General features: G+C 44.5%; 61 non-coding genes and 5 pseudogenes across 61 annotated transcripts; 39 read left to right on the top strand and 27 right to left on the bottom strand.

Moving 5' to 3' along the window:
- Positions 1-38,984: 38,984 nt before the first annotated feature.
- Positions 38,985-39,163, bottom strand: LOC135017552 (U1 spliceosomal RNA; annotated as a pseudogene).
- Positions 39,164-47,298: 8,135 nt separating this feature from the next.
- On the top strand, positions 47,299-47,372 carry TRNAN-AUU (transfer RNA asparagine (anticodon AUU)). Its single transcript has one exon. It is a non-coding gene; the product is annotated as a tRNA-Asn (tRNA).
- Positions 47,373-52,735: 5,363 nt separating this feature from the next.
- LOC135017589 (U5 spliceosomal RNA) lies at positions 52,736-52,851 on the bottom strand. Its single transcript, XR_010215386.1, has one exon. It is a non-coding gene; the product is annotated as a U5 spliceosomal RNA (small nuclear RNA).
- Positions 52,852-53,126: 275 nt separating this feature from the next.
- LOC135017558 (U5 spliceosomal RNA) lies at positions 53,127-53,242 on the bottom strand. The gene has a single exon (XR_010215356.1). It is a non-coding gene; the product is annotated as a U5 spliceosomal RNA (small nuclear RNA).
- Positions 53,243-53,516: 274 nt separating this feature from the next.
- On the bottom strand, positions 53,517-53,632 carry LOC135017584 (U5 spliceosomal RNA). The gene has a single exon (XR_010215381.1). It is a non-coding gene; the product is annotated as a U5 spliceosomal RNA (small nuclear RNA).
- Positions 53,633-53,918: 286 nt separating this feature from the next.
- LOC135017563 (U5 spliceosomal RNA) lies at positions 53,919-54,034 on the bottom strand. Its single transcript, XR_010215361.1, has one exon. It is a non-coding gene; the product is annotated as a U5 spliceosomal RNA (small nuclear RNA).
- Positions 54,035-54,304: 270 nt separating this feature from the next.
- LOC135017560 (U5 spliceosomal RNA) lies at positions 54,305-54,420 on the bottom strand. Its single transcript, XR_010215358.1, has one exon. It is a non-coding gene; the product is annotated as a U5 spliceosomal RNA (small nuclear RNA).
- Positions 54,421-54,564: 144 nt separating this feature from the next.
- On the top strand, positions 54,565-54,727 carry LOC135017474 (U1 spliceosomal RNA). The gene has a single exon (XR_010215294.1). It is a non-coding gene; the product is annotated as a U1 spliceosomal RNA (small nuclear RNA).
- Positions 54,728-55,398: 671 nt separating this feature from the next.
- On the top strand, positions 55,399-55,562 carry LOC135017320 (U1 spliceosomal RNA). The gene has a single exon (XR_010215149.1). It is a non-coding gene; the product is annotated as a U1 spliceosomal RNA (small nuclear RNA).
- A 152-nt stretch (positions 55,563-55,714) lies between these two features.
- Positions 55,715-55,877, top strand: LOC135017487 (U1 spliceosomal RNA). Its single transcript, XR_010215307.1, has one exon. It is a non-coding gene; the product is annotated as a U1 spliceosomal RNA (small nuclear RNA).
- Positions 55,878-56,548: 671 nt separating this feature from the next.
- LOC135017541 (U1 spliceosomal RNA) lies at positions 56,549-56,712 on the top strand. The gene has a single exon (XR_010215347.1). It is a non-coding gene; the product is annotated as a U1 spliceosomal RNA (small nuclear RNA).
- A 152-nt stretch (positions 56,713-56,864) lies between these two features.
- Positions 56,865-57,027, top strand: LOC135017508 (U1 spliceosomal RNA). Its single transcript, XR_010215321.1, has one exon. It is a non-coding gene; the product is annotated as a U1 spliceosomal RNA (small nuclear RNA).
- Positions 57,028-57,698: 671 nt separating this feature from the next.
- LOC135017377 (U1 spliceosomal RNA) lies at positions 57,699-57,862 on the top strand. Its single transcript, XR_010215206.1, has one exon. It is a non-coding gene; the product is annotated as a U1 spliceosomal RNA (small nuclear RNA).
- A 152-nt stretch (positions 57,863-58,014) lies between these two features.
- LOC135017476 (U1 spliceosomal RNA) lies at positions 58,015-58,177 on the top strand. The gene has a single exon (XR_010215296.1). It is a non-coding gene; the product is annotated as a U1 spliceosomal RNA (small nuclear RNA).
- A 670-nt stretch (positions 58,178-58,847) lies between these two features.
- LOC135017356 (U1 spliceosomal RNA) lies at positions 58,848-59,011 on the top strand. The gene has a single exon (XR_010215184.1). It is a non-coding gene; the product is annotated as a U1 spliceosomal RNA (small nuclear RNA).
- Positions 59,012-59,163: 152 nt separating this feature from the next.
- LOC135017479 (U1 spliceosomal RNA) lies at positions 59,164-59,326 on the top strand. Its single transcript, XR_010215299.1, has one exon. It is a non-coding gene; the product is annotated as a U1 spliceosomal RNA (small nuclear RNA).
- Positions 59,327-59,940: 614 nt separating this feature from the next.
- On the top strand, positions 59,941-60,104 carry LOC135017506 (U1 spliceosomal RNA). Its single transcript, XR_010215320.1, has one exon. It is a non-coding gene; the product is annotated as a U1 spliceosomal RNA (small nuclear RNA).
- A 152-nt stretch (positions 60,105-60,256) lies between these two features.
- On the top strand, positions 60,257-60,398 carry LOC135017497 (U1 spliceosomal RNA; annotated as a pseudogene).
- Positions 60,399-61,089: 691 nt separating this feature from the next.
- On the top strand, positions 61,090-61,253 carry LOC135017273 (U1 spliceosomal RNA). Its single transcript, XR_010215103.1, has one exon. It is a non-coding gene; the product is annotated as a U1 spliceosomal RNA (small nuclear RNA).
- Positions 61,254-63,972: 2,719 nt separating this feature from the next.
- LOC135017604 (U1 spliceosomal RNA) lies at positions 63,973-64,136 on the top strand. Its single transcript, XR_010215401.1, has one exon. It is a non-coding gene; the product is annotated as a U1 spliceosomal RNA (small nuclear RNA).
- Positions 64,137-64,288: 152 nt separating this feature from the next.
- LOC135017384 (U1 spliceosomal RNA) lies at positions 64,289-64,451 on the top strand. The gene has a single exon (XR_010215210.1). It is a non-coding gene; the product is annotated as a U1 spliceosomal RNA (small nuclear RNA).
- Positions 64,452-65,125: 674 nt separating this feature from the next.
- Positions 65,126-65,289, top strand: LOC135017605 (U1 spliceosomal RNA). The gene has a single exon (XR_010215402.1). It is a non-coding gene; the product is annotated as a U1 spliceosomal RNA (small nuclear RNA).
- A 152-nt stretch (positions 65,290-65,441) lies between these two features.
- LOC135017434 (U1 spliceosomal RNA) lies at positions 65,442-65,604 on the top strand. Its single transcript, XR_010215259.1, has one exon. It is a non-coding gene; the product is annotated as a U1 spliceosomal RNA (small nuclear RNA).
- A 674-nt stretch (positions 65,605-66,278) lies between these two features.
- LOC135017370 (U1 spliceosomal RNA) lies at positions 66,279-66,442 on the top strand. The gene has a single exon (XR_010215198.1). It is a non-coding gene; the product is annotated as a U1 spliceosomal RNA (small nuclear RNA).
- Positions 66,443-66,594: 152 nt separating this feature from the next.
- Positions 66,595-66,757, top strand: LOC135017395 (U1 spliceosomal RNA). The gene has a single exon (XR_010215220.1). It is a non-coding gene; the product is annotated as a U1 spliceosomal RNA (small nuclear RNA).
- A 674-nt stretch (positions 66,758-67,431) lies between these two features.
- Positions 67,432-67,595, top strand: LOC135017365 (U1 spliceosomal RNA). The gene has a single exon (XR_010215193.1). It is a non-coding gene; the product is annotated as a U1 spliceosomal RNA (small nuclear RNA).
- Positions 67,596-67,747: 152 nt separating this feature from the next.
- Positions 67,748-67,899, top strand: LOC135017539 (U1 spliceosomal RNA; annotated as a pseudogene).
- Positions 67,900-68,584: 685 nt separating this feature from the next.
- Positions 68,585-68,748, top strand: LOC135017284 (U1 spliceosomal RNA). The gene has a single exon (XR_010215114.1). It is a non-coding gene; the product is annotated as a U1 spliceosomal RNA (small nuclear RNA).
- Positions 68,749-68,900: 152 nt separating this feature from the next.
- Positions 68,901-69,063, top strand: LOC135017413 (U1 spliceosomal RNA). The gene has a single exon (XR_010215238.1). It is a non-coding gene; the product is annotated as a U1 spliceosomal RNA (small nuclear RNA).
- A 674-nt stretch (positions 69,064-69,737) lies between these two features.
- LOC135017343 (U1 spliceosomal RNA) lies at positions 69,738-69,901 on the top strand. Its single transcript, XR_010215171.1, has one exon. It is a non-coding gene; the product is annotated as a U1 spliceosomal RNA (small nuclear RNA).
- A 152-nt stretch (positions 69,902-70,053) lies between these two features.
- LOC135017453 (U1 spliceosomal RNA) lies at positions 70,054-70,216 on the top strand. Its single transcript, XR_010215274.1, has one exon. It is a non-coding gene; the product is annotated as a U1 spliceosomal RNA (small nuclear RNA).
- A 674-nt stretch (positions 70,217-70,890) lies between these two features.
- LOC135017606 (U1 spliceosomal RNA) lies at positions 70,891-71,054 on the top strand. Its single transcript, XR_010215403.1, has one exon. It is a non-coding gene; the product is annotated as a U1 spliceosomal RNA (small nuclear RNA).
- Positions 71,055-71,206: 152 nt separating this feature from the next.
- Positions 71,207-71,369, top strand: LOC135017435 (U1 spliceosomal RNA). Its single transcript, XR_010215260.1, has one exon. It is a non-coding gene; the product is annotated as a U1 spliceosomal RNA (small nuclear RNA).
- Positions 71,370-72,043: 674 nt separating this feature from the next.
- On the top strand, positions 72,044-72,207 carry LOC135017382 (U1 spliceosomal RNA). The gene has a single exon (XR_010215209.1). It is a non-coding gene; the product is annotated as a U1 spliceosomal RNA (small nuclear RNA).
- Positions 72,208-72,359: 152 nt separating this feature from the next.
- LOC135017396 (U1 spliceosomal RNA) lies at positions 72,360-72,522 on the top strand. The gene has a single exon (XR_010215221.1). It is a non-coding gene; the product is annotated as a U1 spliceosomal RNA (small nuclear RNA).
- Positions 72,523-73,196: 674 nt separating this feature from the next.
- Positions 73,197-73,360, top strand: LOC135017366 (U1 spliceosomal RNA). The gene has a single exon (XR_010215194.1). It is a non-coding gene; the product is annotated as a U1 spliceosomal RNA (small nuclear RNA).
- A 152-nt stretch (positions 73,361-73,512) lies between these two features.
- LOC135017540 (U1 spliceosomal RNA) lies at positions 73,513-73,664 on the top strand (annotated as a pseudogene).
- A 685-nt stretch (positions 73,665-74,349) lies between these two features.
- LOC135017285 (U1 spliceosomal RNA) lies at positions 74,350-74,513 on the top strand. Its single transcript, XR_010215115.1, has one exon. It is a non-coding gene; the product is annotated as a U1 spliceosomal RNA (small nuclear RNA).
- A 152-nt stretch (positions 74,514-74,665) lies between these two features.
- Positions 74,666-74,828, top strand: LOC135017414 (U1 spliceosomal RNA). The gene has a single exon (XR_010215239.1). It is a non-coding gene; the product is annotated as a U1 spliceosomal RNA (small nuclear RNA).
- Positions 74,829-75,502: 674 nt separating this feature from the next.
- On the top strand, positions 75,503-75,666 carry LOC135017344 (U1 spliceosomal RNA). The gene has a single exon (XR_010215172.1). It is a non-coding gene; the product is annotated as a U1 spliceosomal RNA (small nuclear RNA).
- A 152-nt stretch (positions 75,667-75,818) lies between these two features.
- Positions 75,819-75,981, top strand: LOC135017441 (U1 spliceosomal RNA). Its single transcript, XR_010215264.1, has one exon. It is a non-coding gene; the product is annotated as a U1 spliceosomal RNA (small nuclear RNA).
- An 828-nt stretch (positions 75,982-76,809) lies between these two features.
- On the bottom strand, positions 76,810-76,972 carry LOC135017454 (U1 spliceosomal RNA). The gene has a single exon (XR_010215275.1). It is a non-coding gene; the product is annotated as a U1 spliceosomal RNA (small nuclear RNA).
- Positions 76,973-77,124: 152 nt separating this feature from the next.
- On the bottom strand, positions 77,125-77,288 carry LOC135017338 (U1 spliceosomal RNA). The gene has a single exon (XR_010215166.1). It is a non-coding gene; the product is annotated as a U1 spliceosomal RNA (small nuclear RNA).
- Positions 77,289-77,962: 674 nt separating this feature from the next.
- On the bottom strand, positions 77,963-78,125 carry LOC135017442 (U1 spliceosomal RNA). The gene has a single exon (XR_010215265.1). It is a non-coding gene; the product is annotated as a U1 spliceosomal RNA (small nuclear RNA).
- Positions 78,126-78,277: 152 nt separating this feature from the next.
- LOC135017347 (U1 spliceosomal RNA) lies at positions 78,278-78,441 on the bottom strand. The gene has a single exon (XR_010215175.1). It is a non-coding gene; the product is annotated as a U1 spliceosomal RNA (small nuclear RNA).
- Positions 78,442-79,115: 674 nt separating this feature from the next.
- On the bottom strand, positions 79,116-79,278 carry LOC135017455 (U1 spliceosomal RNA). The gene has a single exon (XR_010215276.1). It is a non-coding gene; the product is annotated as a U1 spliceosomal RNA (small nuclear RNA).
- A 152-nt stretch (positions 79,279-79,430) lies between these two features.
- LOC135017326 (U1 spliceosomal RNA) lies at positions 79,431-79,594 on the bottom strand. The gene has a single exon (XR_010215155.1). It is a non-coding gene; the product is annotated as a U1 spliceosomal RNA (small nuclear RNA).
- Positions 79,595-80,268: 674 nt separating this feature from the next.
- On the bottom strand, positions 80,269-80,431 carry LOC135017456 (U1 spliceosomal RNA). The gene has a single exon (XR_010215277.1). It is a non-coding gene; the product is annotated as a U1 spliceosomal RNA (small nuclear RNA).
- A 152-nt stretch (positions 80,432-80,583) lies between these two features.
- LOC135017327 (U1 spliceosomal RNA) lies at positions 80,584-80,747 on the bottom strand. The gene has a single exon (XR_010215156.1). It is a non-coding gene; the product is annotated as a U1 spliceosomal RNA (small nuclear RNA).
- Positions 80,748-81,421: 674 nt separating this feature from the next.
- Positions 81,422-81,584, bottom strand: LOC135017457 (U1 spliceosomal RNA). Its single transcript, XR_010215278.1, has one exon. It is a non-coding gene; the product is annotated as a U1 spliceosomal RNA (small nuclear RNA).
- A 152-nt stretch (positions 81,585-81,736) lies between these two features.
- Positions 81,737-81,900, bottom strand: LOC135017328 (U1 spliceosomal RNA). Its single transcript, XR_010215157.1, has one exon. It is a non-coding gene; the product is annotated as a U1 spliceosomal RNA (small nuclear RNA).
- A 674-nt stretch (positions 81,901-82,574) lies between these two features.
- On the bottom strand, positions 82,575-82,737 carry LOC135017458 (U1 spliceosomal RNA). The gene has a single exon (XR_010215279.1). It is a non-coding gene; the product is annotated as a U1 spliceosomal RNA (small nuclear RNA).
- A 152-nt stretch (positions 82,738-82,889) lies between these two features.
- LOC135017329 (U1 spliceosomal RNA) lies at positions 82,890-83,053 on the bottom strand. Its single transcript, XR_010215158.1, has one exon. It is a non-coding gene; the product is annotated as a U1 spliceosomal RNA (small nuclear RNA).
- A 674-nt stretch (positions 83,054-83,727) lies between these two features.
- LOC135017397 (U1 spliceosomal RNA) lies at positions 83,728-83,890 on the bottom strand. The gene has a single exon (XR_010215222.1). It is a non-coding gene; the product is annotated as a U1 spliceosomal RNA (small nuclear RNA).
- Positions 83,891-84,043: 153 nt separating this feature from the next.
- Positions 84,044-84,205, bottom strand: LOC135017611 (U1 spliceosomal RNA). Its single transcript, XR_010215408.1, has one exon. It is a non-coding gene; the product is annotated as a U1 spliceosomal RNA (small nuclear RNA).
- A 674-nt stretch (positions 84,206-84,879) lies between these two features.
- LOC135017408 (U1 spliceosomal RNA) lies at positions 84,880-85,042 on the bottom strand. Its single transcript, XR_010215233.1, has one exon. It is a non-coding gene; the product is annotated as a U1 spliceosomal RNA (small nuclear RNA).
- Positions 85,043-85,194: 152 nt separating this feature from the next.
- On the bottom strand, positions 85,195-85,359 carry LOC135017426 (U1 spliceosomal RNA). The gene has a single exon (XR_010215251.1). It is a non-coding gene; the product is annotated as a U1 spliceosomal RNA (small nuclear RNA).
- Positions 85,360-86,327: 968 nt separating this feature from the next.
- On the bottom strand, positions 86,328-86,491 carry LOC135017601 (U1 spliceosomal RNA). Its single transcript, XR_010215398.1, has one exon. It is a non-coding gene; the product is annotated as a U1 spliceosomal RNA (small nuclear RNA).
- A 674-nt stretch (positions 86,492-87,165) lies between these two features.
- LOC135017537 (U1 spliceosomal RNA) lies at positions 87,166-87,328 on the bottom strand. The gene has a single exon (XR_010215345.1). It is a non-coding gene; the product is annotated as a U1 spliceosomal RNA (small nuclear RNA).
- Positions 87,329-87,480: 152 nt separating this feature from the next.
- LOC135017316 (U1 spliceosomal RNA) lies at positions 87,481-87,644 on the bottom strand. Its single transcript, XR_010215145.1, has one exon. It is a non-coding gene; the product is annotated as a U1 spliceosomal RNA (small nuclear RNA).
- Positions 87,645-88,336: 692 nt separating this feature from the next.
- LOC135017381 (U1 spliceosomal RNA) lies at positions 88,337-88,478 on the bottom strand (annotated as a pseudogene).
- Positions 88,479-88,630: 152 nt separating this feature from the next.
- LOC135017599 (U1 spliceosomal RNA) lies at positions 88,631-88,794 on the bottom strand. The gene has a single exon (XR_010215396.1). It is a non-coding gene; the product is annotated as a U1 spliceosomal RNA (small nuclear RNA).
- A 34,413-nt stretch (positions 88,795-123,207) lies between these two features.
- Positions 123,208-123,371, top strand: LOC135017291 (U1 spliceosomal RNA). Its single transcript, XR_010215121.1, has one exon. It is a non-coding gene; the product is annotated as a U1 spliceosomal RNA (small nuclear RNA).
- A 152-nt stretch (positions 123,372-123,523) lies between these two features.
- Positions 123,524-123,686, top strand: LOC135017430 (U1 spliceosomal RNA). Its single transcript, XR_010215255.1, has one exon. It is a non-coding gene; the product is annotated as a U1 spliceosomal RNA (small nuclear RNA).
- A 674-nt stretch (positions 123,687-124,360) lies between these two features.
- LOC135017294 (U1 spliceosomal RNA) lies at positions 124,361-124,524 on the top strand. Its single transcript, XR_010215124.1, has one exon. It is a non-coding gene; the product is annotated as a U1 spliceosomal RNA (small nuclear RNA).
- Positions 124,525-124,675: 151 nt separating this feature from the next.
- Positions 124,676-124,839, top strand: LOC135017432 (U1 spliceosomal RNA). Its single transcript, XR_010215257.1, has one exon. It is a non-coding gene; the product is annotated as a U1 spliceosomal RNA (small nuclear RNA).
- The last annotated feature ends 11,880 nt before the right edge of the window (positions 124,840-136,719 follow it).

Here is a 136,719-nt window from a genome sequence, read left to right on the forward strand (position 1 = left end):
TTGCCAATATCTCTCTTTTGCAAAGAGCTACGCATTGGAAAATTCAGGGCTATGTCGTGTAGATGATGGCCTAACAGGAGGCTTTAAAATTTTCTTTCTAGTGACCTTCGTTTGGGAGAAAAATGCAAAGGTACAAGACAGCTTTTCCTTGCCAATATCTCTCTTTTGCAAAGAGCTGCGCATTGTAAAATTCAGGGCTATGTCGTGTAGATGATGGCCTAACAGGAGGCTTTAAAATGTTCTTTCTAGTGTCCTTCGTTTGGGAGAAAAATGCAATGGTACAAGACAGCTTTTCCTTGCCAATATCTCTCTTTTGCAAAGAGCTGCGCATTGGAAAATTCAGGGCTATGTCGTGTAGATGATGGCCTAACAGGAGGCTTTAAAATTTTCTTTCTAGTGACCTTCGTTTGGGAGAAAAATGCAAAGGTACAAGACAGCTTTTCCTTGCCAATATCTCTCTTTTGCAAAGAGCTGCGCATTGGAAAATTCAGGGCTATGTCGTGTAGATGATGGCCTAACAGGAGGCTTTAAAATTTTCTTTCTAGTGCCCTTCGTTTGGGAGAAAAATGCAATGGTACAAGACAGCTTTTCCTTGCCAATATCTCTCTTTTGCAAAGAGCTGCGCATTGGAAAATTCAGGGCTATGTCGTGTAGATGATGGCCTAACAGGAGGCTTTAAAATTTTCTTTCTAGTGTCCTTCGTTTGGGAGAAAAATGCAAAGGTACAAGACAGCTTTTCCTTGCCAATATCTCTCTTTTGCAAAGAGCTACGCATTGGAAAATTCAGGGCTATGTCGTGTAGATGATGGCCTAACAGGAGGCTTTAAAATTTTCTTTCTAGTGACCTTCGTTTGGGAGAAAAATGCAAAGGTACAAGACAGCTTTTCCTTGCCAATATCTCTCTTTTGCAAAGAGCTGCGCATTGGAAAATTCAGGGCTATGTCGTGTAGATGATGGCCTAACAGGAGGCTTTAAAATTTTCTTTCTAGTGACCTTCGTTTGGGAGAAAAATGCAAAGGTACAAGACAGCTTTTCCTTGCCAATATTTCTCTTTTGCAAAGAGATGCGCATTGGAAAATTCAGGGCTATGTCGTGTAGATGATGGCCTAACAGGAGGCTTTAAAATTTTCTTTCTAGTGACCTTCGTTTGGGAGAAAAATGCAAAGGTACAAGACAGCTTTTCCTTGCCAATATCTCTCTTTTGCAAAGAGCTGCGCATTGGAAAATTCAGGGCTATGTCGTGTAGATGATGGCCTAACAGGAGGCTTTAAAATTTTCTTTCTAGTGCCCTTCGTTTGGGAGAAAAATGCAATGGTACAAGACAGCTTTTCCTTGCCAATATCTCTCTTTTGCAAAGAGCTGCGCATTGGAAAATTCAGGGCTATGTCGTGTAGATGATGGCCTAAAAGGAGGCTTTAAAATTTTCTTTCTAGTGTCCTTCGTTTGGGAGAAAAATGCAAAGGTACAAGACAGCTTTTCCTTGCCAATATCTCTCTTTTGCAAAGAGCTACGCATTGGAAAATTCAGGGCTATGTCGTGTAGATGATGGCCTAACAGGAGGCTTTAAAATTTTCTTTCTAGTGTCCTTCGTTTGGGAGAAAAATGCAAAGGTACAAGACAGCTTTTCCTTGCCAATATCTCTCTTTTGCAAAGAGCTACGCATTGGAAAATTCAGGGCTATGTCGTGTAGATGATGGCCTAACAGGAGGCATTAAAATTTTCTTTCTAGTGACCTTCGTTTGGGAGAAAAATGCAATGGTACAAGACAGCTTTTCCTTGCCAATATCTCTCTTTTGCAAAGAGCTGCGCATTGGAAAATTCAGGGCTATGTCGTGTAGATGATGGCCTAACAGGAGGCTTTAAAATTTTCTTTCTAGTGTCCTTCGTTTGGGAGAAAAATGCAAAGGTACAAGACAGCTTTTCCTTGCCAATATCTCTCTTTTGCAAAGAGCTACGCATTGGAAAATTCAGGGCTATGTCGTGTAGATGATGGCCTAACAGGAGGCTTTAAAATTTTCTTTCTAGTGACCTTCGTTTGGGAGAAAAATGCAAAGGTACAAGACAGCTTTTCCTTGCCAATATCTCTCTTTTGCAAAGAGCTGCGCATTGTAAAATTCAGGGCTATGTCGTGTAGATGATGGCCTAACAGGAGGCTTTAAAATGTTCTTTCTAGTGTCCTTCGTTTGGGAGAAAAATGCAATGGTACAAGACAGCTTTTCCTTGCCAATATCTCTCTTTTGCAAAGAGCTGCGCATTGGAAAATTCAGGGCTATGTCGTGTAGATGATGGCCTAACAGGAGGCTTTAAAATTTTCTTTCTAGTGACCTTCGTTTGGGAGAAAAATGCAAAGGTACAAGACAGCTTTTCCTTGCCAATATCTCTCTTTTGCAAAGAGCTGCGCATTGGAAAATTCAGGGCTATGTCGTGTAGATGATGGCCTAACAGGAGGCTTTAAAATTTTCTTTCTAGTGTCCTTCGTTTGGGAGAAAAATGCAAAGGTACAAGACAGCTTTTCCTTGCCAATATCTCTCTTTTGCAAAGAGCTGCGCATTGGAAAATTCAGGGCTATGTCGTGTAGATGATGGCCTAACAGGAGGCTTTAAAATTTTCTTTCTAGTGCCCTTCGTTTGGGAGAAAAATGCAATGGTACAAGACAGCTTTTCCTTGCCAATATCTCTCTTTTGCAAAGAGCTGCGCATTGGAAAATTCAGGGCTATGTCGTGTAGATGATGGCCTAACAGGAGGCTTTAAAATTTTCTTTCTAGTGTCCTTCGTTTGGGAGAAAAATGCAAAGGTACAAGACAGCTTTTCCTTGCCAATATCTCTCTTTTGCAAAGAGCTACGCATTGGAAAATTCAGGGCTATGTCGTGTAGATGATGGCCTAACAGGAGGCTTTAAAATTTTCTTTCTAGTGACCTTCGTTTGGGAGAAAAATGTAAAGGTACAAGACAGCTTTTCCTTGCCAATATCTCTCTTTTGCAAAGAGCTGCGCATTGGAAAATTCAGGGCTATGTCGTGTAGATGATGGCCTAACAGGAGGCTTTAAAATTTTCTTTCTAGTGACCTTCGTTTGGGAGAAAAATGCAAAGGTACAAGACAGCTTTTCCTTGCCAATATCTCTCTTTTGCAAAGAGATGCGCATTGGAAAATTCAGGGCTATGTCGTGTAGATGATGGCCTAACAGGAGGCTTTAAAATTTTCTTTCTAGTGACCTTCGTTTGGGAGAAAAATGCAAAGGTACAAGACAGCTTTTCCTTGCCAATATCTCTCTTTTGCAAAGAGCTGCGCATTGGAAAATTCAGGGCTATGTCGTGTAGATGATGGCCTAACAGGAGGCTTTAAAATTTTCTTTCTAGTGCCCTTCGTTTGGGAGAAAAATGCAATGGTACAAGACAGCTTTTCCTTGCCAATATCTCTCTTTTGCAAAGAGCTGCGCATTGGAAAATTCAGGGCTATGTCGTGTAGATGATGGCCTAAAAGGAGGCTTTAAAATTTTCTTTCTAGTGTCCTTCGTTTGGGAGAAAAATGCAAAGGTACAAGACAGCTTTTCCATGCCAATATCTCTCTTTTGCAAAGAGCTACGCATTGGAAAATTCAGGGCTATGTCGTGTAGATGATGGCCTAACAGGAGGCTTTAAAATTTTCTTTCTAGTGTCCTTCGTTTGGGAGAAAAATGCAAAGGTACAAGACAGCTTTTCCTTGCCAATATCTCTCTTTTGCAAAGAGCTACGCATTGGAAAATTCAGGGCTATGTCGTGTAGATGATGGCCTAACAGGAGGCTTTAAAATTTTCTTTCTAGTGACCTTCGTTTGGGAGAAAAATGCAAAGGTACAAGACAGCTTTTCCTTGCCAATATCTCTCTTTTGCAAAGAGCTGCGCATTGGAAAATTCAGGGCTATGTCGTGTAGATGATGGCCTAACAGGAGGCTTTAAAATGTTCTTTCTAGTGTCCTTCGTTTGGGAGAAAAATGCAATGGTACAAGACAGCTTTTCCTTGCCAATATCTCTCTTTTGCAAAGAGCTGCGCATTGGAAAATTCAGGGCTATGTCGTGTAGATGATGGCCTAACAGGAGGCTTTAAAATTTTCTTTCTAGTGTCCTTCGTTTGGGAGAAAAATGCAAAGGTACAAGACAGCTTTTCCTTGCCAATATCTCTCTTTTGCAAAGAGCTACTCATTGGAAAATTCAGGGCTATGTCGTGTAGATGATGGCCTAACAGGAGGCTTTAAAATTTTCTTTCTAGTGCCCTTCGTTTGGGAGAAAAATGCAAAGGTACAAGACAGCTTTTCCTTGCCAATATCTCTCTTTTGCAAAGAGCTGCGCATTAAAAAATTCAGGGCTATGTCGTGTAGATGATGGCCTAACAGGAGGCTTTAAAATTTTCTTTCTAGTGCCCTTCGTTTGGGAGAAAAATGCAATGGTACAAGACAGCTTTTCCTTGCCAATATCTCTCTTTTGCAAAGAGCTGCGCATTGGAAAATTCAGGGCTATGTCGTGTAGATGATGGCCTAACAGGAGGCTTTAAAATTTTCTTTCTAGTGTCCTTCGTTTGGGAGAAAAATGCAATGGTACAAGACAGCTTTTCCTTGCCAATATCTCTCTTTTGCAAAGAGCTGCGCATTGGAAAATTCAGGGCTATGTCGTGTAGATGATGGCCTAACAGGAGGCTTTAAAATTTTCTTTCTAGTGTCCTTCGTTTGGGAGAAAAATGCAAAGGTACAAGACAGCTTTTCCTTGCCAATATCTCTCTTTTGCAAAGAGCTGCGCATTGGAAAATTCAGGGCTATGTCGTGTAGATGATGGCCTAACAGGAGGCTTTAAAATGTTCTTTCTAGTGTCCTTCGTTTGGGAGAAAAATGCAATGGTACAAGACAGCTTTTCCTTGCCAATATCTTTTTTTTGCAAAGAGCTGCGCATTGGAAAATTTAGGGCTATGTCGTGTAGATGATGGCCTAACAGGAGGCTTTAAAATTTTCTTTCTAGTGTCCTTCGTTTGGGAGAAAAATGCAAAGGTACAAGACAGCTTTTCCTTGCCAATATCTCTCTTTTGCAAAGAGCTACGCATTGGAAAATTCAGGGCTATGTCGTGTAGATGATGGCCTAACAGGAGTCTTTAAAATTTTCTTTCTAGTGACCTTCGTTTGGGAGAAAAATGCAATGGTACAAGACAGCTTTTCCTTGCCAATATCTCTCTTTTGCAAAGAGCTGCGCATTGGAAAATTCAGGGCTATGTCGTGTAGATGATGGCCTAACAGGAGGCTTTAAAATGTTCTTTCTAGTGTCCTTCGTTTGGGAGAAAAATGCAATGGTACAAGACAGCTTTTCCTTGCCAATATCTCTCTTTTGCAAAGAGCTGCGCATTGGAAAATTCAGGGCTATGTCGTGTAGATGATGGCCTAACAGGAGGCTTTAAAATGTTCTTTCTAGTGTCCTTCGTTTGGGAGAAAAATGCAATGGTACAAGACAGCTTTTCCTTGCCAATATCTCTCTTTTGCAAAGAGCTGCGCATTGGAAAATTCAGGGCTATGTCGTGTAGATGATGGCCTAACAGGAGGCTTTAAAATTTTCTTTCTAGTGTCCTTCATTTGGGAGAAAAATGCAAAGGTACAAGACAGCTTTTCCTTGCCAATATCTCTCTTTTGCAAAGAGCTACGCATTGGAAAATTCAGGGCTATGTCGTGTAGATGATGGCCTAACAGGAGGCTTTAAAATTTTCTTTCTAGTGACCTTCGTTTGGGAGAAAAATGCAATGGTACAAGACAGCTTTTCCTTGCCAATATCTCTCTTTTGCAAAGAGCTGCGCATTGGAAAATCCAGGGCTATGTCGTGTAGATGATGGCCTAACAGGAGGCTTTAAAATTTTCTTTCTAGTGTCCTTCGTTTGGGAGAAAAATGCAAAGGTACAAGACAGCTTTTCCTTGCCAATATCTCTCTTTTGCAAAGAGCTACGCATTGGAAAATTCAGGGCTATGTCGTGTAGATGATGGCCTAACAGGAGGCTTTAAAATTTTCTTTCTAGTGACCTTCGTTTGGGAGAAAAATGCAAAGGTACAAGACAGCTTTTCCTTGCCAATATCTCTCTTTTGCAAAGAGCTGCGCATTGGAAAATTCAGGGCTATGTCGTGTAGATGATGGCCTAACAGGAGGCTTTAAAATTTTCTTTCTAGTGACCTTCGTTTGGGAGAAAAATGCAAAGGTACAAGACAGCTTTTCCTTGCCAATATCTCTCTTTTGCAAAGAGCTGCGCATTGGAAAATTCAGGGCTATGTCGTGTAGATGATGGCCTAACAGGAGGCTTTAAAATTTTCTTTCTAGTGTCCTTCGTTTGGGAGAAAAATGCAAAGGTACAAGACAGCTTTTCCTTGCCAATATCTCTCTTTTGCAAAGAGCTGCGCATTGGAAAATTCAGGGCTATGTCGTGTAGATGATGGCCTAACAGGAGGCTTTAAAATGTTCTTTCTAGTGTCCTTCGTTTGGGAGAAAAATGCAATGGTACAAGACAGCTTTTCCTTGCCAATATCTCTCTTTTGCAAAGAGCTGCGCATTGGAAAATTCAGGGCTATGTCGTGTAGATGATGGCCTAACAGGAGGCTTTAAAATGTTCTTTCTAGTGTCCTTCGTTTGGGAGAAAAATGCAATGGTACAAGACAGCTTTTCCTTGCCAATATCTCTCTTTTGCAAAGAGCTGCGCATTGGAAAATTCAGGGCTATGTCGTGTAGATGATGGCCTAACAGGAGGCTTTAAAATTTTCTTTCTAGTGTCCTTCATTTGGGAGAAAAATGCAAAGGTACAAGACAGCTTTTCCTTGCCAATATCTCTCTTTTGCAAAGAGCTACGCATTGGAAAATTCAGGGCTATGTCGTGTAGATGATGGCCTAACAGGAGGCTTTAAAATTTTCTTTCTAGTGACCTTCGTTTGGGAGAAAAATGCAATGGTACAAGACAGCTTTTCCTTGCCAATATCTCTCTTTTGCAAAGAGCTGCGCATTGGAAAATCCAGGGCTATGTCGTGTAGATGATGGCCTAACAGGAGGCTTTAAAATTTTCTTTCTAGTGTCCTTCGTTTGGGAGAAAAATGCAAAGGTACAAGACAGCTTTTCCTTGCCAATATCTCTCTTTTGCAAAGAGCTACGCATTGGAAAATTCAGGGCTATGTCGTGTAGATGATGGCCTAACAGGAGGCTTTAAAATTTTCTTTCTAGTGACCTTCGTTTGGGAGAAAAATGCAAAGGTACAAGACAGCTTTTCCTTGCCAATATTTCTCTTTTGCAAAGAGATGCGCATTGGAAAATTCAGGGCTATGTCGTGTAGATGATGGCCTAACAGGAGGCTTTAAAATTTTCTTTCAGGTGACCTTCGTTTGGGAGAAAAATGCAAAGGTACAAGACAGCTTTTCCTTGCCAATATCTCTCTTTTGCAAAGAGCTGCGCATTGGAAAATTCAGGGCTATGTCGTGTAGATGATGGCCTAACAGGAGGCTTTAAAATTTTCTTTCTAGTGTCCTTCGTTTGGGAGAAAAATGCAAAGGTACAAGACAGCTTTTCCTTGCCAATATCTCTCTTTTGCAAAGAGCTGCGCATTGGAAAATTCAGGGCTATGTCGTGTAGATGATGGCCTAACAGGAGGCTTTAAAATTTTCTTTCTAGTGTCCTTCGTTTGGGAGAAAAATGCAATGGTACAAGACAGTTTTTCCTTGCCAATATCTCTCTTTTGCAAAGAGCTGCGCATTGGAAAATTCAGGGCTATGTCGTGTAGATGATGGCCTAACAGGAGGCTTTAAAATTTTCTTTCTAGTGACCTTCGTTTGGGAGAAAAATGCAAAGGTACAAGACAGCTTTTCCTTGCCAATATCTCTCTTTTACAAAGAGCTGCGCATTGGAAAATTCAGGGCTATGTCGTGTAGATGATGGCCTAACAGGAGGCTTTAAAATTTTCTTTCTAGTGACCTTCGTTTGGGAGAAAAATGCAAAGGTACAAGACAGCTTTTCCTTGCCAATATCTCTCTTTTGCAAAGAGCTGCGCATTGGAAAATTCAGGGCTATGTCGTGTAGATGATGGCCTAACAGGAGGCTTTAAAATTTTCTTTCTAGTGTCCTTCGTTTGGGAGAAAAATGCAAAGGTACAAGACAGCTTTTCCTTTCCAATATCTCTCTTTTGCAAAGAGCTACGCATTGGAAAATTCAGGGCTATGTCGTGTAGATGATGGCCTAACAGGAGGCTTTAAAATTTTCTTTCTAGTGACCTTCGTTTGGTAGAAAAATGCAAAGGTACAAGACAGCTTTTCCTTGCCAATATCTCTCTTTTGCAAAGAGCTGCGCATTGGAAAATTCAGGGCTATGTCGTGTAGATGATGGCCTAACAGGAGGCTTTAAAATTTTCTTTCTAGTTTCCTTCGTTTGGGAGAAAAATGCAATGGAACAAGACAGCTTTTCCTTGCCAATATCTCTCTTTTGCAAAGAGCTGCGCATTGGAAAATTCAGGGTTATGTCGTGTAGATGATGGCCTAACAGGAGGCTTTAAAATTTTCTTTCTAGTGTCCTTCGTTTGGGAGAAAAATGCAATGGTACAAGACAGCTTTTCCTTGCCAATATCTCTCTTTTGCAAAGAGCTGCGCATTGGAAAATTCAGGGCTATGTCGTGTAGATGATGGCCTAACAGGAGGCTTTAAAATTTTCTTTCTAGTGTCCTTCGTTTGGGAGAAAAATGCAAAGGTACAAGACAGCTTTTCCTTGCCAATATCTCTCTTTTGCAAAGAGCTGCGCATTGGAAAATTCAGGGCTATGTCGTGTAGATGATGGCCTAACAGGAGGCTTTAAAATTTTCTTTCTAGTGTCCTTCGTTTGGGAGAAAAATGCAATGGTACAAGACAGCTTTTCCTTGCCAATATCTCTCTTTTGCAAAGAGCTGCGCATTGGAAAATTCAGGGCTATGTCGTGTAGATGATGGCCTAACAGGAGGCTTTAAAATTTTCTTTCTTGTGACCTTCGTTTGGGAGAAAAATGCAAAGGTACAAGACAGCTTTTCCTTGCCAATATCTCTCTTTTGCAAAGAGCTGCGCATTGGAAAATTCAGGGCTATGTCGTGTAGATGATGGCCTAACAGGAGGCTTTAAAATTTTCTTTCTAGTGACCTTCGTTTGGGAGAAAAATGCAAAGGTACAAGACAGCTTTTCCTTGCCAATATCTCTCTTTTGCAAAGAGCTGCGCATTGGAAAATTCAGGGCTATGTCGTGTAGATGATGGCCTAACAGGAGGCTTTAAAATTTTCTTTCTTGTGACCTTCGTTTGGGAGAAAAATGCAAAGGTACAAGACAGCTTTTCCTTGCCAATATCTCTCTTTTGCAAAGAGCTGCGCATTGGAAAATTCAGGGCTATGTCGTGTAGATGATGGCCTAACAGGAGGCTTTAAAATTTTCTTTCTAGTGACCTTCGTTTGGGAGAAAAATGCAAAGGTACAAGACAGCTTTTCCTTGCCAATATCTCTCTTTTGCAAAGAGCTGCGCATTGGAAAATTCAGGGCTATGTCGTGTAGATGATGGCCTAACAGGAGGCTTTAAAATTTTCTTTCTAGTGTCCTTCGTTTGGGAGAAAAATGCAAAGGTACAAGACAGCTTTTCCTTGCCAATATCTCTCTTTTGCAAAGAGCTGCGCATTGGAAAATTCAGGGCTATGTCGTGTAGATGATGGCCTAACAGGAGGCTTTAAAATTTTCTTTCTAGTGCCCTTCGTTTGGGAGAAAAATGCAATGGTACAAGACAGCTTTTCCTTGCCAATATCTCTCTTTTGCAAAGAGCTGCGCATTGGAAAATTCAGGGCTATGTCGTGTAGATGATGGCCTAACAGGAGGCTTTAAAATTTTCTTTCTAGTGTCCTTCGTTTGGGAGAAAAATGCAAAGGTACAAGACAGCTTTTCCTTGCCAATATCTCTCTTTTGCAAAGAGCTACGCATTGGAAAATTCAGGGCTATGTCGTGTAGATGATGGCCTAACAGGAGGCTTTAAAATTTTCTTTCTAGTGACCTTCGTTTGGGAGAAAAATGTAAAGGTACAAGACAGCTTTTCCTTGCCAATATCTCTCTTTTGCAAAGAGCTGCGCATTGGAAAATTCAGGGCTATGTCGTGTAGATGATGGCCTAACAGGAGGCTTTAAAATTTTCTTTCTAGTGACCTTCGTTTGGGAGAAAAATGCAAAGGTACAAGACAGCTTTTCCTTGCCAATATCTCTCTTTTGCAAAGAGATGCGCATTGGAAAATTCAGGGCTATGTCGTGTAGATGATGGCCTAACAGGAGGCTTTAAAATTTTCTTTCTAGTGACCTTCGTTTGGGAGAAAAATGCAAAGGTACAAGACAGCTTTTCCTTGCCAATATCTCTCTTTTGCAAAGAGCTGCGCATTGGAAAATTCAGGGCTATGTCGTGTAGATGATGGCCTAACAGGAGGCTTTAAAATTTTCTTTCTAGTGCCCTTCGTTTGGGAGAAAAATGCAATGGTACAAGACAGCTTTTCCTTGCCAATATCTCTCTTTTGCAAAGAGCTGCGCATTGGAAAATTCAGGGCTATGTCGTGTAGATGATGGCCTAAAAGGAGGCTTTAAAATTTTCTTTCTAGTGTCCTTCGTTTGGGAGAAAAATGCAAAGGTACAAGACAGCTTTTCCATGCCAATATCTCTCTTTTGCAAAGAGCTACGCATTGGAAAATTCAGGGCTATGTCGTGTAGATGATGGCCTAACAGGAGGCTTTAAAATTTTCTTTCTAGTGTCCTTCGTTTGGGAGAAAAATGCAAAGGTACAAGACAGCTTTTCCTTGCCAATATCTCTCTTTTGCAAAGAGCTACGCATTGGAAAATTCAGGGCTATGTCGTGTAGATGATGGCCTAACAGGAGGCTTTAAAATTTTCTTTCTAGTGACCTTCGTTTGGGAGAAAAATGCAAAGGTACAAGACAGCTTTTCCTTGCCAATATCTCTCTTTTGCAAAGAGCTGCGCATTGGAAAATTCAGGGCTATGTCGTGTAGATGATGGCCTAACAGGAGGCTTTAAAATGTTCTTTCTAGTGTCCTTCGTTTGGGAGAAAAATGCAATGGTACAAGACAGCTTTTCCTTGCCAATATCTCTCTTTTGCAAAGAGCTGCGCATTGGAAAATTCAGGGCTATGTCGTGTAGATGATGGCCTAACAGGAGGCTTTAAAATTTTCTTTCTAGTGTCCTTCGTTTGGGAGAAAAATGCAAAGGTACAAGACAGCTTTTCCTTGCCAATATCTCTCTTTTGCAAAGAGCTACTCATTGGAAAATTCAGGGCTATGTCGTGTAGATGATGGCCTAACAGGAGGCTTTAAAATTTTCTTTCTAGTGCCCTTCGTTTGGGAGAAAAATGCAAAGGTACAAGACAGCTTTTCCTTGCCAATATCTCTCTTTTGCAAAGAGCTGCGCATTAAAAAATTCAGGGCTATGTCGTGTAGATGATGGCCTAACAGGAGACTTTAAAATTTTCTTTCTAGTGCCCTTCGTTTGGGAGAAAAATGCAATGGTACAAGACAGCTTTTCCTTGCCAATATCTCTCTTTTGCAAAGAGCTGCGCATTGGAAAATTCAGGGCTATGTCGTGTAGATGATGGCCTAACAGGAGGCTTTAAAATTTTCTTTCTAGTGTCCTTCGTTTGGGAGAAAAATGCAATGGTACAAGACAGCTTTTCCTTGCCAATATCTCTCTTTTGCAAAGAGCTGCGCATTGGAAAATTCAGGGCTATGTCGTGTAGATGATGGCCTAACAGGAGGCTTTAAAATTTTCTTTCTAGTGTCCTTCGTTTGGGAGAAAAATGCAAAGGTACAAGACAGCTTTTCCTTGCCAATATCTCTCTTTTGCAAAGAGCTGCGCATTGGAAAATTCAGGGCTATGTCGTGTAGATGATGGCCTAACAGGAGGCTTTAAAATGTTCTTTCTAGTGTCCTTCGTTTGGGAGAAAAATGCAATGGTACAAGACAGCTTTTCCTTGCCAATATCTTTTTTTTGCAAAGAGCTGCGCATTGGAAAATTTAGGGCTATGTCGTGTAGATGATGGCCTAACAGGAGGCTTTAAAATTTTCTTTCTAGTGTCCTTCGTTTGGGAGAAAAATGCAAAGGTACAAGACAGCTTTTCCTTGCCAATATCTCTCTTTTGCAAAGAGCTACGCATTGGAAAATTCAGGGCTATGTCGTGTAGATGATGGCCTAACAGGAGTCTTTAAAATTTTCTTTCTAGTGACCTTCGTTTGGGAGAAAAATGCAATGGTACAAGACAGCTTTTCCTTGCCAATATCTCTCTTTTGCAAAGAGCTGCGCATTGGAAAATTCAGGGCTATGTCGTGTAGATGATGGCCTAACAGGAGGCTTTAAAATGTTCTTTCTAGTGTCCTTCGTTTGGGAGAAAAATGCAATGGTACAAGACAGCTTTTCCTTGCCAATATCTCTCTTTTGCAAAGAGCTGCGCATTGGAAAATTCAGGGCTATGTCGTGTAGATGATGGCCTAACAGGAGGCTTTAAAATGTTCTTTCTAGTGTCCTTCGTTTGGGAGAAAAATGCAATGGTACAAGACAGCTTTTCCTTGCCAATATCTCTCTTTTGCAAAGAGCTGCGCATTGGAAAATTCAGGGCTATGTCGTGTAGATGATGGCCTAACAGGAGGCTTTAAAATGTTCTTTCTAGTGTCCTTCATTTGGGAGAAAAATGCAAAGGTACAAGACAGCTTTTCCTTGCCAATATCTCTCTTTTGCAAAGAGCTACGCATTGGAAAATTCAGGGCTATGTCGTGTAGATGATGGCCTAACAGGAGGCTTTAAAATTTTCTTTCTAGTGACCTTCGTTTGGGAGAAAAATGCAATGGTACAAGACAGCTTTTCCTTGCCAATATCTCTCTTTTGCAAAGAGCTGCGCATTGGAAAATCCAGGGCTATGTCGTGTAGATGATGGCCTAACAGGAGGCTTTAAAATTTTCTTTCTAGTGTCCTTCGTTTGGGAGAAAAATGCAAAGGTACAAGACAGCTTTTCCTTGCCAATATCTCTCTTTTGCAAAGAGCTACGCATTGGAAAATTCAGGGCTATGTCGTGTAGATGATGGCCTAACAGGAGGCTTTAAAATTTTCTTTCTAGTGTCCTTCGTTTGGGAGAAAAATGCAATGGTACAAGACAGCTTTTCCTTGCCAATATCTCTCTTTTGCAAAGAGCTGCGCATTGGAAAATTCAGGGCTATGTCGTGTAGATGATGGCCTAACAGGAGGCTTTAAAATTTTCTTTCTAGTGACCTTCGTTTGGGAGAAAAATGCAAAGGTACAAGACAGCTTTTCCTTGCCAATATCTCTCTTTTGCAAAGAGCTGCGCATTGGAAAATTCAGGGCTATGTCGTGTAGATGATGGCCTAACAGGAGGCTTTAAAATTTTCTTTCTAGTGTCCTTCGTTTGGGAGAAAAATGCAAAGGTACAAGACAGCTTTTCCTTGCCAATATCTCTCTTTTGCAAAGAGCTGCGCATTGGAAAATTCAGGGCTATGTCGTGTAGATGATGGCCTAACAGGAGGCTTTAAAATTTTCTTTCTAGTGTCCTTCGTTTGGGAGAAAAATGCAATGGTACAAGACAGTTTTTCCTTGCCAATATCTCTCTTTTGCAAAGAGCTGCGCATTGGAAAATTCAGGGCTATGTCGTGTAGATGATGGCCTAACAGGAGGCTTTAAAATTTTCTTTCTAGTGACCTTCGTTTGGGAGAAAAATGCAAAGGTACAAGACAGCTTTTCCTTGCCAATATCTCTCTTTTGCAAAGAGCTGCGCATTGGAAAATTCAGGGCTATGTCGTGTAGATGATGGCCTAACAGGAGGCTTTAAAATTTTCTTTCTAGTGACCTTCGTTTGGGAGAAAAATGCAAAGGTACAAGACAGCTTTTCCTTGCCAATATCTCTCTTTTGCAAAGAGCTGCGCATTGGAAAATTCAGGGCTATGTCGTGTAGATGATGGCCTAACAGGAGGCTTTAAAATTTTCTTTCTAGTGTCCTTCGTTTGGGAGAAAAATGCAATGGTACAAGACAGCTTTTCCTTGCCAATATCTCTCTTTTGCAAAGAGCTGCGCATTGGAAAATTCAGGGCTATGTCGTGTAGATGATGGCCTAACAGGAGGCTTTAAAATTTTCTTTCTTGTGACCTTCGTTTGGGAGAAAAATGCAAAGGTACAAGACAGCTTTTCCTTGCCAATATCTCTCTTTTGCAAAGAGCTGCGCATTGGAAAATTCAGGGCTATGTCGTGTAGATGATGGCCTAACAGGAGGCTTTAAAATTTTCTTTCTAGTGACCTTCGTTTGGGAGAAAAATGCAAAGGTACAAGACAGCTTTTCCTTGCCAATATCTCTCTTTTGCAAAGAGCTGCGCATTGGAAAATTCAGGGCTATGTCGTGTAGATGATGGCCTAACAGGAGGCTTTAAAATTTTCTTTCTAGTGACCTTCGTTTGGGAGAAAAATGCAAAGGTACAAGACAGCTTTTCCTTGCCAATATCTCTCTTTTGCAAAGAGCTGCGCATTGGAAAATTCAGGGCTATGTCGTGTAGATGATGGCCTAACAGGAGGCTTTAAAATTTTCTTTCTAGTGTCCTTCGTTTGGGAGAAAAATGCAAAGGTACAAGACAGCTTTTCCTTGCCAATATCTCTCTTTTGCAAAGAGCTGCGCATTGGAAAATTCAGGGCTATGTCGTGTAGATGATGGCCTAACAGGAGGCTTTAAAATGTTCTTTCTAGTGTCCTTCGTTTGGGAGAAAAATGCAATGGTACAAGACAGCTTTTCCTTGCCAATATCTCTCTTTTGCAAAGAGCTGCGCATTGGAAAATTCAGGGCTATGTCGTGTAGATGATGGCCTAACAGGAGGCTTTAAAATGTTCTTTCTAGTGTCCTTCGTTTGGGAGAAAAATGCAATGGTACAAGACAGCTTTTCCTTGCCAATATCTCTCTTTTGCAAAGAGCTGCGCATTGGAAAATTCAGGGCTATGTCGTGTAGATGATGGCCTAACAGGAGGCTTTAAAATTTTCTTTCTAGTGTCCTTCATTTGGGAGAAAAATGCAAAGGTACAAGACAGCTTTTCCTTGCCAATATCTCTCTTTTGCAAAGAGCTACGCATTGGAAAATTCAGGGCTATGTCGTGTAGATGATGGCCTAACAGGAGGCTTTAAAATTTTCTTTCTAGTGACCTTCGTTTGGGAGAAAAATGCAATGGTACAAGACAGCTTTTCCTTGCCAATATCTCTCTTTTGCAAAGAGCTGCGCATTGGAAAATCCAGGGCTATGTCGTGTAGATGATGGCCTAACAGGAGGCTTTAAAATTTTCTTTCTAGTGTCCTTCGTTTGGGAGAAAAATGCAAAGGTACAAGACAGCTTTTCCTTGCCAATATCTCTCTTTTGCAAAGAGCTACGCATTGGAAAATTCAGGGCTATGTCGTGTAGATGATGGCCTAACAGGAGGCTTTAAAATTTTCTTTCTAGTGACCTTCGTTTGGGAGAAAAATGCAAAGGTACAAGACAGCTTTTCCTTGCCAATATCTCTCTTTTGCAAAGAGCTGCGCATTGGAAAATTCAGGGCTATGTCGTGTAGATGATGGCCTAACAGGAGGCTTTAAAATGTTCTTTCTAGTGTCCTTCGTTTGGGAGAAAAATGCAATGGTACAAGACAGCTTTTCCTTGCCAATATCTCTCTTTTGCAAAGAGCTGCGCATTGGAAAATTCAGGGCTATGTCGTGTAGATGATGGCCTAACAGGAGGCTTTAAAATTTTCTTTCTAGTGACCTTCGTTTGGGAGAAAAATGCAAAGGTACAAGACAGCTTTTCCTTGCCAATATCTCTCTTTTGCAAAGAGCTGCGCATTGGAAAATTCAGGGCTATGTCGTGTAGATGATGGCCTAACAGGAGGCTTTAAAATTTTCTTTCTAGTGTCCTTCGTTTGGGAGAAAAATGCAAAGGTACAAGACAGCTTTTCCTTGCCAATATCTCTCTTTTGCAAAGAGCTGCGCATTGGAAAATTCAGGGCTATGTCGTGTAGATGATGGCCTAACAGGAGGCTTTAAAATTTTCTTTCTAGTGTCCTTCGTTTGGGAGAAAAATGCAATGGTACAAGACAGTTTTTCCTTGCCAATATCTCTCTTTTGCAAAGAGCTGCGCATTGGAAAATTCAGGGCTATGTCGTGTAGATGATGGCCTAACAGGAGGCTTTAAAATTTTCTTTCTAGTGACCTTCGTTTGGGAGAAAAATGCAAAGGTACAAGACAGCTTTTCCTTGCCAATATCTCTCTTTTGCAAAGAGCTGCGCATTGGAAAATTCAGGGCTATGTCGTGTAGATGATGGCCTAACAGGAGGCTTTAAAATTTTCTTTCTAGTGACCTTCGTTTGGGAGAAAAATGCAAAGGTACAAGACAGCTTTTCCTTGCCAATATCTCTCTTTTGCAAAGAGCTGCGCATTGGAAAATTCAGGGCTATGTCGTGTAGATGATGGCCTAACAGGAGGCTTTAAAATTTTCTTTCTAGTGCCCTTCGTTTGGGAGAAAAATGCAATGGTACAAGACAGCTTTTCCTTGCCAATATCTCTCTTTTGCAAAGAGCTGCGCATTGGAAAATTCAGGGCTATGTCGTGTAGATGATGGCCTAACAGGAGGCTTTAAAATTTTCTTTCTAGTGTCCTTCGTTTGGGAGAAAAATGCAAAGGTACAAGACAGCTTTTCCTTTCCAATATCTCTCTTTTGCAAAGAGCTACGCATTGGAAAATTCAGGGCTATGTCGTGTAGATGATGGCCTAACAGGAGGCTTTAAAATTTTCTTTCTAGTTACCTTCGTTTGGTAGAAAAATGCAAAGGTACAAGACAGCTTTTCCTTGCCAATATCTCTCTTTTGCAAAGAGCTGCGCATTGGAAAATTCAGGGCTATGTCGTGTAGATGATGGCCTAACAGGAGGCTTTAAAATTTTCTTTCTAGTTTCCTTCGTTTGGGAGAAAAATGCAATGGAACAAGACAGCTTTTCCTTGCCAATATCTCTCTTTTGCAAAGAGCTGCGCATTGGAAAATTCAGGGTTATGTCGTGTAGATGATGGCCTAACAGGAGGCTTTAAAATTTTCTTTCTAGTGTCCTTCGTTTGGGAGAAAAATGCAATGGTACAAGACAGCTTTTCCTTGCCAATATCTCTCTTTTGCAAAGAGCTGCGCATTGGAAAATTCAGGGCTATGTCGTGTAGATGATGGCCTAACAGGAGGCTTTAAAATTTTCTTTCTAGTGTCCTTCGTTTGGGAGAAAAATGCAAAGGTACAAGACAGCTTTTCCTTGCCAATATCTCTCTTTTGCAAAGAGCTGCGCATTGGAAAATTCAGGGCTATGTCGTGTAGATGATGGCCTAACAGGAGGCTTTAAAATTTTCTTTCTAGTGTCCTTCGTTTGGGAGAAAAATGCAATGGTACAAGACAGCTTTTCCTTGCCAATATCTCTCTTTTGCAAAGAGCTGCGCATTGGAAAATTCAGGGCTATGTCGTGTAGATGATGGCCTAACAGGAGGCTTTAAAATTTTCTTTCTAGTGACCTTCGTTTGGGAGAAAAATGCAAAGGTACAAGACAGCTTTTCCTTGCCAATATCTCTCTTTTGCAAAGAGCTGCGCATTGGAAAATTCAGGGCTATGTCGTGTAGATGATGGCCTAACAGGAGGCTTTAAAATTTTCTTTCTAGTGACCTTCAATTTGGGAGAAAAATGCAAAGGTACAAGACAGCTTTTCCTTGCCAATATCTCTCTTTTGCAAAGAGCTGCGCATTGGAAAATTCAGGGCTATGTCGTGTAGATGATGGCCTAACAGGAGGCTTTAAAATTTTCTTTCTAGTGCCCTTCGTTTGGGAGAAAAATGCAATGGTACAAGACAGCTTTTCCTTGCCAATATCTCTCTTTTGCAAAGAGCTGCGCATTGGAAAATTCAGGGCTATGTCGTGTAGATGATGGCCTAACAGGAGGCTTTAAAATTTTCTTTCTAGTGTCCTTCGTTTGGGAGAAAAATGCAAACATCTACACGTTATAGCCCTGAATTTTCCAATGCCTATCTCTTTGCAAAAGAGAGATATCGGCAAGGAAAAGCTGTATTGTACCTTTGCATTTTTCTACCAAACGAAGGACACTAGAATGAAAATTTTAAAGCCTCCTATTAGTGCTTCATCTACACGTTATAGCCCTGAATTTTCCAATGCCTATCTCTTTGCAAAAGAGAGATATCGGCAAGGAAAAGCTGTATTGTACCTTTGCATTTTTCTCCCAAACGAAAGACACTAGAATGAAAATGTTAAAGCCTCCTGTTAGTGCTTCATCTACATGTTATAGCCCTGCATTTTCCAATGCCTATCTCTTTGCAAAAGAGAGATATCGGCAAGGAAAAGCTGCATTGTACTTTTGCATTTTTCTCCCAAACGAAAGACACTAGAATTAAAATTTTAAAGCCTCCTGTTAGTGCTTCATCTACACGTTATAGCCCTGAATTTTCCAATTCCTAGCTCTTTGCAAAAGAGAGATATTGGCAAGGAAAAGCTGTATTGTACCTTTGCATTTTTCTCCCAAACGAAAGACACTAGAATGAAAATTTTAAAGCCTCCTGTTAGTGCTTCATCTACACGTTATAGCCCTGAATTTTCCAATGCCTATCTCTATGCAAAAGAGAGATATCGGCAAGGAAAAGCTGTATTGTACCTTTGCATTTTTCTCCCAAACGAAGGACACTAGAATGAAAATTTAAAAGCCTCCTGTTAGTGCTTCATCTACACGGTATAGCCCTGAATTTTCCAATGCCTAGCTCTTTGCAAAAGAGAGATATTGGCAAGGAAAAGCTGTATTGTACCTTTGCTTTTTTCTCCCAAACGAAGGACACTAGAATGAAAATTTTAAAGCCTCCTGTTAGTGCTTCATCTACACGTTATAGCCCTGAATTTTCCAATGCCTATCTCTTTGCAAAAGAGAGATATCGGCAAGGAAAAACTGTATTGTACCTTTGCATTTTTCTCCCAAACGAAAGACACTAGAATGAAAATTTTAAAGCCTACTGTTAGTGCTTCATCTACACGTTATAGCCCTGAATTTTCCAATGCCTAGCTCTTTGCAAAAGAGAGATATCGGCAAGGAAAAGCTGTATTGTACCTTTGCATTTTTCTCCCAAACGAAAGACACTAGAATGAAAATTTTAAAGCCTCCTGTTAGTGCTTCATCTACACGTTATAGCCCTGAATTTTCCAATGCCTATCTCTTTGCAAAAGAGAGATATCGGCAAGGAAAAGCTGTATTGTACCTTTGCATTTTTCTCCCAAACGAAGGACACTAGAATGAAAATTTAAAAGCCTCCTGTTAGTGCTTCATCTACACGGTATAGCCCTGAATTTTCCAATGCCTAGCTCTTTGCAAAAGAGAGATATTGGCAAGGAAAAGCTGTATTGTACCTTTGCATTTTTCTCCCAAACGAAGGACACTAGAATGAAAATTTTAAAGCCTCCTGTTAGTGCTTCATCTACACGTTATAGCCCTGAATTTTCCAATGCCTAGCTCTTTGCAAAAGAGAGATATCGGCAAGGAAAAGCTGTATTGTACCTTTGCATTTTTCTCCCAAACGAAAGACACTAGAATGAAAATTTTAAAGCCTCCTGTTAGTGCTTCATCTACACGTTATAGCCCTGCATTTTCCAATGCCTATCTCTTTGCAAAAGAGAGATATTGGCAAGGAAAAGCTGTATTGTACCTTTGCATTTTTCTCCCAAACGAAAGACACTAGAATGAAAATTTTAAAGCCTACTGTTAGTGCTTCATCTACACGTTATAGCTCTGAATTTTCCAATGCCTATCTCTTTGCAAAAGAGAGATATCGGCAAGGAAAAGCTGTATTGTACCTTTGCATTTTTCTACCAAACGAAGGACACTAGAATGAAAATTTTAAAGCCTCCTATTAGTGCTTCATCTACACGTTATAGCCCTGAATTTTCCAATGCCTATCTCTTTGCAAAAGAGAGATATCGGCAAGGAAAAGCTGTATTGTACCTTTGCATTTTTCTCCCAAACGAAAGACACTAGAATGAAAATTTTAAAGCCTCCTGTTAGTGCTTCATCTACACGTTATAGCCCTGAATTTTCCAATTCCTAGCTCTTTGCAAAAGAGAGATATTGGCAAGGAAAAGCTGTATTGTACCTTTGCATTTTTCTCCCAAACGAAAGACACTAGAATGAAAATTTTAAAGCCTCCTGTTAGTGCTTCATCTACACGTAATAGTCCTGAATTTTCCAATGCCTATCTCTTTGCAAAAGAGAGATATCGGCAAGGAAATGCTGTATTGTACCTTTGCATTTTTCTCCCAAACGAAAGACACTAGAATGAACATTTTAAAGCCTCCTGTTAGTGCTTCATCTACACGTTATAGCCCTGCATTTTCCAATGCCTATCTCTTTGCAAAAGAGAGATATCGGCAAGGAAAAGCTGCATTGTACTTTTGCATTTTTCTCCCAAACGAAAGACACTAGAATGAAAATTTTAAAGCCTCCTGTTAGTGCTTCATCTACACGTTATAGCCCTGAATTTTCCAATGCCTATCTCTTTGCAAAAGAGAGATATCGGCAAGGAAAAGCTGTATTGTACCTTTGCCTTTTTCTCCCAAACGAAGGACACTAGAATGAAAATTTTAAAGCCTCCTATTAGTGCTTCATCTACACGTTATAGCCCTGCATTTTCCAATGCCTATCTCTTTGCAAAAGAGAGATATCGGCAAGGAAAAGCTGTATTGTACCTTTGCATTTTTCTCCCAAACGAAGGACACTAGAATGAAAATTTAAAAGCCTCCTGTTAGTGCTTCATCTACACGGTATAGCCCTGAATTTTCCAATGCCTAGCTCTTTGCAAAAGAGAGATATTGGCAAGGAAAAGCTGTATTGTACCTTTGCATTTTTCTCCCAAACGAAGGACACTAGAATGAAAATTTTAAAGCCTCCTGTTAGTGCTTCATCTACACGTTATAGCCCTGAATTTTCCAATGCCTAGCTCTTTGCAAAAGAGAGATATCGGCAAGGAAAAGCTGTATTGTACCTTTGCATTTTTCTACCAAACGAGACACTAGAATGAAAATTTTAAAGCCTCCTGTTAGTGCTTCATCTACACGTTATAGCCCTGCATTTTCCAATGCCTATCTCTTTGCAAAAGAGAGATATTGGCAAGGAAAAGCTGTATTGTACCTTTGCATTTTTCTCCCAAACGAAAGACACTAGAATGAAAATGTTAAAGCCTACTGTTAGTGCTTCATCTACACGTTATAGCTCTGAATTTTCCAATGCCTATCTCTTTGCAAAAGAGAGATATCGGCAAGGAAAAGCTGTATTGTACCTTTGCATTTTTCTACCAAACGAAGGACACTAGAATGAAAATTTTAAAGCCTCCTATTAGTGCTTCATCTACACGTTATAGCCCTGAATTTTCCAATGCCTATCTCTTTGCAAAAGAGAGATATCGGCAAGGAAAAGCTGTATTGTACCTTTGCATTTTTCTCCCAAACGAAAGACACTAGAATGAAAATTTTAAAGCCTCCTGTTAGTGCTTCATCTACACGTTATAGCGCTGCATTTTCCAATGCCTATCTCTTTGCAAAAGAGAGATATCGGCAAGGAAAAGCTGCATTGTACTTTTGCATTTTTCTCCCAAACGAAAGACACTAGAATGAAAATTTTAAAGCCTCCTGTTAGTGCTTCATCTACACGTAATAGCCCTGAATTTTCCAATGCCTATCTCTTTGCAAAAGAGAGATATCGGCAAGGAAATGCTGTATTGTACCTTTGCATTTTTCTCCCAAACGAAAGACACTAGAATGAACATTTTAAAGCCTCCTGTTAGTGCTTCATCTACACGTTATAGCCCTGCATTTTCCAATGCCTATCTCTTTGCAAAAGAGAGATATCGGCAAGGAAAAGCTGCATTGTACTTTTGCATTTTTCTCCCAAACGAAAGACACTAGAATGAAAATTTTAAAGCCTCCTGTTAGTGCTTCATCTACACGTTATAGCCCTGAATTTTCCAATGCCTATCTCTTTGCAAAAGAGAGATATCGGCAAGGAAAAGCTGTATTGTACCTTTGCCTTTTTCTCCCAAACGAAGGACACTAGAATGAAAATTTTAAAGCCTCCTATTAGTGCTTCATCTACACGTTATAGCCCTGCATTTTCCAATGCCTATCTCTTTGCAAAAGAGAGATATCGGCAAGGAAAAGCTGTATTGTACCTTTGCATTTTTCTCCCAAACGAAGGACACTAGAATGAAAATTTTAAAGCCTCCTGTTAGTGCTTCATCTACACGTTATAGCCCTGCATTTTCCAATGCCTATCTCTTTGCAAAAGAGAGATATCGGCAAGGAAAAGCTGCATTGTACTTTTGCATTTTTCTCCCAAACGAAAGACACTAGAATGAAAATTTTAAAGCCTCCTGTTAGTGCTTCATCTACACGTTATAGCCCTGCATTTTCCAATGCCTATCTCTTTGCAAAAGAGAGATATCGGCAAGGAAAAGCTGCATTGTACTTTTGCATTTTTCTCCCAAACGAAAGACACTAGAATGAAAATTTTAAAGCCTCCTGTTAGTGCTTCATCTACACGTTATAGCCCTGAATTTTCCAATGCCTATCTCTTTGCAAAAGAGAGATATCGGCAAGGAAAAGCTGTATTGTACCTTTGCACTTTTCTCCCAAACGAAGGACACTAGAATAAAAATTTAAAAGCCTCCTGTTAGTGCTTCATCTACACGTTATAGCCCTGAATTTTCCAATGCCTATCTCTTTGCAAAAGAGAGATATCGGCAAGGAAAAGCTGTATTGTACCTTTGCATTTTTCTCCCAAACGAAGGACAATAGAATGAAAATTTTAAAGCCTCCTGTTAATGCTTCATCTACACGTTATAGCCCTGAATTTTCCAATGCCTATCTCTTTGCAAAAGAGAGATATCGGCAAGGAAAAGCTGTATTGTACCTTTGCCTTTTTCTCCCAAACGAAGGACACTAGAATGAAAATTTTAAAGCCTCCTGTTAGTGCTTCATCTACACGTTATAGCCCTGCATTTTCCAATGCCTATCTCTGCAAAAGAGAGATATCGGCAAGGAAATGCTGTATTGTACCTTTGCATTTTTCTCCCAAACGAAAGACACTAGAATGAAAATTTTAAAGCCTCCTGTTAGTGCTTCATCTACACGTTATAGCCCTGCATTTTCCAATGCCTATCTCTTTGCAAAAGAGAGATATCGGCAAGGAAAAGCTGCATTGTACTTTTGTATTTTTCTCCCAAACGAAAGACACTAGAATGAAAATTTTAAAGCCTTCTGTTAGGGCTTCATCTACACGTTATAGCCCTGCATTTTCCAATGCCTATCTCTTTGCAAAAGAGAGATATCGGCAAGGAAAAGCTGCATTGTACTTTTGCATTTTTCTCCCAAACGAAAGACACTAGAATGAAAATTTTAAAGCCTCCTGTTAGTGCTTCATCTACACGTTATAGCCCTGAATTTTCCAATGCCTATCTCTTTGCAAAAGAGAGATATCGGCAAGGAAAAGCTGTATTGTACCTTTGCATTTTTCTCCCAAACGAAGGACACTAGAATAAAAATTTAAAAGCCTCCTGTTAGTGCTTCATCTACACGTTATAGCCCTGAATTTTCCAATGCCTATCTCTTTGCAAAAGAGAGATATCGGCAAGGAAAAGCTGTATTGTACCTTTGCATTTTTCTCCCAAACGAAGGACAATAGAATGAAAATTTTAAAGCCTCCTGTTAATGCTTCATCTACACGTTATAGCCCTGAATTTTCCAATGCCTATCTCTTTGCAAAAGAGAGATATCGGCAAGGAAAAGCTGTATTGTACCTTTGCATTTTTCTCCCAAACGAAAGACACTAGAATGAAAATTTTAAAGCCTCCTGTTAGTGCTTCATCTACACGTTATAGCCCTGCATTTTCCAATGCCTATCTCTTTGCAAAAGAGAGATATCGGCAAGGAAAAGCTGTATTGTACCTTTGCATTTTTCTCCCAAACGAAAGACACTAGAATGAAAATTGTAAAGCCTCCTGTTAGTGCTTCATCTACACGTTATAGCCCTGAATTTTCCAATGCCTATCTCTTTGTTATCATGCTGTTAACTGGGTTCAGATCACAAGTTGTACGGTGTGATTGGTGTGGCTGGTATGAGTCTTACCCGGGATTCAAAATCCTTCCTTATTGTGTACGCTCGTCCGGGCACAGTATCCTAACTGAGGCTTGGAGGAGGGTCATAGGGGGAGGAGCCAGTGCACACCAGCTAGTCCTAAAGCTTTTACTTTGTGCCCAGTCTCCTGCGGAGCCGCTATTCCCCATGGTCCTTTCGGAGTCCCCAGCATCCACTACGGACTATGAGAAATAGAATTATCGGTAAGTAAATTCTTATTTTCTGGACTGTGTCCAGGATCATCCTTAGGAATAGAAGACGTGTCTTCGGGATCAGCTGCGATTTTGGAATATTAAGAATCCAACCGTGCTGCCGCAACACTACCTGAGATAGTGCTACCCCGACTACCAACTGTTCCCTGGATCTTGCCCTTATCCGGAGATCGTCCAAGTAAGGGATAATTAAAACTCCCTTCCTTCGAAGGAGTATCATCATTTCGGCCATTACTTTGGTAAAGACCCGGGGTGCCGTGGACAAACCAAACGGCAGCGTCTGAAACTGATAGTGACAGTTCTGTACCACAAACCTGAGGTACCCTTGGTGAGAAGGGTAATTTGGGACATGGAGATAAGCATCCTTGATGTCCAGAGACACCATATAATCCCCTTCTTCCCGGTTTGCCATCACCGCTCTGAGTGACTCCATCTTGAATTTGAACCTTTGTATGTAAGTGTTCAAGGATTTCAGATTTAAATTAGGTCTCACCGAGCCGTCCGGCTTCGGTACCACAAACAGCGTGGAATAATACCCCTTTCCCTGTTGTAGGAGGGGTACCTTGATTATCACCTGCTGGGAATACAGCTTGTGAATGGCTTCCCATACCGCCTCCCTGTCGGAGGGAGACGTCGGTAAAGCAGACTTTAGGAAAACGGCGAAGGGGAGACGTCTCGAATTCCAATTTGTACCCCTGAGATACCACCTGAAGGATCCAGGGGTCCACCTGTGAGTGAGCCCACTGCACGCTGAAATTTATGAGACGGGCCCACACCGTTTCTGTTCCTGGGAACTGGCTGTTTGCTGCAGCCTTTTTCCTCTCCCTCTGCCTCGGGGCAGAAATGAGGAGCCTTTTGCCCGCTTGCCCTTATGGGGCCCAAAGGACTGCGCCTGATAATACGGCGTCTTCTTATGTTGAGAGGCTACCTGGGGTAAAAATGTGGATTTCCCAGCTGTTGCCGTGGCCACCAGGTCTGTTAGACCTACCCCAAATAACTCCTCCCTTTTATAAGGCGATACTTCCATATGCCTTTTGGAATCAGCATCACCTGACCACTGTCTTGTCCATAACCCTCTTCTGGCAGAAATGGACAGCGCACTTACTCTTGATGCCAGTCGGCAAATATCCCTCTGTGCATCACGCATATATAGAAAGCATCTTTTAAATGCTCTATAGTCAGTAATATACTGTCCCTATCTAGGGTATCAATATTGTCAGTCAGGGAATCCGACCAAGCCACCCCAGCACTGCACATCCAGGCTGAGGCGATTGCTGGTCGCAGTATCACACCCGTGTGAGTGTATATACATTTTAGGATATTTTACTGCTTTCTGTCAGCAGGTTCCTTAAGGGCGGCCGTATCCGGGGACGGTAGTGCCACCTGTTTAGACAAGCGTGTGAGCGCTTTATTCACCCTAGGGGGTGTTTCCCAATGTGCCCTATCCTCTGGCGGGAAGGGGTATGATGCTAATAACTTTTTAGGAATTAACAGTTTTTATCGGGGGAAACCCACGCATCATCACACACTTCATTTAATTCCTCAGATGCAGGAAAAACTACAGGCAGTTTTTTCTCACCCAACATAATACCCTTTTTAGTGGTACTGGTATTATCAGAAATGTGTAAAAACATTTTCCATAGCCTCAATCATGTAACGTGTGGCCCTACTGGAAGTCACATTCGTCTCTTAATCGTCGACACTGGAATCAGTATCCGTGTCGGCGTCTGTATCTGCCATCTGCGGTAACGGGCGTTTTAGAGCCCCTGATGGCTTTTGAGACACCTGGACAGGCACAGGCTGAGTAGCCGGCTGTCTCATGTCATCAATCTTTTGTAAAGAGCTGACACTGTCACGTAATTCCTTCCATAAGCTCAGCCACTCAGGTGTCGACTCCCTAGGGGGTGACAACTCCATTACAGGCAATTGCTCCGCCTCCACACCATTTTCCTCCTCATACATGTCGACACAATCGTACCGACACACAGCACACACACAGTGAATGCTCTGATAGAGGACAGGACCCCACTAGCCCTTTGGGGAGACAGAGGGAGAGTATGCCAGCACACACCAGAGCGCTAATAATATATATACAGGGATAACCTTATATAAGTGTTTTTCCCCTTATAGCTGCTGTATTGTTATACTACGCCTAATTAGTGCCCCCCTCTCTTTTTTAACCCCTTTCTGTAGTGTAGTAACTGCAGGGGAGAGCCAGGGAGCTTCCCTCCAACGGAGCTGTGAGAGAAAATGGCGCCAGTGTGCTGAGGAGATAGGCTCCGCCCCCTTCTCGGCGGCCTTTTCTCCCGTTTTTCTGTGGAATCTGGCAGGGGTTAAAATTCATCCATATAGCCCTGGGGGCTATATGTGATGTATTTTCGCCAGCCAAGGTGTTTCTATTGCTGCTCAGGGCGCCCCCCCCTAGCGCCCTGCACCCTCAGTGACCGAAGTGTGAAGTGTGTTGAGGAGCAATGGCGCACAGCTGCAGTGCTGTGCGCTACCTTGGTGAAGACAGGATGTCTTCTGCCGCCGATTTTCCGGACCTCTTCTTGCTTCTGGCTCTGTAAGGGGGCCGGCGGCGCGGCTCTGGGACCGAGCTCCGAGGCTGGGCCTGTGTTCGGTCCCTCTGGAGCTAATGGTGTCCAGTAGCCTAAGAAGCCCAATCCACTCTGCACGCAGGTGAGTTCGCTTCTTCTCCCCTTAGTCCCTCGATGCAGTGAGCCTGTTGCCAGCAGGTCTCACTGAAAATAAAAAACCTAAAACTAAACTTTCACTAAGAAGCTCAGGAGAGCCCCTAGTGTGCACCCTTCTCGGCCGGGCACAAAAATCTAACTGAGGCTTGGAGGATTGTCATAGGGGGAGGAGCCAGTGCACACCAGGTAGTCCTAAAGCTTTACTTTTGTGCCCAGTCTCCAGCGGAGCCGCTAATCCCCATGGTCCTTACGGAGTTCCCAGCATCCACTAGGACGTCAGAGAAACACTGATAGAGTACATTATATTTATGAATTAATTGCTTCCAGATTCTGCAGCAGCATCATCAGCACCACCAGTGTTACTCACAGTCACTTCACACTGACTGCTGCACAACACATCACTTAATTTCCGGGCCGCCCGCCACCTGGTGAAGAGACATGGGAGATGAAGGACCAGCAGTGCCACGTTGAGCGGAAGTATTGTGAATTAGTTACCCACACACTCCTTGTGACACCTGCTCCCCGTCTGCCCTCCCACCCGCCGCCTGCCGTCCGGAACCCGCACTGACAAGTAAGTCTCAGCAGAATGTGTGTGCCAGCAGCTCCCAGTCCCTCCTAGAGGAACACTGCCAGTGGTGTGGCGGCCGCGGCACACTAGGACTGAGAGACCGCAGCAGGAGGAAAGCACAGGTGGGCGGGAGGAGAGCATGGGCGGACATCACCATGTCACATTGCAAGGTGACGCCAGTCCCCCCAGTGAGGCCGCCGACGAATGCACTCAGCATAGTATTAGCAGCAGGCAGAGGGGGGTCGGGTGCAGCGGTGGTGGGAGGTACGGAAATGAGCTGCAGGCTAGGCTCCACCGATCACACACTCAGCGATCACTGTGCTACAGCAAGCGTGGCGTGCAGCGGTGCTGGACATGAGGGAGTGCCTGTGCGCACCAGGCACCCCCTGTACGCACGCCTATGCGCTACCACCACCCATATGCCACACTACATCACTATGCTACAGCCCTCCCATATGCTGCACTTCATAATTACACTATACCCCCCATACAACATACTACATCACCACACTACACTACTCACAATAAAATTAAAACATCCCAGTTCCTCATTCTTAATGAGCTCACGTGAGTTCTCTCCCCAACGGAGCTCCAGACCAAGTAACAATGAAGACACCAGCAGCGTGTAGGGGGCAGGCCTGGTCCACTTGTCAGGAGAGAGCAGTCACAGGAGGGTAAGAAGGGGGCGGGGCCTAGTCCTACAGACGGGAGAGAGCACAGACAGGAGAGAGCAAGGTACAGGGGTAGAAGGGGACGGAGCCTATTCTTACAGGCTTTCAAAATTCGACTTTAAAATTCGACATTTGACAAATTCGACTTTTCTGCAATGGTACAAATGCGGCAATTCGACAAAAGTATATTCAATTGAAGTTTGTAAATTCGACAACAGTGCTTTTAAACAGTAAATTCGTCATTTTCAATCCGCCACACTTTGCTGGCGGAATCTAATAAAAAAAATTTAAAAACATGTTTTTTTTTTGCAGTTTTTTTTTTTTGGTAATAGCATATCTATTTATATTAGAAGGGATTAGGTACTTGGTTTGTCTTTTTTGGAGGCACAAGTATTATTTATATATTTTTTAAAATATTATTTATTTTTTAAATGGAATGTGAAAAACCCGAAAAAAAAATTGCGTGGGTCCCCCCTCCAAAGCATAACCAGCCTCGGGCTCTTCGAGCCGGTCCTGGTTCTAAAAATCTGGGGGGAAAACGGACAGGGGATCCCCCGTATTTTTAAAACCAGCACCGGGCTCTGTGCCTGGTGCTGGTGCAAAAAATACGGGGAACAAAAAGAGTAGGGGTCCCCCGTATTTTTTACACCAGCATCGGGCTCCACTAGCTGGACAGATAATGCCACAGCCGGGGGTCACTTTTATACAGTGCCCTGCGGCCGTGGCATTAAATATCCAACTAGTCACCCCTGGCCGGGGTACCCTTGGGGAGTGGGGACCCCCAGCCACCCAAGGGCCAGGGGTGAAGCCCGAGGCTGTCCCCCCCATCCAAGGGCTGCGGATGGGAGGCTGATAGCCTTGAGAAAATTTAAATAATATTGTTTTTTCTAGTAGTACTACAAGTCCCAGCAAGCCTCCCCCGCAAGCTGGTACTTGGAGAACCACAAGTACCAGCATGCAGGAGAAAAACGGGCCCGCTGGTACCTGTAGTTCTACTGGGGAAAAAATACCCAAATAAAAACAGGACACAGACACCGTAAAAATATAACTTTATTTCCCACCTGCCGACACACCCATACTTACCTATGTTGACATGAAGCAGTCGGTCCTCTTCTCCAAGTAGAATCCACGGGTACCTGAAAATAAAAGATAATTATACTCACCTGATCCAGGTTCCAGATTAAATCCACGTACTTGGCAAAACAACAAACCGAACACCCGGACCAGACGGACTGAAAGGGGTCCCATGTTTACACATGGGATCCCTTTCCACGAATGCAGACATCCGAATCTCGCGAGAATCCGACAGCGGGATGATGACGTTCGTGCGCGCTCGGGCTAGCCGAGCAAGGCGGGAAGGTTCGAACCTGCCTCGGACCCGTGTAAAATGGGTGAAGTTCGGGGGGTTCGGATTCCGACGAACCGAACCCACTCATCACTAGTATGTACGTGAGTGTCAGGTGCCGTGCCCGTACATATGTGTCAGTGCCGTGCGTGTACGTACGTGTGTGTCAAGTGTCGTGCGTGTACGTGTGTGTGTGTGTCAGGTGGCGCGTACCTACATGTGTGTATGTCAGGTGCTGTGCATGTGTGTACGTACAGGCGTGTGTCAGGTGCCGCGCGTGTACGTACGTGTGTGTGTGTGCCAGGAGCCGCGCGTGTACATGCGTGTGGGTGTCAGGAGCCGTGCGTATACGTACATACGTGTAAGTGTCAGGTGCCGTGCGTATACGTACATACGTGTGTGTGTCAGGAGCCGCGCGTGTTCGTACATGTGTGTGTGTGTGTCAGGAGCCACGCGTGTGTGTGTGTGTGTGTGTCAGGAGCCGCGCGTGTTCGTACATGTGTGTCAGGTGCCGCACGTGTATGTGTGTGTGTGTGTGTTAAATTCCGCGTGTGTACGTACGTATGTGTGTGCCTGGAGCCGCGCGTGTACATACATGTGTGTGTGTGTCAGGTGCTGTACGTGTATGTGTGTGTCTCAGGTGCTGCACGTGTATATGCGTGTATCTCAGGTGCTGCATTTGTATGCGTCAGCTGCCACGTGGGTGTCAGGTGTTGAGCGTGTATGTGTTTGTGTCGCATCTGTATGTGTGTGACTGTCAGGTGCTGCACGTGTATGTGTGTGTCAGGTGCTGCATGTATATATGTGTGTGTTAGGTGCTGTTCATGTATGTGGGAGTGGCAGGTGCTACATGTGTATATATGTGTGAGTGGCAGGTGCTGCGTGTGTATACGAGTGTGTGTGAGGTGCTGCGAGTGTATGTGTGTGTTAGGTGCTCTGAGTGTATATGATTGTGTGTCAGGTGCTGTGCGTGTGTGCGTTAAATGCCACATGTATGTATGTATGTGTGTCAGGTGCTGCGTGTGTGTGTGGGTGTGTCAGGTGCTGCATGTCTGTGTGTGTGGGTGTGTCAGGTGCTGCATGTGTGTGTGTGTGTCTGTCAGGTGCTGCATGTGTGTGTCAGGTGCTGCATGTCTGCGTGTGTGTCAGGCGCTGCATGTCTGTGTCAGGTGCTGCGTGTGTGTGTGTGTGTGTCAGGTGCTGTGTGTGTGTGTGTCAGGTGCTGCGTATGTGTGTGTGTGTCAGGTGCTGCGTGTCTGTGTCAGGTGCTGCGTGTCTGCGTGTGTGTGTCAGGTGCTGCGTGTCTGCGTGTGTGTGTCAGGTGCTGCGTGTCTGCGTGTGTGTGTCAGGTGCTGCGTGTCTGCGTGTGTGTGTCAGGTGCTGCGTGTGTGTGTGTGTGTGTCAGGTGCTGCGTGTCTGCGTGTGTGTGTCAGGCGCTGCATGTCTGTGTGTCAGGTGCTGCGTGTGTGTGTGTCAGGTGCTGTGTGTGTGTGTCAGGTGCTGCGTGCCGTGTGCGTGTGTCAGGTGCGTGAGTGTGCGTGTGTCAGGTGCGTGAGTGTGTGTGTGTCAGGTGCGTGAGTGTGTGTGTGTGTGTCAGGTGCGTGAGTGTGTGTGTCAGGTGCGTGAGTGTGTGTGTGTCAGGCGTTGCGTGTCTGTGTGTGTCAGGCGCTGCGTGTCTGTGTGTGTAAGGCGCTGCGTGTGAGTGTGTGCGTGTGTGTCAGGTCCGTGTGAGTGTCAGGTGCTGCGTCTGTGTGTGTGTGTCAGGTGCTGCGTGTGTGCGTGTGTGTCAGGCGCTGCGTGTGCGTGTGTCAGGCGCTGCAGGGAGGGCGGGGGGGACGGACAGCAGGGAGGGCGGGGGGGGGACGGACACACAGTAGGGAGGGCGGGGGGAGAACGGACACACAGCAGAGAGGAGGAGGGGGGGTGGCCGGACACAGCGGGAGGAGGGGGGGTGGCCGGACACAGCGGGAGGAGGGGGTGGCCGGACACAGCGGGAGGAGGGGGGGTGGCCGGACACAGCGGGAGGAGGGGGGGTGGCCGGACACAGCGGGAGGGGGGGGGTGGCCGGACACAGCGGGAGGGGGGGGTGGACGGACACAGCGAGAGGGGGGGGTGGCCGGACACAGCGGGAGGGGGGGGGGCCGGACACAGCGGGAGGAGGGGAGGGTGGCCGGACACAGCGGGAGGAGGGGAGGGTGGCCGGACACAGCGGGAGGAGGGGAGGGTGGCCGGACACACAGCAGGGAGGGCGCGGGGGGGAACACACTGCAGGGAGGAGGGGGGGGGACACACAGCAGGGAGGGCAAGGGGGGGGGCGACGGACACACAGCAGGGGGGGGGGGGGAGGGAGACGGACACACAGCAGGGAGGGCAAGAGGGGGAGGGGGGGGGTGACTGGTGACCATAGAGACCTTGATAAATACCGCATACTGCAGGGAGGGAGGGCCGGACACAGCGGGAGGAGGAGGAGGGAGGAGTGGCCGGACACAGCTGCCCGAGGCGCCTCCTACTGCCAGCCGCACCACTGACGCGGGGAGGAGACGCAGGCAGCCACCAGGGAAGGTCCGGCGGGCGGCCGGGCACACAGCGGGCGAGCGGGGCGGGCGAGCGAGCGGGCGGGCGGGCGGGAGGGGAGGGTGGCCGGGCGGGCGGGAGGGGAGGGTGGCCGGACACGCGGGGGAGAAGTGGAAGCTGGGTACACAGCGGTGGGCTGCCTGACAGAACTCACCCAGTGCTACGATCTCCTCCCGCTTCATGGACCTCAATGAACTCACACGCCGGGAACCGCTGGCTGTCCTCCTGCAGCTCCACGTGACTCCTTCCCGCTCTGTCTCCTCGTGCCCAACTGCCAGAGCTACTCTCTGTACACCCCCTGCTGGCGGTCACTGCGCAGGCGCAACAAATTGAAATGCCCTATCTCTATAATGGGGCATATTTCTCTTAATTAAAAAAACCCTATAACTTTCTGAAAAACCACAACCCCAAAAGGCACTACACTGGGGCATACTCTATCTAGTAAAACAAACCCCAAGTCTTAATTCGTCCTCTATCCTGAGTTATGCCTTCCCAAAAAAATCTTCATTCACTCTATGGGAAAACGTTGTCAAAAAGCCACAGAGGGAGTGGCAGAAAAAAACTGACAGTTGGAACTTTAGCTTACTCCCAATTCCTCATTTTTTATTATTTTGCCCTGAAATTTGTCCTGCAGCAGCGGGTGACGATTCTACGCGTCCATGCCAAATTTCAGCTCAGTACGTCCAATCAGTTTTGAGGTGTAGCCCCTCAAACACCATGCCCCCATCTCAGAAGTTCCCTATGGGAGAATTCCGTTTGTTCGATTCAGCCTTAATATAAGGGCACGACCGTGCCCTTATAATTGACAGTATTGTTTTCTTTCAAAAATCCACTTAATTTTCTTTACCCGATTATTAAAATGGTAATTGACAAAAACAAACTACATTGTCACCAGAAGAGCAATACAAAATGTACAAGTGATATATTAAAATCATCTTTCCAGCTTGAATTTCAATGATGCATTGGGGCAACGATTTTGTGAGAAACATCTTCACCCTTAAATAAAGATTTTCTTAATTCCTTACCTGTGTGCTAATTAGATATCACCTTGTTTTCACATTAAACAGACTTCCACATGAGAAAACAGCAAAGATGCAGTGGCGTTAATGTTTCCTGGTGTCAACCTGTATTATTTCCGTAGATATTGAAATGAGGATGCATCTTGCTGCCTTTCCAATGAAGCAAGTTTAATTTAGTAATAGGTGAAAAACCATCCCTACAAAGATGTTAATCAGATACTTGGCTTTGTGGACACTTTTCAGAGAACAAATTAGTTAGCATAAAAATAAAGCCAGAAAATGAAGAGCTGTTTAATCACTCAATTGGATTTTTCTGCCAGCATATTTCTTTTTCTCTGCAACCCACTGCTAAATTGTGCTTCCTAGCTGTTTTTATAAAATCACTGAATCAAATCTAACTCTGATTACATCAGAGAAGGCCAGGTACCCTACACCATAACAGGGGGTTTGAAATTTTGACTTGTCTACTTAAAGATCACCAAAATCTGATAACAAGGTCAATTAAGTCCCTGGGTGGAATTGAACCACCAACCTTTTGGTTAATAGCCTTACACACTAACTGATTGCGCCACAGCGACACTTTGCAAAAGTAGTTACTGACAAAGGCTAATAAGCATTCATCTAGAACGATTCCTAGAAACATTTTAAAAAGTCAATAATGTGGAGAGTTTTTGTAAGATGTTTCTTCCATCAACCAATGAAGAAACACATTGGTACTTTCCCATGATGAGTGAGTGCTTCAGGATCTCTTGCACTTACATGTGCAGCAGAGTACTGTAATGGAAGCATGCTGGGTCCATAACCCAGAGGTAGGCAGATTGAAACTATCCTCTGCTATATGCATTTTTTTTTGTTAATTAAAGTAATCCAAAACTGGGATTGATATTTTTGCTCTTTTATTTTTACTTAAAGTACAATAACTTTTACCATTTTAATTTGTTTTAATAGTATATTGACAGTATTGTTTTCTTTCAAAAATCCAATTAATTTTCTTTACCCGATTATTAAAATGGTAATTGACAAAAGCAAACTACATTGTCACCAGAAGAGCAATACAAAATGTACAAGTGATATATTAAAATCATCTTTCCAGCTTGAATTTCAATGATGCATTGGGGCAACGATTTTGTGAGAAACATCTTCACCCTTAAATAAAGATTTTCTTAATTCCTTACCTGTGTGCTAATTAGATATCTCCTTGATTTCACATTAAACAGACTTCCACATGAGAAAGCAGCAAGGATGCAGTGGCGTTGATGTTTCCTGGTGTCAACCTGTATTATTTCAGTAGATATTGAAATGAGGATGCATCTTGCTGCCTTTCCAATTAAGCAAGTTTAATTTAGTAATAGGTGAAAAACCATCCCTACAAAGATGTTAATCAGATACTTGGCTTTGTGGACACTTTTCAGAGAACAAATTTGTTAGCATAAAAATAAAGCCAGAAAATGAAGAGCTGTTTAATCACTCAATTGGATTTTTTTGCCAGCATATTTCTTTTTCTCTGCAACCCACTGCTAAATTGTGCTTCCTAGCTGTTTTTATAAAATCACTGAATCAAATCTAACTCTGATTACATCAGAGAAGGCCAGGTACCCTACACCATAACAGGGGTTTTTGAAATTTTGACTTGTCTACTTAAAGATCAACAAAATCTGATAACAAGGTCAATTACGTCCCTGGGTGGGATTGAACCACCAACCTTTTGGTTAATTGCCGTACACACTAACTGATTGCGCCACAGCGATACTTTTCAAAAGTACATACTGACAAAGGCTAATAAGCATTCATCTAGAACGTTTCCTATAAAAACTTTAAATAGTCAATAATCTGGAGAGTTTTTGTAAGATGTTTCTTCCATCAACCAATGAAGAAACACATTGGTACTTTCCCATGATGAGTGAGTGCTTCAGGATCTCTTGCACTTACATGTGCAGCAGAGTACTGTAATGGAAGCATGCTGGGTCCATAACCCAGAGGTAGGCAGATTGAAACTATCCTCTGCTATATGCATTTTTTTTGTTAATTAAAGTAATCCAAAACTGGGATTGACATTTTTGCTCTTTTATTTTTACTTAAAGTACAATAACTTTTACCATTTTAATTTGTTTTAATAGTATATTGACAGTATTGTTTTCTTTCAAAAATCCAATTAATTTTCTTTACCCGATTATTAAAATGGTAATTGACAAAAACAAACTACATTGTCACCAGAAGAGCAATACAAAATGTACAAGTGATATATTAAAATCATCTTTCCAGCTTGAATTTCAATGATGCATTGGGGCAACGATTTTGTGAGAAACATCTTCACCCTTAAATAAAGATTTTCTTAATTCCTTACCTGTGTGCTAATTAGATATCACCTTGTTTTCACATTAAACAGACTTCCACATGAGAAAACAGCAAAGATGCAGTGGCGTTAATGTTTCCTGGTGTCAACCTGTATTATTTCCGTAGATATTGAAATGAGGATGCATCTTGCTGCCTTTCCAATGAAGCAAGTTTAATTTAGTAATAGGTGAAAAACCATCCCTACAAAGATGTTAATCAGATACTTGGCTTTGTGGACACTTTTCAGAGAACAAATTTGTTATCATAAAAATAAAGCCAGAAAATGAAGAGCTGTTTAATCACTCAATTGGATTTTTCTGCCAGCATTTTTCTTTTTCTCTGCAACCCACTGCTAAATTGTGCTTCCTAGCTGTTTTTTTATAAAATCACTTAATCAAATCTAACTCTGATTACATCAGAGAAGGCCAGGTACCCTACACCATAAGAGGGGGTTTGCAATTTTGACTTGTCTACTTAAATATCACCAAAATCTGATCACAAGGTCAATTACGTCCCTGGGTGGGATTAAACCACCAACCTTTTGATTAATAGCTGAACACACTAACCGATTGCGCCACAGAGACACTTTGCAAAAAGTACATACTGACAAAGACTAATAAGCATTCATCTAGAACGTTTCCTAGAAAAACTTTAAAAAGTCAATAATCTGGAGAGTTTTTGTAAGATGTTTCTTCCAGCAACCAATGAAGAAACACATTGGTACTTTCGCATGATGAGTGAGTGCTTCAGGATCTCTTGCACTTACATGTGTAGCAGAGTACTGCACTGGAAGCATGCTGGGCCCATAACCCAGAGGTAGGCAGATTGAAACTATCCTTTGCTATATGCATTTTTTTTTGTTCATTAAAGTAATCCAAAACTGGGATTGATATTTTAGCTTTTAGTTTTACTTAAAGTACAATAACTTTTACCATTTTAATTTGTTTTAATAGTATATTGACAGTATTGTTTTCTTTCAAAAATCCAATTAATTTTCTTTACCCGATTATTAAAATGGTAATTGACAAAAACAAACTACATTGTCACCAGAAGAGCAATACAAAATGTACAAGTGATATATTAAAATCATCTTTCCAGCTTGAATTTCAATGACGCATTGGGGCAACGATTTTGTGAGAAACATCTTCACCCTTAAATAAAGATTTTCTTAATTCCTTACCTGTGTGCTAATTAGATATCACCTTGTTTTCACATTAAACAGACTTCCATATGAGAAAACAGCAAAGATGCAGTGGCTTGGATTTTTGAAAGAAAACAATACTGTCAATATACTATTAAAACAAATTAAAATGGTAAAAGTTATTGTACTTTAAGTAAAAATAAAAGCTAAAATATCAATCCCAGTTTTGGATTACTTTAATGAACAAAAAAATAATGCATATAGCAAAGGATAGTTTCAATCTGCCTACCTCTGGGTTATGGGCCCAGCATGCTTCCATTGCAGTACTCTGCTGCACATGTAAGTGCAAGAGATCCTGAAGCACTCACTCATCATGCGAAAGTACCAATGTGTTTCTTCATTGGTTGCTGGAAGAAACATCTTACAAAAACTCTCCAGATTATTGACTTTTTAAAGTTTTTCTAGGAAACGTTCTAGATGAATGCTTATTAGTCTTTGTCAGTATGTACTTTTCGCAAAGTGTCTCTGTGGCGCAATCGGTTAGTGTGTTCAGCTATTTATCAAAAGGTTGGTGGTTCAATCCCACCCAGGGACGTAATTGACCTTGTGATCAGATTTTGGTGATATTTAAGTAGACAAGTCAAAATTGCAAACCCCCTCTTATGGTGTAGGGTACCTGGCCTTCTCTGATGTAATCAGAGTTAGATTTGATTAAGTGATTTTATAAAAAAAAACAGCTAGGAAGCACAATTTAGCAGTGGGTTGCAGAGAAAAAGAAAAATGCTGGCAGAAAAATCCAATTGAGTGATTAAACAGCTCTTCATTTTCTGGCTTTATTTTTATGATAACAAATTTGTTATCTGAAAAGTGTCCACAAAGCCAAGTATCTGATTAACATCTTTGTAGGGATGGTTTTTCACCTATTACTAAATTAAACTTGCTTCATTGGAAAGGCAGCAAGATGCATCCTCATTTCAATATCTACGGAAATAATACAGGTTGACACCAGGAAACATTAACGCCACTGCATCTTTGCTGTTTTCTCATGTGGAAGTCTGTTTAATGTGAAAACAAGGTGATATCTAATTAGCACACAGGTAAGGAATTAAGAAAATCTTTATTTAAGGGTGAAGATGTTTCTCACAAAATCGTTGCCCCAATGCATCATTGAAATTCAAGCTGGAAAGATGATTTTAATATATCACTTGTACATTTTGTATTGCTCTTCTGGTGACAATGTAGTTTGTTTTTGTCAATTACCATTTTAATAATCGGGTAAAGAAAATTAATTGGATTTTTGAAAGAAAACAATACTGTCAATATACTATTAAAACAAATTAAAATGGTAAAAGTTATTGTACTTTAAGTAAAAATAAAAGAGCAAAAATATCAATCCCAGTTTTGGATTACTTTAATTAACAAAAAAAAATGCATATAGCAGAGGATAGTTTCAATCTGCCTACCTCTGGGTTATGGACCCAGCATGCTTCCATTACAGTACTCTGCTGCACATGTAAGTGCAAGAGATCCTGAAGCACTCACTCATCATGGGAAAGTACCAATGTGTTTCTTCATTGGTTGATGGAAGAAACATCTTACAAAAACTCTCCACATTATTGACTTTTTAAAATGTTTCTAGGAATCGTTCTAGATGAATGCTTATTAGCCTTTGTCAGTATGGACTTTTGCAAAGTGTTGCTGTGGCGCAATCAGTTAGTGTGTAAGGCTATTAACCAAAAGGTTGGTGGTTCTATCCCACCCAGGGACTTAATTGACCTTGTTATCAGATTTTGGTGATCTTTAAGTAGACAAGTCAAAATTTCAAACCCCCTGTTATGGTGTAGGGTACCTGGCCTTCTCTGATGTAATCAGAGTTAGATTTGATTCAGTGAATTTATAAAAACAGCTAGGAAGCACAATTTAGCAGTGGGTTGCAGAGAAAAAGAAATATGCTGGCAGAAAAATCCAATTGAGTGATTAAACAGCTCTTCATTTTCTGGCTTTATTTTATGCTAACAAATTTGTGCTCTGAAAAGTGTCCACAAAGCCAAGTATCTGATTAACACCTTTGTAGGGATGGTTTTTCACCTATTATTAAATTAAACTTGCTTCATTGGAAAGGCAGCAAGTGATGTCATCCAAGCAGTGGGTCAAAGTTGGCTTCAAACCTCGTCTGCTTATGAAAAGAGAAAAGGGGTATGCAGGGCATGGCGGCCTTTTGCGGTGCTTGGATGACCCCTAGTTCGCATTAAATAATGCAGTCGAGTTTCCCACATTTGGGGAAATCACAGGGGTCAGCATACCAAGAATGCAATGAATGAAACGCTCCCTGGGAGAACAGTCTTCATGACCATGGTATCTCCTATGCAAAATAAGTATGATTTGGGATAGGGCTGGGGAGGGCCTCTGCTCAGGCACATCTCTGTCAAGTAAAGGAGATTCAACTGAGGCAGCACAAGGGAACTCTCATCTGGGGACAACAACTGCAGGGAGAACACATATTCTCAGATGAACATGGGAGGGCAGAAGGCTGCCTAATACTGAAGCACCCCCAAACAACAAACCAAATGCAACAACTAGTGCAAGCATTCCTGGGGGAAGGCCTGCAGCAGATGGATTTGCATATGGCGATGTCATCCAAGCAGTGGGTCAAAGTTGGCTTCAACCCTCGTCTGCATATGAAAAGAGAAAAGGGGCGTGCAGGGCATGGCGGCCTTTTGCGGCACTTGGATGACCCCTAGTTCACATTTCTTGCAGCAGCTGGGCACTGTAACAGCTCCAGAGCTGCTCTGTAAGGCAAGTAAAAGGGTGTGGGCCCTGCAGCACTACCTGTAGTTCGCATTGTGCAAGACCCCTAGTTCGCATTAAACACCCCCACCCTCCTTCGGTGTGGGGCTCATGTTGGCCATGCCCCAGCCCCTGAAGCATTCACGCTGATTTCTTGCAGCAGCTGGGCACTGTAACAGCTCAAGAGCTGCTCTGTAAGGCAAGTAAAAGGGTGTGGGCCCTGCAGCACTACCTGTAGTTTGCATTGTGCTTTGGAAGGCACAAAGTAAGCAGAGGGGAGGAGAAGTCAGGATAGTGCACAAGGGTATAGACGGGAGGGGCTCAAGAAAAAAGAAGTGGAAACAGACAGCAAACTAGGCTTCCAATGCACAATGCAAACTACAGGTAGTGCTGCAGGGCCCACACCCTTTTACTTGCCTTACAGAGCAGCTCTGGAGCTGTTTAATCACTCAATTGGATTTTTCTGCCAGCATAATTTTTCTCTTACGTCCTAGAGGATGCTGGGGACTCCGTAAGGACCATGGGGGATAGACGGGCTCCGCAGGAGACATGGGCACTTTAAGAAAGACTTTAGATCTGGGTGTGCACTGGCTCCTCCCTCTATGCCCCTCCTCCAGACCTCAGTTTACTACTGTGCCCAGTGGAGACTGGGTGCTTTTCAGGGAGTTCTCCTGAGTTTCCTGACAGAAAGTATATTTGTTAGATTTTTTTATTTTCAGGGAGCCTGCTGGCAACAGACTCTCTGCATCGAGGGGCGGAGGGGAGAGATGCACACCTACTTCTGTGAGTTGATAGGCTCTGCTTCTTAGGCTACTGTACAGCATTAGCTCCAGAGGGATCGGTACGCAGGTCTCACCCTCGCCGTCCGTCCCAGCGCCGCGCCGCCGTCCCCCTCGCAGAGCCGGAAGATAGAAGCCGGGTGAGTATGAGAAGAAAAGAAGACTTCAGAGGCGGCGGAAGACTTCATGATCTTCACTGAGGTAACGCACAGCAGTAAAGCTGTGCTCCATTGCTCCCATACACCTCTCACACGGCAGTCAGTGTAAGGGTGAAGGGCGCAGGGGGACGCCCTGGGCAGCAATATAGACCTCTCTTTGGCAAATTAAATATATATGCAGCTAGGCACTGTATATATATATATAAGAGCCCCCGCCATTTTTTTACTATATTTGAGCGGGACAGAAGCCCGTCGCTGAGGGGGTGGGGCTTCTCCCTCAGCACTCACCAGCGCCATTTTCTCCACGGCACCGCTGAGGGGAAGCTCCACGGACTCTCCCCTGCTTATACCACGGTAGAAAGAGGGTCTTAAAGAAGAGGGGGGCACATAATTAGGCGCATATATATATGGAAATACAGCGCTACTGGGTAAACATAAAATTATTGTGTTTTTTTCCTGGGTCATATAGCGCTGGGGTGTGTGCTGGCATACTCTCTCTCTCTGTCTCTCCAAAGGGCCTTGTTGGGGAACTGTCCTCAGATAAGAGGATTCCCTGAGTGTATGGTGTGTCGGTACACGTGTGTCGACATGTCTGAGGTAGAAGGCTCTCCTAGAGAGGAGCAGGAGCAAATTAATGTGGTGTCTCCATCGACAACGCCGACACCTGACTGGATGGATATGTGGAATGTTTTAAGTGCTAATGTAAACTTATTACACAAGAGATTAGACAAAGCTGAAGCTAGGGAACAGTCAGGGAGTCAACCCATGCCTGTCCCTATGTCGCAGGGACCTTCGGGTCTCAAAAGCGCCCACTATCCCAAATAGTTGACACAGATACCGACACGGATTCTGACTCCAGTGTCGACTACTATGATGCAAAGTTACAGCCAAAATTGGCTAAATGTATTCGATATATGATTATTGCACTAAAAGATGTTTTGCACATCACAGAGTCCCCTGTCCCTGACACGAGGGTACACATGTATAAGGGAAAGAAACCTGAGATAACCTTTCCCCCCTCACATGAGTTGAACGAATTATGTGAAAAAGCTTGGGAATCTCCAGACAAAAAGCTGCAGATTCCCAAAAGGATTCTTATGGCGTATCCTTTCCCGCCAATGGACAGGATACGGTGGGAATCCTCCCCTAGGGTGGATAAAGCATTGACACGCTTATCCAAAAAGGTAGCGCTGCCATCCCAGGATACGGCTACCATCAGGGACCCTGCTGACCGCAAGCAGGAGGTTACCCTAAAGTCCATTTACACACATTCTGGTACCTTACTCAGACCGGCAATTGCGTCGGCCGGGGTTGTAGCGCGGTGGCAGCATGGACAGATACCTTATCAGCAGAGATTGAGACCCTAGATAAGGATGCTATGTTATTGACCATAGGGCATATAAAAGATGCTGTCCTATATATGAGAGATGCTCAAAGTGACATTAGTCTACTGGGTTCTAGAATAAACGCTATGTCGATTTCTGCTAGATGAGTCCTATGGACCCGGCAATGGACAGGTGATGCCGACTCAAAAAGGCATATGGAGGTTTTACCTTACAGGGATGAGGAATTGTTTGGGGAAGGTCTCTCGGACCTAGTCTCCACAGCTACAGCTGGTAAATCAAATTTTTTGCCTTATATTCCCTCACAGCCTAAGAAAGCACCACATTATCAAATGCAGTCCTTTCGATCACAGAGAAACAAGAAAGTACGAGGTGCGTCGTTTCTTGCCAGAGGTAAGGGCAGAGGGAAGAAGCTGCACAACACAGCTAGTTCCCAGGAACAGAAGTCCTCCCCGGCCTCTACAAAATCCACTGCATGACGCTGGGGCTCCGCTAAAGGAGTCCGCCCAGTTGGGGGCACGTCTTCGAGTTTTCAGCCACATCTGGGTTCATTCGCAGGTGGATCCCTAGGCAATAGAAATTGTTTCTCAGGGTTACAAGCTGAAATTCGAAGAGGTGCCTCCTCGCCGGTTTTTCAAATCGGCCCTACCATCTTCTCCCCAGGAAAGGGAGATAGTGTTAAATGCAATTCACAAATTGTATCTTCAACAGGTGGTGGTCAAGGTTCCCCTGCTTCAACAAGGAAAGGGAAATTATTCGACCCTGTTTGTAGTCCCAAAACCGGACGGTTTGGTCAGACCCATATTAAATTTAAAATCCCTGAACCTATACTTGAAAAGGTTCAAGTTCAAGATGGAATCGCTAAGAGCGGTCATCGCCAGCCTAGAAGGGGGGGATTTTATGATATCTCTGGACATAAAGGATGCATACCTTCATGTACTCATTTATCCACCTCATCAGGCGTACCTAAGATTTGCGGTACAGTATTGTCATTACCAATTTCAGACGTTGCCGTTTGGTCTCTCCAGAATTTTCTCCAAGAATTTTCACCAAGGTAATGACGGAAATTATGGTGCTCCTGCGAAAGCAAGGTGTCACAATTATCCCGTACTTGAACGATCTCCTCATAAAAGCGAGATCAAGAGAGCAGTTGCTGAACAGCGTATAACTTTCACTGAAGGTGTTACAGCAACACGGCTGGATTCTCAATATCCCGAAGTCGCAGTTGGTTCCTACGACTCGTCTGACTTTGCTTGGGCATTATTCTGGATACGGACCAGAAAAGGGTTTATCTTCCGATAGAAAAGGCCCAGGAACTCATGACTCTGGTCAGGAACCTATTGAAACCAAAACAGGTGTCAGTGCATCACTGCACTCGAGTCCTGGGAATGATGGTGGCATCATACGAGGCCATTCCCTTCGGCAGGTTCTATGTGAGGATCTTGCAATGGGACCTACTGGACAAGTGGTCCGGGTCACATCTACAGATTCATCAGTTGATCACCCTGTCCCCCAGGGCCAGGGTATCTCTCCTGTGGTGGCTGCAGAGTGCTCACCTTCTAGAGGGCCGCAGGTTCGGCATTCAGGACTGGATCCTGGTGACCACGAACGCGAGCCTCCGAGGTTGGGGAGCAGCCACACAGGGAAGAAATTTCCAAGGTCTTTGGTCAAGTCAGGAGACTTGTCTTCACATCAACATCCTGGAGCTAAGGGCCATATACAACGCCCTATGTCAAGCGGAGACCTTACTTCGCGACCAACCAGTTCTGATCCAGTCAGACAACGTCACCGCAGTAGTTCATGTAAACCGCCAAGGCGGCACAAGGAGCAGAGTGGCGATGGCGGAAGCCACCAGAATTCTTCGCTGGGCGGAGAATCATGTAAGCGCACTGTCAGCAGTGTTCATTCCGGGAGTGGACAACTGGGAAGCAGACTTCCTCAGCAGACACAACCTACATCCAGGAGAGTGGGGACTCCATCAGGAAGTCTTCGCACAGATTGCAAGTCGGTGGGGACTGTTCCAGATAGACATGATGGCGTCCCGCCTCAACAAAAAGCTACAGAGGTATTGCACCAGGTCAAGAGACCCTCAGGCAGTAGCTGTAGACGCCCTAGTGACACCGTGGGTGTTCCGGTCGGTCTATGTATTTCCTCCTCTACCTCTCATACCCAAGGTGTTGATAATAGTAAGAAAAAGAGGAGTAAGAACAATTCTCATTGTTTCAGATTGGCCGCGAAGGACCTGGTATCCAGATCTGCAGGAAATGCTCACAGAAGATCCGTGGCCACTTCCTCTAAGACAGGACCTGTTGCAACAGGGGCCCTGTCTGTTCCAAGACTTACCGCGGCTGCGTTTGACGGCATGGCGGTTGAACGCCGGATCCTAGCGGAAAAGGGTATTCCAGATGAGGTCATTCCTACGCTAATAAAGGCTAGGAAGGACGTGACATCTAAACATTATCACTGTATATGGCGAAAATATGTTTCTTGGTGTGAGGCCAGGAATGCTCATACGGAAGAATTCCACCTGGGCCACTTCCTTCACTTCCTACAAACTGGAGTGAATTTGGGCCTAAAATTAGGCTCTATTAAGGTTCAGATTTTGGCCTTATCCATTTTCTTTCAAAAGGAATTGGCCTCTCTTCCTGAAGTAAGTACAAACTTTTGTGAAGGGAGTACTGCATATTCAGCCTCCTTTTGTACCTCCGGTGGTCCCTTGGGACCTTAACGTGGTGTTAAGGTTATGGTTTGAACCACTTAAAATGGTGGAGTTTAAATATCTCACTTGGAAGGTGGTCATGTTATTAGCCTTGGCTTCCGCTAGGCGAGTGTCGGAATTAGCAGCTTTATCACATAAAATCCCCTATCTGGTTTTCCATATGGATAGAGCGGAATTGCAGACCCGTCCTCAATTCCTGCTAAAAGTGGACTCATCCTTTCATATGAACCAACCTATCGTGATGCCTGTGGCTACGCGTGACTTGGAGGATTCCGAGTCCCTTGATGTGGTCAGGGCTTTGAAAATTTACGTGGCCAGAACGGCTAGAGTCAGAAAAACAGAAGCACTGTTTGTCCTGTATGCAGCCAACAAGATTGGCACCCCTGCTTCAAAGCAGACTATTGCTCTCTGGATCTGTAACACGATTCAGCAGGCGCATTCTATGGCGGGATTGCCGTTGCCTAATTCAGTCAAGGCCCATTCCACTAGGAAGGTGGGCTCTTCTTGGGCAGCTGCCCGAGGGGTCTCGGCACTACAGCTGTGCCGAGCTGCTACTTGGTCGGGTTCAAACACCTTTGCAAAGTTCTATAAGTTTGATACCCTGGCTGAGGAGGACCTCCTGTTTGCTCAATCGGTGCTGCAGAGTCATCCGCAGGAGCCCGTTTGGGAGCTTTGGTATAATCCCCATGGTCCTTACGGAGTCCCCAGCATCCTCTAGGACGTAAGAGAAAATAAGATTTTAAACCTACCGGTAAATCTTTTTCTCGTAGTCCGTAGAGGATGCTGGGTGCCCGTCCCAAGTGCGGACTACTTCTGCAAGACTTGTATATAGTTATTGCTTACATAAGGGTTATATGTTAGTTTTCATCGGTCTTGGACTGATGCTATGTTGTTTTCATACTGTTAACTGGGTAGTATATCACAAGTTATACGGTGTGATTGGTGTGGCTGGTATGAATCTTGACCTTGGATTAACAAAAATCCTTTCCTCGTACTGTCCGTCTCCTCTGGGCACAGTTTCTCTAACTGAGGTATGGAGGAGGGGCATAGAGGGAGGAGCCAGTGCACACCCAGATCTAAAGTCTTTCTTAAAGTGCCCATGTCTGCTGCGGAGCCCGTCTATCCCCCATGGTCCTTACGGAGTCCCCATCATCCTCTACGGACTACGAGAAAAAATTTTTACCGGTAGGTTTAAAATGTTATTTTTTTCTCTGCAACCCACTGCTAAATTGTGCTTCCTAGCTGTTTTTTATAAAATCACTTAATTAAATCTAACTCTGATTATGTCAGAGAAGGCCAGGTACCCTACACCATAAGAGGGGGTTTGAAATTTTGACTTGTCTACTTAAAGATCACCAAAATCTGATCACAAGGTCAATTACATCCCTGGGTGGGATTGAACCACCAACCTTTTGGTTAATAGCCCATGTAAGTGAAAGAGATCCTGAAGCACTCACTCATCATGGGAAAGTACCAATGTGTTTCTTACAAAAATTCTCCAGATTATTGACTTTTTAAAGTTTTTCTAGGAAACGTTCTAGATGAATGCTTATTAGCCTTTGTCAGTATCTACTTTTGCAAGGTGTCTATGTGGCGCAATCGGTTAGCATGTTTGGCTTTTAACCAAAAGGTTGGTGGTTCAATCCCACCCAGGGATGTATTTGACCTTGTAATCAGATTTTGGTGATCTTTAAGTAGACAAGTCAAAATTTCAAACCCCCTCTTATGGTGTAGGGTACCTGGCCTTCTCTGATGTAATCAGAGTTAGATTTGATTAAGTGATTTTATAAAAAACAGCTAGGAAGCACAATTTAGCAGTGGGTTGCAGAGAAAAAAAATTATGCTGGCAGAAAAGTCCAATTGAGTGATTAAACAGCTCTTCATTTTCTGATTTTATGTTTATGCTAACAAATTTGCTCTCTGAAAAGTGTCCACAAAGCCAAGTCTCTGATTAACACCTTTGTAGGAATGGTTTTTCACCTATTACTGAATTAAACTTGCTTCATTGGAAAGGCAGCAAGATGCATCCTCATTTCAATGTCTACTGAAATAATACAGGTTGACACCAGGAAACATAAACGTCACTGCATCCTTGCTGCTTCCTCATGGGGAAGTCTGTTTAATGTGAAAACAAGGTGATATCTAATCAGCACACAGGTAAGGAATTAAGAAAATCTTTCTTTATGGGTGAAGATGTTTCTCAAAAAATTGTTGCACCAAAGCATCATTGAAATTCAAGTGGAAAGATGATTTTAATATATCACTTGTACATTTTGTACTGCTCTTCTGGTGACAATGTAGTTTGTTTTTGTCAATTACCATTTTAATAATAGGGTAAAGAAAATTAAGTGGATTTTTGAAAGAAAACAATACTGTCAATATACTATTAAAACAAATTAAAATGGTAAAAGTTATTGTACTTTAAGTAAAAATAAAAGAGCCAAAATATCAATCCCAGTTTTGGATTACTTTAATTAACAAAAAACAATGCATATAGCAGAAGATAGTTTCAATCTGCCTACCTCTGGGTTATGGGCCCAGCATGCTTCCGTTGCAGTACTCTGCTGCTTATGTAAGTGCAAGAGATCCTGAAGCACTCACTCATCATGGGAAAGTAGCAATGTGTTTCTTACAAAAACTCTCCAGATTATTGACTTTTTAAAGTTTTTCTAGGAAACGTTCTAGATTGATGCTTATTAGCCTTTGTCAGAATAAACTTTTACGAGGTGTCTCTGTGGTGCAATCGGTTAGCATGTTTGGCTATTAACCAAAAGGTTGGTGGTTCAATCCCACCCAGGGATGTAATTGACCTTGTGATCAGATTTTGGTGATCTTTAAGTAGACAAGTCAAAATTTCAAACCCCCTCTTATGATGTAGGGTACCTGGCCTTCTCTGATGTAATCAGAGTTAGATTTGATTAAGTGATTTTATAAAAAACAGCTAGGAAGCACAATTTAGCAGTGGGTTGCAGAGAAAAAAAAATTATGCTGGCAGAAAAGTCCAATTGAGTGATTAAACAGCTCTTCATTTTCTGACTTTATTTTTATGCTAACAAATTTGCTCTCTGAAAAGTGTCCACAAAGCCAAGTCTCTGATTAACACCTTTGTAGGAATGTTTTTTCACCTATTACTGAATTAAACTTGCTACATTGGAAAGGCAGCAAGATGCATCCTCATTTCAATGTCTACTGAAATAATACAGGTTGACACCAGGAAACATAAACGTTACTGCATCCTTGCTGCTTTCTCATGTGGAAGTCTGTTTAATGTGAAAACAAGGTAATATCTAATCAGCACACAGGTAAGGAATTAAGAAAATCTTTCTTTATGGGTGAAGATGTTTCTCACAAAATTGTTGTCCCAATGCATCATTGAAATTCAAGATGGAAGATGATTTTAATATATCACTTGTACATTTTGCATTGCTCTTCTGGTGACAATGTAGTTTGTTTTTGTCAATTACCATTTCAGTAATAGGGTAAAGAAAATTAAGTGCATTTTTTAAAGAAAACAATGCTGTCAATATACTATTAAAACAAATTAAAATGATAAAAGTTATTGTACTTTAAGTAAAAATAAAAGAGCCAAAATATCAATCCCAGTTTTTGATTACTTTAATTATAAAAAAAAAATGCACATAGCAGAGGATAGTTTCGATCAATCGACCTCTGGGTTATGGGCCTAGCATCCTTCCATTGCACTACTCTGCTGCTCATGGAAGTCCGAGAGATCCTGAAGACTAAATTGATTAAAGGCCTAAAAGTACTGGACTATAAGGAAAGACTTACTAGGCTGAATATGTATACACTAGAAAAGAGGTGCCTAAGAGGAGATATTATTAATATCTTCAAATATGTAAAGATACATAACAAAGAGTTATCAGAGGAATTATTTATTAAAAGAACACGTGGTCACTCGCTGCGACTGGAGGAAAGTTCAGAACGCAATGGAGGAAAGGGTTCTTAACTGTTAGGGCAATCAGGATGTGGAATTCCCTGCCAGGGAAGGTGGTAATGGCGGACTCTGTAATTGGATTTAAAAAAGGAATGGATACATTTCTGAATGAAAAAGCTATCCAAGGTTATAATACTTAAAATATCAACAAGGTTAATCCGGGGGTAACATGAGTTATAGTAGCTAACTAGTCATAAAACATTATTCAGCAAGTATGTAGAATCATCACAACTTAAAACAGGTTGAACACGATGGGCAATTTGCCTCTATTCAACCTCAAAAACTATGTTACTATATGTTACTATATTACTGTAGTATACAGAACACCACAATGCAATGAGCAGTGATAGTGAGCACTGATGAGGATACTAGAACTGACACTGAGCAGCAAGATGCAGCACTGGACTATTAGTAATGTACTGTAGTATGCTGAGCACCACAATGCAGCACAAGACAATGAGCAGTGATACTGAGCACTGATGAGGATACTACTGAGAACTGACACTGAGCAGGAGAGACACACTACTAGTATTACTGAGCAGCAATAAGTAACCACTGATACTGAGCACTGATATTGAGATTTCCACTGAGAGAACATAGCCACGTCCTCTCCGCTCTCTCTTCAATGCACGAGTAAAAATGGCGGCAACGCGCAGCTCTATATATAATATCCGAATCTCGCGAGAATCCGACAGCGGGATGATGACATTTTCCCTTGTTCAGGTTTTCCGAGTCAGGCGGGAACAACCGAGCCTGCCTCAGACCAGTGTAAACAACGTGGAGTTCGTGGGGAATTCGGTTCTCGGAGAACCGAACCCGCTCCTCTCTACCTTATACCCATCAATTTTTTTTATTTTCAATCTAAGCCCCTGCAGTTTTCTGTAAGCATCTGCTTCGCTATCATGATCAACAAGTCACAAGGGCAAACACTCAGGGCTTGAGGCATAGATCTTTGGACCAGCTGCTACAAGCATGGCAGAGGTGTCACTATCACTGGTGACACCCAGAGAGGTGGCGAGGGAGATTGTAATGCAGTGCGTGCAAATAAGCAGCGCAATGGTAAAAAGGAGGCATGATTTCATAGGTAGGGGCGTGGCCTGGTGGCCTGAATCTACATTTTGTTGCTCCGGGTGTCCCGGGGGTTGGGGGCTGCACCCGGGGACTAGTGTGTAAGCGGTGCTGGCTCCTGCACAGTGACAGGGCATGGCCACCCAGTATGACACCTCCCTTCTTGACCATGCTGTAATTGCAGTCGCACTGCAGTTCAGCGTGATCATAAACAATGGTGTAGCCTCCTGCTGGTGCAGACTGTATGTGCGCGCAGGAAGCCGCCACCATTTTTGTGATCACAGCGGCTGAATGTGATGTCATACAGCCGCTGTGACCACGCCCCCTGTGTCTCCTCCATTGCAGACCCCATTTTGAAGCCTTGCCCCCGCACTGCTCCATCCCTGACTTGGAAATGGAGTGTTGCTGACCCCACTCTCCCCCCCTGCCCCGATTGACAGGCAGAGGCGATCGCATGCAGGCACATGCATATGCTCTTAGCAATTTTTGCAGTTGGATCGCTTATTGTGATTGCAATCCAACCTGAATCAGGCCCTATTACCTATCACAATGCGCTGCGGGCAGTACAAAATTGGGTTAATATAGGAGAAAAACCCCCAGACCTGTGCTCCTTAACTGTACCTGGTGGCTAGTGGAGCGGCTGCCCAGTAATCAGTGTCCACCCCAGTGCGCACACGGCCCACCCCCTACGGCCACGCTCCCCTTTATCAGCGGCCTCGTGATCCGGAAGGGCGGTGTGTGTGTGTGACTGACCTTAGGAAGAAACCGGAGCCTCCGCTGCAGTGACCCAGCAACCAGGGCACGGGAGTATACAGCGCCGCTGGGAGTGATGAAGCTGCAGTAAAGATGTCTATTAGACCTAGCCTGCTGCAGCCCTTGTAGATTATCATAAAACAAGTTCTTCTTTTCTTGTCAAAATTAATAGCTAAGAATAGGCTGCCTGAGGCAGGCCCCTGTTAAGTGGCCTGCTACTGAAGGCACCAACTACAAACTGAGCTCCCTGTTCATGGAAGCGGGGTTATAGAGGAGGATGCGCTGAGCATCTTGGGAACAGTCAAAAGCTTTGAGCCGGTTGGTGCCTCACATCAAGATCCTACTCTACACCCCAATGTGAATCCTTGTGGAGTCCAGTGTACCCCACAGAAGAAATTAATGTGTCACACCCATTGGCAGCAACCTAAGAATAGCTGCTGACGGGCACAATTGAGAAAGGAAGGGGGGGGGGCATTTGAATCCAGCACATAGATGCAATTCAAATATGTAATTTGTACCTTCCTATTTTAAAATATAATGGATGAACCTCACCCTGTGAGAACAATCTTCATGATCAAGAGATCTAATATGTAAAATAAGTATGAGTTGGGATAGGGCTGGGGAGGGTGGCAGCTCGGGCAGCCCCTCCCCCGTCAAGTTAAGGAGATTCAACTGAGGAAGCACAAGGGAACTCTCGTCTGGGGACAACAACTGCAGGGAGACCACATCTTTTCAGATGAACATGGGAGGGCGGAAGGCTGCCTAATACTTAAGCACCATCAAATATCAAACCATATCCAACAACTAGTACAAGCATTCCTGGGGGAAGGTCTGCAGCAGACGGATTTGCATACGGTGATGTCATCCAAGCAGTGGGCCAAAGTTGGCTGGAACCCTCATCTGCATATAAAAAGAGAAAAGGGGCATGCAGGGCATGGCGGCCTTTTGCAGTGCTTGGATGACCCCTAGTTCGCATTAAACACCCCCACCCTCCTTTGGTGTGGGGCTCATGTTGGCCATGCCCCATCCCCTGAAGCATTCATGCTGATTTCTTGCAACAGCTGGGCACTGTAACAGCTCCAGAGCTGCTCTGTAAGGCAAGTAAAAGGGTGTGGGCCCTGCAGCACCACCTGTAGTTCGCATTGTGCGTTGGAAGGCACAAAGTAAGCAGACGGGAGGAGAAGTCAGGATAGTACACAAGGGCATCCTTTTTTCTTAGTCCATAGAGGATGCTGGGGTCACATTAAGAACCATGGGGTATAGACGGGATCCGCAAGAGACATGGGCACTTTAAGACTTTCAAAGGGTGTGAACTGGCTCCTCCCTCTTTGCCCCTCCTCCAGAATCCAGTTATAGGAACTGTGCCCAGGGAGACGGACATTTCGAGGAAAGGATTTATTGTTAAACTAAGGTGAGCATCTTACCAGCTCACACCTTAAGCATGCCGCAGAACGTGGCATTCAACAGAACACAAGCCAACGGCATGAACAATTGCAGCAAAAAGCTGACCAGAACCATAACACAACATGTGTATAACCACAAGTAATAACTGCAGACACAGTATGGACTGGGACGGGTGCCCAGCATCCTCTACGTACTAAGAGAAAAGGATTTACCGGTAGGTATTAAAATCCTATTTTCTCATACGACCTAGAGGATGCTGGGGTCACATTAAGAACCATGGGGTTATACCAAAGCTCTTGAACGGGTGGGAGAGTGCGTACGACTCTGCAGCACCGAATGACCCAACTTGAGGTTATCATCAGCCAAGGTATCAAACTTGTAAAACTTAGCAAAAGTGTTTACTAAATAGCTGCTCTACAAAGTTGCAATGCCGAGACTCCCCGACCAGCTGCCCAGGATGAACCCACCTTTCTAGTAGAATGGGTCTTCACCTAATTCAGTAACGGCAATCCTGCCGTGGAATGAGCATGCTGAATCTTACCACAGATCCAGCGCATAATGGTCTGCATGGAAGCAGGACACCCAATCCTGTTGGGAGCATACAGGACAAACAGAGCCTCTGTTTTCCTAATCTGAACCGTTCTGGTGACATAAATTTTCAAAGTTCTGACCACAGCCAGAGACTTTGACTCAACGAAGGTGTCAGTGGCCAAAGACACCATGTGGAAAGATGAACCACCTTTGGCAGAAATTGTTGACGTGTCCTCAATTCTGCTCTATCTTCATGAAAGATCAAATAAAGGCTCTTGTGATACTGCATGGTTTGTACTGTTTTCCATGTGCTCCCAGATCTTTCAAGCAAGTAGCATGGTCAAGAAAGTTCTGTTTGAAAAGAAACAAACATTTACTGTCATTGTTATGCAAATAAACTTACATTAAAGCTAACAAGAAAGCACACTCGTTCTGTCTTTAAACTGATAAAAGAAACCCCAATAATATGGGGCATGCAAAAATTGAGATAAAACTCAGTTTTGCTCCTCTCCACGGAAATCTTTAATAAAAGGCGAAATATTTGTTAGTTCTGAAGAGAAACCAGAGCATGACCAAGATTCCACCTGTCGCCTGAGTGCCATGCCAGCAGTTCTCATTCAGCTCAAAGTGAGCACCCAATTTGAAAGAAAGAAAGCAGATTTCTCACCAGGCTTCCCCTTGCTATAAACATGGTTTGTACTCTTTTCCATGTGCTCCCAGATCTTTCAAACAATTAGTGTGGTCAAGAAAGTTCTGTTTGAAAAGAAACAAACATTTACTGTCATTTCTATGCAAATGAGCTTACATTAAAGCACACTCGTTCTATCTTTAAACCGATAAAATAAAACCCCAATAAGATGGGGCATGCAAAAATTGAGATAAAACTCAGTTTTGCTCCTCTCCACGGAAATCTTTAGTAAAAGGCGAAAGATTTGTTCGTTCTGAAGAGAAACCAGAGCATGACCAAGATTCTACCTGTCGCCTGAGTGCCATGCCAGCAGTCCTCATTCAGCTCAAAGTGAGCACCCAATTTGAAAGAAAGAAAGCAGATTTCTCACCAGGCTTCCCCTTGCTATAAACATGGTTTGTACTCTTTTCCATGTGCTCCCAGATCTTTCAAGCAATTAGTATAGTCAAGAAAGTTCTGTTTGAAAAGAAACAAACATTTACTGTCATTTCTATGCAAATGAGCTTACATTAAAGCACACTCGTTCTATCTTTAAACTGATAAAAGAAACCCCAATAAGATGGGGCATGCAAAAATTGAGATAAAACTCAGTTTTGCTCCTCTCCACGGAAATCTTTAATAAAAGGCGATAGATTTGTTCGTTCTGAAGAGAAACCAGAGCATGACTAAGATTCCACCTGTCGCCTGAGTGCCATGCCAGCAGTCCTCATTCAGCTCAAAATGAGCACCCAATTTGAAAGAAAGAAAGCAGATTTCTCACCAGACTTCCCCTTGCTATAAGCATGGTTTGTACTCTTTTCCATGTGCTCCCAGATCTTTCAAGCAATTAGTATGGTCAAGAAAGTTCTGCTTGAAAAGAAACAGACATTTATTGTCATTGTTATGCAAATAAACTTACATTAAAGCTAACAAGAAAGCACACTCGTTCTGTCTTTAATCTGATAAAAGAAACCCCAATAATATGGGGCATGCAAAAATTGAGATAAAGCTCAGTTTTGCTCCTCTCCACAGAAATCTTTAGTAAAAGGCGAAAGATTTGTTCGTTCTGAAGAGAAACCAGAGCATGACCAAGATTCCACCTGTCGCCTGAGTGCCGTGCCAGCAGTCCTCATTCAGATCAAAGTGAGCGCCCAATTTGAAAGAAAGCAGATTTCTCACCTGTCTTCTCCTTGCTATAAGCATGGTTTGTACTGTATTCCATGTGCTCCCAGATCTTTCAATCAAGTAGCATGGTCAAGAAAGTTCTGTTTGAAAAGAAACAAACATTTACTGTCATTTCTATGCAAATGAGCTTACATTAAAGCACACTCATTCTATCTTTAAACCGATAAAAGAAACCCCAAAAAGATGGGGCATGCAAAAATTGAGATAAAACTCGGTTTTGCTCCTCTCCACGGAAATCTTTAGTAAAAGGCGAAAGATTTGTTCGTTCTGAAGAGAAACCAGAGCATGACCAAGATTTTTATCTGAAAATATGTGTTCTCCCTGCAGTTGTTGTCCCCAGATGAGAGTTCCTTTGTGCTGACTCAGTTGAATCTCCTTTACTTGACAGGGGGATGCTCGAGCAGCGACCCTCCCCAGCTCTAGCCCAACTCCTACTTACCTGCCAGGTGAGATACTATGATCATGAAGGTGCTTCTCCCAGGGCAAGGCTCACCCATTGCACTCTGGGTGTGCTGCTTCTGCGATTTCCCCAAATGTGGGAAACTTGACTGCATAATTTGTGTTTCCCCTGGTCGGCTCTCGTATAATTCAGATCTCTTTGTCTCAGGTCTCTCTCCAGCCTAGTTTGCTGTCTGTTTCCACTTCTCTTTTCTTGAGCCGCTCCCTTCTATGCCCTTGCGCACTATCCTGACTTCTCCCGTCTGCTTACTTCGTGCCTTCCAACGCACAATGCAAACTACAGGTAGTGCTGCAGGGCCCACACCCTTTTACTTGCCTTACAGAGCGTCTCTGGAGCAGTTACAGTGCCCAGCTGCTGCAAGAAATCAGCTTGAAATCTTCAGGGGCTGGGGCATAGCCAACATGAGCCCCACACCGAAGGAGGGTGGAGGTGTGTAATGCGAACTAGGGGTCATCCAAGCGCCGCAAAAGGCCGCCATGCCCTGCACGCCCCTTTTCTCTTTTCATATGCAGATGAGGGTTGAAGCCAACTTTGACCCACTGTTTGGATGACATCACCATATGCAAATCCATCTGCTGCAGGCCTTCCCCCAGGAATGCTTGCACTAGTTGTTGCATTTGGTTTGTTGTTTGGGGGTGCTTCAGTATTAGGCAGCCTTCTGCCCTCCCATGTTCATCTGAAAATATGTGTTCTCCCTGCAGTTGTTGTCCCCAGATGAGAGTTCCCTTGTGCTGCCTCAGTTGAATCTCCTTTACTTGACAGAGATGTGCCTGAGCAGCGGCCCTCCCCAGCCCTATCCCAAATCATACTTATTTTGCATAGGCGATACCATGGTCATGAAGATTGTTCTCCCAGTGTGAGGTTCATTCATTGCATTCTGGGTATGCTGACCCCTGTGATTTCCCCAAATGTGGGAAACTCGACTGCATTATTTGTGGTAGTGGGGGACTGTGTTTGTGCTTTCCTCTGGTCAGCTCTGGTAAAAATCAGATTTCTTTATCTCAGATCTTCCTCTAGCCTTGTTCTTCTTTCGAGAGTTCCCTTGTGCTGCCTCAGTTGGATCTCTTTCTCTTGACAGGGGGGTACCCGAGCAGCGACCCTCCCCAGCTCTAGCCCAACTCCTACTTACCTGCCAGGTGAGATACTATGATCATGAAGGTGCTTCTCCCAGGGCAAGGCTCACCCATTGCACTCTGGTTGTGCTGCCCCTGCGATTTCCCCAAATGTGGGAAACTTGACTGCATAATTTGTGTTTCCCTTGGTCGGCTCTCGTATAATTCAGATCTCTTTGTCTCAGGTCTCTCTCCAGCCTAGTTTGCTGTCTGTTTCCACTTCTCTTTTCTTGAGCCGCTCCCTTCTATGCCCTTGCGCACTATCCTGACTTCTCCCGTCTGCTTACTTCGTGCCTTCCAACGCACAATGCAAACTACAGGTAGTGCTGCAGGGCCCACACCCTTTTACTTGCCGTACAGAGCAGCTCTGGAGCAGTTACAGTGCCCAGCTGCTGCAAGAAATCAGCTTGAATGCTTCAGGGGCTGGGGCATAGCCAACATGAGCCCCACACCGAAGGAGGGTGGAGGTGTGTAATGCGAACTAGGGGTCAGCCAAGCGCCGCAAAAGGCCGCCATGCCCTGCACGCCCCTTTTATCTTTTCATATGCAGACGAGGGTTGAAGCCAACTTTGACCCACTGCTTGGATGGCATCACCATATGCAAATCCATCTGCTGCAGGCCTTCCCCCAGGAATGCTTGCACTAGTTGTTGCATTTGGTTTGTTGTTTGGGGGTGCTTCAGTATTAGGCAGCCTTCTGCCCTCCCATGTTCATCTGAAAATATGTGTTCTCCCTGCAGTTGTTGTACCCAGATGAGAGTTCCCTTGTGCTGCCTCAGTTGAATCTCCTTTACTTGACAGAGATGCGCCTGAGCAGCGGCCCTCCCCAGCCCTATCCCAAATCATACTTATTTTGCATAGGAGAGACCATGGTCTTGAAGATTGTTCTCCCAGGGTGAGGTTCATTCATTGCATTCTGGGTATGCTGACCCCTGTGATTTCCCCAAATGTGGGAAACTCAACTGCATTATTTGTGGTAGTGGGGGACTGTGTTTGTGCTTTCCTCTGGTCAGCTCTGGTAAAAGTCAGATTTATTTGTTTCAGATCTTCCTCTAGCCTTGTTCTTCTTTCGAGAGTTCCCTTGTGCTGCCTCAGTTGGATCTCCTTCACTTGACAGGGGTGTGCCCGAGCAGCGACCCTCCCCAGCTCTAGCCCAACTTCTACTTACCTGCCAGGTGAGATACTATAATCATGAAGGTGCTTCTCCCAGGGCAAGGCTCACCCATTGCACTCTGGATGTGCTGCCCCTGCGATTTCCCCAAATGTGGGAAACTTGACTGCATAATTTGTGTTTCCCCTGGTCGGCTCTCGTATAATTCAGATCTCTTTGTCTCAGGTCTCTCTCCAGCCTAGTTTGCTGTCTGTTTCCACTTCTCTTTTCTTAAGCCGCTCCATTCTATGGCCTTGCGCACTATCCTTACTTCTCCCGTCTGCTTACTTTGTGCCTTCCAATACACAATGCAAACTACAGGTAGTGCTGCAGGGCCCACACCCTTTTACTTGCCGTACAGAGCAGCTCTGGAGCTGTTACAGTGCCCAGCTACTGCAAGAAATCAGCTTGAATGCTTCAGGGGCTGGGGCATAGCCAACATGAGCCCCACACCGAAGGAGAATGGAGGTGTTTAATGCGAACTAGGGGTCATCCAAGCGCCGCAAAAGGCCGCCATGCCCTGCACGCCCCTTTTCTCTTTTCATATGCAGACGAGGGTTGAAGCCAACTTTGACCCACTGCTTGGATGACATCACCATATGCAAATCCATCTGCTGCAGGCCTTCCCCCAGGAATGCTTGCACTAGTTGTTGCATTTGGTTTGTTGTTTGGGGGTGCTTCAGTATTAGGCAGCCTTCTGCCCTCCCATGTTCATCTGAAAATATGTGTTCTCCCTGCAGTTGTTGTCCCCAGATGAGAGTTCCCTTATGCTGCCTCAGTTGAATCTCCTTTACTTGACAGAGATGTGCCTGAGCAGCGGCCCTCCCCAGCCCTATCCCAAATCATACTTATTTTGCATAGGAAATACCATGGTCATGAAGATTATTCTCCCAGTGTGAGGTTCATTCATTGCATTCTGGGTATGCTGACCCCTGTGATTTCCCCAAATGTGGGAAACTCGACAGCATTATTTGTGGTAGTGGGGGACTGTGTTTGTGTTTTCCTCTGGTCAGCTCTGGTAAAAGTCAGATTTCTTTGTCTCAGATCTTCCTCTAGCCTTGTTCTTCTTTCGAGAATTCCCTTGTGCTGCCTCAGTTGGATCTCCTTCACTTGACAGGGGGGTACCCGAGCAGCGACCCTCCCCAGCTCTAGCCCAACTCCTACTTACCTGCCAGGTGAGATACTATGATCACGTAGGTGCTTCTCCCAGGGCAAGGCTCACCCATTGCACTCTGGGTGTGCTGCTCCTGCGATTTCCCCAAATGTGGGAAACTTGACTGCATAATTTGTGTTTCCCCTGGTCGGCTCTCGTATAATTCAGATCTCTTTGTCTCAGGTCTCTCTCCAGCCTAGTTTGCTGTCTGTTTCCACTTCTCTTTTCTTAAGCCGCTCCATTCTATGGCCTTGCGCACTATCCTTACTTCTCCCGTCTGCTTACTTTGTGCCTTCCAATGCACAATGCAAACTACAGGTAGTGCTGCAGGGCCCACACCCTTTTACTTGCCGTACAGAGCAGCTCTGGAGCTGTTACAGTGCCCAGCTACTGCAAGAAATCAGCTTGAATGCTTCAGGGGCTGGGGCATAGCCAACATGAGCCCCACACCGAAGGAGGGTGGAGGTGTTTAATGCGAACTAGGGGTCATCCAAGCGCCGCAAAAGGCCGCCATGCCCTGCACGCCCCTTTTCTCTTTTCATATGCAGACAAGGGTTGAAGCCAACTTTGACCCACTGCTTGGATGACATCACCATATGCAAATCCATCTGCTGCAGGCCTTCCCCCAGGAATGCTTGCACTAGTTGTTGCATTTGGTTTGTTGTTTGGGGGTGCTTCAGTATTAGGCAGCCTTCTGCCCTCCCATGTTCATCTGAAAATATGTGTTCTCCCTGCAGTTGTTGTCCCCAGTGAGAGTTCCCTTATGCTGCCTCAGTTGAATCTCCTTTAATTGACAGAGATGTGCCTGAGCAGCGGCCCTCCCCAGCCCTATCCCAAATCATACTTATTTTGCATAGGAGATACCATGGTCATGAAGATTATTCTCCCAGTGTGAGGTTCATTCATTGCATTCTGGGTATGCTGACCCCTGTGATTTCCCCAAATGTGGGAAACTCGACAGCATTATTTGTGGTAGTGGGGGACTGTGTTTGTGTTTTCCTCTGGTCAGCTCTGGTAAAAGTCAGATTTCTTTGTCTCAGATCTTCCTCTAGCCTTGTTCTTCTTTCGAGAATTCCCTTGTGCTGCCTCAGTTGGATCTCCTTCACTTGACAGGGGGGTACCCGAGCAGCGACCCTCCCCAGTTCTAGCCCAACTCCTACTTACCTGCCAGGTGAGATACTATGATCACGTAGGTGCTTCTCCCAGGGCAAGGCTCACCCATTGCACTCTGGGTGTGCTGCTCCTGCGATTTCCCCAAATGTGGGAAACTTGACTGCATAATTTGTGTTTCCCCTGGTCGGCTCTCGTATACTTCAGATCTCTTTGTCTCAGGTCTCTCTCCAGCCTAGTTTGCTGTCTGTTTCCACTTCTCTTTTCTTAAGTGCCTTCCAATGCACAATGCAAACTACAGGTAGTGCTGCAGGGCCCACACCCTTTTACTTGCCGTACAGAGCAGCTCTGGAGCTGTTACAGTGCCAAGCTGCTGCAAGAAATCAGCTTGAATGCTTCAGGGGCTGGGGCATAGCCAACATGAGCCCCACACCGAAGGAGGGTGGGGGTGTTTAATGCGAACTAAGGGTCATCCAACGCCGCAAAAGGCCGCCATGCCCTGCATACCCCTTTTCTCTTTTCATATGCAGATGAGGGTTCCAGCCAACTTTGGCCCACTGCTTGGATGACATCACCGTATGCAAATCCGTCTTCTGCAGAACTTCCCCCAGGAATGCTTGTACTAGTTGTTGCATTTGGTTTGTTGTTTGGGGGTGCTTCAGTATTAGGCAGCCTTCTGCCCTCCCATGTTCATCTGAAAATATGTGTTCTCCCTGCAGTTGTTGTCCCCAGATGGGAGTTCCCTTGTGCTGCCTCAGTTGAATCTCCTTTACTTGACAGAGATGTGCCTGAGCAGCGGCCCTCCCCAGCCCTATCCCAAATCATACTTATTTTGCATAGGAGATACCATGGTCATGAAGATTGTTCTCCGAGGGTGAGGTTCATTCATTGCATTTTGGGTATGCTGACCCCTGTGATTTCCCCAAATGTGGGAAACTCGACTGCATTATTTGTGGTAGTGGGGGACTGTGTTTGTGCTTTCCTCTGGTCAGCTCTGGTAAAAGTCAGATTTCTTTGTCTCAGATCTTCCTCTAGCCTTGTTCTTCTTTCGAGAGTTCCCTTGTGCTGCCTCAGTTGGATCTCCTTCACTTGACAGGGGGGTACCCGAGCAGCAACCCTCCCCAGCTCTAGCCCAACTCCTACTTACCTGCCAGGTGAGATACTATGATCATGAAGGTGCTTCTCCCAGGGCAAGGCTCACCCATTGCACTCTGGGTGTGCTGCTCCTGCGATTTCCCCAAATGTGGGACACTTGACTGCATAATTTGTGTTTCCCCTGGTCGGCTCTCATATAATTTAGATCTCTTTGTCTCAGGTCCCTCTCCAGCCTAGTTTGCTGCCTGTTTCCACTTCTCTTTTCTTGAGCCGCTCCCTTCTATGCCCTTGTGCACTATCCTGACTTCCCCGTCTGCTTACTTTGTGCCTTCCAACGCACAATGCAAAATACAGGTAGTGCTGCAGGGCCCACACCCTTTTACTTGCTTTACAGAGCAGCTCTGGAGCTGTTACAGTGCCCAGCTGCTGCAAGAAATCAGCTTGAATGCTTCAGGGGCTTGGGCATAGCCAACATGAGCCCCACACCGAAGGAGGGTGGAGGTGTTTAATGCGAACTAGGGGTCATCCAAGCACCGCAAAAGGCCGCCATGCCCTGCACACCCCTTTTTTATTTTCATATGCAGACGAGGGTTGAAGCCAACTTTGACCCACTGCTTGGATGACATCACCATATGCAAATCCATCTGCTGCAGGCCTTCCCCCAGGAATGCTTGCACTAGTAGTTGCATTTGGTTTGTTTTTTGGGGGTGCTTCAGTATTAGGCAGCCTTCTGCCCTCCCATGTTCATCTGAAAATATGTGTTCTCCCTGCAGTTGTTGTCCCCAGATGAGAGTTCCCTTGTGCTGCCTCAGTTGAATCTCCTTTACTTGACAGAGATGTGCCTGAGCAGCGGCCCTCCCCAGCCCTATCCCAAATCATACTTATTTTGCATAGGAGATACCATGGTCATGAAGATTGTTCACCCAGGGTGAGGTTCATTCATTGCATTCTGGGTATGCTGACCCCTGTGATTTCCCCAAATGTGGGAAACTCGACTGCATTATTTGTGGTAGTGGGGGACTGTGTTTGTGCTTTCCTCTGGTCAGCTCTGGTAAAAGTCAGATTTCTTTGTCTCAGATCTTCCTCTAGCCTTGTTCTTCTTTCGAGAGTTCCCTTGTGCTGCCTCAGTTGGATCTCCTTCACTTGACAGGGGGTGCCCGAGCAGCAATCCTCCACAGCTCTAGCCCAACTCCTACTTACCTGCCAGGTGAGATACTATGATCTTCACTGTTAGGGCAATCAGGATGTGGAATTCCCTGCCAGGGAAGGTGGTAATGGCGGACTCTGTAATTGGATTTAAAAAAGGAATGGATACATTTCTGAATGAAAAAGCTATCTAAGGTTATAATACTTAAAATATCAACATGGTTAATCCGGGGGTAACATGAGTTATAGTAGCTAACTAGTCATAAAACATTATTCAGCAAGTATGTAGAATCATCACAACTTAAAACAGGTTGAACACGATGGGCAATTTGCCTCTATTCAACCTCAAAAACTATGTTACTATATGTTACTATATTACTATGTTACTGTAGTATACAGAACACCACAATGTAATGAGCAGTGATAGTAAGCACTGATGAGGATACTAAAACTGACACTGAGCAGCAAGATGCAGCACTGGACTATTAGTAATGTACTGTAGTATGCTGAGCACCACAATGCAGCACAAGACAATGAGCAGTGATACTGAGCACTGATGAGGATACTACTGAGAACTGACACTGAGCAGGAGAGACACACTACTAGTATTACTGAGCAGCAATAAGTAACCACTGATACTGAGCACTGATATGGAGATTTCCACTGAGAGAACATAGCCACGTCCTCTCCGCTCTCTCTTCAATGCACGAGTAAAAATGGCGGCAACGCGCAGCTCTTTATATGGAATCCGAATCTCGCGAGAATCCGACAGCGGGATGATGACATTTTCCCTTGTTCAGGTTTTCCGAGTCAGGCGGGAACAACCGAGCCTGCCTCGGACCAGTGTAAACCACGTGGAGTTCGTCGGGAATTCGGTTCTCGGAGAACCGAACCCGCTCCTCTATATATACTATATTACTATGTTACTGTAGTATACAGAACACCACAATGCAATGAGCAGTGATAGTGAGCACTGATGAGGATACTAGAACTGACACTGAGCAGCAAGATGCAGCACTGGACTATTAGTAATGTACTGTAGTATGCTGAGCACCACAATGCAGCACAAGACAATGAGCAGTGATACTGAGCACTGATGAGGATACTACTGAGAACTGACACTGAGCAGGAGAGACACACTACTAGTATTACTGAGCAGCAATAAGTAACCACTGATACTGAGCACTGATATTGAGATTTCCACTGAGAGAACATAGCCACGTCCTCTCCGCTCTCTCTTCAATGCACGAGTAAAAATGGCAGCAACGCGCAGCTCTTTATATGGAATCCGAATCTCGCGAGAATCCGACAGCGGGATGATGACATTTTCCCTTGTTCAGGTTTTCCGAGTCAGGCGGGAACAACCGAGCCTGCCTCGGACCAGTGTTAACCACGTGGAGTTCGTGGGGAATTCGGTTCTCGGAGAACCGAACCCGCTCCTCTCTACCTTATACCCATCAATTTTTTTATTTTCAGTCTAAGCCCCTGCAGTTTTCTGTAAGCATCTGCTTCGCTATGATGATCAACAAGTCACAAGGGCAAACACTCAGGGCTTGAGGCGTAGATCTTAGGACCAGCTGCTACAAGCATGGCAGAGGTGTCACTATCACTGGTGAGACCCAGAGAGGTGGCGAGGGAGATTGTAATGCAGTGCGCGCAGATAAACAGCGCAATGGTAAAAAGGAGGCATGGTTTCATAGGTAGGGGCGTGGCCTGGTGGCCTGAATCTACATTTTGTTGCTCCGGGAGTCCCGGGGGTTGGGGGCTGCACCCGGGGACTAGTGTGTGAGCGGTGCTGGCTCCTGCACAGTGACAGGGCATGGCCACCCAGCATGACGCCTCCCTTCTTGACCATGCTGTAATTGCAGTCGCACTGCAGTTCAGCGTGATCATAAAAAATGGTGTAGGCTCCTGCTGGTGCAGACTGTAGAGAAAAGCTGCTGTGACCACGCCCCCTGTGTCTCCTCCGTTGCAGACCCCATTTTGAAGCCTTGCCCCCGGACTAAGAGAAAAGAATGCCCTTGCGCACTATCCTGACTTCTCCTCCCGTCTGCTTAATTTGTGCCTTCCAACGCACAATGCGAACAACAGGTGGTGCTGCAGGGCCCACACTCTTTTACTTGCCTTACAGAACAGCTCTGGAGCTGTTACAGTGCCCAGCTGCTGCAAGAAATCAGCTTGAATGCTTCAGGGGATGGGGCATGGCCAACATGAGCCCCACACCAAAGGAGGGTGGGGGTGTTTAATGCGAACTAGGGGTCATCCAAGCACTGCAAAAGGCCGCCATGCCCTGCATGCCCCTTTTCTCTTTTCATATGCAGATGAGGGTTCCAGTCAACTTTGGCCCACTGCTTGGATAACATCACCATATGCAAATCCGTCTGCTGCAGACCTTCCCCCAAGAGTGCTTGTACTAGTTGTTGCATATGGTTTGATATTTGATGGTGCTTCAGTATTAGGCAGCCTTCCGCCCTCCCATGTTCATCTGAAAAGATGTGGTCTCCCTGCAGTTGTTGTCCCCAGATGAGAGTTCCCTTGTGCTGCCTCAGTTGAATCTCCTTTACTTGACAGAGATGTGCCTGAGCAGCGGCCCTCACCAGCCCTATCCCAAATCATACTTATTTTGCATAGGAGATACCATGGTCATGAAGATTGTTCTCCAAGGGTGAGGTTCATTCATTGCATTCTGGGTATGCTGACCCCTGTGATTTTCCCAAATGTGGGAAACTCGACTGCATTATTTGTGGTAGTGGGGGACTGTGTTTGTGCTTTCCTCTGGTCAGCTCTGGTAAAAGTCAGATTTCTTTGTCTCAGATCTTCCTCTAGCCTTGTTCTTCTTTCGAGAGTTCCCTGGTGCTGCCTCAGTTGGATCTCCTTCACTTCACAGGGGGGAACCCGAGCAGCGACCCTCCCCAGCTCTAGCCCAACTCCTACTTACCTGCCAGGTGAGATACTATGATCATGAAGGTGTTTCTCCCAGGGCAAGGCTCACCCATTGCACTCTGGGTGTGCTGCCCCTGCGATTTCCCCAAATGTGGGAAACTTGACTGCATAATTTGTGTTTCCCCTGGTCGGCTCTCGTATAATTCAGATCTCTTTGTCTCAGGTCTCTCTCCAGCCTAGTTTGCTGTCTGTTTCCACTTCTCTTTTCTTCAGCCGCTCCCTTCTATACCCTTGTGCACTATCCTGACTTCTCCTCCAGTCTGCTTACTTTGTGCCTTCCAATGCACAATGCAAACTACAGGAAGTGCTGCAGGGCCCACACCCTTTTACTTGCCTTACAGAGCAGCTCTGGAGCTGTTACAGTGCCCAGCTGCTGCAAGAAATCAGCTTGAATGCTTCAGGGGATGGGGCATGGCCAACATGAGCCCCACACCAAAGGAGGGTGGAGGTGTTTAATGCGAACTAGGGGTCATCCAAGCACCGCAAAAGGCCGCCATGCCCTGCACGCCCATTTTCTCTTTTCATATGCAGATGAGAGTTGAAGCCAACTTTGACCCACTGCTTGGATGACATCACCGTATGCAAATCCGTCTTCTGCAGAACTTCCCCCAGGAATGCTTGCACTAGTTGTTGCATTTGGTTTGTTGTTTGGGGGTGCTTCAGTATTAGGCAGCCTTCTGCCCTCCCATGTTCATCTGAAAATATGTGTTCTCCCTGCAGTTGTTGTCCCCAGATGAGAGTTCCCTTGTGCTGCCTCACTTGAATCTCCTTTACTTGACAGAGATGTGCATGAGCAGCGGCCCTCCCCAGCCCTATTCCAAATCATACTTATTTTGCATAGGAGATACCATGGTCATGAAGATTGTTCTCCCAGGGTGAGGTTCATTCATTGCATTTTGGGTATGCTGACCCCTGTGATTTCCCCAAATGTGGGAAACTTGACTGCATTATTTGTGGTAGTGGGGGACTGTGTTTGTGCTTTCCTCTGGTCAGCTCTGGTAAAAGTCAGATTTCTTTGTCTCAGATTTTCCTCTAGCCTTGTTCTTCTTTCGAGAGTTCCCTTGTGCTGCCTCAGTTGGATCTCCTTCACTTTACAGGGGGGTACCCGAGCAGCGACCCTCCCCAGCTCTAGCCCAACTCCTACTTACCTGCCAGGTGAGATACTATGATCATGAAGGTGCTTCTCCCAGGGAAAGGCTCACCCATTGCACTCTGGGTGTGCTGCCCCTGCGATTTCCCCAAATGTGGGAAACTTGACTGCATAATTTGTGTTTCCCTTGGTCGGCTCTCGTATAATTCAGATCTCTTTGTCTCAGGTCTCTCTCCAGCCTAGTTTGCTGTCTGTTTCCACTTCTCTTTTCTTCAGCCGCTCCCTTCTATACCCTTGTGCACTATCCTGACTTCTCCTCCCGTCTGCTTACTTTGTGCCTTCCAATGCACAATGCAAACTACAGGTAGTGCTTCAGGGCCCACACCCTTTTACTTGCCTTACAGAGCAGCTCTGGAGCTGTTACAGTGCCCAGCTGCTGCAAGAAATCAGCTTGAATGCTTCAGGGGATGGGGCATGGCCAACATGAGCCCCACACCAAAGGAGGGTGGGGGTGTTTAATGCGAACTAGGGGTCATCCAAGCACTGCAAAAGGCCGCCATGCCCTGCATGCCCCTTTTCTCTTTTCATATGCAGATGAGGGTTCCAGTCAACTTTGGCCCACTGCTTGGATAACATCACCATATGCAAATCCGTCTGCTGCAGACCTTCCCCCAGGAGTGCTTGTACTAGTTGTTGCATATGGTTTGATATTTGATGGTGCTTCAGTATTAGGCAGCCTTCCGCCCTCCCATGTTCATCTGAAAAGATGTGGTCTCCCTGCAGTTGTTGTCCCCAGATGAGAGTTCCTTTGTGCTGCCTCAGTTGAATCTCCTTTGCTTGACAGAGATGTGCCTGAGCAGCGGCCCTCACCAGCCCTATCCCAAATCATACTTATTTTGCATAGGAGATACCATGGTCATGAAGATTGTTCTCCCAGGGTGAGGTTCATTCATTGCATTCTGGGTATGCTGACCCCTGTGATTTTCCCAAATGTGGGAAACTCGACTGCATTATTTGTGGTAGTGGGGGACTGTGTTTGTGCTTTCCTCTGGTCAGCTCTGGTAAAAGTCAGATTTCTTTGTCTCAGATCTTCCTCTAGCCTTGTTCTTCTTTCGAGAGTTCCCTGGTGCTGCCTCAGTTGGATCTCCTTCACTTCACAGGGGGGAACCCGAGCAGCGACCCTCCCCAGCTCTAGCCCAACTCCTACTTACCTGCCAGGTGAGATACTATGATCATGAAGGTGCTTCTCCCAGGGCAAGGCTCACCCATTGCACTCTGGGTGTGCTGCCCCTGCGATTTCCCCAAATGTGGGAAACTTGACTGCATAATTTGTGTTTCCCCTGGTCGGCTCTCGTATAATTCAGATCTCTTTGTCTCAGGTCTCTCTCCAGCCTAGTTTGCTGTCTGTTTCCACTTCTCTTTTCTTCAGCCGCTCCCTTCTATACCCTTGTGCACTATCCTGACTTCTCCTCCCGTCTGCTTACTTTGTGCCTTCCAATGCACAATGCGAACTACAGGTAGTGCTGCAGGGCCCACACCCTTTTACTTGCCTTACAGAGCAGCTCTGGAGCTGTTACAGTGCCCAGCTGCTGCAAGAAATCAGCTTGAATGCTTCAGGGGCTGGGGCATAGCCAACATGAGCCCCACACCAAAGGAGGGTGGAGGTGTTTAATGCAAACTAGGGGTCAGCCAAGCGCCGCAAAAGGCCACCATGCCCTGCACGCCCCTTTTCTCTTTTCATATGCAGACGAGGGTTGAAGCCAACTTTGACCCACTGCTTGGATGACATCACCATATGCAAATCCATCTGCGGCAGGCCTTCCCCCAGGAATGCTTGCACTAGTTGTTGCATTTGGTTTGTTGTTTGGGGGTGCTTCAGTATTAGGCAGCCTTCTGCCCTCCCATGTTCATCTGAAAATATATGTTCTCCCTGCAGTTGTTGTCCCAAGATGAGAGTTCCCTTGTGCTGCCTCAGTTGAATCTCCTTTACTTGACAGAGATGTGCATGAGCAGCGGCCCTCCCCAGCCCTATTCCAAATCATACTTATTTTGCATAGGAGATACCATGGTCATGAAGATTTTTCTCCCAGGGTGAGGTTCATTCATTGCATTTTGGGTATGCTGACCCCTGTGATTTCCCCAAATGTCGGAAACTTGACTGCATTATTTGTGGTAGTGGGAGACTGTGTTTGTGCTTTCCTCTGGTCAGCTCTGGTAAAAGTCAGATTTCTTTGTCTCAGATTTTCCTTTAGCCTTGTTCTTCTTTCGAGAGTTCCCTTGTGCTGCCTCAGTTGGATCTCCTTCACTTTACAGGGGGGTACCCGAGCAGCGACCCTCCCCAGCTCTAGCCCAACTCCTACTTACCTGCCAGGTGAGATACTATGATCATGAAGGTGCTTCTCCCAGGGCAAGGCTCACCCATTGTACTCTGGGTGTGATGCTCCTGCGATTTCCCCAAATGTGGGAATCTTGACTGCATAATTTGTGTTTCCCCTGGTCGGCTCACGTATAATTCAGATCTCTTTGTCTCAGGTCTCTCTCCAGCCTAGTTTTCTGTCTGTTTCCACTTCTCTTTTCTTCAGCCGCTCCCTTCTATACCCTTGTGCACTATCCTGACTTCTCCTCCCATCTGCTTACTTTGTGCCTTCCAATGCACAATGCAAACTACAGGTAGTGCTGCAGGGCCCACACCCTTTTACTTGCCTTACAGAGCAGCTCTGGAGCTGTTACAGTGCCCAGCTGCTGCAAGAAATCAGCTTGAATGCTTCAGGGGCTGGGGCATAGCCAACATGAGCCCCACACCGAAGGAGGGTGGAGGTGTTTAATGCGAACTAGGGGTCATCCAAGCACCGCAAAAGGCCGCCATGCCCTGCACGCCCCTTTTCTCTTTTCATATGCAGATGAGGGTTGAAGCCAACTTTGACCCACTGCTTGGATGACATCACCGTATGCAAATCCATCTTCTGCAGAACTTCCCCCAGGAATGCTTGTACTAGTTGTTGCATTTGGTTTGTTGTTTGGGGGTGCTTCAGTATTAGGCAGCCTTCTGCCCTCCCATGTTCATCTGAAAATATGTGTTCTCCCTGCAGTTGTTGTCCCCAGATGAGAGTTCCCTTGTGCTGCCTCAGTTGAATCTCCTTTACTTGACAGAGATGTGCATGAGCAGCGGCCCTTCCCAGCCCTATTCCAAATCATACTTATTTTGCATAGGAGATACCATGGTCATGAAGATTGTTCTCCCAGGGTGAGGTTCATTCATTGCATTTTGGGTATGCTGACCTCTGTGATTTCCCCAAATGTGGGAAACTTGACTGCATTATTTGTGGTAGTGGGGGACTGTGTTTGTGCTTTCCTCTGGTCAGCTCTGGTAAAAGTCAGATTTCTTTGTCTCAGATTTTCCTCTAGCCTTGTTCTTCTTTCGAGAGTTCCCTTGTGCTGCCTCAGTTGGATCTCCTTCACTTTACAGGGGGGTACCCGAGCAGCGACCCTCCCCAGCTCTAGCCCAACTCCTACTTACCTGCCAGGTGAGATACTATGATCATGAAGGTGCTTCTCCCAGGGCAAGGCTCACCCATTGCACTCTGGGTGTGCTGCTCCTGCGATTTCCCCAAATGTGGGAAACTTGACTGCATAATTTGTGTTTCCCCTGGTCGGCTCTCGTATAATTCAGATCTCTTTGTCTCAGGTCTCTCTCCAGCCTAGTTTGCTGTCTGTTTCCACTTCTCTTTTCTTGAGCCGCTCCCTTCTATGCCCTTGCGCACTATCCTGACTTCTCCTCCTGTCTGCTTACTTTGTGCCTTCCAACGCACAATGCGAACTACAGGTAGTGCTGCAGGGCCCACACCCTTTTACTTGCCTTACAGAGCAGCTCTGGAGCTGTTACAGTGCCCAGCTGCTGCAAGAATTCAGCTTGAATGCTTCAGGGGCTGGGGCATAGCCAACATGAGCCCCACACCAAAGGAGGGTGGAGGTGTTTAATGCAAACTAGGGGTCAGCCAAGCGCCGCAAAAGGCCACCATGCCCTGCACGCCCCTTTTCTCTTTTCATATGCAGACGAGGGTTGAAGCCAACTTTGACCAACTGCTTGGATGACATCACCATATGCAAATCCATCTGCGGCAGGCCTTCCCCCAGGAATGCTTGCACTAGTTGTTGCATTTGGTTTGTTGTTTGGGGGTGCTTCAGTATTAGGCAGCCTTCTGCCCTCCCATGTTCATCTGAAAATATATGTTCTCCCTGCAGTTGTTGTCCCAAGATGAGAGTTCCCTTGTGCTGCCTCAGTTGAATCTCCTTTACTTGACAGAGATGTGCATGAGCAGCGGCCCTCCCCAGCCCTCTTCCAAATCATACTTATTTTGCATAGGAGATACCATGGTCATGAAGATTTTTCTCCCAGGGTGAGGTTCATTCATTGCATTTTGGGTATGCTGACCCCTGTGATTTCCCCAAATGTGGGAAACTCGACTGCATTATTTGTGGTAGTGGGAGGCTGTGTTTGTGATTTCTTCTGGTCAGCTCTAGTAAAAGTCAGATTTCTTTGTTTCAGATTTTCCTTTAGCCTTGTTCTTCTTTCGAGAGTTCCCTTGTGCTGCCTCAGTTGGATCTCCTTCACTTTACAGGGGGGTACCCGAGCAGCGACCCTCCCCAGCTCTAGCCCAACTCCTACTTACCTGCCAGGTGAGATACTATGATCATGAAGGTGCTTCTCCCAGGGCAAGGCTCACCCATTGTACTCTGGGTGTGCTGCTCCTGCGATTTCCCCAAATGTGGGAAACTTGACTGCATAATTTGTGTTTCCCCTGGTCGGCTCTCGTATAATTCAGATCTCTTTGTCTCAGGTCTCTCTCCAGCCTAGTTTGCTGTCTGTTTCCACTTCTCTTTTCTTCAGCCGCTCCCTTCTATACCCTTGTGCACTATCCTGACTTCTCCTCCAGTCTGCTTACTTTGTGCCTTCCAATGCACAATGCAAACTACAGGAAGTGCTGCAGGGCCCACACCCTTTTACTTGCCTTACAGAGCAGCTCTGGAGCTGTTACAGTGCCCAGCTGCTGCAAGAAATCAGCTTGAATGCTTCAGGGGATGGGGCATGGCCAACATGAGCCCCACACCAAAGGAGGGTGGAGGTGTTTAATGCGAACTAGGGGTCATCCAAGCACCGCAAAAGGCCGCCATGCCCTGCACGCCCATTTTCTCTTTTCATATGCAGATGAGGGTTGAAGCCAACTTTGACCCACTGCTTGGATGACATCACCGTATGCAAATCCGTCTTCTGCAGAACTTCCCCCAGGAATGCTTGCACTAGTTGTTGCATTTGGTTTGTTGTTTGGGGGTGCTTCAGTATTAGGCAGCCTTCTGCCCTCCCATGTTCATCTGAAAATATGTGTTCTCCCTGCAGTTGTTGTCCCCAGATGAGAGTTCCCTTGTGCTGCCTCAGTTGAATCTCCTTTACTTGACAGAGATGTGCATGAGCAGCGGCCCTCCCCAGCCCTATTCCAAATCATACTTATTTTGCATAGGAGATACCATGGTCATGAAGATTGTTCTCCCAGGGTGAGGTTCATTCATTGCATTTTGGGTATGCTGACCCCTGTGATTTCCCCAAATGTGGGAAACTTGACTGCATTATTTGTGGTAGTGGGGGACTGTGTTTGTGCTTTCCTCTGGTCAGCTCTGGTAAAAGTCAGATTTCTTTGTCTCAGATTTTCCTCTAGCCTTGTTCTTCTTTCGAGAGTTCCCTTGTGCTGCCTCAGTTGGATCTCCTTCACTTTACAGGGGGGTACCCGAGCAGCGACCCTCCCCAGCTCTAGCCCAACTCCTACTTACCTGCCAGGTGAGATACTATGATCATGAAGGTGCTTCTCCCAGGGAAAGGCTCACCCATTGCACTCTGGGTGTGCTGCCCCTGCGATTTCCCCAAATGTGGGAAACTTGACTGCATAATTTGTGTTTCCCTTGGTCGGCTCTCGTATAATTCAGATCTCTTTGTCTCAGGTCTCTCTCCAGCCTAGTTTGCTGTCTGTTTCCACTTCTCTTTTCTTCAGCCGCTCCCTTCTATACCCTTGTGCACTATCCTGACTTCTCCTCCCGTCTGCTTACTTTGTGCCTTCCAATGCACAATGCAAACTACAGGTAGTGCTTCAGGGCCCACACCCTTTTACTTGCCTTACAGAGCAGCTCTGGAGCTGTTACAGTGCCCAGCTGCTGCAAGAAATCAGCTTGAATGCTTCAGGGGATGGGGCATGGCCAACATGAGCCCCACACCAAAGGAGGGTGGGGGTGTTTAATGCGAACTAGGGGTCATCCAAGCACTGCAAAAGGCCGCCATGCCCTGCATGCCCCTTTTCTCTTTTCATATGCAGATGAGGGTTCCAGTCAACTTTGGCCCACTGCTTGGATAACATCACCATATGCAAATCCGTCTGCTGCAGACCTTCCCCCAGGAGTGCTTGTACTAGTTGTTGCATATGGTTTGATATTTGATGGTGCTTCAGTATTAGGCAGCCTTCCGCCCTCCCATGTTCATCTGAAAAGATGTGGTCTCCCTGCAGTTGTTGTCCCCAGATGAGAGTTCCCTTGTGCTGCCTCAGTTGAATCTCCTTTGCTTGACAGAGATGTGCCTGAGCAGCGGCCCTCACCAGCCCTATCCCAAATCATACTTATTTTGCATAGGAGATACCATGGTCATGAAGATTGTTCTCCCAGGGTGAGGTTCATTCATTGCATTCTGGGTATGCTGACCCCTGTGATTTTCCCAAATGTGGGAAACTCGACTGCATTATTTGTGGTAGTGGGGGACTGTGTTTGTGCTTTCCTCTGGTCAGCTCTGGTAAAAGTCAGATTTCTTTGTCTCAGATCTTCCTCTAGCCTTGTTCTTCTTTCGAGAGTTCCCTGGTGCTGCCTCAGTTGGATCTCCTTCACTTCACAGGGGGGAACCCGAGCAGCGACCCTCCCCAGCTCTAGCCCAACTCCTACTTACCTGCCAGGTGAGATACTATGATCATGAAGGTGCTTCTCCCAGGGCAAGGCTCACCCATTGCACTCTGGGTGTGCTGCCCCTGCGATTTCCCCAAATGTGGGAAACTTGACTGCATAATTTGTGTTTCCCCTGGTCGGCTCTCGTATAATTCAGATCTCTTTGTCTCAGGTCTCTCTCCAGCCTAGTTTGCTGTCTGTTTCCACTTCTCTTTTCTTCAGCCGCTCCCTTCTATACCCTTGTGCACTATCCTGACTTCTCCTCCCGTCTGCTTACTTTGTGCCTTCCAATGCACAATGCGAACTACAGGCAGTGCTGCAGGGCCCACACCCTTTTACTTGCCTTACAGAGCAGCTCTGGAGCTGTTACAGTGCCCAGCTGCTGCAAGAAATCAGCTTGAATGCTTCAGGGGCTGGGGCATAGCCAACATGAGCCCCACACCAAAGGAGGGTGGAGGTGTTTAATGCAAACTAGGGGTCAGCCAAGCGCCGCAAAAGGCCACCATGCCCTGCACGCCCCTTTTCTCTTTTCATATGCAGACGAGGGTTGAAGCCAACTTTGACCCACTGCTTGGATGACATCACCATATGCAAATCCATCTGCGGCAGGCCTTCCCCCAGGAATGCTTGCACTAGTTGTTGCATTTGGTTTGTTGTTTGGGGGTGCTTCAGTATTAGGCAGCCTTCTGCCCTCCCATGTTCATCTGAAAATATATGTTCTCCCTGCAGTTGTTGTCCCAAGATGAGAGTTCCCTTGTGCTGCCTCAGTTGAATCTCCTTTACTTGACAGAGATGTGCATGAGCAGCGGCCCTCCCCAGCCCTATTCCAAATCATACTTATTTTGCATAGGAGATACCATGGTCATGAAGATTTTTCTCCCAGGGTGAGGTTCATTCATTGCATTTTGGGTATGCTGACCCCTGTGATTTCCCCAAATGTCGGAAACTTGACTGCATTATTTGTGGTAGTGGGAGACTGTGTTTGTGCTTTCCTCTGGTCAGCTCTGGTAAAAGTCAGATTTCTTTGTCTCAGATTTTCCTTTAGCCTTGTTCTTCTTTCGAGAGTTCCCTTGTGCTGCCTCAGTTGGATCTCCTTCACTTTACAGGGGGGTACCCGAGCAGCGACCCTCCCCAGCTCTAGCCCAACTCCTACTTACCTGCCAGGTGAGATACTATGATCATGAAGGTGCTTCTCCCAGGGCAAGGCTCACCCATTGTACTCTGGGTGTGATGCTCCTGCGATTTCCCCAAATGTGGGAATCTTGACTGCATAATTTGTGTTTCCCCTGGTCGGCTCACGTATAATTCAGATCTCTTTGTCTCAGGTCTCTCTCCAGCCTAGTTTTCTGTCTGTTTCCACTTCTCTTTTCTTCAGCCGCTCCCTTCTATACCCTTGTGCACTATCCTGACTTCTCCTCCCATCTGCTTACTTTGTGCCTTCCAATGCACAATGCAAACTACAGGTAGTGCTGCAGGGCCCACACCCTTTTACTTGCCTTACAGAGCAGCTCTGGAGCTGTTACAGTGCCCAGCTGCTGCAAGAAATCAGCTTGAATGCTTCAGGGGCTGGGGCATAGCCAACATGAGCCCCACACCGAAGGAGGGTGGAGGTGTTTAATGCGAACTAGGGGTCATCCAAGCACCGCAAAAGGCCGCCATGCCCTGCACGCCCCTTTTCTCTTTTCATATGCAGATGAGGGTCGAAGCCAACTTTGACCCACTGCTTGGATGACATCACCGTATGCAAATCCATCTTCTGCAGAACTTCCCCCAGGAATGCTTGCACTAGTTGTTGCATTTGGTTTGTTGTTTGGGGGTGCTTCAGTATTAGGCAGCCTTCTGCCCTCCCATGTTCATCTGAAAATATGTGTTCTCCCTGCAGTTGTTGTCCCCAGATGAGAGTTCCCTTGTGCTGCCTCAGTTGAATCTCCTTTACTTGACAGAGATGTGCATGAGCAGCGGCCCTTCCCAGCCCTATTCCAAATCATACTTATTTTGCATAGGAGATACCATGGTCATGAAGATTGTTCTCCCAGGGTGAGGTTCATTCATTGCATTTTGGGTATGCTGACCTCTGTGATTTCCCCAAATGTGGGAAACTTGACTGCATTATTTGTGGTAGTGGGGGACTGTGTTTGTGCTTTCCTCTGGTCAGCTCTGGTAAAAGTCAGATTTCTTTGTCTTAGATTTTCCTCTAGCCTTGTTCTTCTTTCGAGAGTTCCCTTGTGCTGCCTCAGTTGGATCTCCTTCACTTTACAGGGGGGTACCCGAGCAGCGACCCTCCCCAGCTCTAGCCCAACTCCTACTTACCTGCCAGGTGAGATACTATGATCATGAAGGTGCTTCTCCCAGGGCAAGGCTCACCCATTGCACTCTGGGTGTGCTGCTCCTGCGATTTCCCCAAATGTGGGAAACTTGACTGCATAATTTGTGTTTCCCCTGGTCGGCTCTCGTATAATTCAGATCTCTTTGTCTCAGGTCTCTCTCCAGCCTAGTTTGCTGTCTGTTTCCACTTCTCTTTTCTTGAGCCGCTCCCTTCTATGCCCTTGCGCACTATCCTGACTTCTCCTCCTGTCTGCTTACTTTGTGCCTTCCAACGCACAATGCGAACTACAGGTAGTGCTGCAGGGCCCACACCCTTTTACTTGCCTTACAGAGCAGCTCTGGAGCTGTTACAGTGCCCAGCTGCTGCAAGAATTCAGCTTGAATGCTTCAGGGGCTGGGGCATAGCCAACATGAGCCCCACACCAAAGGAGGGTGGAGGTGTTTAATGCAAACTAGGGGTCAGCCAAGCGCCGCAAAAGGCCACCATGCCCTGCACGCCCCTTTTCTCTTTTCATATGCAGACGAGGGTTGAAGCCAACTTTGACCAACTGCTTGGATGACATCACCATATGCAAATCCATCTGCGGCAGGCCTTCCCCCAGGAATGCTTGCACTAGTTGTTGCATTTGGTTTGTTGTTTGGGGGTGCTTCAGTATTAGGCAGCCTTCTGCCCTCCCATGTTCATCTGAAAATATATGTTCTCCCTGCAGTTGTTGTCCCAAGATGAGAGTTCCCTTGTGCTGCCTCAGTTGAATCTCCTTTACTTGACAGAGATGTGCATGAGCAGCGGCCCTCCCCAGCCCTCTTCCAAATCATACTTATTTTGCATAGGAGATACCATGGTCATGAAGATTTTTCTCCCAGGGTGAGGTTCATTCATTGCATTTTGGGTATGCTGACCCCTGTGATTTCCCCAAATGTGGGAAACTCGACTGCATTATTTGTGGTAGTGGGAGGCTGTGTTTGTGATTTCTTCTGGTCAGCTCTAGTAAAAGTCAGATTTCTTTGTTTCAGATTTTCCTTTAGCCTTGTTCTTCTTTCGAGAGTTCCCTTGTGCTGCCTCAGTTGGATCTCCTTCACTTAACAGGGGGGTGTCCAAGCAGCGACCCTCCCTAGCTCTAGCCCAACTCCTACTTACCTGCCAGGTGAGATACTATGATCATGAAGGTGCTTCTCCCAGGGCAAGGCTCACCCATTGCACTCTGGGTGTGCTGCCCCTGCGATTTCCCTAAATGTGGGAAACTTGACTGCATAATTTGTGTTTCCCCTGGTCGGCTCTCGTATAATTCAGATCTCTTTGTCTCAGATCTCTCTCCAGCCTAGTTTGCTGTCTGTTTCCACTTCTCTTTTCTTCAGCCGCTCCCTTCTATACCCTTGTGCACTATCCTGACTTCTCCTCCCGTCTGCTTACTTTGTGCCTTCCAATGCACAATGCAAACTACAGGTAGTGCTGCAGGGCCCACACCCTTTTACTTGCCTTACAGAGCGTCTCTGGAGCTGTTACAGTGCCCAGCTGCTGCAAGAAATCTGCTTGAATGCTTCAGGGGATGGGACATGGCCAACATGAGCCCCACACCAAAGGAGGGTGGAGCAGAAGGCTGCCTAATACTGAAGCACCCCCAAACAACAAACCAAATGCAACAACTAGTGCAAGCATTCCTGGGGGAAGGCCTGCCGCAGATGGATTTGCATATGGTGATGTCATCCAAGCAGTGGGTCAAAGGTGGCTTCAACCCTCGTCTGCATATAAAAACAGAAAAGGGGCGTGCAGGGCATGGTGGCCTTTTGCGGCGCTTGACTGACCCCTAGTTTGCATTAAACACCTCCACCCTCCTTCGGTGTGGGGCTCATGTTGGCTATGCCCCAGCCCCTGAAGCATTCAAGCTGATTTCTTGCAGCAGCTGGCCACTGTAACAGCTCCAGAGCTGCTCTGTAAGGCAAGTAAAAGGGTGTGGGCCCTGCAGCACTACCTGTAGTTTGCATTGTGCATTGGAAGGCACAAAGTAAGCAGACGGGAGGAGAAGTCAGGATAGTGCACAAGGGTATAGAAGGGAGCGGCTGAAGAAAAGAGAAGTGGAAACAGACAGCAAACTAGGCTGGAGAGAGACCTGAGACAAAGAGATCTGAATTATACGAGAGCCGACCAGGGGAAACACAAATTATGCAGTCAAGTTTCCCACATTTGGGGAAATCGCAGGAGCAGCACACCCAGAGTACAATGGGTGAGCCTTGCCCTGGGAGAAGCACCTTCATGATCATAGTATCTCACCTGGCAGGTAAGTAGGAGTTGGGCTAGAGCTGGGGAGGGTCGCTGCTCGGGTACCCCCCTGTAAAGTGAAGGAGATCCAACTGAGGCAGCACAAGGGAACTCTCGAAAGAAGAACAAGGCTAAAGGAAAATCTGAGACAAAGAAATCTGACTTTTACCAGAGCTGACCAGAAGAAATCACAAACACAGCCTCCCACTACCACAAATAATGCAGTCAAGTTTCCCACATTTGGGGAAATCACAGGGGTCAGCATACCCAAAATGCAATGAATAAACCTCACCCTGGGAGAAAAATCTTCATGACCATGGTATCTCCTATGCAAAATAAGTATGATTTGGAATAGGGCAGGGGAGGGCCGCTGCTCATGCACATCTCTGTCAAGTAAAGGAGATTTAACTGAGGCAACACAAGGGAACTCTCATCTGGGGACAACAACTGCAGGGAGAACATATATTTTCAGATGAACATGGGAGGGCAGAAGGCTGCCTAATACTGAAGCACCCCCAAACAACAAACCAAATGCAACAACTAGTGCAAGCATTCCTGGGGGAAGGCCTGCCGCAGATGGATTTGCATATGGTGATGTCATCCAAGCAGTGGGTCAAAGTTGGCTTCAACCCTCGTCTGCATATGAAAAGAGAAAAGGGGCGTGCAGGGCATGGCGGCCTTTTGCGGTGCTTGGATGACCCCTAGTTCGCATTAAACACCTCCACCCTCTTTTGGTGTGGGGCTCATGTTGGCCATGCCCCATCCCCTGAAGCATTCAAGCAGATTTCTTGCAGCAGCTGGGCACTGTAACAGCTCCAGAGCTGCTCTGTAAGGCAAGTAAAAGGGTGTGGGCCCTGCAGCACTACCTGTAGTTTGCATTGTGCATTGGAAGGCACAAAGTAAGCAGACGGGAGGAGAAGTCAGGATAGTGCACAAGGTTATAGAAGGGAGCGGCTGAAGAAAAGAGAAGTGGAAACAGACAGCAAACTAGGCTGGAGAGAGACCTGAGACAAAGAGATCTGAATTATACGAGAGCCGACCAGGGGAAACACAAATTATGCAGTCAAGTTTCCCACATTTGGGGAAATCGCAGGGGCAGCACACCCAGAGTGCAATGGGTGAGCCTTGCCCTGGGAGAAGCACCATCATGATCATAGTATCTCACCTGGCAGGTAAGTAGGAGTTGGGCTAGAGCTGGGGAGGGTCTCTGCTCGGGCACCCCCCTGTCAAGTGAAGGAGATCCAACTGAGGAAGCACAAGGGAACTCTCAAAAGAAGAACAAGGCTAGAGGAAGATCTGAAACAAAGAAATCTGACTTTTACCAGAGCTGACCAGAGGAAAACACAAACACAGTCCCCCACTACCACAAATAAAGCAGTCGAGTTTCCCACATTTGGGGAAATCACAGGGGTCAGCATACCCAGAATGCAATGAATGAACCTCACCCTGGGAGAATAATCTTCATGACCATGGTATGTCCTATGCAAAATAAGTATGATTTGGGATAGAGCTGGGGTGGGCCGCTGCTCAGGCACATCTCTGTCAAGTTAAGGAGATTCAACTGAGGCAGCACAAGGGAACTCTCATCTGGGGACAACAACTGCAGGGAGAACACATATTTTCAGATGAACATGGGAGGGCAGAAGGCTGCCTAATACTGAAGCACCCCCAAACAACAAACCAAATGCAACAACTAGTGCAAGCATTCCTGGGGGAAGTTCTGCAGAAGACGGATTTGCATACGGTGATGTCATCCAAGCAGTGGGTCAAAGTTGGCTTCAACCCTCATCTGCATATGAAAAGAGAAAAGGGGCGTGCAGGGCATGGCGGCTTTTTGCGGTGCTTGGATGACCCCTAGTTCGCATTAAACACCTCCACCTTCCTTTGGTGTGGGGCTCATGTTGGCCATGCCCCATCCCCTGAAGCATTCAAGCTGATTTCTTGCAGCAGCTGGGCACTGTAACAGCTCCAGAGCTGCTCTGTAAGGCAAGTAAAAGGGTGTGGGCCCTGCAGCACTACCTGTAGTTTGCATTGTGCATTGGAAGGCACAAAGTAAGCAGACGGGAGGAGAAGTCAGGATAGTGCACAAGGGTATAGAAGGGAGCGGCTGAAGAAAAGAGAAGTGGAAACAGACAGCAAACTAGGCTGGAGAGAGACCTGAGACAAAGAGATCTGAATTATACGAGAGCCGACCAGGGGAAACACAAATTATGCAGTCAAGTTTCCCACATTTGGGGAAATCGCAGGAGCAGCACACCCAGAGTACAATGGGTGAGCCTTGCCCTGGGAGAAGCACCTTCATGATCATAGTATCTCACCTGGCAGGTAAGTAGGAGTTGGGCTAGAGCTGGGGAGGGTCGCTGCTCGGGTACCCCCCTGTAAAGTGAAGGAGATCCAACTGAGGCAGCACAAGGGAACTCTCGAAAGAAGAACAAGGCTAAAGGAAAATCTGAGACAAAGAAATCTGACTTTTACCAGAGCTGACCAGAGGAAAGCACAAACACAGTCTCCCACTACCACAAATAATGCAGTCAAGTTTCCCACATTTGGGGAAATCACAGGGGTCAGCATACCCAAAATGCAATGAATGAACCTCACCCTGGGAGAAAAATCTTCATGACCATGGTATCTCCTATGCAAAATAAGTATGATTTGGAATAGGGCTGGGGAGGGCCGCTGCTCATGCACATCTCTGTCAAGTAAAGGAGATTCAACTGAGGCAGCACAAGGGAACTCTCATCTTGGGACAACAACTGCAGGGAGAACACATATTTTCAGATGAACATGGGAGGGCAGAAGGCTGCCTAATACTGAAGCACCCCCAAACAACAAACCAAATGCAACAACTAGTGCAAGCATTCCTGGGGGAAGTTCTGCAGAAGACGGATTTGCATACGGTGATGTCATCCAAGCAGTGGGTCAAAGTTGGCTTCAACCCTCATCTGCATATGAAAAGAGAAAAGGGGCGTGCAGGGCATGGCGGCCTTTTGCGGTGCTTGGATGACCCCTAGTTCGCATTAAACACCTCCACCCTCCTTTGGTGTGGGGCTCATGTTGGCCATGCCCCATCCCCTGAAGCATTCAAGCTGATTTCTTGCAGCAGCTGGGCACTGTAACAGCTCCAGAGCTGCTCTGTAAGGCAAGTAAAAGGGTGTGGGCCCTGCAGCACTACCTGTAGTTTGCATTGTGCATTGGAAGGCACAAAGTAAGCAGACGGGAGGAGAAGTCAGGATAGTGCACAAGGGTATAGAAGGGAGTGGCTGAAGAAAAGAGAAGTGGAAACAGACAGCAAACTAGGCAGGAGAGAGACCTGAGACAAAGAGATCTGAATTATACGAGAGCCGACCAGGGGAAACACAAATTATGCAGTCAAGTTTCCCACATTTGGGGAAATCGCAGGAGCAGCACACCCAGAGTACAATGGGTGAGCCTTGCCCTGGGAGAAGCACCTTCATGATCATAGTATCTCACCTGGCAGGTAAGTAGGAGTTGGGCTAGAGCTGGGGAGGGTCGCTGCTCGGGTACCCCCCTGTAAAGTGAAGGAGATCCAACTGAGGCAGCACAAGGGAACTCTCGAAAGAAGAACAAGGCTAAAGGAAAATCTGAGACAAAGAAATCTGACTTTTACCAGAGCTGACCAGAGGAAAGCACAAACACAGTCTCCCACTACCACAAATAATGCAGTCAAGTTTCCCACATTTGGGGAAATCACAGGGGTCAGCATACCCAAAATGCAATGAATGAACCTCACCCTGGGAGAAAAATCTTCATGACCATGGTATCTCCTATGCAAAATAAGTATGATTTAGAATAGGGCTGGGGAGGGCCGCTGCTCATGCACATCTCTGTCAAGTAAAGGAGATTCAACTGAGGCAGCACAAGGGAACTCTCATCTTGGGACAACAACTGCAGGGAGAACACATATTTTCAGATGAACATGGGAGGGCAGAAGGCTGCCTAATACTGAAGCACCTCCAAACAACAAACCAAATGCAACAACTAGTGCAAGCATTCCTGGGGGAAGGCCTGCCGCAGATGGATTTGCATATGGTGATGTCATCCAAGCAGTGGGTCAAAGTTGGCTTCAACCCTCGTCTGCATATGAAAACAGAAAAGGGGCGTGCAGGGCATGGTGGCCTTTTGTGGCGCTTGTCTGACCCCTAGTTTGCATTAAACACCTCCACCCTCCTTCGGTGTGGGGCTCATGTTGGCTATGCCCCAGCCCCTGAAGCATTCAAGCTGATTTCTTGCAGCAGCTGGGCACTGTAACAGCTCCAGAGCTGCTCTGTAAGGCAAGTAAAAGGGTGTGGGCCCTGCAGCACTACCTGTAGTTTGCATTGTGCATTGGAAGGCACAAAGTAAGCAGACGGGAGGAGAAGTCAGGATAGTGCACAAGGGTATAGAAGGGAGCGGCTGAAGAAAAGAGAAGTGGAAACAGACAGCAAACTAGGCTGGAGAGAGACCTGAGACAAAGAGATCTGAATTATACGAGAGCCGACCAGGGGAAACACAAATTATGCAGTCAAGTTTCCCACATTTGGGGAAATCGCAGGAGCAGCACACCCAGAGTACAATGGGTGAGCCTTGCCCTGGGAGAAGCACCTTCATGATCATAGTATCTCACCTGGCAGGTAAGTAGGAGTTGGGCTAGAGCTGGGGAGGGTCGCTGCTCGGGTACCCCCCTGTAAAGTGAAGGAGATCCAACTGAGGCAGCACAAGGGAACTCTCGAAAGAAGAACAAGGCTAAAGGAAAATCTGAGACAAAGAAATCTGACTTTTACCAGAGCTGACCAGAGGAAAGCACAAACACAGTCTCCCACTACCACAAATAATGCAGTCAAGTTTCCCACATTTGGGGAAATCACAGGGGTCAGCATACCCAAAATGCAATGAATGAACCTCACCCTGGGAGAAAAATCTTCATGACCATGGTATCTCCTATGCAAAATAAGTATGATTTGGAATAGGGCTGGGGAGGGCCGCTGCTCATGCACATCTCTGTCAAGTAAAGGAGATTCAACTGAGGCAGCACAAGGGAACTCTCATCTTGGGACAACAACTGCAGGGAGAACACATATTTTCAGATGAACATGGGAGGGCAGAAGGCTGCCTAATACTGAAGCACCTCCAAACAACAAACCAAATGCAACAACTAGTGCAAGCATTCCTGGGGGAAGGCCTGCCGCAGATGGATTTGCATATGGTGATGTCATCCAAGCAGTGGGTCAAAGTTGGCTTCAACCCTCGTCTGCATATGAAAACAGAAAAGGGGCGTGCAGGGCATGGTGGCCTTTTGCGGCGCTTGTCTGACCCCTAGTTTGCATTAAACACCTCCACCCTCCTTCGGTGTGGGGCTCATGTTGGCTATGCCCCAGCCCCTGAAGCATTCAAGCTGATTTCTTGCAGCAGCTGGGCACTGTAACAGCTCCAGAGCTGCTCTGTAAGGCAAGTAAAAGGGTGTGGGCCCTGCAGCACTACCTGTAGTTTGCATTGTGCATTGGAAGGCACAAAGTAAGCAGACGGGAGGAGAAGTCAGGATAGTGCACAAGGGTATAGAAGGGAGCGGCTGAAGAAAAGAGAAGTGGAAACAGACAGCAAACTAGGCTGGAGAGAGACCTGAGACAAAGAGATCTGAATTATACGAGAGCCGACCAGGGGAAACACAAATTATGCAGTCAAGTTTCCCACATTTGGGGAAATCGCAGGAGCAGCACACCCAGAGTACAATGGGTGAGCCTTGCCCTGGGAGAAGCACCTTCATGATCATAGTATCTCACCTGGCAGGTAAGTAGGAGTTGGGCTAGAGCTGGGGAGGGTCGCTGCTCGGGTACCCCCCTGTAAAGTGAAGGAGATCCAACTGAGGCAGCACAAGGGAACTCTCGAAAGAAGAACAAGGCTAAAGGAAAATCTGAGACAAAGAAATCTGACTTTTACCAGAGCTGACCAGAGGAAAGCACAAACACAGTCTCCCACTACCACAAATAATGCAGTCAAGTTTCCCACATTTGGGGAAATCACAGGGGTCAGCATACCCAAAATGCAATGAATGAACCTCACCCTGGGAGAAAAATCTTCATGACCATGGTATCTCCTATGCAAAATAAGTATGATTTGGAATAGGGCTGGGGAGGGCCGCTGCTCATGCACATCTCTGTCAAGTAAAGGAGATTCAACTGAGGCAGCACAAGGGAACTCTCATCTTGGGACAACAACTGCAGGGAGAACACATATTTTCAGATGAACATGGGAGGGCAAAAGGCTGCCTAATACTGAAGCACCCCCAAACAACAAACCAAATGCAACAACTAGTGCAAGCATTCCTGGGGGAAGTTCTGCAGAAGACGGATTTGCATACGGTGATGTCATCCAAGCAGTGGGTCAAAGTTGGCTTCAACCCTCATCTGCATATGAAAAGAGAAAAGGGGCGTGCAGGGCATGGCGGCCTTTTGCGGTGCTTGGATGACCCCTAGTTCGCATTAAACACCTCCACCCTCCTTTGGTGTGGGGCTCATGTTGGCCATGCCCCATCCCCTGAAGCATTCAAGCTGATTTCTTGCAGCAGCTGGGCACTGTAACAGCTCCAGAGCTGCTCTGTAAGGCAAGTAAAAGGGTGTGGGCCCTGCAGCACTACCTGTAGTTTGCATTGTGCATTGGAAGGCACAAAGTAAGCAGACGGGAGGAGAAGTCAGGATAGTGCACAAGGGTATAGAAGGGAGCGGCTGAAGAAAAGAGAAGTGGAAACAGACAGCAAACTAGGCTGGAGAGAGACCTGAGACAAAGAGATCTGAATTATACGAGAGCCGACCAGGGGAAACACAAATTATGCAGTCAAGTTTCCCACATTTGGGGAAATCGCAGGGGCAGCACACCCAGAGTGCAATGGGTGAGCCTTGCCCTGGGAGAAGCACCTTCATGATCATAGTATCTCACCTGGCAGGTAAGTAGGAGTTGGGCTAGAGCTGGGGAAAGTCGCTGTTCGGGCACCCCCCTGTCAAGTGAAAGAGATCCAACTGAGGCAGCACAAGGGAACTCTCGAAAGAAGAACAAGGCTAGAGGAAGATCTGAGACAAAGAAATCTGACTTTTTCCAGAGCTGACCAGAGGAAAGCACAAACACAGTCCCCACTACCACAAATAATGCAGTCGAGTTTCCCACATTTGGGGAAATCACAGGGGTCAGCATACCCAAAATGCAATGAATGAACCTCACCCTGGGAGAACAATCTTCATGACCATGGTATCTCCTATGCAAAATAAGTATGATTTGGGATAGGGCTGGGGAGGGCCGCTGCTCATGCACATCTCTGTCAAGTAAAGGAGATTCAACTGAGGCAGCACAAGGAAACTCTCATCTGGGGACAACAACTGCAGGGAGAACACATATTTTCAGATGAACATGGGAGGGCAGAAGGCTGCCTAATACTGAAGCACCCCCAAACAACAAACCAAATGCAACAACTAGTACAAGCATTCCTGGGGGAAGTTCTGCAGAAGACGGAATTGCATACGGTGATGTCATCCAAGCAGTGGGCCAAAGTTGGCTGGAACCCTCATCTGCATATGAAAAGAGAAAAGGGGTATGCAGGGCATGGCGGCCTTTTGCGGCGCTTGGATGACCCTTAGTTCGCATTAAACACCTCCACCCTCCTTCGGTGTGGGGCTCATGTTGGCCATGCCCCATCCCCTGAAGCATTCAAGCTGATTTCTTGCAGCAGCTTGGCACTGTAACAGCTCCAGAGCTGTTCAGTAAGGCAAGTAAAAGGGTGTGGGCCCTGCAGCACTACCTGTAGTTTGCATTGCGCATTGGAAGGCACAAAGTAAGCAGACAGGAGGAGAAGTCAGGATAGTGCACAAGGGTATAAAAGGGAGCGGCTCAAGAAAAGAGAAGTTGAAACAGACAGCAAACTAGGCTGGAGAGAGACCTGAGACAAAGAGATCTGAATTATACGAGACCTGACCAGGGGAAACACAAATTATGCAGTCAAGTTTCCCACATTTGGGGAAATCGCAGGGGCAGCACACCCAGAGTGCAATGGGTGAGCCTTGCCCTGGGAGAAGCACCTTCATGATCATAGTATCTCACCTGGCAGGTAAGTAGGAGTTGGGCTAGAGCTGGGGAGGGTCGCTGCTCGGGCACCCCCCTGTCAAGTGAAGGAGATCCAACTGAGGCAGCACAAGGAAACTCTCGAAAGAAGAACAAGGCTAGAGGAAGATCTGAAACAAAGAAATTTGACTTTTACCAGAGCTGACCAGAGGAAAACACAAACACAGTCCCCCACTACCAACAAATAAAGCAGTCGCGTTTCCCACATTTGGGGAAATCACAGGGGTCAGCATACCCAGAATGCAATGAATGAACCTCACCCTGGGAGAGTAATCTTCATGACCATGGTATCTCCTATGCAAAATAAGTATGATTTGGGATAGGGCTGGGGAGGGCCGCTGCTCATGCACATCTCTGTCAAGTAAAGGAGATTCAACTGAGGCAGCACAAGGGAACTCTCATCTGGGGACAACAACTGCAGGGAGAACACATATTTTCAGATGAACATGGGAGGGCAGAAGGCTGCCTAATACTGAAGCACCCCCAAACAACAAACCAAATGCAACAACTAGTGCAAGCATTCCTGGGGGAAGTTCTGCAGAAGACGGATTTGCATACGGTGATGTCATCCAAGCAGTGGGTCAAAGTTGGCTTCAACCCTCATCTGCATATGAAAAGAGAAAAGGGGCGTGCAGGGCATGGCGGCCTTTTGCGGTGCTTGGATGACCCTAGTTCGCATTAAACACCCCCACCCTCCTTTGGTGTGGGGCTCATGTTGGCCATGCCCCATCCCCTGAAGCATTCAAGCTGATTTATTGCAGCAGCTGGGCACTGTAACAGCTCCAGAGCTGCTATGAACGGCAAGTAAAAGAGTGTGGGCCCTGCAGCACTACCTGTAGTTTGCATTGTGCATTGGAAGGCACAAAGTAAGCAGACGGGAGAAGTCAGGATAGTGCGCAAGGGCATAGAAGGGAGCGGCTCAAGAAAAGAGAAGTTGAAACAGACAGCAAACTAGGCTGGAGAGAGACCTGAGACAAAGAGATCTGAATTATACGAGAGCCGACCAGGGGAAACACAAATTATGCAGTCAAGCTTCCCACATTTGGGGAAATCAGAGTGCAATGGGTGAGCCTTGCCCTGGGAGAAGCACCTTCATGATCATAGTATCTCACCTGGCAGGTAAGTAGGAGTTGGGCTAGAGCTGGGGAGGGTCGCTGCTCGGGCACCCCCCTGTCAAGTGAAAGAGATCCAACTGAGGCAGCACAAGGGAACTCTCGAAAGAAGAACAAGGCTAGAGGAAGATCTGAGACAAATAAATCTGACTTTTACCAGAGCTGACCAGAGGAAAGCACAAACACAGTCCCCCACTACCACAAATAATGCAGTCGAGTTTCCCACATTTGGGGAAATCACAGGGGTCAGCATACCCAGAATACAATGAATGAACCTCACCCTGGGAGAACAATCTTCATGACCATGGTATCTCCTATGCAAAATAAGTATGATTTGGGATAGGGCTGGGGAGGGCCGCTGCTCAGGCACATCTCTGTCAAGTAAAGGAGATTCAACTGAGGCAGCACAAGGGAACTCTCATCTGGGGACAACAACTGCAGGGAGAACACATATTTTCAGATGAACATGGGAGGGCAGAAGGCTGCCTAATACTGAAGCACCCCCAAACAACAAACCAAATGCAACAACTAGTGCAAGCATTCCTGGGGGAAGGCCTGCAGCAGATGGATTTGCATACGGTGATGTCATCCAAGCAGTGGGTCAAAGTTGGCTTCAACCCTCGTCTGCATATGAAAAGAGAAAAGGGGCGTGCAGGGCATGGCGGCCTTTTGCGGCGCTTGGATGACCCCTAGTTCACATTAAACACCTCCACCCTCCTTCGGTGTGGGGCTCATGTTGGCTATGCCCCAGCCCCTGAAGCATTCAAGCTGATTTCTTGCAGCAGCTGGGCACTGTAACAGCTCCAGAGCTGCTCTGTACGGCAAGTAAAAGGGTGTGGGCCCTGCAGCACTACCTGTAGTTTGCATTGTGCATTGGAAGGCACAAAGTAAGCAGACAGGAGGAGAAGTCAGGATAGTGCACAAGGGTATAAAAGGGAGGGGCTCATGAAAAAAGAAGTGGAAACAGACAGCAAACTAGGCTGGAGAGAGACCTGAGACAAAGAGATCTGAATTATACGAGAGCTGACCAGGGGAAACACAAATTATGCAGTCAAGCTTCCCACATTTGGGGAAATCGCAGGGGCACCACACCCAGAGTGCAATGGGTGAGCCTTGCCCTGGGAGAAGCACCTTCATGATCAAAGTGTCTCACCTGGCAGGTAAGTAGGAGTTGGGCTAGAGCTGGGGAGGGTCGCTGCTCTGGCACCCCCCTGTCAAGTGAAAGAGATCCAACTGAGGCAGCACAAGGGAACTCTCGAAAGAAGAACAAGGCTAGAGGAAGATCTGAGACAAATAAATCTGACTTTTACCAGAGCTGTCCAGAGGAAAGCACAAACACAGTCCCCCACTACCACAAATAATGCAGTCGTGTTTCCCACATTTGGGGAAATCACAGGGGTCAGCATACCCAGAATGCAATGAATGAACCTCACCCTGGGAGAACAATCTTCATGACCATGGTATCGCCTATGCAAAATAAGTATGATTTGGGATAGGGCTGGGGAGGGCCGCTGCTCAGGCACATCTCTGTCAAGTAAAGGAGATTCAACTGAGGCAGCACAAGGGAACTCTCATCTGGGGACAACAACTGCAGGGAGAACACATATTTCCAGATAAACATGGGAGGGCAGAAGGCTGCCTAATACTGAAGCACCCCCAAACAACAAACCAAATGCAACAACTAGTACAAGCATTCCTGGGGGAAGGCCAGCAGCAGATGGATTTGCATATGGTGATGTCATCCAAGCAGTGGGTCAAAGTTGGCTTCAACCCTCGTCTGCATATGAAAAGAGAAAAGCGGCGTGCAGGGCATGGCGGCCTTTTGCGGCGCTTGGATGACCCCTAGTTCGCATTAAACACCTCCACCCTCCTTCGGTGTGGGGCTCATGTTGGCTATGCCCCAGCCCCTGAAGCATTCAAGCTGATTTCTTGCAGCAGCTGGGCACTGTAACAGCTCCAGAGCTGCTCTGAACGGCAAGTAAAAGGGTGTGGGCCCTGCAGCACTACCTGTAGTTTGCATTGTGCATTGGAAGGCACAAAGTAAGCAGACGGGAGAAGTCAGGATAGTGCGCAAGGGCATAGAAGGGAGCGGCTCAAGAAAAGAGAAGTTGAAACAGACAGCAAACTAGGCTGGAGAGAGACCTGAGACAAAGAGATCTGAATTATATGAGAGCCGACCAGGGGAAACACAAATTATGCAGTCAAGTTTCCCACATTTGGGGAAATCGCAGGAGCAGCACACCCAGAGTGCAATGGGTGAGCCTTGCCCTGGGAGAAGCACCTACATGATCATAGTATCTCACCTGCCAGGTAAGTAGAAGTTGGGCTAGAGCTGGGGAGGGTCGCTGCTCGGGTACCCCCCTGTCAAGTGAAGGAGATCCAACTGAGGCAGCACAAGGGAACTCTCGAAAGAAGAACAAGGCTAGAGGAAGATCTGAGACAAATAAATCTGACTTTTACCAGAGCTGACCAGAGGAAAGCACAAACACAGTCCCCCACTACCACAAATAATGCAGTCGAGTTTCCCACATTTGGGGAAATCACAGGGGTCAGCATACCCAGAATGCAATGAATGAGCCTCACCCTGGGAGAACAATCTTCATGACCATGGTATCTCCTATGCAAAATAAGTATGATTTGGGATAGGGCTGGGGAGGGCCGCTGCTCAGGCACATCTCTGTCAAGTAAAGGAGATTCAACTGAGGCAGCACAAGGGAACTCTCATCTGGGGACAACAACTGCAGGGAGAACACAAATTTTCAGATGAACATGGGAGGGCAGAAGGCTGCCTAATAATGAAGCACCCCCAAACAACAAACCAAATGCAACAACTAGTGCAAGCATTCCGGGGGGAAGGCCTGCAGCAGATGGATTTGCATACGGTGATGTCATCCAAGCAGTGGGTCAAAGTTGGCTTCAACCCTCGTCTGCATATGAAAAGAGAAAAGGGGCGTGCAGGGCATGGCGGCCTTTTGCGGCGCTTGGATGACCCCTAGTTCGCATTAAACACCTCCACCCTCCTTCGGTGTGGGGCTCATGTTGGCTATGCCCCAGCCCCTGAAGCATTCAAGCTGATTTCTTGCAGCAGCTGGGCACTGTAACAGCTCCAGAGCTGCTCTGTACGGCAAGTAAAAGGGTGTGGGCCCTGCAGCACTACCTGTAGTTTGCATTGTGCATTGGAAGGCACAAAGTAAGCAGGCAAGGTCCAGAGAACAGTTAGAGGTCGGAGTAGCACTATCTCAAGTAGTACTACGACAGCACGGATGGATTCTAAATATTCCAAAATCGCAGCTGATTCCGACGACACGTCTGCTGTTCCTAGGGATGATTCTGGACACAGTACAGAAAAAGGTGTTTCTCCCGGAGGAGAAAGCCAAGGAGTTATCCGACATAGTCAGGAACCTCCTAAGACCAGGCCAAGTGTCAGTACATCAATGCACAATGGTCCTGGGAAAGATGGTGGCTTCTTACGAAGCGATTCCATTCGGCAGATTCCACGCAAGAACTTTTCAGTGGGATCTGCTGGACAAATGGTCCGGATCGCATCTTCAAATGCATCAGCGGATAACCCTGTCTCCAAGGACAAGGGTGTCTCTCCTGTGGTGGTTACAGAGTGCTCATCTCCTAGAGGGCCGCAGATTCGGCATTCAGGATTGGGTCCTGGTGACCACGGATGCCAGCCTGAGAGGCTGGGGAGCAGTCACACAGGGAAGAAATTTCCAGGGCTTGTGGTCAAGCATGGAAACGTCACTTCACATAAATATCCTGGAACTAAGGGCCATTTACAATGCCCTAAGTCAGGCAAGACCTCTGCTTCAGGGTCAGCCGGTGTTGATCCAGTCGGACAACATCACGGCAGTCGCCCACGTAAACAGACAGGGCGGCACAAGAAGCAGGAGGGCAATGATGGAAGTGGCAAGGATTCTTCGCTGGGCGGAGAATCATGTGATAGCACTGTCAGCAGTGTTCATTCCGGGAGTGGACAACTGGGAAGCAGACTTCCTCAGCAGACACGATCTTCACCCGGGGGAGTGGGGACTTCACCCAGAAGTCTTCCACATGATTGTGAACCGTTGGGAAAAACCAAAGGGTGGACATGATGGCGTCCCGCCTCAACAAAAAACTGGACAGATATTGCGCCAGGTCAAGGGACCCTCAGGCAATAGCTGTGGACTCTCTGGTAACACCGTGGGTGTACCAGTCAGTGTATGTGTTCCCTCCTCTTCCTCTCATACCAAAAGTACTGAGAATCATAAGAAGGAGAGGAGTAAAGACTATACTCGTGGCTCCGGATTGGCCAAGAAGGACTTGGTACCCGGAAATTCAAGAGATGCTCACGGAAGACCCGTGGCCTCTACCTCTAAGAAAGGACCTGCTCCAGCAGGGACCATGTCTGTTCCAAGACTTACCGCGGCTGCGTTTGACGGCATGGCGGTTGAACGCCGGATCCTGAAGGAAAAAGGCATTCCGGATGAAGTCATCCCTACCCTGATCAAAGCCAGGAAGGATGTAACCATACAACATTATCACCGTATTTGGCGTAAATATGTTGCGTGGTGCGAGGCCAGGAAGGCCCCTACAGAGGAATTTCAACTGGGTCGTTTCCCGCATTTCCTGCAAACAGGACTGTCTATGGGCTTCAAATTAGGGTCCATTAAGGTTCAAATTTCGGCCCTGTCAATATTCTTCCAAAAAGAACTGGCTTCTGTTCCTGAAGTTCAGACGTTTGTCAAGGGAGTACTGCATATACAGCCTCCTTTTGTGCCTCCAGTGGCACCTTGGGATCTCAATGTAGTTTTGGGATTCCTAAAATCACATTGGTTTGAACCACTCACCACTGTGGACTTAAAATATCTCACATGGAAAGTGGTAATGCTGTTAGCCCTGGCTTCAGCCAGGCGTGTCTCAGAATTGACCAAAACAAAAAACTGCAACAAACGAGTGCCTAATCATCAAAATAAAAAGTGAAAACCAATACGTGTTTCATAGAATTAAATAATCACAATTTTATGTTCCTGATAGTCTGCGCTTGCCGGAATACTATGTGTAGTATTGTGGTGATAGCGTAGAAAAAGAACAAACGGCTGCGCTGAATATCAGGAACGAAACATGATGTACAGAGAGCCAACGTAAAAAATAACAATGTTTATTAATAAAACATATAAAAAGATTAATTGTCAAATAACCGGTGAAAAATATATACAAATATATATAAGAACAGTCACTAGACGTGAACTAGTGGTATATTGTAATGACTCAGCTTATTGGGGTGAAAAGTTCCGTGATTCACTTGTTAGATAGTTGATAAATACCAGGTGTGTTGGTAGGATCCTAATGAATAAAAAAGTCCCTCAGTTGAAATTGATATTCAATACCTTTCCAAAATGGGCTGGTAAGAGCCGAGCGTCCTCGGCTTCAATGTCCTGCAATGCCCATATACGCTGTGCAGCGGAAAGGAATGGATCGTCTCTCTCACAACCCGGTCGTGGCGGCGTGTGCGCTGAAGCCGCTGATGTCGGATGCTGTAGAAGGAGGGTGCAGCGGGGACCAAGGAACACCTGGAAGATTTCACCTGAGCTGAGTGTGGATAGGGGCGGGTCCTGACGCGTTTCGTCACGTTCACGTGACTTTCTCAAAGGTAGAATGTTCTTATATATATTTATATATATTTTTCACCGGTTATTTGACAATTAATCTTTTTATATGTTTTATTAATAAACATTGTTATTTTTTACGTTGGCTCTCTGTACATCGTGTCTCAGAATTGGCGGCTTTATCCTATAAAAGCCCTTACCTAATTTTTCATATGTGGTGCCTGCGGCTACTAGGGACTTGGAGGATTCCAAGTTGCTGGACGTAGTCAGGGCCCTGAAAATATATGTTTCCAGGACGGCTGGAGTCAGAAAATCTGATTCGCTGTTTATCCTGTATGCACCCAGCAAGCTGGGTGCTCCTGCTTCTAAGCAGACGATTGCTCGTTGGATTTGTAGTACAATTCAGCTTGCACATTCTGTGGCAGGCCTGCCACAGCCAAAATCTGTAAAAGCCCATTCCACACGGAAAGTGGGCTCATCTTGGGCGGCTGCCCGAGGGGTCTCGGCTTTACAACTTTGCCGAGCAGCTACTTGGTCAGGGGAAAACATGTTTGCTAAATTCTACAAATTTGATACCCTGGCTGAGGAGGACCTGGAGTTCTCTCATTCGGTGCTGCAGAGTCATCCGCACTCTCCCACCCGGTTGGGAGCTTTGGTATAATCCCCATGGTCCTTTCGGAGTCCCCAGCATCCACTAGGACGTTAGAGAAAATAAGAATTTACTTACCGATAATTCTATTTCTCATAGTCTGTAGTGGATGCTGGGCGCCCATCCCAAGTGCGGATTGTCTGCATTACTTGTACATAGTTATTGTTACAAAAATCGGGTTATTGTTGTTGTGAGCCATCTTTTCAGAGGCTCCTTCTGTTATCATGCTGTTAACTGGGTTCAGATCACAAGTTGTACGGTGTGATTGGTGTGGCTGGTATGAGTCTTACCCGGGATTCAAAATCCTTCCTTATTGTGTACGCTCGTCCGGGCACAGTATCCTAACTGAGGCTTGGAGGAGGGTCATAGGGGGAGGAGCCAGTGCACACCAGCTAGTCCTAAAGCTTTTACTTTGTGCCCAGTCTCCTGCGGAGCCGCTATTCCCCATGGTCCTTTCGGAGTCCCCAGCATCCACTACGGACTATGAGAAATAGAATTATCGGTAAGTAAATTCTTATTTTCTGGACTGTGTCCAGGATCATCCTTAGGAATAGAAGACGTGTCGTCGGAATCAGCTGCGATTTTGGAATATTAAGAATCCAACCGTGCTGCCGCAACACTACCTGAGATAGTGCTACCCCGACTACCAACTGTTCCCTGGATCTTGCCCTTATCCGGAGATCGTCCAAGTAAGGGATAATTAAAACTCCCTTCCTTCGAAGGAGTATCATCATTTCGGCCATTACTTTGGTAAAGACCCGGGGTGCCGTGGACAAACCAAACGGCAGCGTCTGAAACTGATAGTGACAGTTCTGTACCACAAACCTGAGGTACCCTTGGTGAGAAGGGTAATTTGGGACATGGAGATAAGTATCCTTGATGTCCAGAGACACCATATAATCCCCTTCTTCCCGGTTTGCCATCACCGCTCTGAGTGACTCCATCTTGAATTTGAACCTTTGTATGTAAGTGTTCAAGGATTTCAGATTTAAATTAGGTCTCACCGAGCCGTCCGGCTTCGGTACCACAAACAGCGTGGAATAATACCCCTTTCCCTGTTGTAGGAGGGGTACCTTGATTATCACCTGCTGGGAATACAGCTTGTGAATGGCTTCCCATACCGCCTCCCTGTCGGAGGGAGACGTCGGTAAAGCAGACTTTAGGAAAACGGCGAAGGGGAGACGTCTCAAATTCCAATTTGTACCCCTGAGATACCACCTGAAGGATCCAGGGGTCCACCTGTGAGTGAGCCCACTGCACGCTGAAATTTATGAGACGGGCCCCCACCGTTTCTGTTCCTGGGAACTGGCTGTTTGCTGCAGCCTTTTTCCTCTCCCTCTGCCACGGGGCAGAAATGAGGAGCCTTTTGCCCGCTTGCCCTTATGGGGCCCAAAGGACTGCGCCTGATAATACGGCGTCTTCTTATGTTGAGAGGCTACCTGGGGTAAAAATGTGGATTTCCCAGCCGTTGCCGTGGCCACCAGGTCTGTTAGACCTACCCCAAATAACTCCTCCCTTTTATAAGGCGATACTTCCATATGCCTTTTGGAATCAGCATCACCTGACCACTGTCTTGTCCATAACCCTCTTCTGGCAGAAATGGACAGCGCACTTACTCTTGATGCCAGTCGGCAAATATCCCTCTGTGCACAACGCATATATAGAAAGCATCTTTTAAATGCTCTATAGTCAGTAATATACTGTCCCTATCTAGGGTATCAATATTGTCAGTCAGGGAATCCGACCAAGCCACCCCAGCACTGCACATCCAGGCTGAGGCGATTGCTGGTCGCAGTATCACACCCGTGTGAGTGTATATACATTTTAGGATATTTTACTGCTTTCTGTCAGCAGGTTCCTTAAGGGCGGCCGTATCCGGGGACGGTAGTGCCACCTGTTTAGACAAGCGTGTGAGCGCTTTATTCACCCTAGGGGGTGTTTCCCAATGTGCCCTATCCTCTGGCGGGAAGGGGTATGATGCTAATAACTTTTTAGGAATTAACAGTTTTTATCGGGGGAAACCCACGCATCATCACACACTTCATTTAATTCCTCAGATGCAGGAAAAACTACAGGCAGTTTTTTCTCACCCAACATAATACCCTTTTTAGTGGTACTGGTATTATCAGAAATGTGTAAAAACATTTTCCATAGCCTCAATCATGTAACGTGTGGCCCTACTGGAAGTCACATTCGTCTCTTAATCGTCGACACTGGAATCAGTATCCGTGTCGGCGTCTGTATCTGCCATCTGCGGTAACGGGCGTTTTAGAGCCCCTGATGGCTTTTGAGACACCTGGACAGGCACAGGCTGAGTAGCCGGCTGTCTCATGTCATCAATCTTTTGTAAAGAGCTGACACTGTCACGTAATTCCTTCCATAAGCTCAGCCACTCAGGTGTCGACTCCCTAGGGGGTGACAACTCCATTACAGGCAATTGCTCCGCCTCCACACCATTTTCCTCCTCATACATGTCGACACAATCGTACCGACACACAGCACACACACAGGGAATGCTCTGATAGAGGACAGGACCCCACTAGCCCTTTGGGGAGACAGAGGGAGAGTATGCCAGCACACACCAGAGCGCTATATATATATATATATATATACAGGGATAACCTTATATAAGTGTTTTTCCCCTTATAGCTGCTGTATTGTTATACTACGCCTAATTAGTGCCCCCCTCTCTTTTTTAACCCCTTTCTGTAGTGTAGTAACTGCAGGGGAGAGCCAGGGAGTTTCCCTCCAACGGCGCTGTGAGAGAAAATGGCGCCAGTGTGCTGAGGAGATAGGCTCCGCCCCCTTCTCGGCGGCCTTTTCTCACGTTTTTCTGTGGAATCTGCCAGGGGTTAAAATTCATCCATATAGCCCTGGGGGCTATATGTGATGTATTTTCGCCAGCCAAGGTGTTTCTATTGCTGCTCAGGGCGCCCCCCCCTAGCGCCCTGCACCCTCAGTGACCGAAGTGTGAAGTGTGCTGAGGAGCAATGGCGCACAGCTGCAGTGCTGTGCGCTACCTTGGTGAAGACAGGATGTCTTCTGCCGCCGATTTTCCGGACCTCTTCTTGCTTCTGGCTCTGTAAGGGGGCCGGCGGCGCGGCTCTGGGACCGAGCTCCGAGGCTGGGCCTGTGTTCGGTCCCTCTGGAGCTAATGGTGTCCAGTAGCCTAAGAAGCCCAATCCACTCTGCACGCAGGTGAGTTCGCTTCTTCTCCCCTTAGTCCCTCGATGCAGTGAGCCTGTTGCCAGCAGGTCTCACTGAAAATAAAAAACCTAAAACAAAACTTTCACTAAGAAGCTCAGGAGAGCCCCTAGTGTGCACCCTTCTCGGCCGGGCACAAAAATCTAACTGAGGCTTGGAGGATTGTAATAGGGGGAGGAGCCAGTGCACACCAGGTAGTCCTAAAGCTTTACTTTTGTGCCCAGTATCCTGCGGAGCCGCTAATCCCCATGGTCCTTACGGAGTTCCCAGCATCCACTAGGACGTCAGAGAAACACTGATAGAGTACATTATATTTATGAATTAATTGCTTCCAGATTCTGCAGCAGCATCATCAGCACCACCAGTGTTACTCACAGTCACTTCACACTGACTGCTGCACAACACATCACTTAATTTCCGGGCCGCCCGCCACCTGGTGAAGAGACATGGGAGATGAAGGACCAGCAGTGCCACGTTGAGCGGAAGTATTGTTAATTAGTTACCCACACACTCCTTGTGACACCTGCTCCCCGTCTGCCCTCCCACCCGCCGCCTGCCGTCCGGAACCCGCACTGACAAGTAAGTCTCAGCAGAATGTGTCTGCCAGCAGCTCCCAGTCCCTCCTAGAGGAACACTGCCAGTGGTGTGGCGGCCGCGGCACACTAGGACTGAGAGACCGCAGCAGGAGGAAAGCACAGGTGGGCGGGAGGAGAGCATGGGCGGACATCACCACGTCACATTGCAAGGTGACGCCAGTCCCCCCAGTGAGGCCGCCGACGAATGCACTCAGCATAGTATTAGCAGCAGGCAGAGGGGGGTCGGGTGCAGCGGTGGTGGGAGGTACGGAAATGAGCTGCAGGCTAGGCTCCACCGATCACACACTCAGCGATCACTGTGCTACTCAAGCGTGGCGTGCAGCGGTGCTGGACATTAGGGAGTGCCTGTGCGCACCAGGCACCCCCTGTACGCACGCCTATGCGCTACCACCCCCCATATGCCACACTACATCACTATGCTACAGCCCTCCCATATGCTGCACTTCATAATTACACTATACCCCCCATACAACATACTACATCACCACACTACACTACTCACAATAAAATTAAAACATCCCAGTTCCTCATTCTTAATGAGCTCACGTGAGTTCTCTCCCCAACGGAGCTCCAGACCAAGTAACAATGAAGACACCAGCAGCGTGTAGGGGGCAGGCCTGGTCCACTTGTCAGGAGAGAGCAGTCACAGGAGGGTAAGAAGGGGGCGGGGCCTAGTCCTACAGACGGGAGAGAGCACAGACAGGAGAGAGCAAGGTACAGGGGTAGAAGGGGACGGAGCCTATTCTTACAGGCTTTCAAAATTCGACTTTAAAATTCGACATTTGACAAATTCGACTTTTCTGCAATGGTACAAATGCGGCAATTCGACAAAAGTATATTCAATTGAAGTTTGTAAATTCGACAACAGTGCTTTTAAACAGTAAATTCGTCATTTTCAATCCGCCACACTTTGCTGGCGGAATCTAATAAAAAATTTTTAAAAACATGTTTTTTTTTATGCAGTTTTTTTTTTTGGTAATAGCATATCTATTTATATTAGAAGGGATTAGGTACTTGGTTTGTCTTTTTTGGAGGCACAAGTATTATTTATATATTTTTTAAAATATTATTTATTTTTTAAATGGAATGTGAAAAACCCGAAAAAAAAATTGCGTGGGTCCCCCCTCCAAAGCATAACCAGCCTCGGGCTCTTCGAGCCGGTCCTGGTTCTAAAAATCCGGGGGAAAAACGGACAGGGGATCCCCCGTATTTTTAAAACCAGCACCGGGCTCTGCGCCTGGTGCTGGTGCAAAAAATACGGGGGACAAAAAGAGTAGGGGTCCCCCGTATTTTTTACACCAGCATCGGGCTCCACTAGCTGGACAGATAATGCCACAGCCGGGGGTCACTTTTATACAGTGCCCTGCGGCCGTGGCATTAAATATCCAACTAGTCACCCCTGGCCGGGGTACCCTGGGGGAGTGGGGACCCCTTCAATCAAGGGGTCCCCCCCCCAGCCACCTAAGGGCCAGGGGTGAAGCCCGAGGCTGTCCCCCCCATCCAAGGGCTGCGGATGGGAGGCTGATAGCCTTGAGAAAATTTAAAGAATATTGTTTTTTCTAGTAGTACTACAAGTCCCAGCAAGCCTCCCCCGCAAGCTGGTACTTGGAGAACCACAAGTACCAGCATGCAGGAGAAAAACGGGCCCGCTGGTACCTGTAGTTCTACTGGGGGAAAAATACCCAAATAAAAACAGGACACAGACACCGTGAAAGTATAACTTTATTTCCCACCTGCCGACACACACATACTTACCTATGTTGACATGAAGCAGTCGGTCCTCTTCTCCAAGTAGAATCCACGGGTACCTGAAAATAAAAGATAATTATACTCACCTGATCCAGGTTCCAGATTAAATCCACGTACTTGGCAAAACAACAAACCGAACACCCGGACCAGACGGACTGAAAGGGGTCCCATGTTTACACATGGGATCCCTTTCCACGAATGCAGACATCCGAATCTCGCGAGAATCCGACAGCGGGATGATGACGTTCGTGCGCGCTCGGGCTAGCCGAGCAAGGCGGGAAGGTTCGAACCTGCCTCGGACCCGTGTAAAATGGGTGAAGTTCGGGGGGTTCGGATTCCGACGAACCGAACCCACTCATCACTAGTATGTACGTGATTGTCAGGTGCCGTGCACGTACATACGTGTCAGTGCCGTGCGTGTACGTACGTGTGTGTCAAGTGTCGTGCGTGTACGTGTGTGTGTGTGTGTGTGTCAGGTGGCGCGTACCTACATGTGTGTATGTCAGGTGCTGTGCATGTGTGTACGTACAGGCGTGTGTCAGGTGCCGCGCGTGTACGTACGTGTGTGTGTGTGTGTGTGCCAGGAGCCGCGCGTGTACATGCGTGTGGGTGTCAGGAGCCGTGCGTATACGTACATACGTGTAGGTGTCAGGTGCCGTGCGTATACGTATATACGTGTGTGTGTCAGGAGCCGAGCGTGTTCGTACATGTGTGTGTGTGTGTGTGTGTGTCAGGAGCCACGCGTGTGTGTGTGTCAGGAGCCACGCGTGTTCGTACATGTGTGTCAGGTGCCGCACGTGTAAGTGTGTGTGTGTTTTAAATTCCGCGTGTGTACGTACGTATGTGTGTGCCTGGAGCCGCGCGTGTACATACATGTGTGTGTGTGTCAGGTGCTGTACGTGTATGTGTGTGTCTCAGGTGCTGCACGTGTATATGTGTGTATCTCAGGTGCTGCATTTGTATGTGTCAGCTGCCACGTGGGTGTCAGGTGTTGAGCGTGTATGTGTTTGTGTCGCATCTGTATGTGTGTGACTGTCAGGTGCTGCACGTGTATGTGTGTGTCAGGTGCTGCATGTATATATGTGTGTGTTAGGTGCTGTTCATGTATGTGGGAGTGGCAGGTGCTACATGTGTATATATGTGTGAGTGGCAGGTGCTGCGTGTGTATACGAGTGTGTGTGAGGTGCTGCGAGTGTATGTGTGTGTTAGGTGCTCTGAGTGTATATGATTGTGTGTCAGGTGCTGTGCGTGTGTGCGTTAAATGCCACATGTATGTATGTGTGTCAGGTGCTGCGTGTGTGTGTGGGTGTGTCAGGTGCTGCATGTCTGTGTGTGTGGGTGTGTCAGGTGCTGCATGTGTGTGTGTGTGTGTGTGTGTGTGTGTCTGTCAGGTGCTGCATGTGTGTGTCAGGTGCTGCATGTCTGCGTGTGTGTGTCAGGCGCTGCATGTCTGTGTCAGGTGCTGCGTGTGTGTGTGTCAGGTGCTGTGTGTGTGTGTCAGGTGCTGCGTATGTGTGTGTGTGTCAGGTGCTGCGTGTCTGTGTCAGGTGCTGCGTGTCTGCGTGTGTGTGTCAGGTGCTGCGTGTCTGCGTGTGTGTGTCAGGTGCTGCATGTCTGCGTGTGTGTGTCAGGTGCTGCGTGTGTGTGTGTGTGTCAGGTGCTGCGTGTCTGCGTGTGTGTGTCAGGTGCTGCGTGTCTGCGTGTGTGTGTCAGGCGCTGCATGTCTGTGTGTCAGGTGCTGCGTGTGTGTGTGTGTGTGTGTCAGGTGCTGTGTGTGTGTCAGGTGCTGCGTGCCGTGTGCGTGTGTCAGGTGCGTGAGTGTGCGTGTGTCAGGTGCGTGAGTGTGTGTGTGTCAGGTGCGTGAGTGTGTGTGTGTGTGTCAGGTGCGTGAGTGTGTGTGTCAGGTGCGTGAGTGTGTGTGTGTCAGGCGCTGCGTGTCTGTGTGTGTCAGGCGCTGCGTGTCTGTGTGTGTCAGGCGCTGCGTGTGAGTGTGTGCGTGTGTGTCAGGTCCGTGTGAGTGTCCGGTGCTGCGTCTGTGTGTGTGTGTCAGGTGCTGCGTGTGTGCGTGTGTGTCAGGCGCTGTGTGTGCGTGTGTCAGGCGCTGCAGGGAGGGCGGGGGGGGACGGACACACAGCAGGGAGGGCGGGGGGAGAACGGACACACAGCAGAGAGGAGGAGGGGGGGTGGACGGACACAGCGGGAGGAGGGGGGGTGGCCGGACACAGCGGGAGGAGGGGGGGGTGGCCGGACACAGCGGGAGGAGGGGGGGTGGCCGGACACAGCGGGAGGGGGGGTGGACGGACACAGCGGGAGGGGGGGGTGGACGGACACAGCGGGAGGGGGGGTGGCCGGACACAGCGGGAGGGGGGGGTGGCCGGACACAGCGGAAGGAGGGGAGGGTGGCCGGACACAGCGGGAGGAGGGGAGGGTGGCCGGACACAGCGGGAGGGGGGGGGGGTGGCCAGACACAGCGGGAGTGGGGGGGGTGGCCGGTCACAGCGGGAGGGGGGGGTGGCCGGACACAGCGGGAGGTAGGGGGTGGACGGACACAGCGAGAGGGGGGGGGTGGCCGGACACAGCAGGAGGGGGGGTGGCCGGACACAGCGGGAGGAGGGGAGGGTGGCCGGACACAGCGGGAGGAGGGGAGGGTGGCCGGACACACAGCAGGGAGGGCGCGGGGGGGAACACACTGCAGGGAGGAGGGGGGGACACACAGCAGGGAGGGCAAGGGGGGGGGCGACGGACACACAGCAGGGGGGGGAGACGGACACACAGCAGGGAGGGCGAGAGGGGGAAGGGGGGGTGACTGGTGACCATAGAGACCTTGATAAATACCGCATACTGCAGGGAGGGAGGGCCGGACACAGCGGGAGGAGGAGGAGGGAGGAGTGGCCGGACACAGCTGCCCGAGACGCCTCCTACTGCCAGCCGCACCACAGACGCGGGGAGGAGATGCAGGCAGCCACCAGGGAAGGTCCGGCGGGCGGCCGGGCACACAGCGGGCAAGCGGGCGGGCGAGCGGGCGAGCGGGCGGGCGGGCGGGCGGGAGGGGAGGGTGGCCGGGCGGGCGAGAGGGGAGGGTGGCCGGACACGCGGGGGAGAAGTGGAAGCTGGGTACACAGCGGTGGGCTGCCTGACAGAACTCACCCAGTGCTACGCAGCTCCGGCGATCTCCTCCCGCTTCATGGACCTCAATGAACTCACACGCCGGGAACCGCTGGCTGTCCTCCTGCAGCTCCACGTGACTCCTTCCCGCTCTGTCTCCTCGTGCCCAACTGCCAGAGCTACTCTCTGTACACCCCCTGCTGGCGGTCACTGCGCAGGCGCAATAAATTGAAATGCCCTATCTCTATAATGGGGCATATTTCTCTTAATTAAAAAAACCCTATAACTTTCTGAAAAACCACAACCCCAAAAGGCACTACACTGGGGCATACTCTATCTAGTAAAACAAACCCCAAGTCTTAATTCGTCCTCTATATTGAGTTATGCCTTCCCAAAAAAATCTTCATTCACTCTATAGGAAAACGTTGTCAAAAAGCCACAGAGGGAGTGGCAGAAAAAAACTGACAGTTGGAACTTTAGCTTACTCCCAATTCCTCATTTTTTATTATTTTGCCCTGAAATTTGGCCTGCAGCAGCGGGTGACGATTCTACGCGTCCATGCCAAATTTCAGCTCAGTACGTCCTATCAGTTTTGAGGTGTAGCCCCTCAAACACCATGCCCCCATCTCAGAAGTTCCCTATGGGAGAATTCCGTTTGTTCGATTCAGCCTTAAAATAAGGGCACGACCGTGCCCTTATAATTGACAGTATTGTTTTCTTTCAAAAATCCACTTAATTTTCTTTACCCGATTATTAAAATGGTAATTGACAAAAAACAAACTACATTGTCACCAGAAGAGCAATACAAAATGTACAAGTGATATATTAAAATCATCTTTCCAGCTTGAATTTCAATGATGCATTGGGGCAACGATTTTGTGAGAAACATCTTCACCCTTAAATAAAGATTTTCTTAATTCCTTACCTGTGTGCTAATTAGATATCACCTTGTTTTCACATTAAACAGACTTCCACATGAGAAAACAGCAAAGATGCAGTGGCGTTAATGTTTCCTGGTGTCAACCTGTATTATTTCCGTAGACATTGAAATGAGGATGCATCTTGCTGCCTTTCCAATGAAGCAAGTTTAATTTAGTAATAGGTGAAAAACCATCCCTACAAAGATGTTAATCAGATACTTGGCTTTGTGGACACTTTTCAGAGAACAAATTTGTTATCATAAAAATAAAGCCAGAAAATGAAGAGCTGTTTAATCACTCAATTGGATTTTTCTGCCAGCATATTTCTTTTTCTCTGCAACCCACTGCTAAATTGTGCTTCCTAGCTGTTTTTATAAAATCACTGAATCAAATCTAACTCTGATTACATCAGAGAAGGCCAGGTACCCTACACCATAACAGGGGTTTTCGAAATTTTGACTTGTCTACTTAAAGATCAAAAAAATCTGATAACAAGGTCAATTACATCCCTGGGTGGGATTGAACCACCAACCTTTTGGTTAATAGCCGTACACACTAAGTGATTGCGCCACAGCGACACTTTGCAAAAGTACATACTGACAAAGGCTAATAAGCATTCATCTAGAACGTTTCCTATAAAAACTTTAAATAGTCAATAATCTGGAGAGTTTTTGTAAGATGTTTCTTCCATCAACCAATGAAGAAACACATTGGTACTTTCCCATGATGAGTGAGTGCTTCAGGATCTCTTGCACTTACATGTGCAGCAGAGTACTGTAATGGAAGCATGCTGGGTCCATAACCCAGAGGTAGGCAGATTGAAACTATCCTCTGCTATATGCATTTTTTTTTGTTAATTCAAGTAATCCAAAACTGGGATTGATATTTTTGCTCTTTTATTTTTACTTAAAGTACAATAACTTTTACCATTTTAATTTGTTTTAATAGTATATTGACAGTATTGTTTTCTTTCAAAAATCCAATTAATTTTCTTTACCCGATTATTAAAATGGTAATTGACAAAAACAAACTACATTGTCACCAGAAGAGCAATACAAAATGTACAAGTGATATATTAAAATCATCTTTCCAGCTTAAATTTCAATGATGCATTGGGGCAACGATTTTGTGAGAAACATCTTCACCCTTAAATAAAGATTTTCTTAATTCCTTACCTGTGTGCTAATTAGATATCACCTTGTTTTCACATTAAACAGACTTCCACATGAGAAAACAGCAAAGATGCAGTGGCGTTAATGTTTCCTGGTGTCAACCTGTATTATTTCCGTAGATATTGAAATGAGGATGCATCTTGCTGCCTTTCCAATGAAGCAAGTTTAATTTAGTAATAGGTGAAAAACCATCCCTACAAAGATGTTAATCAGATACTTGGCTTTGTGGACACTTTTCAGAGAACAAATTTGTTATCATAAAAATAAAGCCAGAAAATGAAGAGCTGTTTAATCACTCAATTGGATTTTTCTGCCAGCATTTTTCTTTTTCTCTGCAACCCACTGCTAAATTGTGCTTCCTAGCTGTTTTTTTTATAAAATCACTTAATCAAATCTAACTCTGATTACATCAGAGAAGGCCAGGTACCCTACACCATAAGAGGGGGTTTGCAATTTTGACTTGTCTACTTAAATATCACCAAAATCTGATCACAAGGTCAATTACGTCCCTGGGTGGGATTGAACCACCAACCTTTTGATTAATAGCTGAACACACTAACCGATTGCGCCACAGAGACACTTTGCAAAAAGTATATACTGACAAAGACTAATAAGCATTCATCTAGAACGTTTCCTAGAAAAACTTTAAAAAGTCAATAATCTGGAGAGTGTTTGTAAGATGTTTCTTCCAGCAACCAATGAAGAAACACATTGGTACTTTCGCATGATGAGTGAGTGCTTCAGGATCTCTTGCACTTACATGTGCAGCAGAGTACTGCAATGGAAGCATTGCTGGGTCCATAACCCAGAGGTAGGCAGATTGAAACTATCCTTTGCTATATGCATTTTTTTTTTGTTCATTAAAGTAATCCAAAACTGGGATTGATATTTTAGCTTTTATTTTTACTTAAAGTACAATAACTTTTACCATTTTAATTTGTTTTAATAGTATATTGACAGTATTGTTTTCTTTCAAAAATCCACTTAATTTTCTTTACCCTATTATTAAAATGGTAATTGACAAAAACAAACTACATTGTCACCAGAAGAGCAATACAAAATGTACAAGTGATATATTAAAATCATCTTTCCAGCTTGAATTTCAATGATGCATTGGGGCAACGATTTTGTGAGAAACATCTTCACCCTTAAATAAAGATTTTCTTAATTCCTTACCTGTGTGCTAATTAGATATCACCTTGTTTTCACATTAAACAGACTTCCACATGAGAAAGCAGCAAGGATGCAGTGGCGTTAATGTTTCCTGGTGTCAACCTGTATTATTTCAGTAGATATTGAAATGAGGATGCATCTTGCTGCCTTTCCAATGAAGCAAGTTTAATTTAGTAATAGGTGAAAAACCATCCCTACAAATATGTTAATCAGATACTTGGCTTTGTGGACACTTTTCAGAGAACAAATTAGTTAGCATAAAAATAAAGCCAGAAAATGAAGAGCTGTTTAATCACTCAATTGGATTTTTCTGCCAGCATATTTCTTTTTCTCTGCAACCCACTGCTAAATTGTGCTTCCTAGCTGTTTTTATAAAATCACTGAATCAAATCTAACTCTGATTACATCAGAGAAGGCCAGGTACCCTACACCATAACAGGGGGTTTGAAATTTTGACTTGTCTACTTAAAGATCACCAAAATCTGATAACAATGTCAATTAAGTCCCTGGGTGGGATTGAACCACCAACCTTTTGGTTAATAGCCTTACACACTAACTGATTGCGCCACAGTGACACTTTGCAAAAGTACATACTGACAAAGGCTAATAAGCATTCATCTAGAACGATTCCTAGAAACATTTTAAAAAGTCAATAATGTGGAGAGTTTTTGTATGATGTTTCTTCCATCAACCAATGAAGAAACACATTGGTACTTTCCCATGATGAGTGAGTGCTTCAGGATCTCTTGCACTTACATGTGCAGCAGAGTACTGTAATGGAAGCATGCTGGGTCCATAACCCAGAGGTAGGCAGATTGAAACTATCCTCTGCTATATGCATTTTTTTTTTGTTAATTAAAGTAATCCAAAACTGGGATTGATATTTTTGCTCTTTTATTTTTACTTAAAGTACAATAACTTTTACCATTTTAATTTGTTTTAATAGTATATTGACAGTATTGTTTTCTTTCAAAAATCCAATTAATTTTCTTTACCCGATTATTAAAATGGTAATTGACAAAAGCAAACTACATTGTCACCAGAAGAGCAATACAAAATGTACAAGTGATATATTAAAATCATCTTTCCAGCTTGAATTTCAATGATGCATTGGGGCAACGATTTTGTGAGAAACATCTTCACCCTTAAATAAAGATTTTCTTAATTCCTTACCTGTGTGCTAATTAGATATCACCTTGTTTTCACATTAAACAGACTTCCACATGAGAAAGCAGCAAGGATGCAGTGGCGTTAATGTTTCCTTGTGTCAACCTGTATTATTTCAGTAGATATTGAAATGAGGATGCGTCTTGCTGCCTTTCCAATGAAGCAAGTTTAATTTAGTAATAGGTGAAAAACCATCCCTACAAAGATGTTAATCAGATACTTGGCTTTGTGGACACTTTTCAGAGAACAAATTTGTTAGCATAAAAATAAAGCCAGAAAATGAAGAGCTGTTTAATCAGTCAATTGGATTTTTTTGCCAGCATATTTCTTTTTCTCTGCAACCCACTGCTAAATTGTGCTTCCTAGCTGTTTTTATAAAATCACTGAATCAAATCTAACTCTGATTACATCAGAGAAGGCCAGGTACCCTACACCATAACAGGGGTTTTCGAAATTTTGACTTGTCTACTTAAATATCACCAAAATCTGATCACAAGGTCAATTACGTCCCTGGGTGGGATTGAACCACCAACCTTTTGATTAATAGCTGAACACACTAACCGATTGCGCCACAGAGACACTTTGCAAAAAGTACATACTGACAAAGACTAATAAGCATTCATCTAGAACGTTTCCTAGAAAAACTTTAAATAGTCAATAATCTGGAGAGTTTTTGTAAGATGTTTCTTCCATCAACCAATGAAGAAACACATTGGTACTTTCCCATGATGAGTGAGTGCTTCAGGATCTCTTGCACTTACATGTGCAGCAGAGTACTGTAATGGAAGCATGCTGGGTCCATAACCCAGAGGTAGGCAGATTGAAACTATCCTCTGCTATATGCATTTTTTTTGTTAATTAAAGTAATCCAAAACTGGGATTGATATTTTTGCTCTTTTATTTTTACTTAAAGTACAATAACTTTTACCATTTTAATTTGTTTTAATAGTATATTGACAGTATTGTTTTCTTTCAAAAATCCAATTAATTTTCTTTACCCGATTATTAAAATGGTAATTGACAAAAACAAACTACATTGTCACCAGAAGAGCAATACAAAATGTACAAGTGATATATTAAAATCATCTTTCCAGCTTGAATTTCAATGATGCATTGGGGCAACGATTTTGTGAGAAACATCTTCACCCTTAAATAAAGATTTTCTTAATTCCTTACCTGTGTGCTAATTAGATATCACCTTGTTTTCACATTAAACAGACTTCCACATGAGAAAGCAGCAAGGATGCAGTGGCGTTAATGTTTCCTGGTGTCAACCTGTATTATTTCAGTAGATATTGAAATGAGGATGCATCTTGCTGCCTTTCCAATGAAGCAAGTTTAATTTAGTAATAGGTGAAAAACCATCCCTACAAATATGTTAATCAGATACTTGGCTTTGTGGACACTTTTCAGAGAACAAATTAGTTAGCATAAAAATAAAGCCAGAAAATGAAGAGCTGTTTAATCACTCAATTGGATTTTTCTGCCAGCATATTTCTTTTTCTCTGCAACCCACTGCTAAATTGTGCTTCCTAGCTGTTTTTATAAAATCACTGAATCAAATCTAACTCTGATTACATCAGAGAAGGCCAGGTACCCTACACCATAACAGGGGGTTTGAAATTTTGACTTGTCTACTTAAAGATCACCAAAATCTGATAACAAGGTCAATTAAGTCCCTGGGTGGGATTGAACCACCAACCTTTTGGTTAATAGCCTTACACACTAACTGATTGCGCCACAGCGACACTTTGCAAAAGTACATACTGACAAAGGCTAATAAGCATTCATCTAGAACGATTCCTAGAAACATTTTAAAAAGTCAATAATGTGGAGAGTTTTTGTAAGATGTTTCTTCCATCAACCAATGAAGAAACACATTGGTACTTTCCCATGATGAGTGAGTGCTTCAGGATCTCTTGCACTTACATGTGCAGCAGAGTACTGTAATGGAAGCATGCTGGGTCCATAACCCAGAGGTAGGCAGATTGAAACTATCCTCTGCTATATGCATTTTTTTTTGTTAATTAAAGTAATCCAAAACTGGGATTGATATTTTTGCTCTTTTATTTTTACTTAAAGTACAATAACTTTTACCATTTTAATTTGTTTTAATAGTATATTGACAGTATTGTTTTCTTTCAAAAATCCAATTAATTTTCTTTACCCGATTATTAAAATGGTAATTGACAAAAGCAAACTACATTGTCACCAGAAGAGCAATACAAAATGTACAAGTGATATATTAAAATCATCTTTCCAGCTTGAATTTCAATGATGCATTGGGGCAACGATTTTGTGAGAAACATCTTCACCCTTAAATAAAGATTTTCTTAATTCCTTACCTGTGTGCTAATTAGATATCACCTTGTTTTCACATTAAACAGACTTCCACATGAGAAAGCAGCAAGGATGCAGTGGCGTTAATGTTTCCTGGTGTCAACCTGTATTATTTCAGTAGATATTGAAATGAGGATGCATCTTGCTGCCTTTCCAATGAAGCAAGTTTAATTTAGTAATAGGTGAAAAACCATCCCTACAAAGATGTTAATCAGATACTTGGCTTTGTGGACACTTTTCAGAGAACAAATTAGTTAGCATAAAAATAAAGCCAGAAAATGAAGAGCTGTTTAATCACTCAATTGGATTTTTCTGCCAGCATATTTCTTTTTCTCTGCAACCCACTGCTAAATTGTGCTTCCTAGCTGTTTTTATAAAATTACTGAATCAAATCTAACTCTGATTACATCAGAGAAGGCCAGGTACCCTACACCATAACAGGGGGTTTGAAATTTTGACTTGTCTACTTAAAGATCACCAAAATCTGATAACAAGGTCAATTAAGTCCCTGGGTGGGATTGAACCACCAACCTTTTGGTTAATAGCCTTACACACTAACTGATTGCGCCACAGCGACACTTTGCAAAAGTACATACTGACAAAGGCTAATAAGCATTCATCTAGAACGATTCCTAGAAACATTTTAAAAAGTCAATAATGTGGAGAGTTTTTGTAAGATGTTTCTTCCATCAACCAATGAAGAAACACATTGGTACTTTCCCATGATGAGTGAGTGCTTCAGGATCTCTTGCACTTACATGTGCAGCAGAGTACTGTAATGGAAGCATGCTGGGTCCATAACCCAGAGGTAGGCAGATTGAAACTATCCTCTGCTATATGCAATTTTTTTTGTTAATTAAAGTAATCCAAAACTGGGATTGATATTTTTGCTCTTTTATTTTTACTTAAAGTACAATAACTTTTACCATTTTAATTTGTTTTAATAGTATATTGACAGTATTGTTTTCTTTCAAAAATCCAATTAATTTTCTTTACCCGATTATTAAAATGGTAATTGACAAAAACAAACTACATTGTCACCAGAAGAGCAATACAAAATGTACAAGTGATATATTAAAATCATCTTTCCAGCTTGAATTTCAATGATGCATTGGGGCAACGATTTTGTGAGAAACATCTTCACCCTTAAATAAAGATTTTCTTAATTCCTTACCTGTGTGCTAATTAGATATCACCTTGTTTTCACATTAAACAGACTTCCACATGAGAAAACAGCAAAGATGCAGTGGCGTTAATGTTTCCTGGTGTCAACCTGTATTATTTCCGTAGATATTGAAATGAGGATGCATCTTGCTGCCTTTCCAATGAAGCAAGTTTAATTTAGTAATAGGTGAAAAACCATCCCTACAAAGATGTTAATCAGATACTTGGCTTTGTGGACACTTTTCAGAGAACAAATTTGTTATCATAAAAATAAAGCCAGAAAATGAAGAGCTGTTTAATCACTCAATTGGATTTTTCTGCCAGCATTTTTCTTTTTCTCTGCAACCCACTGCTAAATTGTGCTTCCTAGCTGATTTTTTATAAAATCACTTAAACAAATCTAACTCTGATTACATCAGAGAAGGCCAGGTACCCTACACCATAAGAGGGGGTTTGCAATTTTGACTTGTCTACTTAAATATCACCAAAATCTGATCACAAGGTCAATTACGTCCCTGGGTGGGATTGAACCACCAACCTTTTGATTAATAGCTGAACACACTAACCGATTGTGCCACAGAGACACTTTGCAAAAAGTACATACTGACAAAGACTAATAAGCATTCATCTAGAACGTTTCCTAGAAAAACTTTAAAAAGTCAATAATCTGGAGAGTTTTTGTAAGATGTTTCTTCCAGCAACCAATGAAGAAACACATTGGTACTTTCGCATGATGAGTGAGTGCTTCAGGATCTCTTGCACTTACATGTGCAGCAGAGTACTGCAATGGAAGCATGCTGGGTCCATAACCCAGAGGTAGGCAGATTGAAACTATCCTTTGCTATATGCATTTTTTTTTTGTTCATTAAAGTAATCCAAAACTGGGATTGATATTTTAGCTTTTATTTTTACTTAAAGTACAATAACTTTTACCATTTTAATTTGTTTTAATAGTATATTGACAGTATTGTTTTCTTTCAAAAATCCACTTAATTTTCTTTACCCTATTATTAAAATGGTAATTGACAAAAACAAACTACATTGTCACCAGAAGAGCAATACAAAATGTACAAGTGATATATTAAAATCATCTTTCCAGCTTGAATTTCAATGATGCATTGGGGCAACGATTTTGTGAGAAACATCTTCACCCTTAAATAAAGATTTTCTTAATTCCTTACCTGTGTGCTAATTAGATATCACCTTGTTTTCACATTAAACAGACTTCCACATGAGAAAGCAGCAAGGATGCAGTGGCGTTAATGTTTCCTGGTGTCAACCTGTATTATTTCAGTAGATATTGAAATGAGGATGCATCTTGCTGCCTTTCCAATGAAGCAAGTTTAATTTAGTAATAGGTGAAAAACCATCCCTACAAATATGTTAATCAGATACTTGGCTTTGTGGACACTTTTCAGAGAACAAATTAGTTAGCATAAAAATAAAGCCAGAAAATGAAGAGCTGTTTAATCACTCAATTGGATTTTTCTGCCAGCATATTTCTTTTTCTCTGCAACCCACTGCTAAATTGTGCTTCCTAGCTGTTTTTATAAAATCACTGAATCAAATCTAACTCTGATTACATCAGAGAAGGCCAGGTACCCTACACCATAACAGGGGGTTTGAAATTTTGACTTGTCTACTTAAAGATCACCAAAATCTGATAACAATGTCAATTAAGTCCCTGGGTGGGATTGAACCACCAACCTTTTGGTTAATAGCCTTACACACTAACTGATTGCGCCACAGTGACACTTTGCAAAAGTACATACTGACAAAGGCTAATAAGCATTCATCTAGAACGATTCCTAGAAACATTTTAAAAAGTCAATAATGTGGAGAGTTTTTGTATGATGTTTCTTCCATCAACCAATGAAGAAACACATTGGTACTTTCCCATGATGAGTGAGTGCTTCAGGATCTCTTGCACTTACATGTGCAGCAGAGTACTGTAATGGAAGCATGCTGGGTCCATAACCCAGAGGTAGGCAGATTGAAACTATCCTCTGCTATATGCATTTTTTTTTTGTTAATTAAAGTAATCCAAAACTGGGATTGATATTTTTGCTCTTTTATTTTTACTTAAAGTACAATAACTTTTACCATTTTAATTTGTTTTAATAGTATATTGACAGTATTGTTTTCTTTCAAAAATCCAATTAATTTTCTTTACCCGATTATTAAAATGGTAATTGACAAAAGCAAACTACATTGTCACCAGAAGAGCAATACAAAATGTACAAGTGATATATTAAAATCATCTTTCCAGCTTGAATTTCAATGATGCATTGGGGCAACGATTTTGTGAGAAACATCTTCACCCTTAAATAAAGATTTTCTTAATTCCTTACCTGTGTGCTAATTAGATATCACCTTGTTTTCACATTAAACAGACTTCCACATGAGAAAGCAGCAAGGATGCAGTGGCGTTAATGTTTCCTTGTGTCAACCTGTATTATTTCAGTAGATATTGAAATGAGGATGCATCTTGCTGCCTTTCCAATGAAGCAAGTTTAATTTAGTAATAGGTGAAAAACCATCCCTACAAAGATGTTAATCAGATACTTGGCTTTGTGGACACTTTTCAGAGAACAAATTTGTTAGCATAAAAATAAAGCCAGAAAATGAAGAGCTGTTTAATCAGTCAATTGGATTTTTTTGCCAGCATATTTCTTTTTCTCTGCAACCCACTGCTAAATTGTGCTTCCTAGCTGTTTTTATAAAATCACTGAATCAAATCTAACTCTGATTACATCAGAGAAGGCCAGGTACCCTACACCATAACAGGGGTTTTCGAAATTTTGACTTGTCTACTTAAATATCACCAAAATCTGATCACAAGGTCAATTACGTCCCTGGGTGGGATTGAACCACCAACCTTTTGATTAATAGCTGAACACACTAACCGATTGCGCCACAGAGACACTTTGCAAAAAGTACATACTGACAAAGACTAATAAGCATTCATCTAGAACGTTTCCTAGAAAAACTTTAAATAGTCAATAATCTGGAGAGTTTTTGTAAGATGTTTCTTCCATCAACCAATGAAGAAACACATTGGTACTTTCCCATGATGAGTGAGTGCTTCAGGATCTCTTGCACTTACATGTGCAGCAGAGTACTGTAATGGAAGCATGCTGGGTCCATAACCCAGAGGTAGGCAGATTGAAACTATCCTCTGCTATATGCATTTTTTTTTGTTAATTAAAGTAATCCAAAACTGGGATTGATATTTTTGCTCTTTTATTTTTACTTAAAGTACAATAACTTTTACCATTTTAATTTGTTTTAATAGTATATTGACAGTATTGTTTTCTTTCAAAAATCCAATTAATTTTCTTTACCCGATTATTAAAATGGTAATTGACAAAAGCAAACTACATTGTCACCAGAAGAGCAATACAAAATGTACAAGTGATATATTAAAATCATCTTTCCAGCTTGAATTTCAATGATGCATTGGGGCAACGATTTTGTGAGAAACATCTTCACCCTTAAATAAAGATTTTCTTAATTCCTTACCTGTGTGCTAATTAGATATCACCTTGTTTTCACATTAAACAGACTTCCACATGAGAAAGCAGCAAGGATGCAGTGGCGTTAATGTTTCCTGGTGTCAACCTGTATTATTTCAGTAGATATTGAAATGAGGATGCATCTTGCTGCCTTTCCAATGAAGCAAGTTTAATTTAGTAATAGGTGAAAAACCATCCCTACAAAGATGTTAATCAGATACTTGGCTTTGTGGACACTTTTCAGAGAACAAATTAGTTAGCATAAAAATAAAGCCAGAAAATGAAGAGCTGTTTAATCACTCAATTGGATTTTTCTGCCAGCATATTTCTTTTTCTCTGCAACCCACTGCTAAATTGTGCTTCCTAGCTGTTTTTATAAAATTACTGAATCAAATCTAACTCTGATTACATCAGAGAAGGCCAGGTACCCTACACCATAACAGGGGGTTTGAAATTTTGACTTGTCTACTTAAAGATCACCAAAATCTGATAACAAGGTCAATTAAGTCCCTGGGTGGGATTGAACCACCAACCTTTTGGTTAATAGCCTTACACACTAACTGATTGCGCCACAGCGACACTTTGCAAAAGTACATACTGACAAAGGCTAATAAGCATTCATCTAGAACGATTCCTAGAAACATTTTAAAAAGTCAATAATGTGGAGAGTTTTTGTAAGATGTTTCTTCCATCAACCAATGAAGAAACACATTGGTACTTTCCCATGATGAGTGAGTGCTTCAGGATCTCTTGCACTTACATGTGCAGCAGAGTACTGTAATGGAAGCATGCTGGGTCCATAACCCAGAGGTAGGCAGATTGAAACTATCCTCTGCTATATGCAATTTTTTTTGTTAATTAAAGTAATCCAAAACTGGGATTGATATTTTTGCTCTTTTATTTTTACTTAAAGTACAATAACTTTTACCATTTTAATTTGTTTTAATAGTATATTGACAGTATTGTTTTCTTTCAAAAATCCAATTAATTTTCTTTACCCGATTATTAAAATGGTAATTGACAAAAACAAACTACATTGTCACCAGAAGAGCAATACAAAATGTACAAGTGATATATTAAAATCATCTTTCCAGCTTGAATTTCAATGATGCATTGGGGCAACGATTTTGTGAGAAACATCTTCACCCTTAAATAAAGATTTTCTTAATTCCTTACCTGTGTGCTAATTAGATATCACCTTGTTTTCACATTAAACAGACTTCCACATGAGAAAGCAGCAAGGATGCAGTGGCGTTAATGTTTCCTGGTGTCAACCTGTATTATTTCCGTAGATATTGAAATGAGGATGCATCTTGCTGCCTTTCCAATGAAGCAAGTTTAATTTAGTAATAGGTGAAAAACCATCCCTACAAAGATGTTAATCAGATACTTGGCTTTGTGGACACTTTTCAGAGAACAAATTTGTTATCATAAAAATAAAGCCAGAAAATGAAGAGCTGTTTAATCACTCAATTGGATTTTTCTGCCAGCATTTTTCTTTTTCTCTGCAACCCACTGCTAAATTGTGCTTCCTAGCTGATTTTTTATAAAATCACTTAAACAAATCTAACTCTGATTACATCAGAGAAGGCCAGGTACCCTACACCATAAGAGGGGGTTTGCAATTTTGACTTGTCTACTTAAATATCACCAAAATCTGATCACAAGGTCAATTACGTCCCTGGGTGGGATTGAACCACCAACCTTTTGATTAATAGCTGAACACACTAACCGATTGTGCCACAGAGACACTTTGCAAAAAGTACATACTGACAAAGACTAATAAGCATTCATCTAGAACGTTTCCTAGAAAAACTTTAAAAAGTCAATAATCTGGAGAGTTTTTGTAAGATGTTTCTTCCAGCAACCAATGAAGAAACACATTGGTACTTTCGCATGATGAGTGAGTGCTTCAGGATCTCTTGCACTTACATGTGCAGCAGAGTACTGCAATGGAAGCATGCTGGGCCCATAACCCAGAGGTAGGCAGATTGAAACTATCCTTTGCTATATGCATTTTTTTTTTGTTCATTAAAGTAATCCAAAACTGGGATTGATATTTTAGCTTTTATTTTTACTTAAAGACAATAACTTTTACCATTTTAATTTGTTTTAATAGTATATTGACAGTATTGTTTTCTTTCAAAAATCCACTTAATTTTCTTTACCCTATTATTAAAATGGTAATTGACAAAAACAAACTACATTGTCACCAGAAGAGCAATACAAAATGTACAAGTGATATATTAAAATCATCTTTCCAGCTTGAATTTCAATGATGCATTGGGGCAACGATTTTGTGAGAAACATCTTCACCCTTAAATAAAGATTTTCTTAATTCCTTACCTGTGTGCTAATTAGATATCACCTTGTTTTCACATTAAACAGACTTCCACATGAGAAAACAGCAAAGATGCAGTGGCGTTAATGTTTCCTGGTGTCAACCTGTATTATTTCCGTAGATATTGAAATGAGGATGCATCTTGCTGCCTTTCCAATGAAGCAAGTTTAATTTAGTAATAGGTGAAAAACCATCCCTACAAAGATGTTAATCAGATACTTGGCTTTGTGGACACTTTTCAGAGAACAAATTTGTTATCATAAAAATAAAGCCAGAAAATGAAGAGCTGTTTAATCACTCAATTGGATTTTTCTGCCAGCATTTTTCTTTTTCTCTGCAACCCACTGCTAAATTGTGCTTCCTAGCTGTTTTTTTATAAAATCACTTAATCAAATCTGATTACATCAGAGAAGGCCAGGTACCCTACACCATAAGAGGGGGTTTGCAATTTTGACTTGTCTACTTAAATATCACCAAAATCTGATTACAAGGTCAATTACGTCCCTGGGTGGGATTGAACCACCAACCTTTTGATTCATAGCTGAACACACTATCCGATTGCGCCACAGAGACACTTTGCGAAAAGTACATACTGACAAAGATTAATAAGCATTCATCTAGAACGTTTCCTAGAAAAACTTTAAAAAGTCAATAATCTGGAGAGTTTTTGTAAGATGTTTCTTCCAGCAACCAATGAAGAAACACATTGGTACTTTCGCATGATGAGTGAGTGCTTCAGGATCTCTTGCACTTACATGTGCAGCAGAGTACTGCAATGGAAGCATGCTGGGCCCATAACCCAGAGGTAGGCAGATTGAAACTATCCTTTGCTATATGCATTTTTTTTTTGTTCATTAAAGTAATCCAAAACTGGGGTTGATATTTTAGCTTTTATTTTTACTTAAAGTACAATAACTTTTACCATTTTAATTTGTTTTAGTGCAAATGGCATATCAGCAGTCAGCACTAACTGGTGACATGCCATTTGTACAAGTAAACCATGTGTGACTAATATATAAACATACTTTATTAAATAACACCTCAAACTATCATACCCAGGATTCAAACCTATAACCTGTTGAATTCTAATCAAACACCCTACCCATGGAGCTACTTGATCCTGCATCTTTTCTAACCTCCAAAAACAGATTCAGTTGCATTTTCCAGCGTGTTTTGTTTGCGCCTTTGCAAATGTCTTACATCGACAAACTTATTTAGTACTATTTTGCAAATAGGGTTACATTGTCGCAACATTGTGTTCCCTAATTGCTTGATTTTTTAAATGCAACAATGCAGACACCTGATAATTGCTCTGTGGAGTCTTATTTTGTGTTTTGTGTTTAGTCTTTAGATCTGAATTTGAATGTACTTGTGAACTAACTTAATTTCCTACTTCTAAATTCATTCCTAAATTCACTACTTACATGAATCCTGTAGTTGGGCATTTTGGGACTTCGATTGTGGGCATTGTTTTGTGTCCAGACCAGCAGCAGGTGGTGTGCATTTGCTGGAAAGGCATCGAAGACCTCCGATATGCTGCATCTCCTGATGTGTGTCTCCCTCAAGTGGCTGTCAGCAAATGCCTGCTAGACACCCCATTCCAAGCTGATTGTGACATCATGGAACATGCATCATAGAACAGGCATGCTAAAACATGGGTCTTCAACCTGCGACCCTCCAGCTGCTGTGGAACTACACATCCCAGCATGCCCTGCCTCAGTTTTAGCATACCTTAATAGCAAAACTGTGGCAGGGCATGCTGGGATGTGTAGTTTCACAGCAGCTGGAGGGCCACAGGATGAAGACCCATGTGCTAGAGCCAAGCCGCAGGTACATTGAATGCTAGCAAGCTGAATATTTAAATCCTTTTTGTTCCGCAGCATTCCAATGCGGAAGATTCCATGGAACCAGAGATCCTTCCATTGAGAAGGACATGCTGCCTGGATGACTACACTGTGCAAATTAAATCACGGAGCCAGTTGGCTTGTGGGTGGCTCTGGTGACTGGGTGGTTGGGTGGGTGGTGTGTCGGAAGTGGAGCGCATGCAAATGATTGTGTATCATCCAGCTAGTGAGAGAGAAAACTCATGCAGGAGTGTGCCTGCTTGTCAGTGGGTTATGCACCTTGCCAGACGTTAAATCTACATAGAGCAGCTGGAGGGGACAAGAGCAGGTTTGCAAAATATAGATAGAAGAGCATATATGCTGGCGCATTCTCCATGATTGTGTCAGCTTATGTTTTGGTGCACTGCACTTTCCTCCACTAAGTTTTAGCCATTTTTGTTAAGCTCAAGTGTAGTTGCTTCTCGGCCTTTTGGCTGTGATCTTGTATCGTGGTTGAAGGGTCTGCTGGAGGGAGGGATTGTTTTCTTCATTGGCGAAAGACCAAAGATATTCCAGGATGGAAGGCTTGGGAACACTATCTGTTTTTCAGTTGTGGAAGAGCACAGAGGTCGGATTGGACTACATTCTATAGTAAAGGATATCTTTCTATTTATTGACCCTCCCCTTATATGTGTCTGTGTTACAATAAAGCTTCGGTTTTGTGAATCCCTCACCCTCTTACACTCCACACCCATAGCCTTATTAACTGTTGTATTATTGTATAGTTTAAATGTATAGTGCAGTTCATGATTTATAGTGTAGACTGGCCTGTGCTGTAGTTCTTGAACTGTACTATACCGTCAGCATTTGTATTGTGTTTTGGCTGTGCTGCAACACTGTATTTATGTGTGCAATGTTTATGTATGTTTTTTTTATGTCAATAAAGACTGCTTTTTCAAGCCAATATCTGAAAACAATCAATGTTTATCTTTGATGGCAATAAAAGTGGTATGATATTTGATGCTTTTGAAATCCAATATCTGATATGTCCCCTATCTGGGAACCATATATTAAATGGCTTTTCAGAAAAGGGAGATGGGAGAAGAGCTTTCAGTACTTGTAGGACCGATGCACATAAAGAAGCAAAAAAACATACATAAACATTACACACATAAGTACCCGCGTTGCGGCACAGCCAAAACACAATAGAAATGCTGATGGTATAGTACAGTTCAAGAACTACAGCACAGGCCAGCCTACACTATAAATCATGAACTGCACTATACATTTAAACTGTACAATAATACAACAGTTAATAAGGCTATGGGTGTGGAGTGTAAGAGGGTGAGGGAATCACAAGCCCGAAGCTTTATTGAAAGACTGACACATATAAGGGGAGGATTAATAAATAGAAAGACATCCTTTACTATAGAATGTAGTCCAATCCGGTCTTTCAACTCTTCCACAATTGAAAAACGGATAGTGTTCCCAAGCCTTCCATCCTGGAATATCTTTGGTCTTTCGCCAATGAAGAAAGCAATCCCTCCCTCCAGCAGACCCTTCAACCACAATACAAGATCACAGCCAAAAGGCCGAGAAGCAACTACACTTGAGCTTAACAAAAATGGCTAAAACTTAGTGGAGGAAAGTGCAGTGCACCAAAACATAAGCTGACACAATCATGGAGAATGCGCCAGCATATATGCTCTTCTATCTATATTTTGCAAACATGCTCTTGTCCCCTCCAGCTGCTCTATGTAGATTTAACGTCTGGCAAGGTGCATAACCCACTGACAAGCAGGCACACTCCTGCATGAGTTTTCACTCTCACTAGCTGGATGATACACAATCATTTGCATGTGCTCCACCTCCGACACACCACCCACCCAACCACCCAGTCACCAGAGCCACCCACAAACCAACTGGCTCCGTGATTTAATTTGCACAGTGTAGTCATCCAGGCAGCATGTCCTTCTCAATGGAAGGATCTCTGGTTCCATGGAATCTTCCGCATTGGAATGCTGCGGAACAAAAAGGATTTAAATATTCAGCTTGCTAGCATTCAATGTACCTGCGGCTTGGCTCTAGCACATGGGTCTTCATCCTGTGGCCCTCCAGCTGCTGTGAAACTACACATCCCAGCACGCCCTGCCACAGTTTTGCTATAAGGTATGCTAAAACTGAGGCAGGGCATGCTGGGATGTGTAATTCTACAGCAGCTGGAGGGTCGCAGGTTGAAGACCCATGTTTTAGCATGCCTGTTCTATGATGCATGTTCCGTGATGTCACAATCAGCTTGGAATGGGGTGTCTAGCTGGCATTTGCTGACAGCCACTTGAGGGAGACACACATCAGGAGATGCAGCATATCGGAGGTCTTCGATGCCTTTCCAGCAAATGCACACCACCTGCTGCTGGTCTGGACACAAAACAATGCCCACAATCGAAGTCCCAAAATGCCCAACTACAGGATTCATGTAAGTAGTGAATTTAGGAATGAATTTAGAAGTAGGAAATTAAGTTAGTTCACAAGTACATTCAAATTCAGATCTAAAGTCTAGGTAGGCCTCACGTCCTGGCAGCCGCCAGCATTTAAAAATGCCTTGATTAGAGGTACGGAATTAAATGTAGATAAGAAGTAGACACAAAATAAGACTCCGCAGAGCAGTTATCAGGTGTTTTTATCAATTGTTGCATTTAAAAAATCAAGCAATTAGGGAACACAATGTTGCAACAATGTAACCCTATTTGCAAAATAGTACTAAATAAGTTTGTCGATGTAAGACATTTGCAAAGGCGCATCCAAAACACGCTGGAAAATGCAACTGAATCTGTTTTTGGAGGCTAGAATAGGAAATGTGCATCTGTCCTACAAGTACTGAAAGCTCTTCTCCCATCTCCCTTTTCTGAAAAGCCATTTAATATATGGTTCCCAGATAGGGGACATATCAGATATTGCCTTTCAAAAGCAGCAAATATCATACCACTTCTATTGCCATCAAAGATAAACATTGATTGTTTTCAGATATTGGATTGAAAAAGCAGTCTTTATTGACATAAAGAAGCAAAAAAACATATATAAACATTACACACATAAGTACTGTGTTGCAGCACAGCCAAATCACAATACAAATGCTGTCGGTATAGTACAGTTCAAGAACTACAGTACAGGTCAGCCTACACTATAAATCATGAACTGCACTATACATTTAAACAATACAATAGTTAATAAGGCTATGGGTGTGGAGTGTAAGAGGGTGACGGAATCACAAGCCCAAAGCTTTATTGAAAGACAGACACATATAAAGGGAGGATTAATAAATACAAAGATACCCTTTACTATAGAATGTAGTCCAATCCGGTCTTTCAACTCTTCCACAACTGAAAAACGGATAGTGTTCCCAAGCCTTCCATCCTGGAATATCTTCAGTCTCTCGCCAATGAAGAAAACAATCCCTCCAGCAGACTCTTCAACCACAATACAATATCACAGCCAAAAGAGCGAGAAGCAACTACACTTGCGTTTAAACAAAATGGCTAAAACTTAGTGGAGGAAAGTGCAGTGCACCAAAACATAAGCTGGCACAATCATGGAGAATGCGCCAGCATATATGCTCTTCTGTCTATATTTTCCAAACCTGCTCTTGTCCCCTCCAGTTGCTCCATGTAGATTTGACGTCTGGCAAGGTGCATAACTCACTGACAAACAGGCACACTCCTGCATGAGTTTTCTCTCTCACTAGCTGGATGATACACATTCATTTGCATGTGCTCCACCTCCGACACACCGCCCACCCAACCACCCAGTCACCAGAGCCACCCACAAGCCAACTGGCTCCGTGATTTAATTTGCACAGTGCAGTCATCCAGGCAGCATGTCCTTCTCAATGGAATAATCTCTGGTTCCATGGAATCTTCCGCATTGGAATGCTGCGGAACAAAAAGGATTTAAACATTCAGCTTGCTAGCATTCAATGTACCTGCGGTTTGGTTCTAGCACATGGGTCTTCATCCTGTGGCCCTCCAGCTGCTGTGAAACTACACATCCCAGCATGCCCTGCCACAGTTTTGCTATTAAGGTATCCTAAAACTGAGGCAGGGCATGCTGGGATATGTAGTTCCACAGCAGCTGGAGGGTCGCAGGTTGAAGACCCATGTTCTAGCATGCCTGTTCTATGATGCATGTTCCGTGATGTCACAATCAGCTTGGAATGGGGTGTCTAGCATGCATATGCTGACAGCCACTTGAGGCAGACACACATCAGGAGATGCAGCATATCGGAGGTCTTCGATGCCTTTCCAGCAAATGCACACCACCAGCTGCTGGTCTGGACACAAAACAATGCCCACAATTGAAGGCTCAAAATGCCCAACTACAGGATTAATGTAAGTAGTGAATTTAGGAATGAATTTAGAAGTAGGAAATTAAGTTAGTTAACAAGTACATTCAAATTCAGATCTAAAGACTAGGTAGGCCTCACGTCCTGGCAGCACCCAGCATTTAAAAATGCCTTGATTATAGGTAGGGAATTAAATGTAGATAAGAAGTAGACACAAAAGAAGACTCCACAGAGCAATTATCAGGTGTCTTTATCAATTTTTGCATTTAAAAAATCAAGCAATTAGGGAACACAATGTTGCGACAATGTAACCCTATTTGCAAAATAGTACTAAATTAGTTTGTCGATGTAAGACATTTGCAAAGGCGCAAACAAAACACGCTGGAAAATGCAACTGAATCTGTTATTGGAGGTTAGAATAGATGCAGGATCAAGTAGCTCAATGGGTAGGGTGTTTGATTAGAATTTAACAGGTTATAGGTTTGAATCCTGGGTATGATAGTTTGAGGTGTTATTTAATAAAGTATGTTTATATATTAGTCACACATGGCTTACTTGTACAAATGGCATGTCACCAGTTAGTGCTGACTGCTGATATGCCATTTACACAAACATGCCATGTGTGACTGTATATGCATTTAAGGAGGGCACCCCTGCAATACCACAAACCATTGAGTGTCAAGTATACTAGATATATCTTCATATCTCATGTGCTTTCTCTGAGACCAATCTTGTTATGCCCCTTCCCCACAAGGCATGCGCCTTTTGTCCATATTGCAAAAATGGGGGGGGAGGGCATATAATTCTCTGTCACAGGGCACCAAAAAGTCTAGTTATGGCTCTGGTATGCATTATGTAATCTGGCAGACCATCTCTCCAACACTGGCTGGTTGGAATAGAAATCCGGTTATCTATGTGAGCAAATGACCATCAACGATTTACTCTCAAACACTAAAAAATGGACAAAAATGGTCCCCTAAACAAATTGGTTAAATTTTGGGTTTAACCAATTTGTGTAATGACCATTTTTGACCACTTTTCTAGTGTTTGGGAGCAAATGGTTAATTGACATTTGCTCCTATACATTACCAGATTTTCATTCCATCCATCCAGACTGGATAGATAGCCTGACAGATAATTGTGTAGTGTACGCCCAGGATAACTGTTAGTCATGCTTTATTTTATGGCGGCACATAAATGGGTGGACAGATCCAGGGCAAGCACTGCCCACTCATGCATAGTTGTCAACTGATGTGAAGTTCCAGGGGGCAATCTCAGTTATAAAGAGAAGTATCTGGAAATTGTCCCTAGTTAAAAAAAAAAAAAAATTTTTTATCAACTCCATTTATTTAGTATGATATCCCAGGTGATAGGATGCCGGCAGTCAGAACAACATACTTTATTAAATAACACATCTCAAACTACCATACCCAGGATTCAAACCTATAACCTGTTGAATTCTAATCAAACACCCTACCTATTGAGCTATTTGATCCTGCATAAAAATTGTGAACATTATATGAAGCTATTGGTACTTTGCAAAAAAAAAGAATCAGCATTACAACGCAGCAGATCCATGCAGTTTGCAGCCACACACTACATGTATCTGCTCAGCCACAATGCTGATTATTTCTTCACAAAGTACAAGGTGAGCTCCAAACAGAATTCTCTAGCTTAGAATTATACCTTTCTTTGCCAAACCTAGAAGTCGGGCCCCCCACCCTGGGATCCCCCAGAGGGAGGCCTGCACCGTCATGCGGCAGGCTTGTCCGTTTTGGAAGCAGGCTGATGGGCAGCCCAGGATTGCTTCAGTCTGGGCTTGGCAGGTCTGGAAACATGAGCTTGCTTTGGGTATGCCTGACCTTGGGTACGCTTTACCTGGAGGATGAAAGGGCCAAGAAAAGTACTTTTAGCCTTCTGCGTGGTAGGAGTCATACTAGGTAGGCAAGCTGTTTTAGCAGTAGCCAGATCAGCTACAATCTTATTGAGGTCTTCTCCAAAAGGAGATTCAACTGAGGCAGCACAAGGGAACTCTCATCTGGGGACAACAACTGCAGGGAGAACACATATTTTCAGATGAACATGGTAGGGCAGAAGGCTGCCTAATACTGAAGCACCCCCAAACAACAAATCAAATGCAACTTACTTGACAATGATGTGCCTGAGCAACGGCCCTCCCCAGCCCTATCCCAAATCATACTTATTTTGCATAGGAGATACCATGGTCATGAAGATTGTTCTCCCAGGGTGAGGTTCATTCATTGCATTCTGGGTATGCTGACCCCTGTGATTTCCCCAAATGTGGGAAACTCGACTGCATTATTTGTGGTAGTGGGGGACTGTGTTTGTGCTTTCCTCTGGTCAGCTCTGGTAAAAGTCAGATTTCTTTGTCTCAGATCTTCCTCTAGCCTTGTTCTTCTTTCGAGAGTTCCCTTGTGCTGCCTCAGTTGGATCTCCTTCACTTGACAGGGGGGTGCCCGAGCAGCGACCCTCCCCAGCTCTAGCCCAACTCCTACTTACCTGCCAGGTGAGATACTATGATCATGAAGGTGCTTCTCCCAGGGCAAGGCTCACCCATTGCACTCTGGGTGTGCTGCCCCTGCGATTTCCCCAAATGTGGGAAACTTGACTGCATAATTTGAGTTTTCCCTGGTCGGCTCTCATGTAATTCAGATCTCTTTGTCTCAGGTCTCTCTCCAGCCTAGTTTGCTGTCTGGTTCCACTTCTTTTTTCTTGAGCCCCTCCCTTCTATACCCTTGTGCACTATCCTGACTTCTCCTCCCGTCTGCTTACTTTGTGCCTCCCAATGCACAATGCAAACTACGGGTAGTGCTGCAGGGCCCACACCCTTTTACTTGCTTTACAGAGCAGCTCTGGAGCTGTTACAGTGCCCAGCTGCAGCAAGAAATCAGCTTGAATGCTTCAGGGGCTGGGGAATGGCCAACATGAGCCCCACACCGAAGGAGGGTGGGGGTGCTTTATGCGAACTAGGGGTCATCCAAGCACCACAAAAGGCCTCCATGCCCTGCACGCTCCTTTTCTCTTTTCATATGCAGACGAGGGTTGAAGCCAACTTTGACCCACTGCTTGGATGACATCACCATATTCAAATCCATCTGCTGCAGGCCATCCCCCAGGAATGCTTGCACTAGTTGTTGCATTTGGTTTGTTGTTTGGGGGTGCTTCAGTATTAGGCAGCCTTCTGCCACCCCATGTTCATCTGAAAATATGTGTTCTCCCTGCAGTTGTTGTCCCCAGATGAGAGTTCCCTTGTGCTGCCTCAGTTGAATCTCCTTTACTTGACAGAGATGTGCCTGAGCAGCGGCCCTCCCCAGCCCTATCCCAAATCATACTTATTTTGCATAGGAGATACTATTGTCATGAAGATTGTTCTCCCAGGGTGAGGTTCATTCATTGCATTCTGGGTATGCTGACCCCTGTGATTTCCCCAAATGTGGGAAACTCGACTGCATTATTTGTGGTAGTGGTGGACTGTGTTTGTGCTTTCCTCTGGTCAGCTCTGGTAAAAGTCAGATTTCTTTGTCTCAGATCTTCCTCTAGCCTTGTTCTTCTTTTGAGAGTTCCCTTGTGCTGCCTCAGTTGGATCTCCTTCACTTGAAAGGTAGTGCCCGAGCAGCGACCCTCCCCAGCTCTAGCCCAACTCCTACTAACCTGCCAGGTGAGATACTATGATCATGAAGGTGCTTCTCCCAGGGCAAGGCTCACCCATTGCACTCTGGGAGTGCTGTCCCTTGCGATTTCCCCAAATGTGGGAAACTTGACTGCATAATTTGTGTTTCCCCTGGACGGCTCTCGTATAATTCAGATCTCTTTGTCTCAGGTCTCTCTCCAGCCTAGTATGCTGTCTGTTTCCACTTCTCTTTTCTTGAGCCCCTCCCTTCTATAACCTTGTGAACTATCCTGACTTCTCCTCCCGTCTGCTTACTTTGTGCCTTCCAATGCACAATGCAAACTACAGGTAGTGCTGCAGGGCCCACACCCTTTTACTTGCCTTACAGAGCAGCTCTGGAGCTGTTACAGTACCCAGCTGCTGCAAGAAATCAGCTTGAATGCTTCAGGGGCTGGGGCATGGCCAACATGAGCCCCACACCGAAGGAGGGTGGGGGTGTTTAATGCGAACTAGGGGTCATCCAAGCGTCGCAAAAGGCCGCCATGCCCTGCATATCCCTTTTCTCTTTTCATAAGCAGACGAGGGTTGAAGCCAACTTTGACCCACTGCTTGGATGACATCACTTGCTGCCTTTCCAATGAAGCAAGTTTAATTTAGTAATAGGTGAAAAACCATCCCTACAAAGGTGTTAATCAGATACTTGGCTTTGTGGACACTTTTCAGAGAACAAATTTGTTAGCATAAAAATAAAGCCAGAAAATGAAGAGCTGTTTAATCACTCAATTGGATTTTTCTGCAAGCGTATTTCTTTTTCTCTGCAACCCACTGCTAAGTTGTGCTTCCTAGCTGTTCTTTTATAAAATCACTTAATCAAATCTAACTCTGATTACATCAGAGAAGGCCAGGTACCCTACACCATAAGAGGGGGTTTGAAATTTTGACTTGTCTACTTAAAGATCACCAAAATCTGATAACAAGGTAAATTACGTCCCTGGGTAGGATTGAACCACCAACCTTTTGGTTAATAACCGAACACGCTAACTGATTGCGCCACAGAGACACATTGCAAAAGTATATACTGACAAAGGCTAATAAGCATTCATCTAGAACGTTTCCTAGAAAAACTTTAAAAAGTCAATAATCTGGAGAGTTTTTGTAAGATGTTTCTTCCATCAACCAATGAAGAAACACATTGGTACTTTCCCATGATGAGTGAGTGCTTCAGGATCTCTTGCACTTACATGTGCAGCAGAGTACTGCAATGGAAGCATGCTGGGCCCATAACCCAGAGGTAGGCAGATTGAAACTATCCTCTGCTATATGCATTTTTTTTTGTTAATTAAAGTAATCCAAAACTGGGATTGATATTTTTGCTCTTTTATTTTTACTTAAAGTACAATAACTTTTATTATTTTAATTTGTTTTAATAGTATATTGACAGTATTGTTTTCTTTCAAAAATCCACTTAATTTTCTTTACCCTATTATTCAAATGGTAATTGACAAAAACAAACTACATTGTCACCAGAAGAGCAATACAAAATGTACAAGTGATATATTAAAATCATCTTTCCAGCTTGAATTTCAATGATGCATTGGGGCAACGATTTTGTGAGAAACCTCTTCACCCTTAAATAAAGATTTTCTTAATTCCTTACCTGTGTGCTAATTAGATATCACCTTGTTTTCACATTAAACAGACTTCCACATGAGAAAGCAGCAAGGATGCAGTGGCGTTAATGTTTCCTGGTGTCAACCTGTATTATTTCAGTAGATATTGAAATGAGGATGCATCTTGCTGCCTTTCCAATGAAGCATGTTTAATTTAGTAATAGGTGAAAAACCATCCCTACAAAGGTGTTAATCAGATACTTGGCTTTGTGGACTCTTTTCAGAGAACAAATTTGTTAGCATAAAAATAAAGCCAGAAAATGAAGAGCTGTTTAATCACTCAATTGGATTTTTCTGCCAGCATATTTCTTTTTCTCTGCAACCCACTGCTAAATTGTGCTTCCTAGCTGTTTTTTTTTATAAAATCACTTAATCAAATCTAACTCTGATTACATCAGAGTAGGCCAGGTACCCTACACCATAAGAGAGGGTTTGACATTTTGACTTGTCTACTTAAATATCACCAAAATCTGATCACAAGGTCAATTACGTCCCTGGGTGGGATTGAACCACCAACTTTTTGGTTAATAGCCGTACACACTAACTGATTGCGCTACAGCGACACTTTGCAAAACTACATACTGACAAAGGCTAATAAGCATTCATCTAGAACGTTTCCTAGAAAAACTTTAAATAGTCAATAATCTGGAGAGTTTTTGTAAGATGTCTCTTCCATCAACCAATGAAGAAACACATTGGTACTTTCCCATGATGAGTGAGTGCTTCAGGATCTCTTGCACTTACATGTGCAGCAGAGTACTGTAATGGAAGCATGCTGGGTCCATAACCCAGAGGTAGGCAGATTGAAATTATCCTCTGCTATATGCATTTTTTTTTGTTAATTAAAGTAATCCAAAACTGGGATTGATATTTTTGCTCTTTTTATTTTACTTAAAGTACAATAACTTTTACCTTTTTAATTTGTTTTAATAGTATATAGACAGTATTGTTTTCTTTCAAAAATCCACTTAATTTTCTTTACCCGATTATTAAAATGGTAATTGACAAAAACAAACTACATTGTCACCAGAAGAGCAATACAAAATGTACAAGTGATATATTAAAATCATCTTTCCAGCTTGAATTTCAATGATGCATTGGGGCAACGATTTTGTGAGAAACATCTTACCATTAAATAAAGAATTTCTTAATTCCTTACCTGTGTGCTAATTAGATATCACCTTGTTTTCACATTAAACAGACTTCCACATGAGAAAGCAGCAAGGATGCAGTGGCGTTAATGTTTCCTGGTGTCAACCTGTATTATTTCAGTAGATCTTGAAATGAGGATGCATCTTGCTGCCTTTCCAATGAAGCATTTTTAATTTAGTAATAGGTGAAAAACCATCCCTACAAAGGTGTTAATCAGATACTTGTCTTTGTGGACTCTTTTCAGAGAACAAATTTGTTAGCATAAAAATAAAGTCAGAAAATGAAGAGCTGTTTAATCACTCAATTGGATTTTTCTGCCAGCATATTTCTTTTTCTCTGCAACCCACTGCTAAATTGTGCTTCCTAGCTGTTTTTTTTATAAAATCACTTAATCAAATCTAACTCTGATTACATCAGAGTAGGCCAGGTACCCTACACCATAAGAGAGGGTTTGAAATTTTGACTTGTCTACTTAAATATCACCAAAATCTGATCACAAGGTCAATTACGTCCCTGGGTGGGATTGAACCACCAACTTTTTGGTTAATAGCCGTACACACTAACTGATTGCGCTACAGCGACACTTTGCAAAAGTACATACTGACAAAGGCTAATAAGCATTCATCTAGAACGTTTCCTAGAAAAACTTTAAATAGTCAATAATCTGGAGAGTTTTTGTAAGATGTTTCTTCCATCAACCAATGAAGAAACACATTGGTACTTTCCCATGATGAGTGAGTGCTTCAGGATCTCTTGCACTTACATGTGCAGCAGAGTACTGTAATGGAAGCATGCTGGGTCCATAACCCAGAGGTAGGCAGATTGAAATTATCCTCTGCTATATGCATTTTTTTTTGTTAATTAAAGTAATCCAAAACTGGGATTGATATTTTTGCTCTTTTTATTTTACTTAAAGTACAATAACTTTTACCTTTTTAATTTGTTTTAATAGTATATAGACAGTATTGTTTTCTTTCAAAAATCCACTTAATTTTCTTTACCCGATTATTAAAATGGTAATTGACAAAAACAAACTACATTGTCACCAGAAGAGCAATACAAAATGTACAAGTGATATATTAAAATCATCTTTCCAGCTTGAATTTCAATGATGCATTGGGGCAACGATTTTGTGAGAAACATCTTACCCTTAAATAAAGATTTTCTTAATTCCTTACCTGTGTGCTAATTAGATATCACCTTGTTTTCACATTAAACAGACTTCCACATGAGAAAGCAGCAAGGATGCAGTGGCGTTAATGTTTCCTGGTGTCAACCTGTATTATTTCAGTAGATATTGAAATGAGGATGCATCTTGCTGCCTTTCCAATGAAGCAAGTTTAATTTAGTAATAGGTGAAAAACCATCCCTACAAAGATGTTAATCCGATACTTGGCTTTGTGGACACTTTTCAGAGAACAAATTAGTTAGCATAAAAATAAAGCCAGAAAATGAAGAGCTGTTTAATCACTCAATTGGATTTTTCTGCCAGCATATTTCATTTTCTCTGCAACCCACTGCTAAATTGTGCTTCCTAGCTGTTTTTTGATAAAATCACTTAATCAAATCTAACTCTGATTACATCAGAGTAGGCCAGGTACCCTACACCATAAGAGGGGGTTTGAAATTTTGACTTGTCTACTTAAAGATCACCAAAATCTGATGACAAGGTCAATAACATCCCTGGGTGGGATTGAACCACCAACCCTTTGGTTAATAACCAAACACACTAACCGATTGCACCACAGAGACACTTTGCAAAAGTACATACTGACAAAGGCTAATAAGCATTCATCTAGAACGTTTCCTAGAAAACTTTAAAAAGTCAATAATCTGGAGAGTTTTGTAAGATGTTTCTTCCATCAACCAATGAAGAAACGCATTGGTACTTTCCCATGATGAGTGAGTGCTTCAGGATCTCTTGCACTTACATGTGCAGCAGAGTACTGCAATTGAAGCATGCTGGGCCCCTTAACCCAGAGGTAGGCAGATTGAAACTATCCTCTGCTATATGCATTTTTTTTTTGTTAATTAAAGTAATCCAAAACTGGGATTGATATTTTTGCTCTTTTATTTTTACTTAAAGTACAATAACTTTTACCATTTTAATTTGTTTTAATAGTATATTGACAGTATTGTTTTCTTTCAAAAATCCACTTAATTTTCTTTACCCTATTATTAAAATGGTAATTGACAAAAACAAACTACATTGTCACCAGAAGAGCAATACAAAATGTACAAGTGATATATTAAAATCATCTTTCCAGCTTGAATTTCAATGATGCATTGGGGCAACGATTTTGTGAGAAACATCTTCACCCTTAAATAAAGATTTTCTTAATTCCTTACCTGTGTGCTAATTAGATATCACCTTGTTTTCACATTAAACAGACTTCCACATGAGAAAGCAGCAAGGATGCAGTGGCGTTAATGTTTCCTGGTGTCAACCTGTATTATTTCAGTAGATATTGAAATGAGGATGCATCTTGCTGCCTTTCCAATGAAGCAAGTTTAATTTAGTAATAGGTGAAAAACCATCCCTACAAAGATGTTAATCAGATACTTGGCTTTGTGGACACTTTTCAGAGAACAAATTTGTTAGCATAAAAATAAAGCCAGAAAATGAAGAGCTGTTTAATCACTCAATTGGATTTTTTTGCCAGCATATTTCTTTTTCTCTGCAAACCACTGCTAAATTGTGCTTCCTAGCTGTTTTTATAAAATCACTGAATCAAATCTAACTCTGATTACATCAGAGAAGGCCAGGTACCCTACACCATAACAGGGGTTTTTGAAATTTTGACTTGTCTACTTAAAGATCACCAAAATCTGATAACAAGGTCAATTACATCCCTGGGTGGGATTGAACCACCAACCTTTTGGTTAATAGCCGTACACACTAACTGATTGCGCCACAGCGACACTTTGCAAAAGTACATACTGACAAAGGCTAATAAGCATTCATCTAGAACGTTTCCTAGAAAAACTTTAAATAGTCAATAATCTGGAGAGTTTTTGTAAGATGTTTCTTCCATCAACCAATGAAGAAACACATTGGTACTTTCCCATGATGAGTGAGTGCTTCAGGATCTCTTGCAATTACATGTGCAGCAGAGTACTGTAATGGAAGCATGCTGGGTCCATAGCCCAGAGGTAAGCAGATTGAAACTATCCTCTGCTATATGCGTTTTTTTTTGTTAATTCAAGTAATCCAAAACTGGGATTGATATTTTTGCTCTTTTATTTTTACTTAAAGTACAATAACTTTTACCATTTTCATTTGTTTTAGTGCAAATGGCATATCAGCAGTCAGCACTAACTGGTGACATGCCATTTGTACAAGTAAGCCATGTGTGACTAATATATAAACATGCTTTATTAAATAACACCTCAAACTATCATACCCAGGATTCAAACCTATAACCTGTTGAATTTTAATCAAACACCCTACCCATGGAGCTACTTGATCCTACATCTTTTCTAACCTCCAAAAACAGATTCAGTTGCATTTTCCAGCGTGTTTTGTTTGCGCCTTTGCAAATGTCTTACATCGACAAACTTATTTAGTACTATTTTGCAAATAGGGTTACATTGTCGCAACATTGTGTTCCCTAATTGCTTGATTTTTTAAATGCAACAATTGATAAAGACACCTGATAATTGCTCTGTGGAGTCTTATTTTGTGTTTTGTGTTTAGTCTTTAGATCTGAATTTGAATGTACTTGTGAACTAACTTAATTTCCTACTTCTAAATTCATTCCTAAATTCACTACTTACATGAATCCTGTAGTTGGGCATTTTGGGACTTCGATTGTGGGCATTGTTTTGTGTCCAGACCAGCAGCAGGTGGTGTGCATTTGCTGGAAAGGCATCGAAGACCTCCGATATGCTGCATCTCCTGATGTGTGTCTCCCTCAAGTGGCTGTCAGCAAATGCCTGCTAGACACCCCATTCCAAGCTGATTGTGACATCATGGAACATGCATCATAGAACAGGCATGCTAAAACATGGGTCTTCAACCTGCGACCCTCCATCTGCTGTGGAACTATACATCCCAGCATGCCCTGCCTCAGTTTTAGCATACCTTAATAGCAAAACTGTGGCAGGGCATGCTGGGATGTGTAGTTTCACAGCAGCTGGAGGGCCACAGGATGAAGACCCATGTGCTAGAGCCAAGCCGCAGGTACATTGAATGCTAGCAAGCTGAATATTTAAATCCTTTTTGTTCCGCAGCATTCCAATGCGGAAGATTCCATGGAACCAGAGATCCTTCCATTGAGAAGGACATGCTGCCTGGATGACTACACTGTGCAAATTAAATCACGGAGCCAGTTGGCTTGTGGGTGGCTCTGGTGACTGGGTGGTTGGGTGGGTGGTGTGTCGGAAGTGGAGCGCATGCAAATGATTGTGTATCATCCAGCTAGTGAGAGAGAAAACTCATGCAGGAGTGTGCCTGCTTGTCAGTGGGTTATGCACCTTGCCAGACGTTAAATCTACATAGAGCAGCTGGAGGGGACAAGAGCAGGTTTGCAAAATATAGATAGAAGAGCATATATGCTGGCGCATTCTCCATGATTGTGTCAGCTTATGTTTTGGTGCACTGCACTTTCCTCCACTAAGTTTTAGCCATTTTTGTTAAGCTCAAGTGTAGTTTCTTCTCGGCCTTTTGGCTGTGATCTTGTATCGTGGTTGAAGGGTCTGCTGGAGGGAGGGATTGTTTTCTTCATTGGCGAAAGACCAAAGATATTCCAGGATGGAAGGCTTGGGAACACTATCTGTTTTTCAGTTGTGGAAGAGCACAGAGGTCGGATTGGACTACATTCTATAGTAAAGGATATCTTTCTATTTATTGACCCTCCCCTTATATGTGTCTGTGTTACAATAAAGCTTCGGTTTTGTGAATCCCTCACCCTCTTACACTCCACACCCATAGCCTTATTAACTGTTGTATTATTGTATAGTTTAAATGTATAGTGCAGTTCATGATTTATAGTGTAGACTGGCCTGTGCTGTAGTTCTTGAACTGTACTATACCGTCAGCATTTGTATTGTGTTTTGGCTGTGCTGCAACACTGTATTTATGTGTGCAATGTTTATGTATGTTTTTTTTTATGTCAATAAAGACTGCTTTTTCAAGCCAATATCTGAAAACAATCAATGTTTATCTTTGATGGCAATAAAAGTGGTATGATATTTGATGCTTTTGAAATCCAATATCTGATATGTCCCCTATCTGGGAACCATATATTAAATGGCTTTTCAGAAAAGGGAGATGGGAGAAGAGCTTTCAGTACTTGTAGGACCGATGCACATAAAGAAGCAAAAAAACATACATAAACATTACACACATAAGTACCGCGTTGCGGCACAGCCAAAACACAATAGAAATGCTGACGGTATAGTACAGTTCAAGAACTACAGCACAGGCCAGCCTACACTATAAATCATGAACTGCACTATACATTTAAACTGTACAATAATACAACAGTTAATAAGGCTATGGGTGTGGAGTGTAAGAGGGTGAGGGAATCACAAGCCCGAAGCTTTATTGAAAGACTGACACATATAAGGGGAGGATTAATACATAGAAAGACATCCTTTACTATAGAATGTAGTTCAATCCGGTCTTTCAACTCTTCCACAATTGAAAAACGGATAGTGTTCCCAAGCCTTCCATCCTGGAATATCTTTGGTCTTTCGCCAATGAAGAAAGCAATCCCTCCCTCCAGCAGACCCTTCAACCACAATACAAGATCACAGCCAAAAGGCCGAGAAGCAACTACACTTGAGCTTAACAAAAATGGCTAAAACTTAGTGGAGGAAAGTGCAGTGCACCAAAACATAAGCTGACACAATCATGGAGAATGCGCCAGCATATATGCTCTTCTATCTATATTTTGCAAACCTGCTCTTGTCCCCTCCAGCTGCTCTATGTAGATTTAACGTCTGGCAAGGTGCATAACCCACTGACAAGCAGGCACACTCCTGCATGAGTTTTCACTCTCACTAGCTGGATGATACACAATCATTTGCATGTGCTCCACCTCCGACACACCACCCACCCAACCACCCAGTCACCAGAGCCACCCACAAACCAACTGGCTCCGTGATTTAATTTGCACAGTGTAGTCATCCAGGCAGCATGTCCTTCTCAATGGAAGGATCTCTGGTTCCATGGAATCTTCCGCATTGGAATGCTGCGGAACAAAAAGGATTTAAATATTCAGCTTGCTAGCATTCAATGTACCTGCGGCTTGGCTCTAGCACATGGGTCTTCATCCTGTGGCCCTCCAGCTGCTGTGAAACTACACATCCCAGCATGCCCTGCCACAGTTTTGCTATAAGGTATGCTAAAACTAAGGCAGGGCATGCTGGGATGTGTAGTTCCACAGCAGTTGGAGGGTCGCAGGTTGAAGACCCATGTTTTAGCATGCCTGTTCTATGATGCATGTTCCGTGATGTCACAATCAGCTTGGAATGGGGTGTCTAGCAGGCATTTGCTGACAGCCACTTGAGGGAGACACACATCAGGAGATGCAGCATATCGGAGGTCTTCGATGCCTTTCCAGCAAATGCACACCACCTGCTGCTGGTCTGGACACAAAACAATGCCCACAATCGAAGTCCCAAAATGCCCAACTACAGGATTCATGTAAGTAGTGAATTTAGGAATGAATTTAGAAGTAGGAAATTAAGTTAGTTCACAAGTACATTCAAATTCAGATCTAAAGTCTAGGTAGGCCTCACGTCCTGGCAGCCGCCAGCATTTAAAAATGCCTTGATTAGAGGTACGGAATTAAATGTAGATAAGAAGAAGACACAAAATAAGACTCCGCAGAGCAGTTATCAGGTGTTTTTATCAATTGTTGCATTTAAAAAATCAAGCAATTAGGGAACACAATGTTGCAACAATGTAACCCTATTTGCAAAATAGTACTAAATAAGTTTGTCGATGTAAGACATTTGCAAAGGCGCATCCAAAACACGCTGGAAAATGCAACTGAATCTGTGTTTGGAGGCTAGAATAGGAAATGTGCATCGGTCCTACAAGTACTGAAAGCTCTTCTCCCATCTCCCTTTTCTGAAAAGCCATTTAATATATGGTTCCCAGATAGGGGACATATCAGATATTGCCTTTCAAAAGCAGCAAATATCATACCACTTCTATTGCCATCAAAGATAAACATTGATTGTTTTCAGATATTGGATTGAAAAAGCAGTCTTTATTGACATAAAGAAGCCATAAAACATACATAAACATTACACACATAAGTACTGTGTTGCAGCACAGCCAAAACACAATACAAATGCTGTCGGTATAGTACAGTTCAAGAACTACAGCACAGGTCAGCCTACACTATAAATCATGAACTGCACTATACATTTAAACAATACAATAGTTAATAAGGCTATGGGTGTGGAGTGTAAGAGGGTGACGGAATCACAAGCCCAAAGCTTTATTGAAAGACAGACACATATAAAGGGAGGATTAATAAATACAAAGATACCCTTTACTATAGAATGTAGTCCAATCCGGTCTTTCAACTCTTCCACAACTGAAAAACGGATAGTGTTCCCAAGCCTTCCATCCTGGAATATCTTCAGTCTCTCGCCAATGAAGAAAACAATCCCTCCAGCAGACTCTTCAACCACAATACAATATCACAGCCAAAAGAGCGAGAAGCAACTACACTTGCGTTTAAACAAAATGGCTAAAACTTAGTGGAGGAAAGTGCAGTGCACCAAAACATAAGCTGACACAATCATGGAGAATGCGCCAGCATATATGCTCTTCTGTCTATATTTTCCAAACCTGCTCTTGTCCCCTCCAGTTGCTCCATGTAGATTTGACGTCTGGCAAGGTGCATAACTCACTGACAAGCAGGCACACTCCTGCATGAGTTTTCTCTCTCACTAGCTGGATGATACACATTCATTTGCATGTGCTCCACCTCCGACACACCGCCCACCTAACCACCCAGTAACCAGAGCCACCCACAAGCCAACTGGCTCCGTGATTTAATTTGCACAGTGCAGTCATCCAGGCAGCATGTCCTTCTCAATGGAATAATCTCTGGTTCCATGGAATCTTCCACATTGGAATGCTGCGGAACAAAAAGGATTTAAACGTTCAGCTTGCTAGCATTCAATGTACCTGCGGTTTGGTTCTAGCACATGGGTCTTCATCCTGTGGCCCTCCAGCTGCTGTGAAACTACACATCCCAGCATGCCCTGCCACAGTTTTGCTATTAAGGTATGCTAAAACTGAGGCAGGGCATGCTGGGGTGTCTAGCATGCATTTGCTGACTGCCACTTGAGGCAGACACACATCAGGAGATGCAGCATATCGGAGGTCTTCGATGCCTTTCCAGCAAATGCACACCACCTGCTGCTGGTCTGGACACAAAACAATGCCCACAATTGAAGGCTCAAAATGCCCAACTACAGGATTAATGTAAGTAGTGAATTTAGGAATGAGTTTAGAAGTAGGAAATTAAGTTAGTTCACAAGTACATTCAAATTCAGATCTAAAGACTAGGTAGGCCTCACGTCCTGGCAGCACCCAGCATTTAAAAATGCCTTGATTATAGGTAGGGAATTAAATGTAGATAAGAAGTAGACACAAAAGAAGACTCCACAGAGCAATTATCAGGTGTCTTTATCAATTTTTGCATTTAAAAAATCAAGCAATTAGGGAACACAATGTTGCGACAATGTAACCCTATTTGCAAAATAGTACTAAATAAGTTTGTCGATGTAAGACATTTGCAAAGGCGCAAACAAAACACGCTGGAAAATGCAACTGAATCTGTTTTTGGAGGTTAGAATAGATGCAGGATCAAGTAGCTCAATGGGTAGGGTGTTTGATTAGAATTTAACAGGTTATAGGTTTGAATCCTGGGTATGATAGTTTGAGGTGTTATTTAATAAAGTATGTTTATATATTAGTCACACATGGCTTACTTGTACAAATGGCATGTCACCAGTTAGTGCTGACTGCTGATATGCCATTTACACAAACATGCCATGTGTGACTGTATATGCATTTAAGGAGGGCACCCCTGCAATACCACAAACCATTGAGTGTCAAGTATACTAGATATATCTTCATATCTCATGTGCTTTCTCTGAGATCAATCTTGTTATGCCCCTTCCCCACAAGGCATGCGCCTTTTGTCCATATTGCAAAAATGGGGGGGAGGGCATATAATTCTCTGTCACAGGGCACCAAAAAGTCTAGTTATGGCTCTGGTA

This window comes from Pseudophryne corroboree, unplaced genomic scaffold (genome assembly GCF_028390025.1).
Source record: "Pseudophryne corroboree isolate aPseCor3 unplaced genomic scaffold, aPseCor3.hap2 scaffold_316, whole genome shotgun sequence".
Lineage (NCBI taxonomy): Eukaryota > Metazoa > Chordata > Amphibia > Anura > Myobatrachidae > Pseudophryne > Pseudophryne corroboree.